General features: G+C 41.9%; 2 protein-coding genes and 1 long non-coding RNA gene across 13 annotated transcripts; 1 reads left to right on the top strand and 2 right to left on the bottom strand.

The window, feature by feature from the left end:
- Window positions 1–59082: 59082 nt before the first annotated feature.
- Window positions 59083–64282, bottom strand: RPP21 (ribonuclease P/MRP subunit p21). 3 transcript variants are annotated; one of them, XR_004439201.1, is made up of 5 exons: window positions 64145–64282; window positions 63974–64074; window positions 63799–63881; window positions 62755–62962; window positions 59083–59355 (listed from the first exon to the last, which is right to left on the bottom strand). XR_004439201.1 is itself a non-coding variant. In XM_033219682.1 (5 exons), the coding sequence occupies exons 1-5, from the start codon at window positions 64199–64201 to the stop codon at window positions 62624–62626; spliced, it is 435 nt and encodes a 144-aa protein (XP_033075573.1). In that variant the 5' UTR covers window positions 64202–64282; the 3' UTR covers window positions 62540–62623. The 3 variants fall into 3 exon arrangements, 2 of the variants coding, with proteins under 2 accessions (XP_033075573.1, XP_033075572.1); XM_033219682.1 differs by lacking the exon at window positions 59083–59355 and adding an exon at window positions 62540–62686 and having other exon boundaries at window positions 62832–62962; XM_033219681.1 differs by lacking the exon at window positions 59083–59355 and adding an exon at window positions 62540–62684 and having other exon boundaries at window positions 62837–62962.
- A 1332-nt stretch (window positions 64283–65614) lies between these two features.
- Window positions 65615–84260, bottom strand: TRIM39 (tripartite motif containing 39). Of its 8 annotated transcripts, XM_033219614.1 has the most exons (10): window positions 82824–82934; window positions 80759–80912; window positions 80037–80496; window positions 78609–78704; window positions 73683–73913; window positions 69722–69744; window positions 69029–69144; window positions 67273–67634; window positions 66234–66302; window positions 65615–65858 (listed from the first exon to the last, which is right to left on the bottom strand). In XM_033219614.1, exons 3-10 carry the CDS (start codon window positions 80487–80489, stop codon window positions 65829–65831), a joined length of 1380 nt encoding a protein of 459 aa, XP_033075505.1. In that variant the 5' UTR covers window positions 80490–80496; window positions 80759–80912; window positions 82824–82934; the 3' UTR covers window positions 65615–65828. The 8 variants fall into 8 exon arrangements, with proteins under 8 accessions (XP_033075505.1, XP_033075504.1, XP_033075501.1 ...); XM_033219613.1 differs by having other exon boundaries at window positions 65615–66302; XM_033219610.1 differs by lacking the exon at window positions 82824–82934 and adding an exon at window positions 83597–84260 and having other exon boundaries at window positions 65615–67634.
- Window positions 82674–119909, top strand: LOC117088426. 2 transcript variants are annotated; one of them, XR_004439204.1, is made up of 3 exons: window positions 82674–83464; window positions 114635–114750; window positions 115922–119909. It is a non-coding gene; the product is annotated as an uncharacterized LOC117088426 (long non-coding RNA). The 2 variants fall into 2 exon arrangements; XR_004439205.1 differs by lacking the exon at window positions 82674–83464 and adding an exon at window positions 95561–95763.
- The last annotated feature ends 24270 nt before the right edge of the window (window positions 119910–144179 follow it).

The following is a 144179-nucleotide window of genomic DNA, read 5'->3' as shown; positions in this document are numbered from 1 at the left end:
TCTGCTTAGTCTGATGGGCTTCCCTTTGTGGGTAACCTGACCTTCCTCTCTGACTGCCCTTAACATTTTTTTCCTTCATTTCTACCTTGGTGAATCTGACAATTATGTGTCTTAGGGTTGCTCTTCTCGAGAAGTACCTTTGGTGTTCTCTGTATTTCCTGAATTCGAATGTTGGCCTGCCTTGCTAGGTTGGGGAAGTTCTGGATAATATCCTGAAGAGTGTTTTCTACCTTGGTTCCATTCTCCCCATCATGCTCAGGTACACCAATCAAACGTAGATTTGGTCTTTTCACATAGTCCCATATTTCTTGGAGGCTTTGTTCGTTCCTTTTTATTCTTTTTATTCTCGAAACTTCTCTTCTCACTTTATTTCATTTATTTGATCTTCAATCACTGATACCCTTTCTTCCACTTTATCAAATTGGCTATTGAAGCTTGTGCATGCGTCATGTAGTTCTTGTGCCATGGTTTTTAGCTCCATCAGGTCATTTAAGGTCTTCTCTACACTGTTTATTCTAGTTAGCCATCCATCTAATCTTTTTTCAAGGTTTTTAGCTTCCTTGCAATGGGTTTGAACATTCTCCTTTAGTTCAGAGAACCTTCTGAAGCCTACTTCTGTGAACTCATCAAAGTCATTCTCTGTCCAGCTTTATTCTGTTGTTGGCGAGGAGCTGTGATCCTTTGGAGGAGAAGAGGCACTCTGGTTTTTAGAATTTTCAGCTTTTCTGCTCTGGTTTCTCTCCATCTTTTTGTTTTATCTACTGTTGGTCTTTGATGATGGTGACCTACAGATGGGGTTTTGGTATGGATGTTCTTTTTGTTGATGTTGATGCTATTCCTTTCCGTTTGCTAGTTTTCATTCTAACAGTCAGGTCCTTCAGCTGCAGGTCTGTTGGAGTTTGCTGGAGGTCCACTCTAGACCCTGTTTTCCTGGGTATCACCAGCAGAGGCTGCAGAACAGCAAATATTGCTGCCTGATCCTTCCTCTGGAAGCTTCGTCCCAGAGGGGTACCCGCCTGTATGAGGTGTCAGTTGGCCCCTACTAGGTGGTGTCTTCTAGTTAGGCTACATGAGTGTCAGGGACCCACTTGAGGAGGCAGTCTGCTGTGTTGCCTAGGCTGGAATGCGGTGGTGCAATCTTAACTTACTGCAACATCTGTTTCCCAGGTTCAAGTGATTCTCCTGCTTCAGCCTCCCAAGTAGTTGGGACTGCAGGTACATGCCATGACCCCTAATTTTTGTATTTTTAGTAGAGATGGGGTTTCTCTATCAAGACCATGTTGGCCAGGCTGGTCTTGAACTCCCAATCTCTGGTGAACCACCTACCTCAGCCTCCCAAAGTGCTGGGATTACAGGTGTGAGCCACCTCACCTGGCTTCAATATCTGTTTTTCTTTTCTTTCTTTTTTATTTTATTTTATTTTTTTTGAGATAGAATATCGCTCTGTTACCCAGGCTAGAGTGCAGTGGCCCAGTCTTGGCTCACTGCAACCTCTGCCTCCTGGGTTCAAGAGATTCTCTTGCCTCAGCCTTGCGAGTTGCTGGGATTACAGGCATGTGCCACCATGCCTGGCTTATTTATTTATTTATTTATTTATTTTTTGTATTTTTAGTAGAGACGGGGTTCTGCCATGTTGGCCACTGTTCTCGAGCTCCTGGCCTCAAGTGACCTGTCTGCCTTGGCCTCAGAAAGTGCTGGGTCTATAGGTGTGAGCCACAGTGCCCAGCCTCAACTTTCTTCTTAATGTCTTCATTGACCCACTAGTTATTCAAGAGCATGTTGTTTAATTTCCATGTGTTTGTATAGTTTCCTAAATTCCTCCTGTTACTGATTTCTAGTTCTATTCTATTGTGGTCAGAGATGTCGCATATTATTTTAGTTTTTTGAACGTTCTAAGACTTGTTTTGTGAGCAAACATTTAGCCTATCATTGAGAATTATCCATGTGCTAAGGAGAAGAATGTGTATGCTGCAGCTCTTGGAGGAGATAGTCTGTAAATATCTCTTAGTTTCATGTATAGTGCAGATTAAGTCCAAGGTTTCTTTGTTGATTTTCTGTCTAAATGATCTGTGCTATGCTGAAAGTGTCGTGCTGAAGTCTCCAGCTATGATTATACTGAGATCTCTCTCTCTTTCTTTAGCTCTAATAATAATTGCTTTTTACAGCTGGGTGCTCCAGTGTTGGGGTATGTATATATGTATATTTAAAGTTGTTATAATGTCTTACCAAACTGACACCTTTATCATTATATAGTGACCTTCTTTGTCTCTTCTCATAGTTTTTGTCTTAAAATCTCTTTTTTTCTGACATAGATATAGCTATTCTTGCTCTTTTTTGGTTTCCTTTGGTACAGAAGATATTTTCTCATCCCTTTATTTTCAGTCTATGTGTGTCTTTATAAATAAGTATGTTTCTTGTAGGCAACAGATCATTGGGTCTCATTTTTTTTTAATCTGTTGAGTCATTCTGCCTTTGATTGGACAGTTTGGTCCATTAACATTCAATATTATTACTAATAAGGGAGGACATTCTGTTATTTTTTTTTTCCTGGCTGTTTTGTGGTCTTCTCTTTCTTCTTTCTTTCCTTGTGTTTTCCTTTAGTGAAGGTGATTTTCTCTGGTGATATGATTTAATTTCTTGCTTTTTATTTTTTGTGTATCTATTGTATGTTTTTGGATTTCAGGTTACCATGAAGCTTGCAAATAATATCTTATAGCCCATTATTTTAAGCGAAAAACAACTTAACACTGTTTGGATAAATAACCAAACAAGCACCAAGAAAATGAATAAAATCTCTACACCTTAACTTCACCCCCTGCTTTTAAACTTTTGTTGTTTCTATTTATATCTTATTGTATAGTCTATGTCTTAAAAATTGTCACAGTTATTTTTTATTTGGTTAATCTTTTAGTCTTTCTACTTAAGATATGAGTAGTTTACACACCACATTTACCATGTTAAAATATTCTGTGTTTGTTCTGTGTACTTACTATTACCAGTGAGTTTTATATTTTGTACCTTCATATGATTTCTCATTGCTCATTAAAATCTTTTTGTTTTTGATTGAATGCTCCCTTTAGCATTTCTTGTAAGACACATCTAGTGTTGATTAAATCCTTCAGCTTTTGTCTGAGAGAATCTTTATTTCTCCTTCATGTTTGAATAATATTTTCTTTCTTTCTTTCTTTTTTTTTTTTTTTCTGAGAGGAAGTCTCACTCTTGTCACCCAGGCTGGAGTGTGATGGCACGATCTTGGCTCACTGCAACCTCTGCCTCCCGGGTTCAAGCGATTCTCCTGCCTCGCCCCCACCGACTAGCTGGGATTATAGGCGTCTGCCGCCACGCCTGGCTAATTTTTGTATTTTGAGTAGAGATGGGGTTTCACCATGTTGGCCAGGCTGGTCTAGAACTCCTGACCTCAGGTGATCCACCCGCCTCGGCCTCCCAAAGTGCTGGGATTACAGGTGTGAGCCACCACGCCTGGCCTGAAGAATATTTTCACTGGATATACTATTCTAGGGTAAATGTTTTTTTCCTTCATTCGATACTTAAATTATGTCATGCCATTCTCTCCTGGCCTGGAAAGTTTGCACTGAAAAGTCTGTTGCCAGATATATTTGAACTCTATTGTATGTTGCTTTTTTCTTTTCCTGCTTTTAGGATCTTTTATTCATCCTTGACCTTTGGGAGTTTGCTTATTAAATGCCTTAAGGTAGTCTTCTTTGGGTTAAATCTGCTTGGTGTTTTATAACCTTCTTGTACTTGGATATTGATATCTTTCTCTAGGTTTGGAAAGTTCTCTGTTATTATTACTTTGAATAAACTTTCTACCGTCTTTCTCCATCTCCTCTTTGAGGCCAATAACTCTTAGATTTTTCCCCTTTGAGGCTATTTTGTAGATCTTGTAGCTTGTAGGCATGTTTAATTTTTTTTTTTTTTTTTGAGACAAGATCTTGCTCTGTCACCCAGGCTGGAGTGCAATGGTGCTATCACGGCTCACAACAGTCTCAACTTCCTGGGCTCAAATGATCCTCCTGCCTCAGCTGCCCCGTGTAGCTGGGACCATAGATGTGCACCACCATGCCCAGCTAATTTTTGTATTTTTTGTAGAGATGGGGTTTTACCATGTTGCCCAGGCTGGTCTTGGACTCCTGGGCTCAAGCAATCCACTGATCTTGGCCTCTGGAAGTGCTGGGATTACAGTCATTTGCCACTTTGCCTGGCCATCTTCATTCTGTTTTATTCTTTTTTGGGCTCCTCTGTATTTTCAAATAGCCTGTCTTCAAGCTCACTATTTTTTTCTTCCGCCTTACCAATTCTGCTATTAAGAGACTCTGATGCATCTTTCAGTGTATCAGTTGCATTTTTCAACTGCAAGATATCTGCTGGATATGTTTTAATTATTTGAATCTCTTTATTAAATTTATATGATAAACTTCTGAACTCCTCTGTGTTATCTTGAATTTCTTTGAGTTTTCTCAAAACAGCTATTTTGAATTCTTTGTCTGAAAGGGTCACACATCTCTGTTTCTCCAGGATTGGTCCCGGGTGCCTTATTTAGATCATTTGGAGAGGGCATGTTTTCCTGGATGGTGCTGATGCTTATAAATGTTCATTGGTGTCTGGGCATCAAAGAGTTAGGTATTTATTGTAGTCTTTGCAATCTGGGTTTATTTGCATCTGTCCTTCTTGGAAAGGCTTTCTAGGTATTCAAAAGGACTTGGGTGTTATGATCTAAGCTGTATCTGCATTAGGCAGCACCCCAAGCCGAGCAGTGCCATGGTTCTTCCAGACTTATGGAGACACTGTCTTGGTGGTCTTGGATAAGATGTGGAAGAATTCTCTGGATTACCAGGTAGAGAGTCTTGCTCTCTCCCTGTACTTTCTCCCAAACAAATGGAGTCTCTCTCTCTGTGCTGAGCCCCCTGGAGCTGGGGGTGTGGTGTTACAAGCCCCACTGTGGCCACCACCATGGGGCTGCACTGGGTCAGACCCGAAGCCAGCACAGCTCTGGTTCTCAACCAAGGCCCACTGTAGTTACTACCTGACTTCCACTTATGTTCACTGGAGGTCCTAGGGCTCTACAGTCAGCAGGTGGTGGAGCCAGCCAGGCTTGTGTCCTTCTCTTCAGGGTGGTGAGTTCCCCCAGGTCCCAGACAGGTCCAGAGGTGCTGTCTGAGCCAAGGACTGGAGCCAAAAACCTTAAAAGTCTAGCCAGTGTAGTATTGTACTGCGACTGAGCTGACACTCAAAAAATGAGATGCAGTGCTTCCCACTCTTCCCTCCTTTTTTCAGAGGCAGAGGAACCTCATCCTGTGGCCACCAACACCACAGACCCATGGAGAGTGCTTCCATGCTACTGCAGTGTTTTCTTAAGGCTCAAGAGCTCTCAGCTTGTGGTGGATTCTGTCTGGTCTGGGGCTTACCATTCAGAGTAGTGGGCTCCCTTCTGGCCTAAGGCAGGCCCAGAAATGCAATCCAAGAGACAAGGCCTGGAACTGGGGATCCCAAGAACCTGCTTGGTGCTCTACTTTCCTGTAGTCAAGCTGGTACCTAAGGTGCAAGTCATTGCCCTCTTTACTTTTTCCTCCACTTTTCTCAAGCAGAAGGAGTCTCACCCCATAGTCACCACAGCTGGGAATGTGGTGAGTCTCATCTGAAGCCAGCAAGTCACAGAGTCTCACCCAAGCCCCATGGCATACTACCTGGTTATCACTGCTGGTTGTTCAGGGCCCATGGGCTCTTTAGTCAACAGATGGTGGGTCCTGCCAGGACTGGGTTCTTCCTTTCAAGGCAGTGGGTTCCCTTTCAGCCCAGGGTGTGTCTAGGAATGTCACCTGGGAGCTAGGGCCTGGAAAGGGGGCCTCATGATTCTGACTGGTGCCTTAACCTACTGTGGCTGAGCTGGCATCCAAGATACAAGACAAAGTTCTCTTTATTCTCTCTTTTCTCATGCAGAAGGAAGGAGTCACTTTTGAAGCTATGAGCTGTGCAGCCTGGTGTCGGGGGAGTGGTGGTGCAAACACTTCCTTCGCCACCCTAGCTGGTGTCTCAGTAGGTTGTGTCCACCTCCAGTTTACTGGCTGTGAGCCCAGTTCAGCACTGTGACTTGTTCAGGAGTTGCAGTCATTGTGGCCTAGACTGCCTTTTAAGTTTATTTAGGGCCCCAGAGCCCTTTAGCCCATGATGGCAAGGCTTCCAGAACTCATGTTCTGACCACTGGGATGGATAATTGTCCTTTGGCTAGGGCTAACTAAAATACTCCCTTCGTTGATGAGCATCAGCTGAATTCAACCCGGTTTTGTTTTTTGCTATATCAGGGCACCGCTGAGTTCAATGCAATGTCTCACAATTGCTGTGCTCTGCCTCTCCGAAATGCATGATTCTCTGCACTGTGGGGCTGCTGCTTCAGGATGGGGGAGGGGTGGCATTGATAATTCGAGACAATATTCTACCCTTTTCAGTGTTTCTTTCAGTTATACGAAGTTAAAAACCATGTATTGGGAGTACTCATGTAACTTGTGTTTCTAGTGAAGGTGATTTTGTCCTTTTTTTGGTAGACAGTTGTTAGATTGGTATCCTTGCAGCAGGGGGACAACTGGTGAAATCTCCCATTTAGCAATCTTCCTCCATCTCTGTCCCTCAAGAAATTTTAAAATTTCTTTCCCAATGCCTTCATTGACACATGAGTCATTCAGGGGCATATTGTTTAATTTCCATTTATTTGTTTAGTTTCCAAAATTCCTCTCATTATTAATTTCCAGTTTTATTCCATTGTTGTCAGAGAAGATGCTTGGTATTATTTCAGTTTTTTAACATTTTAAGACTTGTTTTGTGACCAAACATTTGGCCTATCCTTGAGAATGATCCATGTGCTGAGGAGAAATATGTGTATTCTGTAGCTCTTGGATGAAATATACTGTAAATATCTATAAGGTCCATTTAGTGTATAGCGCAGATTAATTCCAATGTTTCTTTGTTGATTTTCTGTCAAAATGATCTGTGCTATGCTGATAGTGTGATGCTGAAGTCTCCAACTATGATTGTACTGAAATCTAGCTCTCTCTTTAGCTCTAATAATAATTGCTTTATACAGCTGGGTGCTCCAGTGTTGGGGTATGTATATTTACAGTTGTTATAGTGTCTTACCAAATTGACCCTTTTATCATTATATAGTGACCTTCTTTGTCTCTCTTATAGTTTTTGTCTTGAAATCTATTTTGTCTGATATAGGTATAGCTACTCCTGCTCTTTTTTGGTTTCCATTGGCATGGCAGATATTTTTTCATCCCTTTATTTTTAGTCTATGTGTGTGTTTATAGGTGAGTGTGTTTCTTGCAGGCAACAGATCATTGTGTCTTTTTGTTTTTATTCATTCCACGATTCCATATCTTTTGATTGGAGAGTTTAGACCATTTACACTTAGTGTTATTATTGATAAAGAAGAAAAATTATAGGTGGGAACTGAACAATGAGATCACTTGGACTCGGGAAGGGGAACATCACACACTGGGGCCTATCATGGGGAGGGGGGAGGAGGGAGGGATTGCATTGGGGAGTTATACATGATATAAACGTTATGCACATGTACCCTAGAACTTAAAGTATAATTAAAAAATAAAAATAAAAATAAAAAAAAAAAAAATAAAAAAAAAAAAAAGAAAAATTTTCTTATTTGTTTTCTGGTTGTTTTGTTTTATCTTCCTTCTTTCCTTTTTTATGTCTTCCTTTTAGTGAGGGTGATTCTCTGGTGGTATGATTTAATTTCCTGCTGTTTAGTTTTTGTATATATGTCGTACTTTTTTATGATTTGACATTACCAGATGCTTGGAAATATCTTACAATCAGTATTTTAATCTGATAAAAACTTAATGCTGATTGTATAAACAAAAGCTGAAAGATAAGTAATAAAAATTTCACACTGTGACTCCATCCTCTTTTTAACTTTTTGTTTTGCTATTTATACCTTCTTATACTGTCTATGTCTGTTTTTAGATGGGGTCTTACTCTGCCACCCAGCCTGGAGTTCAGTGACACAATCTCAGCTCACTGCAACCTCTGCCTCCCAAGCACAAGCAATCCTTTCACCTCAGTCTCCTGAGTAGCTGGTACCACAAGCATGTGCCACCATACCTGGCTAATTTTTTCTATTTTTTGTAGAGACTGGATTTTGCCATGTTGCCCAGGCTGGTCTGAAACTCCTGAGTTCAAATGATCTGTTCACCTCAGCCTCTCAAAGCACTGGGATTACAGGCATGAGCCACTGCGCCTGGCCCTGTACTATCTATGTGTTGAAAAGTCTTGTAGTTATTATTTTTTTATTGGTTCACCTTTTAGCCTTTCTACTTAAGACACAAGTAATTTACACACCACAAATATAGCATTATAATATTCTGTGTTTTTCTGTGGCACTTGGCTCTTGGCTGAAGAAATTACAAAATGCCAATCTGGATCTAAATGTAATCCATTTTCTGAAGTTAAATGTCCCAAATATTTCTTCTGAGTTTTCACTAGCTGCAATTATTCGTTAAAGACTTCATGATCTTTAGCAGTCAGTTGCTCTAACAGATGTACACCATTTTTTTCATAGGCTATCTGTGAAGCAGAGCAAAGAAGGAGGTTATCTATATATAGTAGTAAGATGGAACCTTAAGGAGAAACTATATCCTCCAAGTGTGCCTTTAATATTTGAAAAACACAGGAAGGGTTTTCAGTAAAAGCAAGAGGCATTACTGTCCATGTGAATTGTTGGCCTTCCCAAGTAAAGGCAAAAAGATTGGCCGGCCTGATCCACTGGATTACTGAAGAGTGCATTTCATAGATCTATGACAGTGAAAAACTTCCTATCAATAGGTAGTGAGTTTAATGAGATATAGGGATTTGGAACCACTGATGCCTTGGAATCACTATATAGTTTCTCGCTCAGAAGTCCTGAACAAACCTTTACCCACAGTTGTTTGGTTTTTTTTTTTTTTTTTTTTTTTTTTTTTTTTTTTTTTGAGACAGAGTCTCGTTCTGATGCCCAGGCTGGAATGCAGTGGCTGGATCTCAGCTCACTGCAAGCTCCGCCTCCTGGGTTCACGCCATTCTCCTGCCTCAGCCTCCCGAGTAGCTGGGACTACAGGCGCCCGCCACCTCGCCCGGCTAGTTTTTTGTATTTTTTAGTAGAGACGGGGTTTCACCATGTTAGCCAGGATGGTCTCGATCTCCTGACCTCGTGATCCGCCCGCCTCGGCCTCCCAAAGTGCTGGGATTACAGGCTTGAGCCACCGCGCCCGGCCAGTTTGGTTTTTAATAGGTAAAATTAGAGCATGAGAAGGACGAGTACACGGAATAATGAGTCCTTATTTTTTATGTCCTTGTATAATAGGTTTAGTGACTTATAATGCCATCTGGTTTAGTGGATATTGTTTGATATTAGGCAGAGGTTTTGATGGATCAAGCTGGGTTTTTGTAGGAGGTATACTATAAAGGTTGCCAGTATCAACCGTTTTGCCTATACAGAGACAGGTATTTGATTCAGCAGTGAAGGGGTGTGATACAGTTTGTATTTTGTCCCCAACCAAATTTCATGTTGAATTGTAATTTCCAGTGTTGGAGGTGGGTCTTGGTGGGAGGTGATTGGCTCATAGGGGCACATTTCTCAGGAATGGTTTAGCACTGTCCCCTTGGTGCTGTCTTTGAAATAGTGAGATCTGGTTGTTTAAAAGTGTGTGTCATCGTTCCCCTCCCACTCTCTCTCTTGTTCCTGCTTTCACTATGTGACATGCCTACTCCCAGACTGCATTCTGCCATGACTGTAAGCTTCCTGCAACCTCATCAAAAGCTGATCAGATGCCTAGCACCACGCTTCCCATAAAGCCTGCAGAACTGTGAGCCAATTAAACTCATTTTTCTTTGTAAATTAGCCAGTCTCATGTATTTCTTTATAGCAATGCAAGAACGGCCTAATACAGAGTAGCATTATTTTTGTTTTCTCAGTGGGAATGACATAACAAGTGAGGAAATTTGGAGAGTCAGGGGACTCCAAGGTCGAATCAGCTCAGTTTGCTTTGTCAGATTCTAAAATTATTTTTTCCTTTTGGGAAAAAGAAATTCCAGCATGATATTTTTCTAGAAAATCATGCCCATGGAGGTGGATGTGGGGGAAGAATTAACAAGGAAAAAGGGTGGATATCTTGCAGAGGGCCAAGGCAGAAAGTAATGGGCTGTGGAACAAACGTAGTTCAAGGCTTGTTGAAACTCCCACCATTTGTGTCTTTTTATTATTCAGGTGAGTGTGGTGGGGTTAAACACTGATAGTGTTGGTCAGGTATCTATGAGCACAGTTAAGACCCCATTCCCAATTTAATGGTCATTTCACTCATATGATTAAGTGGGGGAACTGGGAAGATTCCCTGCATGTCTTCAGAGCCTCTTTATTGGGAGTGGTCCCCAGGTTGGGGAGGAGGAGAGTTGGGAAAGAGATTCTTTTTCAGCAATCTCCTTTCCAGTGGCCTGGCTTCTTATAGTAGTGGCACAGCCGAGGGAGTCTCTGCCTAGTGTTTTGTCTGAGAGTCTCCATCTCCTGTAATTGGAGCGTAGGAATTTTAGCCTGTAATCCCAACAATTTGGGAGGCTGAGGCGGGTGGATCACCTGAGGTCAGGAATTCAGGACCAGCATTGCCAACATGGTGAAAACCCGTCTCTACTAAAAATACAAAAAATTAGCTGGGCGTGGTGGTGGGTGCCTATAATCCCAGCTACTTGGGAGACTGAGGCAGGATAATTGCTTGAACCCAGGAGCTGGAGGTTTCAGTGAGCCGAGACTGTGCCACTACACTCCAGCCTGGCGACAGCGTGATATTCTGTAAAAAAAAAAAAATTAAAAAAAAATTTTTTTAGCAGTTTTCTTAGTAGTGTCCTCAAGGGGTCAGGCAGCTGATGTGCCAAATGGACAAGATCAGCAGTGGGCATTGTTTCCCATTTCATGCTGGCTCTTTTACCAAGCTCAGAACATTTTCAAGAAAAGTCATTCACAAACTTAGAATTAAAGGCTACTCAAGTAGATATAACATCCCTAGGTAATGCAGAATTTTCTTTAAACACAACGTGGATGCAAGTGTAATGATTGTAAACTAGCTCATTAGGTTCTTGGGTGTAGGTTTGGGTGGTATTCCATCTAATGTTTTAGAAAAAGCCTCAAGTATTGCCTCACGGGTTTTCTTTCTATGCTCCTGGCTTTATCATAGTCTTGAAGGTGTTTTTTGCCTAAACAGTGCCCTCCAACCCCCTAGTGTCACACCAATGAGCATTGGCCATCCAGCATTGGGCCTGCCCTTCACCAACAGATGTGTGAACCAACTGATATGTGTTAGAAAAACCTGGCTGAGAACCTGGAATTAATCAGCAAATGGGTAAGGGCCCTCAGTGACCCGTGGGAATTACTTGTTAATGGCTCAAAGTTCAGCCTTGCTCCAAAAAAAGAAACACATTTTGGTTTTAGGAAATTATCAGTAAGTTTAACTTTAGGGGGATAAGTTTTAACAGTCCAGGTTCAGGGCTAGTGGAAGCTGAGGAATTGGAGGGAAAGGTAATTCAGCCAAAGGTGGATAGAGAAGGACAGAGGAAAGAGAACAGGAAATCTCCTCTGGAGAGGAAAGAATCTGGGGCCCTAAAGCCTTGTTGTCCTTTCTTGTTTGCTCATCTCAGTTAATTTTGTGATAGAATCTTAGAGGGAGGCAATTTTTGAATCCCGAATGCACTTCGAAGCTTTGAGGTACCAAGTAAAGTAAGCCTGTCATTCACATTAATTTTAGGACCATGGTCTTCTAGTTTTGTCTTAAGAAAGACAAGTTTGGGGAACTAAAAATATCCGAAGGATGGCCATTGAAGATTCAAATTAACTTCGGTCTACTCTATCCACCGATTTCAAAACGTACACAAGAGAGAATCTTAATTTTTTTCTTTTAAAATTTATTTTAATTTTAATTTTTTTTTTTGAGATGGAGTTTCACTCTTGTTGCCCATTCTGGAGTGCAATGGTGCGATCTCGGCTCACCTCAAACTCCGCCTCCTGGGTTCAAGCAATTCTCCTGTCTCAGTCCCTCGAGTAGCTGGGATTACAGGTATGTGCCACCACACCTAGCTAATTTTGTATTTTTAGTAGACATGGGGTTTCTCTGTGTTGGTCAGGCTGGCCTCGAACTCCAGGTGATCCGCCTGCCTTGGCCTCTTGAAGTGCTGGGGTTACAGGCATGAGCCATTGACCATAATTTTTGAACATATAGCTGACAGGAGTCCCAGAAGAGGGCCTATATTGCATGCTTTGAAATTTTGGCACCCTGTTGTGTCTCTCATTAATTTCTCAACAGCAAAAGAAAAATTCTATAATCCCTGTGAGGAAATGGTAGGAGTTGGAGCGATTTGTTTTTTAACAGTGTGCCTAGCATAGGATTTTTGTTTTTACTTGGTGGACAGGCAGCCTGTGATCTAATTGTCTATCCTGTCACCATTTTCTCCAGATCTTTCTTGAGACTGGCGCACCACCTGATGGCAATCCTGTTTATTCACGTACCAGTTTATCCTGATGACAGAACATTTCTCTTTGGGGAGACTGAAGTCTCTCACAGAAGGGCGACAACAGCCCGAACAGCTTGTAAAGGGTCGGCTCATCCCCACCATTTTAGAAAGTAAATTTTGCTCTCAGAAGATGTTCAGAAACAGAGGAAAAATCAAGCAACAAACACAGTGTGAGTCTCTTCCAAAGGTAATCTTTCTTCAGGAGCACTTCTGACACCAGATTATTCAACCTAAAAAAAAAAAAAAAAAAAAAAAAAAAAATTAAATTAAAAATAAAATAAAAAGAAAAAAAGACATTAGAGAAATGTCCAAATACGTTGAGTTTATTTGGGAATGAGAATGAGGATTGCAACCTGGGGTGCACTGGTGGATTGCCGTTCTGGAAATATGAGCTTAGCCAGATGTAGTGGGTTGAATGGTGGTCCCCACAAAGATATGTTTCTGTCCTAGTCCCCAGAAGCTGTGAATGTCAAGTTGTTTGGAAAAAGGGTCTTTGCAGATGTAATTAAGCTAAGGATATTGATATGAGGAGATCCTCCTGGATGACCCAGGTGGGCTCTAAATCCAATGACAAGTGTCTTCCTAATAGGTACCTAGAAGAGACAGTCAGAAGAGGAGAAGGCGATGTGAAGAAGGAGGCAGAGACTGGAGCAATGGGGCTACAAGCCAAGGAATGCTGATGAATGCCCTGCAGCTGCCAGAGCTAGAAGATGCAAGGAATGGATTTGGTCCTAGATCCTTCAGAGGGAGTGTGGCCCTGCATATTGATTTTGGAGTTTGGGCCTCCAGAACTGTGAAAGAATAATTTTCTGTTGTTTTAAGTTGCCAATCCTGAGGGAATTTTTTGTGGCAGCTACATGAAGTTAATATACCAGGTGACCAAGCTCAACAACAAGAGTGGTACCTCAAATTGATATTCTATAACCTTGATAAGGTGTTTGGAGAATAGGACTTCACCTCATCTAAAAAATCCATAACTGTAGTCTAACCATGATCTAAACCCCAGCTAAATTCAACTTGAGGTACATTTTACAATATGTCTGGTCAGTACTTCCCAAAATTGTGAAGGGCATCAAAAATTAGGAAAATCTCAGGAACTATCACAGACCAGAGGTGGCCAAGGAGGCATGAAGGGTACCAATGGAGACTAAATGTAATGTGATATTCTCGGTGGAATCCTGGAACCCAGAAAGGATACTAGGGGAACGCTAATGAACTCCAAATAAAGTCTGCAGTTTAGTAAATAATAAGGTATGAAAATGGCTTCATTAACTGTGACAAATGGACCATAGTAATGCGAAATGTTCACACCAGGGAAACTGTGGAGTGGATGGCAACTCTGTACTACCATTGCAACTTTTATGTAAAATTAAAACTCTTCTAAAATAAAATTGTTTAAAAGTAGCACTCAGGAAAGGATTCAGGAGTGGAAGAAAAAAATGATCACTTTTCCATTTTCCTGGAGTGTTGCCATGAAAAGGCTGGAGAGAAAGTTTGCAAGGAGGAGGTGGAAACCTTAGAGACAGGCAGCTCCAGAGCTCTCCTCTCCTCCGCAGAGCCGGAACCCCGCCCAGTCCAGGGCTTCTCAGAAGGCCTTTCCATCCCCTGGCCAACCCCAGCCCCACCTCATTGGGGCATCCTTTCTGGATCAAGAATCCCTGTCCTACTCAGACCACCGCCCCGTCCTCTCCAGCGCGGCTCACCAGAACCGGCGCGCAGAGCGGCAGCGCCCTCTTGTGGCCAAAGTACTGAGAACACTCAGCTCCCCTTTCACTTATCCACCTGGGACCTCCCCAGCGTCCCCTGGGGTTCCCAGCTGCAGAACAGGGCTTGTGCACACGGGGGCGCGCGAGTCCCGCGTCGGGTTTCTCCAAATCCTGGAGTACAGATGTTTCCTCCCAGTTAGTGGCGGTGGACTCTGACCTCAAGGCAGAGAGAAGTCTGTGGTCCTAAGATCTGGTTCCCAGGTCCGGGTGGACCCCCAGACATACTGTGTTGCCAGTACCCAATCTCTCACTGTTTTTGGAATGAGGTCTTGGACTCCCGAGTCCCTGAAATTTGTTCTGCCTCTTCCAAAGAGGAAGGTTCCTCCTCTCCGAAATCCACCAGTTGCTTCTCCAACCCTCATTTGGAGGGACCCGGGAAGGACATGGCGTCGGAGCTGTAAGTATATTGGGTTACAAAGATGTCTGGGATCAGACTAGGCGGAGCATTTGCCCCCAATCCCTCGGGAACCGGAGGGCGGCCCCTCCCCGACTCCCGGGACCTGCAGTACACAGGCATCGGAACCCACGCCCTCTTGGAGCCTGGAGGGCGGCCCCTTCCCATACCAAGTCCAGGACCCCGGCGTCCCGCCTCTTATTCCCCTTTGCGACCTAAGCAGACAGCACTTGCTGTCTACATCCCTTAGGCCTGGTCCCCTGCCATCTCCACTCCGTGATTAAAGGTCCTTGATCCTGGACCCAAATCTAATTTCTAGTCCCGTCGATTGTCCGAGACGGTCACCGACCAGGAGAGGCTCCCCAGACCCAAACAGGCTGCGACTGAACGACAGCGGCGGATTTTGGCGCTTTGGTCCAGACTCCCTCGCAGAAGTGCCCCGCGACCGCTGCCAGGAGGCTGCGCAGGCAGCTGGGGGTCGGGCTTCGTCTGGGGCCTCGCAGGAGGAGCGGGGTCTGCAGCAGGAGGGGGCGCGCTGGGATTTCTGCCACTGAGGCTGCACTCGCCGCCCTGGGTAAGAATCCCCCCACCCCTCCCCTGTGAACCTCAAAAATCACATACTGGAAAAATACCGACCTGTCAGTTCCAGACTCAACTTTAAGAGGTCTTGGTCTCTAGATTTATTCTGCCCTTAACTGTTTGTTGAGCATGTACTTTTCGTCAGGCGCTTGGGTCAAATCCAAACAGGCAAAAATCGCCGCCTTGAAGGAATTTACGTTCAGTTGAAAGACATGGCCAATAAAAAGCCACCGAAGTCAAGTACAGGGGTGTCCGAAAGTAAAGGATGATTAAGAGAAAAGCAAGGCATGGAAGATGAAAGGAGGCGGGTGCAATTTTAAGTTATTATCATCTGGGTGAGATTTCCCGAGAGGCACCCTGCCAGCTGAGACCTGAAGTAGATGAAGGAGGGAGCCCTGGGTTACTGGGAGGAAGTGTGTTCTAAAATTATCCTCTGCAGACGTGGAGCTCCGCCGGGGAAAGCACCCAGGCTGCAGCAGGAATGGGGCTGGGTAGGTTTCAGCAGGACTTCCTGAGGCGGGTTGCGGAGATCAGGATTTGTATGTCTCCTGACCGCTTCCTACCAGTGCCTGGCACTTCATGAAACCCTGAACTTGCCGGCAGGGTGAGAGGCCTGTTGCGTGGAGGATGGCTGGGAGAGGAGGAGGCTAGGGTGGGTCCCAGGCTGTGTCTCTGTACTCTTTCTTTCCTGCACCCAGAGTTGGAAATGTAAATGTACTGATGTCTTCTGCAAATCCTAGAATCCCTGGAGCTGGAAGAAAATCTTGACATGGCAGGATGTAAAATTAAGGAATTTCTAAGCCCTGGAGGCTCAAAGGAAATACTTTCAAGAAGGACTAGGTAGGAAAAAAAAGGTTAAATGTGCCAATAATCTTTTATATTGATTCCATGCTAAAATTATATTTTGGATGTATTGGGTTAAAGAAAACATATTGTTAAAATTAATTTCACTGATTACTTTTTAAAATGTGGCTAATAGAAAATTAAAGATTACTGATGTGGCTCACATTTGTGACTCAGATTATAGCCTATTGGGTAGCACTGTTTTAGAAGGCTAGCAACTTTAGCTCTTATGTTTATATATATGATTTTTATCAAGTGAGTTTTTGGTTACCGTGTTCCTTCTTTTTCTTGACATTTTTCCCAACACCACTTGCTGAAAACACGACGTGTTCCCCTTGAAGCATTTTTTAAAGACATATATGTGTGGTTTTATTCAAGCACTCTTTATTCTATTCCTCTGATTCATGGCTATCCTTATGACAATAATACAGCTTTGATTACTGGAGCTTTGTGGTAAATCTTGTAATCAGGTAGTGTGGATTTTCCAAGTTTCTTCTTTTTAAAAAATTATTGCAGCGATTCAAAATCCTTCAGATTTCCGTATAAATTGAAAAATCACCTTGGTAATACCTGTTTTTACAAAGCCTGCCAGGAATTTTATTATTATGATGATACTTTAAGTTTTAGGGTACATGTGCACAATGTGCAGGTTTGTTACGTATGTATACATGTGCCATGTTGATGTGCTGCACCCATTAACTCATCATTTACATTACATTACATATCTCCTAATGCTATCCCTCCTCCCTCCCCCCACCCCATGACAGGCCCAAGTGTGTGATGTCCCCCACCCTGTGTCCAAGTGTTCTCAATGTTCAATTCCCACCTATGAGTGAGAACATGCAGTGTTTGGTTTTCTGTCCTTGTGATAGTTTGCTGAGAATGATGGTTTCTAGCTTCATCCATGTCCCTATAAAGGACATGAACTCATCCTTTTTTATGGCTGCATAGTATTCCATGGTGTATATGTGCCACGTTTTCTTAATCCAGTCTATCATTGATGGACATTTGGGTTGGTTCCAAGCCTTTACTATTGTGAATAGTGCCACAATAAACATACGTGTGCGTGTGTCTTTATAGTAGCATGATTTATAATCCTTTGGGTATATACCCAGTAATGGGATCACTGGGTCAAGTGCTATTTCTAGTATTAGGTCCTTGAGCAATCGCCACACTGTCTTCCCAATGGTTGAACTAGTTTACACTCCCACCAACAGTGTAAAAGCATTCCTATTTCTCCATATCCTCTCCAGCACCTGTTGTTTCCTGACTTTTTAGTGATTGCCATTCTAACTGGTGTGAGATGGTATCTCATTGTGATTTTGATTTGCATTTCTCTGGTGACTGGTAATGATGAGCATTTTTTCACTGTGTCTGTTGGTTGCATAAATGTCTTCTTTAGAAAAGTGTCTGTTCATATCCTTGGCCCACTTTTTGATGGGGTTGTTTGATTTTTTCTTGTAAATTTGTTTAAGTTCTTTGTAGATTCTGGATATTAGCCTTTTGTCAGATGGGTAGATTGCAAAAATTTTCACCCATTTTGTAGGTTGCCTGTTCACTCTGATGTTAGTTTCTGTTGCTGTGCAGAAGCTCTTTAGTTCAATTAGATCCCATTTGTCTATTTTGGCTTTTGTTGCCATTGCTTTTGGTGTTTTAGTCATGAAGTCCTTGCACATGCCTAGGTCCTGAATGGTATTGCCTAGGCTTTCTTCTTGGATTTTTATGGTTTTAGGTCTAACATCTAAGTCTTTAATCCATCTTGAATTAATTTTTGTATAAGGTGTAAGGAAGGGATGCAGTTTCAGCTTTCTACATATGGCTAGCCGGTTTTCCCAGAACCATTTATTAAATAGGGAATCCTTTCCCCATTTCTTGTTTTTCTCAGGTGTGTCAAAGATCAGATGGTTGTAGATGGTGGTGTTATTTCTGAGGCCTCTGTTTTGTTCCATTGGTCTATATCTCTGTTTTGGTACTGGTACCATGCTGTTTTGGTTGTTGTAGCCTTGTAGTATAGTTTGAAGTCAGGTAGCATGATGCCTCCAGCTTTGTTCTTTTGGCTTAGGATTGTCTTAGCAATGCGGGCTCTTTTTTGGTTCCATATGAACTTTAAAGTAGTTTTTGCAATTCTGTGAGGAAAGTCATTGGTAGCTTGATGGGGATGGCATTGAACCTGTAAATTACCTTGGGCAGCATGGCCATTTTCACCATATTGATTCTTCTTATCCATGAGCATGGAATGTTCTTCCATTTGTTTGTGTCTTCTTTCATTTCATTGAGCAGTAGTTTGTAGTTCTCCTTGAAAAGGTCCTTCACATCCCTTGTAAGTTGGATTGCTAGGTATTTTATTCTCTTTGAAGCACTTGTGAATGGGAGTCCACTCAAGATTTGGCTCTGTGTTTGTTATTGGTGTATAGGAATGCTTGTGATTTTTGCACGTTGATTTTTATATCCTGAGACTTTGCTGAAGTTGCTTATCAGCTGAAGTAGATTTGGGGCTGAGACGATGGGGTTTTCTAAATATACAATCATGTCATCTGCATACAGGGACAATCTGACTTCCTCTTTTCCTAATTGAATATCCTTTATTTCTTTCTCTTGCCTGATTGCCCTGGCCAGAACTTCCAACACTATGTTGAATAGGAGTGGTGAGAGAGGGCATCCCTGTCTTGCACCAGTTTTCAAGGGGAATGTTTCCAGTTTTTGCCCATTCAGTATGATATTGGCTGTGGATTTGTCATAAATAGTTCTTATTATTTTGAAATACGTCCCACCAGTACCTAGTTTTTTGAGGTTTTTAGCATGAAGGGCTGTACAAGACCTTTTCTGCATCTGTTGAGATAATGATGTGGTTTTTGTCATTGGTTCTGTTTATGTGATGGATTACGTTTATTGATTTGCGTATGTTGAACCAGCCTTGCACCCCAGGGGTGAAGCCAACTTGATCGTGGTGGATAAGCTTTTTGATGAGCTGCTCGATTCGGTTTGTCAGTATTTTATTGAGGATTTTTGCATCAATGTTCATCAGGGATATTGGTCTGAAATTCCCTTTTTTGTTGTGTCTCTGCCAGGCTTTGGTATCAGAATGATGCTGGCCTCATAAAATGAGTTAGGGAGGATTCCCTCTTTTTCTATTGATTGGAATAGTTTCAGAAGGAATGGTACCAGCTCCTCTTTGTACCTCTGGTAGAATTGGGCTGTGAATCCATCTGGTCTTGGACTTTTTTTGGTTGGTAGGCTATTAATTATTGCCTCAATTTCGAAGCCTGTTATTGGTCTATTCAGAGATTCAACTTCTCCTGGTTTAGCCTTGGGAGGATATATGTGTCGAGGAATTTATCCATTTCTTGTAAATTTTCTCCTTTATTTGCATAGATGTGTTTATAGTATTCTCTGATGGTAGTTTGTATTTCTGTGGGATTGGTGGTGATACCCCCTTTATCATTTTTTTAACTCCATCTATTTGATTCTTCTCTCTTTTCTTCTTTATTAGTCTTGCTAGCAGTCTATTTTGTTTATCTTTTCAAAAAACCAGCTCCTGGATTCATTGATTTTTTCAAGTTTTTTTTGTGTCTCTATCTCCTTCAGTTCTGCTCTGATCTTAGTTATTTCTTGCCTTCTGCTACCTTTTGAATTTGTTTGCTCTTGCTTCTCTAGTTCTTTTAGTTGTGATGTTAGGGTGTCGATTTTAGATCTTTCCCGCGTTCTCTTGTGGGCATTTAGTGCTATAAATTTCCCTCTACACACTGCTTTAAATGTGTCCCAGAGATTCTGGTACATTTTGTGTCTGTTCTCATTGGTTTCAAAGAACATCTTTATTTCTGCCTTCATTTCATTATGTACCCAGTAGTCATTCAGGAGCAGGTTGTTCATTTCCACAGAGTTACGCAGTTTTGAGTGAGTTTCTTAATCCTGAGTTCTAATTTGATTGCACCGTGGTCTGAGAGACAATTTGTTGTGATTTCTGTTCTTTTACATTTGCTGAGGGTGCTTTACTTCCAACTATGTGGTTAATTTTGGAATAAGTGCGATGTGGTGCTGAGAAGAATGTATATTCTGTTGATTTGGGGTAGAGAGTTCTGTAGATATCTATTAGGTGTGCTTGGTGCAGAGCTGAGTTCAAGTTCTGGATATCCTTGTTAACCTTCTGTCTTGTTGATCTGTCTAATATCGACAGTGAGGTGTTAAAGTTGCCCATTATTACTGTGTGGGAGTCTAAGTCTCTTTGTAGGTCTCTAAGGACTTGCCTTATGAATCTGAGTGCTCTTGTATTGGGTGCATATATATTTAGGATAGTTAGCTCCTCTTCTTGAATTGATCACTTTACCATTATGTAATGGCCTTCTTTGTCTTTTTTGATCTTTGTTGGTTTAAAATCTGTTTATCAGAGACTAGGATTGCAACTGCTGCTTTTTTTATTTTCCATTTGTTTGGTAGTCTTCCTCCATCCCTTTATTTTGAGCCTATGTGTGTCTCTGCACATGAGATGGGTCTCCCAAATACACCACACTGATGGGTCTTGACTCTTTATTCAATTTGCCAGTCAATGTCTTTTAATTGGGGCATTTAGCCCATTTACATTTAAGGTTGATATTGTTATGTGTGAATTTCATCCTGTCATTATGAGATTATCTGGTTATTTTGCCCATTAATTGATGCAGTTTCTTCCTAGCATCAATGGTCTTTACAATTTGGCATGTTTTTCGGTGGCTAGTACCTGTTGTTCCTTTCCATGTTTAGTGCTTCCTTCAGGAGCTCTTGTAGGGCAGGCCTAGTGGTGATAAAATCTCTCAGCATTTGCTTGTCTGTGAAGGATTTTATTTCTCCTTCCCTTATGAAGCTTAGTTTGTCTGGATATGAAATTCTTGGTTGAAAATTCTTTTCTTTAAGAATTTTGAGGCTGGGCATGGTGGCTCACACCTGTAATCCCAGCACTTTGGGAGGCCGAGGCGGGTGGATCATGAGGTCAGGAGTTTAAGACTAGCATGGCCAAGATGGTGAAACCCTGTTTCTACTAAAAATACAAAAATTAGCCAGGCCTGGTGACTGGCGCCTGTAATCCCAGATACTTGGGAGGCTGAGGAAGAGAATTGTTTTAACCCTGGAGACAGAGGTTGCAGTGAGCCAAGATTGAGGCGCTGCACTCCAGCCTGGGCGATAGAGCAAGGCTCCATCTCAATAAATGAATAAATAAATAAATAAATAAATAAATAAATCAGAATGTTGAATATTGGTCCCCACTCTCTTCTGGCTTGTAGAGTTTCTGCTGACAGATCCACTGTTAGTCTGATGTCTTCCCTTTGTGGGTATTCCAGCCTTTCTCTCTGGCTGCCCTTAACATTTTTTACTTCATTTCCAGCTTGGTGAATCTGACAATTATGTCTTGGGGTTGCTCTTCTGGAGGAGTATCTTTGTGGTGTTCTCTATATTTCCTGAATTTGCATGTTGGCCTGCCTTGCTAAGTAGGGGAAGTTCTCCTGGATACATCCCGAAGGGTGTTTTCCAACTTGGTTCCATTCTCCTCATCACTTTCAGGTACATCAATCAAACGTAGATTTGGTCTTTTCACATCGTCCCATATTTCTTGGAGTCTTTGTTTATTTCTTTTTATTCTTTTTTCTCTAAACTTCTCTTATCCCTTCATTTCATTCATTTGATCTTCAGTCACTGATACCCCTTCTTCCACTTGATCGAATTGGCTACTAAAGCTTGTGCATACATCACGTAGCTCTTGTGCCATGGCTTTCAGCTCCATCAGGTCGTTTAAGGTGTTCTCTACACTGTTTATTCTAGTTAGCCATTCGTCTAATCTTTTTTCAAGGTTTTTAGCTTCCTTGCAATGGGTTCAAACATCCTACTTTAGCTTGGAGAAGTTTGTTATTACTGACCTTCTGAAGCCTACTTCTGTCAACTCATTGAAGTCATTCTCCATCTAGTTTTGTTCCATTGCTGGCAAGGAGCTAAGATCCTTACAAGAAAAAAAAACCCCATTAAAAAATGGGCAAAGGACATGAGCAGACACCTCTCAAAAAAAAGACATACATGCAGCCAACAAACATATGAGAAAAGTTGAACATCACTGATAATTAGAGAAATGCAAATCAAAACCACAATGAGATACCAGAGTGGCTATTAATAAGTCAAAAAACAACAGATGCTGGTGAAGTTGCAGAGAAAAAGCAATGCTTTCACACTGTGGGTGGAAATGTAAATTTATTCAACCACTGTGGAAGACAGTGTGGTGATTCCTCAAAAACCTAGAGTCAGAAATTGACCCAGCATTCTCATTACTGGATACATACCCAAAGGAATATAAATCATTTGATTATAAAGATACATACACGCATATGTTCATTGCAGCACTGTTCACAATAGCAAAGACATGGAATCAACCTAAATGCCCATCAGTGATAGACTGGATAAAGAAAATGTGGTACATATACACCATGGAATACTATACTTTTTGAAGGGTTTTGTGTGTCTTGCTCTCCTTCAGTTCAGCTCTGATCTTGGTTATTTCTTGTCTTCTGCTAGCTTTGGGGTTTGTTTTTGGTTCTCTAGTTCTTTTAGTTGTGATATTAGATTGTTAACTTGAGATTTTTCTGGTGTTTTGATATAGGCATTTAGTGCTATAAATTTCCCACTTGACACTGCTGTAGCTGTGTCCCGAAGATTCTGATACATTGTCTCTTCATTCTCATTAGCTTCAAATAACTTCTTGATTTCTGCCTTAATTTAATAATTTACCCAAGAGTCATTCAGGAGCAGGTTGTTCAATTTCCATGTAGTTGTATGGCTTTGAGTGAATTTCTTACTCTTGGTTTCTAATTTGATTGTGCTGTGGTCTGAGAGACTGTTTATTATGATTTCAGTTCTTTTGCATTCGCTGAGGAATGTTTTACTTTTGATTATGTGACCAATTTTAGAGTAGGTGCTGTGTAGCAATGAGAAGAATGTATATTCTGTTGTTTTTGGGTGGAAAACTCTGTAGATGTCTATCAGATCCACTTGATCCAGAGCTGAGTTCAGGTCTTGAACTTTTTTATATTTATAAACGTTAATTTTTTAAATTTTTCAACTATTTTGTAATAGCACTTAACTTAAAACACCAACACATTATTCAGCTATACATAAATATTTTTCCTTATATTCTCTTTTTTTTTTTTTTTTTTTTTTTTGAGACGGAGTCTCGCTCTGCCGCCCAGGCTGGAGTGCAGTGGCCGGATCTCAGCTCACTGCAAGCTCCGCCTCCCGGGTTCACGCCATTCTCCTGCCTCAGCCTCCCGAGTAGCTGGGATACAGGCGCCCGCCACGTCGCCCGGCTAGTTTTTTGTATTTTTAGTAGAGACGGGGTTTCACCGTGTTAGCCAGGATGGTCTCGATCTCCTGACCTGGTGATCCGCCCGTCTCGGCCTCCCAAAGTGCTGGGATTACAGGCTTGAGCCACCGCGCCCGGCCCTTTTTCCTTATATTCTCATTCTAGAAATTATTTCTACTTAGTTTTTTTAACCTTGTAATCTTTTTTGGTAAAAACAAAGACATACCTTAGCCTAGACTGACACAGGGTCAGGATCAACAATATCACCGTCTTCAGCCTTCACATCTTGTCCCACTGGAAGATTTTTACAGGTAATAACAAGCATGGAGCTGTCATCTCCTATGATAACAATGCCTTCTTCTGGAATATCTCCTAAAGGACCTGCCTGAGGCTGTTTTAATTGAACTTAAAAAATAATTAGAGCACACTCTAAAATCACCATAAAAAGTTTAGTAAATACATAAACCAGTAACATATTTATTATCATCAAGTATTACATACTGTGTTTAACTGTATGTGGTAGACTTTTATAGGATTGGCAGTGCAGTAGGTTTATTTGCATCAGCATCACCACAAGCACATGATTAATGCACTGTGTTACGACATTACAATGGCTACAATGTCACTAGGTGATAGGAATTTTTCAGCTCCGTTTAATAGGATGACAGTCGTATATGTGATCCATCATTGACAGAAACATCATTATGCGGTGCATGACTGTATAACGCAGTAGGGTGTGTGTGTGTGTGTGTGTGTGTGTGTGTGTGTGTGTGTATTTTGTGTGCATAAGGTTGTTAAAGATGACATTGAGGTTTCAACTGGGCACTAAGGTATAACATATTACCTTTTCCTGTGAATTGTCAAATTACCCCATTCAGATTTTCAAATGCAATGACTATTGAAGGATTAGAGGTCTTCTGGCTTGAACTGTGAGAGAATAGCTCATTTAAAACTCATTCTCCCACTGTAAACAAGTATAAAAGCCACACAAAACATACATTGCAGTTGTGCAGCCACAAAACAGCAGCCAGAGCAGGACTATCACCCTTCAGAGAATGGAATCCCTGAGAGACTCACATCCTCATCAGCTTTCTTTCTAAAAGGATTTTTTTTTCAAAATACAATGAAGGGAAATGGAACCCAAGCAGAGAGAATCAATCTCATTAGCAAATGAATCAGAGATCAGAGTTCAGACCTGGCACCTTGACTGGGATTTAGGGATAGGCTGCTGAAAGAGGGAGCCACAGAGAATAAACTCCCAAAATCTGCACTCCAAAGCTGCATATGCTCCAGGCGATACTCTACGAAGCCCACCAGAGAACAGCTGCTTTGGGATTGCATGCTACATAGAAATGCCAAAGGCTTCATAGTGTGAGGAGATGTTGGAACTTTATCCCAGCCAAACCTGGGTTGAGACATCAGGAAGGTGAAGCACTTATGAGTGAGGGCCGTGGCCCTGGAGTAAGTACCACACTGAAATAGCAAAGTCTAAAATCAAGCCTAAGCAGTATCAAAGTGGGTCCAATTTTTACTAAAGGTAATTCTTCTGTAATTAATGAACTATCAAATTGTTAGCAGTCTGTGGAGGAAGATGGCAAAATCCAGAGCCTCTATAACACATCATCCAGAATATGTGGCCTGCCAAGCAGCAGAGAAAATGCAACAAGTAGAGATAAAATCAGGCTAAGAGTTGATGTAGATATTGAAGTCAGCAAGCAAGAAGATTCTCAAAGTATTTATATTAATATGTTAAGGAAAATAGAGGAAAAGATGGGCAAACTATTTCAAAATCCCCAGAAAGATCAATCATAAAAAGAGTGAAAACAGAAATGAACACTATAAGGGACAACATAAAACCATATATTTTATTAAAACGAAAATGCCTACAAGCTACAAGATCTAATACCTTTTAAAATTTAGGTGCAATTAAATGAGTTCCTAAAAATGACAACGGAACAAGCCAACAGAAAACGGAATAGAAAATATAAGTAGTCCTCCATCCATTAAGAAATGGAATTCTAATTAAATTCCTTCCCACCAAAAAAGCTCTTTGCCCACATTTTTTCCCCTGCCAATTCTTTCAAAAACTTTTTTCTAAAAAGTCCATCTTATTCAGTCATCTCTTGGTATCCTTTTGGGATGGGTTGTAGGGCCCCCTGTGGATACCAAAATCTATGAATGCTCAGGTCCCATGTATAAAATCATCTAGTATTTTCTTATTACCTATGCACATCCTCCTATATACTTTAAATCATCTCTAGATTACTAATACCTAATTCAATGTAAATTATTTGCAAAGAGTTGTTATACTATATTGTTTAGGAAATAATGACAAGAAAAAGTCTATCTTTACTACAGATGTAACCACTGTAGGTAATACTAGTTACATAGTATACATCAGCAGCAACATAACACTTCCAATCCTCAGGCGGTTAAATTCACAGATATGAAACACACAGACGTGGAGGGCAGACTGTCATATATTCTTTTAGATAATAAAAAAAGAGTCAACACCTTCCAACTAATTTTATGAGGCAACATAGCCCAGAGAAGAACTTAAACATGACAATGACATTACAAAAAAAAAAAAAAACCCACCATCTAAATGATCTGATGAACACAGCCACCAGAATTCCATCTAAAATATTAGTAAATAGAAACAAGTAATATATGGAGAGGATAATGCACAATGGGACCGAATGGAATTTATAAGAGAAATGTGACTTTAAAAAATCAAAGTAATTTACCACAGAATAGAATAAGGTAGAAAAACATGCAGTTATGTCGACAGATGCATGAAAATCATTTGATAAAGTTAAACAACCATTCATTATAAAAATTCAGTAAACCAGAAATAAAAGAAAACTTCCTTAAGCTAATAAAATTATTTATAAAAAGGAAATACCTCTATCTAAAGTCAAAATTAATGAGAAAAATATTGAAAACTCCTCTGTGTTGGGGACAAAATAAGGATGTCCAATATCATTACTTTTTTTTTTTTTTTTGAGATAGAGTCTTGCTTTGTCATCCAGGCTGGAGTGCAGTGGTGCGATTTTGGCTCACTGAAAACTCCGCCTCCCAGGTTCAAGCAATTCTGCTGCCTCAGCCTCCTGAGTAGCTGGGATGACAGATATGTACCACCATGCCCAGCTAATTTTTGTATTTTTAGTAGAGACGGGGTTTCACCATCTTGATCAGGCTGGTCTTGAACTCCTGACCTCGTGATCTGCCCGCCTCGGCCTCCCAAAGTGCCAGGATTACAGGTGTGAGCCATCGTGCCTGGCTACTTTTTTTAAAAAATATTTTTTATTTCAAGGTTTTTAGGGGACAGGGGTGTTTGGTTACCTGAATTAATTATTTAGTGGTGATTTCTGAGATTTTGGTGTACCCAGCAGTCAGGAAGGATTGAGCAGCAGGGTGGGGAATAGCCATCTCCCCACTTCCCCACCCCAATCACTCTGAACTGATGGCAGAAACTTCTGATGCTTGCTTTACTCATCCACATTCCTCATTCATTTATTCTTCATCAATTTGGTTCGCATGTTTCCAGCAGTCACTTCACCCCAGAAGCAGACTGACCCCTATTCTTCAATACCAGGGAACCTCAAAGCCCTCTCTCACCACCTCTGATACTACACTTCAGCTCAACATCATCACGTGAAGGATCCAATTCTTCAGGGCAGATGTTCCCCCAGAGTCAGCCCCTGAATGTTGGCCCCAGATGTGCACCCCCACCCCCGCAACCCTTCCCTTTCTGTTTTGCTGTGAATCTGTCAATCACTGGGAACTGGCAGGAAGAGGTAGGAAGAGGGAGAGATTTCTTCATGCTGTGTCAAGGCATTGAGACAGACCTCTCCTTTTCCCCTGAACCTTGTACTCTACTCTTCCCAGGTGCATGAAATAAAGCACAGGCCAGAAATGTCTATTTGAAGAGTAAAAATCCACAGTATAAAATTATGCAGATGTAGTAGACATGGGGTAATTTATAACAGTGTGACAGGTGTAAGGGGACTTCAAGGTGCCAAAAAGGCTGGTCCCAGGCTTGCCAGAAGGAGCCATCACCAAGATATACACTCATAAAGTTTTTATGCACATAAAGTTTTATACAACGTGTTTAAAGGCACATATGTGCTTTTGTGCACATAATTACTGTACATACAATACATTAAAAGATAAGATAATAGAACAACAAAAATAATAATACCAAATAATATGGCACAGCTGCAAACACCTCATAGCAACTAAAACTTGTCAATCCCTGACCACAAGAAATAGGTGCTCTTAGTTTCCCCCATTTAATATATGAGGAAACTGAGGCATCAAGAAGGAAAGTGCTGGTGAGACACGGGTAGGGAGTTGAATCCAGTGGAGCCAGTGGACCCAAGAGCTGACACCAGAGACTGAAATCCCAGCTGCACGGTGCCCTGGTGGTCTTCTGTCCCAACCGGGTGTTGATCTAGGCTTTGTAGGCTCATGTGCTCTGGAGAAAAGAGAGAAACCAGTAAATGCTCCACTGGGTGCAGGGTGCTGCTTTTCATTCCCTGAGGACTTCTCCTTCCTCAGCCACTCCCAAATCAGATTCACCCTTTCTCTGAGGGAAGATGACACCCCTACTTTTTCCTCCCTCCCATTCTGTAACTCCCACAATTCCCACCTGTCATGGGAGGAACCTAGTGGGAAGTGATTGAATTATTGGATGGGTCTTTCCTGCACTGTTCTCGTGATAGCGAATGAGTCTCATGAGAGCTGATGGTTGTAAAAACAATGGGAGTTTTCCTAAACGAGCTCTCTCTCCTTGCCTGCTGCCATCCACACAAGATGTGACTTGCTTTCCACCATGATTCTGAGGCCTCCCCAGCCACGTGGAACCATTAAGTCCATTAAACCTCTTTCTTTTGTAAATTGCCCAGTCTCAGGTATGTCTTTACCAGCAGTGTGAAAACAGACTAATATACAAGTGAAACACATTATACACTTTAATCCATTAAAGATTAGTAAGCAGCACTCACCACGAGCTGACAGAAGAGCCCATGGGCCTTAAGGGAACATTCACTGGTAATGGTCTGCAAACAGGGGTAGTTTGTCTTCCCCTCTTTTTATTTAGATGCCCTTTATTTCTTTCTCTTGCCTTATTGCTCTGGCCAGGACTTTCTATACTCTGTTGAATAGGAGTGGTGAGAAGCCATCTTGTCTTGCGCTTGGTTTCAAGGGGAATGCTTCCCCCATTTGGTATGATGTTGGCTGTTGGTTTGTCATAGATATCTCTTGTTATTTTGAGGTATGTTCCTTCAATATCTAGTTTATTGAGCATTTTTAACATAAAGGAATGTTGAAATTTATCAAAAGGCTTTTCTGGATCTATTAAGAAAATCATGTGGTTTTGTCTGTAGTTCTATGTATGTGATGAATCACATTTATTGATTTGCATGTGTTGAGCCAATCTTGCATCCTGGTTATGAAGCCTACTTGATCATGGTGGATTAGCTTTTTGATGGGCTGCTGGATTTTGTTTGCAAGTACTTTGTTGAGGATTATTACATCAATGTTCATCAAACATATTGACCTGAAGTTTTCTTTTTTTGTTTTGTCTCTGCCAGGTTTTGGTATCAGGATGATGCTGGCCTCATAGAATGAGTTGGGGAGGAGTTCCTCCTCTTAAATTTTTTGGAATAGTTTCAGTAGGAATGGTACCAGCTCTTCTTCATCCATCTGGTAGAATTCAGCTGTGGATCTATCAGGTTGAGGGCTTTTTTTGGTTGGTAGGCTATTTATTACAGATTTAAATTTGGAGCTCATTATTGGTCCTTTCAAGGAATCAATTTCTTCCCAGTTCAGTCTTGGGAGAGTGCATGTTTCCAGGAACTTATCTGTCTCTTCTAGGTTTTCTAGTTTGTGTGCGTACAGGTGTTCATAGTAGCTTCTGATGGTTATTTTTTACTTCTGCAGTCAGTGGTGACATCTCTTTTGTCATTTCTAATTGTGCTTTTTGGGATCGCCTCTCTTTTCTTCCTTATTAGTCTAACCAGCAGCATATCTATCCTATTAATTTTTTCAAAAAACCATCTCTTGAATTTGTTGATCTATTGATTATTTTTTGTGTCTTGATTTCCTTCGGAACTTAACTCGTTCTTAACATTTCACAGTCCACTTTCAGTTAAAAGTGTACTAGTTCACATAAATATAGAAATCTTGCAACCATTTATCCTCTATACAATGTCCTTTTTTTTTTTTTTTTTTTTTTTTGAGACGGAGTCTCGCTCTGTCGCCCGGGCTGGAGTGCAGTGGCCGGATCTCAGCTCACTGCACGCTCCGCCTCCTGGGTTTATGCCATTCTCCTGCCTCAGCCTCCCGAGTAGCTGGGACTACAGACGCCCGCCACCTCGCCCGGCTAGCTTTTTGTATTTTTTTTAGTAGAGACGGGGTTTCACCGTGTTAGCCAGGATGGTCTCGATCTCCTGACCTCGTGATCCGCCCGTCTTAGCTTCCCAAAGTGCTGGGATTACAGGCTTGAGCCACCGCGCCCGGCCACAATGTCCATCTTTTGTGTTGTAGATATTATATGTAATATATCTATGTAGGTTATAAGCCTCATAAGAAAGCCTTCTTATTTTACCTTTAAACAGTTCTATGTATATAAAGTAAGATTAAAGGGGTGGTAGGGGGAGGGAGAGCAAGATAGCCTTTTGCACTTAATATTTACCACTTCTGACAATCTTCATCTTTTCTGATAATCTCTATTTTCCAGCTGGCATCATTTGCTTTTAGCCTGAAACATTTTCTTTATCAATTTTTATTGTACAGCTCTGCTGGTGACAAATTATCTTAATTTTCTTTTACCTGAAATAGCTCCTTATTTTGCCTTTATCTTGAAGGACATCTGTACTGGATGTAGAATTCTTAGTTGACCTTTTTTTTCTTCTAGAACTTTAAAGATGTTATTCTAGTTTATTTTGTTTCTCTGGTTTCTGATGAGAAATCTTTGGTCAGGAAATGAGGTAGAGAGGAAGAAAAACTGAGAAAATAACATGGTAGACCTAAAACCTATCCTATCAATAATGACAAAAACCTATATAAATCAACACTCCAATTAAGGGCAGAGATTCTGTAACTGGATTTAAAAAAATAACCCAACCATATGCTCTTTTCAAGACATGAACTTTATTTTTTTTAATTTAACTTTTATTTTTAGTCCAGGGTACATGTGCAGGTTTTTGTATAGGTAAATTTGTATCATGAGAGCTTGTCATATGTAGGGTCCAGCCCTACAGGGCCTGTGGGTTTTTCTCTTTGTGTGCGGAGATGAGAGATCATAGAAATAAAGACACAAGACAGATAGAAGAAAAGACAGTTGGGCCCGTGGGACCACTACCACTAAGGCACGGAGACTGGTAGTGGCCCCGAATGCAGGCTGTGCTGATATTTATTGGATACAAGACAAGGGGGCAGGGTAAGGAGTGTGAGCCATCTCCAATGATAGGTAACATCACGTGAGTCACGTGTCCACCAGACAGGGGCCCCTTCCCTTTTTGGTAGCCGAGGTGGAGAGAGAGAGGGGACAGTTTATGTCATTATTTCTTATATGCATTTCTTTTTTCTTTTTCTTTTTTTTTTTTTTGAGACGGAGTTTTGCTCTGCCACCCAGGCTGGAGTGCAGTGGCCCGATCTCAGCTCACTGCAAGCTCCGCCTCCCGGGTTTATGCCATTCTCCTGCCTCAGCCTCCCGAGTAGCTGGGACTACAGGCGCCCGCCTCGTCGCCCGGCTAATTTTTTGTATTTTTAAGTAGAGACAGGGTTTCACCGTATTAGCCAGGATGGTCTCGATCTCCTGACCTCGTGATCCGCCCGTCTCGGCCTCCCAAAGTGCTGGGATTACAGGCTTGAGCCACCGCGCCCGGCCTCTTATATGTATTTCAAAGACTTTAGTACTTTAACTAATTTTGCTATTGCTATTTAGAAGGCGGAGCCAGGTGTACAGGGTGGAACATGAAAGTGAAAGAGGAGCGTGACCGCTGAAGCACAGCATCACAGGGAGACGTTTAGGCCTCCGGATGGCTGTGGACGGGCTTGACTGATGTCAGGCCTTCCACAAGAGGTGGTGGGGCAGAGTCTTCTCTAACTCCCCCGGGCAAAGGGAGACTCCCTTTCCCGATCTGCTAAGTAATGGGTGCCTTCTCAGGCACTGGCACTACCACTAGACCAAGGTCTGCTAAAGAATGGCACTGGCGTTACCGCTAGACCAGGGAGCCCTCTAGTGGCCGTGTCTGGGCATGACAGAGGGCTCACACTTGTCTTCTGGTCACTTCTCACCGTGTCCCTTCAGTTCCTATCTCTGTATGGCCTGTTTTTTTCCAGGTTCTAATTGTAGAACAAAGATTATTATAATATTGGAATAAAGAGTAATGTTATAAACTATTGATTAGTAATATTTATACATAATCATATCTATATTTTATGTCTAATATAACTATTTTTATTTTAAGTATTTTCTTTATTATGCTACAACAGCTTGTGCCTTCAGTCTCTTGCCTCGGCACCTGGGTAGTTTGCCACCCACAGTCATATAGTTTCTGTACCCATTAGTACCCACCCAGGTATCAAACCTAGCACCCATTCATTATTTTTCTTGATCCTCCCCCTCGTTCCACCCTTCACCTTCAAGTAGGCCCCGGCGTGTGTTGTTCCCCTCTATGTGTCCTTATATTCTCATCATTTAGCTCCCACTCATGAGTGAGAACATGTGGCAATTGGTTTTCTGTTCCTGCATTAGTTAGCAAAGGATAATGGCCTCTAGCTCCATCCATGTTCCTGTAAAGTACATGATCTCGTTCTTTTTTATGGCTGCATAATGTTCTATGGTGCATATGTGCCACATTTTCTTTATCCAGTTCACCATTCATGGACATTTAGGTTGATTCCATGTCTTTGTTATTGTGGCAAGTGCTGCAACGAACATACATCTGCATGTAAAACATGCAATTTCAATATGAAGGTACAGATAAAGATGAAAAAAGCAATACCATATAAACAGTAAGCATAGGGGATTGAAATGCTTATTTTACTACCAGTAAAAGATTTTCAAATAATATATATTATCAGAGAGAAAAAGAGGCACTTCATAAAAATAAAAGGGTAAATTCAACAGAAAGACATGCAACCAGAAATGGGTCCAGTAGCAAGTCTTCAGAGTTTATGAAGAAAAATTGACAAAATTATGGAGAGAAGTGGAGAAGTCTACAAACATGGTTAAATATTTTAAAGCTTTCTTTCAGCTATAAATACAAAAACTAAGAAAAATTTAGCAAAGCCATAGAAAATTGAAAAACATTTATCAAGCACCCAGACTTAATTTACTCATATGCATATGCACATCAATGAAAAATACAAATTATCTCAAGTATGAATGATACATTTACCAGGAGAAACTGTATTTCAGGCCATAAAACAATAAATTTGAAAACATTGAAATCATACAGAATATATTTTCTGGCCATAAAGGAAATACATTAGAAATCTGTAACAATAAGATGATCCTATGGGACTGAATGCTTTTGTCATCCTTAAACTCATAATTGAAACCTAATCTCTAATGTGATGGTGTTTGGAGGTGGCACCATTAGAAAGTGATCATGCAATGAAGGCAAAACCCTCATTAATGATATGAATGCCCTTATAAAAGGGACCCTAGATTGCTCCTTGCCCCTTCCACCATGTGAGGACACCAAGAAAATGCAACATCCATGAATCAAGAAGCAGCCGTCTCCATACACTGACTCTTCCCAGGCCTTGATCTTTGACTTCCCAGCCTCCAGAACAGTGAGAAATAGATTTCTGTTGTTTGCAAGCCACATAGACTATGGAATTCTTTTACAACTGCTCAGATTGACTAAGACGGCCGATCATGAAAATACCAAGTATTGGAAACTAAACATCAAAATTCTGAGTGACAACTTATTCAAAGAGGAAATCACAAGAGAAATTAGAAAGTCTTCTGTTTTCTGAAGGATAATGAAACACAACATATCAAACGTATGGGATGCAGTTGAAGTAGTGTTAGATATAAAAAGAGTTCTTCTTCAAAGGGTTAACTTGCTTAGCGTCCTGGCTCTTTGTTCCCTGCTTTCAAGGCCAGACTTCCTTACTCTCTGTGTCCCCTGCCCTGGTAAACAAACTTCCCACCAGTCCTTATCTATGGAGACCACATTCCACATCTGCTACCCACTCTATAGATTAACCCTCCCATCGCAATGGCTCCTCCCGCCAAGACTGCACTCTCCGCTGGTATAACCACATTCCTGCACTTTTCAAGTTAGCCAACTGGGTTCAGCTTGGATTGTGCAGTCCAACTCCGGCCAATGGAGATAAGACGCAGTTACAGGTACAAGCTGCGTGAAGAGATTATAAAAACCCCTGCTCTCCTTTGTTCAGATGTGCACTCGCCATTGCTCCATCGTGAGTAGTATCCTTTTTGCAGAAAGTCAATTGCCTTGCTGAGAGATCCTTTGTCTCAGTGCTAATCTTTATTTACAGTACTGAGCATTTGTTCCCAACAAGTAGTACTAAAGGAAAAACTGATATCCTTAAATGCCTATATTAAGAAAGAAGGTAGGTCTCAAATTAGTAAATTAGTTTCTCCTGTAAGAAACAAAGAAGAACAAATTAAACCAAAGCATGCAGAAGGAAGGAAATAATAATAAAATCAAAAATTGAAGCAGAAAGAGAAAATTAATGAACCCAAATATTGGTTCTATATGGAAAAATCAGTACACTTTATAAATTTCTAGTCAGACTGATCAAGACAAAAAGATACACATTAACAATGTCAGGAATAAAAGAGAGAACATCAGTACACACTCTAGATCTCAAAAATAAATATTGATAATCTCATGTCAATAAGTTTGACAAGCAAATGAAATGAACAATTTCCTTTAGAGGGAAAACTTATGAAAACTGACCTGAGAAGAGATAGATAATGTGGTCAGCCATATATTGATTGTAGAAATTGAATTTGTAATCAAAATCCTTCTCATATAGGAAACTCCAGAAGGCTTCACTGATGAATTGTATCAAACATATAATTCAGAAATAACATCAATTTTACACATACCTTTTAGAAATTAAAGGAGGCAGCTTTTTTCAATTCAATCTATGAAGCCAGCTGTATTAGTCCAGTTTCATGCTGCTGATAAAGACATATTCAAGACTAGGAAGAAAAAGAAGTTTAATTGGACTTACAATTCCACATGGCTGGGGAGGCCTCAGAATCATGGCAGGAGGTGAAAGGCACTTTTTACATGGCAGTGGCAAGAGAAAATGAGTACCATACAAAAGCAGAAACCCCGGATAAAATCATCAGATCTTGTGAGCCTGATTCAATACCACAAGAACCGTGTGGGGGAAACTGCCCCCATGATTCAAATTATCTCCCACTAGGTCCCTCCTACAACATATAAGAATTATGGGAGTACAATTCAAGATGAGATTTGGGTGGGGACACAGAGCCAAACCATATCTCCAAATCTCAGGTCCTCACATTTCAAAACCAATCATGCCTTCCCAACAATCCCCCAAAGTCTTTCCTCATTTCAGTATTAACCCAAAAGTCCACAGTCCAAAATCTCATCTGAGACAAGGCAAGTCCCTTCCACCTATTAGCGTGTAAAATCAAACCCAGGCTAGTTACTTCCTACATACAATGCAGGTACAGGTATTGGGTAAATACATCCATTCCAAATGGGAGAAACTGGCCAAAACGAAGGAGTTATAGGGCCCATGCAAGTCCTAAATCCAGTGGGGCAGTCAAATTCTAAAGCTCCAAGATGATCTCTTTTGACTCCGTGTCTCACATCCAGGTCATGCTGATGTGAAAGGTAGGTCCCCATATCTTGGGCAGCTCTGCCTCTGTGGCTTTGCAGGGTATATACTCCCTCCTGGCTGCTTTCACAGTGTGGCCTGAGTGTCTGTGTCTTTTCCAGGTGCACAGTGCAAGCTGTTGGTGGATCTACCATTTTGGGGTCTGGAACACGGTAGCCATCTTCTCACAGCTCCACTAGGCAGTGCCCTAGTAGGGACTCTGTGTGGGGGCTCCAGCCCCACATTTCCCTTCCACACTGCTCTAGCAGAGGTTCTCCATGAGGGCCCTACCCCTGCAGCAAACTTTGCCTGGGCATCCTAGCATTTCCATACATTTTCTGAAATCTAGGTGGAGGTTCCCAAACTTCCATTCTTGACTTCTGTGCACTTGCAGGCTCAAAACCATGTGGAAACTGCCAAGGTTTAAAGCTTGCATCCTCTGGAGCCATGGGCCAAGCTGTACCTTGGCCCCTTTTAGCGACAGTGGGAGCATCTGGGACACAGGGCACCAAGTCCCTAAGCTGCACACAGCATGAGGACCCTGGGCTGGACCCACAAAACCATTTTTTCCTCCTATGCTTCTGGGTCTGTGATGGGAGGGGCTACCATGAAGACCTATGGCATGCCCTGGAGACATTTTCCCCATTGTCTTGGGGATCAACACTTGGCTCGTTGTTACTTATGCAAATTTCTGCAGCCAGCTTGAGTTTCTCCTCAAAAAATAGGTTTTTCTTTTCTACTGCATTGCCGGGCTGTAAATTTTCTGAACTTTTATGCTCTGTTTCCCTTTTAAAATGGAATGCTTTTAAGAGCACCCAAGTCACTGGATGCTTTGCTGCTTAGAAATTTTATCTGCCAGATACCTTAAGTCATTTTAAGGAAAAGCTAGCATGGGGAAGAAGAGAGAAGAGAAGAAAAGAGCTCCCTGCTTCTGAGCGAAGACTGCTGTCTGAGCTTCTCAGCCCTTCATATTTATTTGGTAACAAGAGCAATGAGGAGGATGCAATGATTGGTCAGCTGCTTAATTGATCACAGGTTCAAATTGTTACTGGCAGGCTTCAATTGTGCCTAATCATAAGAAACATTCGTGTGGCCTCCAATATCTCCTCCTTTTTGTTTTTAAATTAATTGAGCAAGGCAATTGCAGGCTGTGCAGCTTTTAATTGCCGGTTGGTGATCCAGCTTCATTTTTCTTAGCCCTTATTCAAAATGGAGTCGCTGGGGTTTGAATGCTTCTTACATATTTCCCCCTTCCCTTTTACAAGAGGCCCCTTAATCCTGAGGGTTGCAGACGGATGAAGGTCTGTCTTCTGCAACTTCTTCGTGCTGAATAAGGGTGATAATATTCCTGCCTAACTATTAGGGTCTCTTGTATTCAGGGTAGAGAGGAGCTCAGTCAGAAAGCATCAGTCCATTAAGCATCGATAGTACTTCTGAGTTCCAGCAAAAGGTGAAACCCTGGCGCCCCAGCAGTTTCTCAGCTTCCTGTGTGGTTTTCTTGATCTGTCTCCATGTTATGGGGGTTGATGTCAGTGTGACTCCTGTCAGTCCTCATTCCATCTTCGCATTCAGATTCAACTGGCTCATGGCTCGTATTGGGGGAACCAGGTCCAGGGTTGGGATCCATGGGACCCTCCAGTCTCCCGTTTCAAGACACACCTTGGAAAAAGAGACACAAACCGCTAGCATCTGTGGCCCATGCTTTTTCCTGAGAGGGTTTTGAGGACTTCAATACTTACAGGGGAAAGAGCAGGCAGAAGGGGAAAAATCAGTCAACTATGCATTCATCTTGTGCTCAGTAAATCTGCATTTTACATAAGCTAAAGTAAATACACAGTAGCCAAATATGCACTTGTCTCCGGGTGGGTGGAGGGATAGTTTCTAGTCTTGTGTTTGTCCTGTACCTGTGAAGATAAGCTGTCAATTTACATTGTTGGGGGAAATTCAACAAAACTCTATTTTAGGGTGAAGATGTTGGGGCCCACAAGGAATTACCTTGTGAGCAGTTTGTGAGGGAGGCCACCTGGGGAGATATGTGGTCTTCTATCTTTGCAGGTATTTGTTTAGGAACAAAAGAAAGGCAATTTTTCCATGACTCAGCTCCCAAACTTAACTTTTCCCTTTGGCATTGTGAGTTTGGGGTCCCAAGATTTTATTTTTCTTTCACACTCAGTATTGCAGTTTATTATTGTCATAGCTTAAATCAGCAGTAATCATAGCTTACCTCAACCTATTTTGGCACCAAGGACTGGTTTCATGGAATAAAATTTTTCCACTGACCAGGGCAGGTGGCGCAAGTGGGCGGGGATTGGTTTTGGGATGAAACTGTTTCACCTCAGAATTCCACCTCAGGCATTAGAATCTTATAAAGGAGCGTGCAGCCTAGATCCCTCACAGCACAGTTTACAATAGGGTTCGTGCTCCCATGAGAACCTAATGCCACCACTGATCTGACTGGAGGCGGAGCTCAGGCTGTCATGCTTATGCTCTCTCCCCCACCCCTCACCTCCTGCTGTGTAGTCTGGATCCTAACAGGCCACAAACTTGTACCGGTCCACTGCAGGGGAGTTAGGGACCCCTGTTTTAAGTTAGGGACCCCTGGTTTAAATTATGCCACTATAACAGAACACCTGAGACTGGATAACTTACAACGAACAAAAATTTAATTGGCTCATGGTTGTCGAGGATGGGAATTCCAACATCAAGGGACTGTATCTGGCAGAAGGGAGAAGCGCAAGAGATGGTGAGCGCTAAAGGGAGTAAGAGGTCGAACTCACAGGCTCAGGTGCTTTATGATCAGCCTTAATGAGGGCAGCCTTAATCAGTTCATTAATGAAGGCAGAGCTCTGATGATCCAATCACCTCTCAAAGGTCCCATCTCTTAACATTGTTGCATTGGGGATTAAGTTTCCAACAGATGCTTTTCTGGGGAAACATTCAAACAATAGCAGTTGTTTTTTTTTTTTTTGAGAGGGAGTCTCGCTCTGTCTCCCAGGCTGGAGTTCAGTGGCCCGATCTCAGCTCACTGCAAGCTCCGCCTCCCGGGTTCACGCCATTCTCCTGCCTCAGACTCCCGAGTAGCTGGGACTACAGGCGCCCACCACCTCGCCCGGCTAGTTTTTTGTATTTTTTAGTAGAGACAGGGTTTCACCGTATTAGCCAGGATGGTCTCGATCTCCTGACCTCGTGATCCGCCCGTCTCGGCCTCCCAAAGTGCTGGGATTACAGGCTTGAGCCACCGCGCCCAGCCTTCTTCTTTCTTTCTCTTTCTTTCTTTCTCCCTTTCTTTCCCTTTCTTTCTTTCCCTCCCTCCCTCCTCCCTCCCTCCCTCCCTCCCTCCCTCCTTCCTTCCTTCCTCCTTCCTTCCTTCCTTCCTTTCTTTCCTTCTTCCTTCTTTCCTTCTCTCTCTCCTTCCTTCCTTCCTTCCTCCTTCCTTCCTTCCTTCCTTCCTTCCTTCCTCCTTCCTTCTTCCTTCCTTCCTTCCTTCCTTCCTTCCTTCCTTCCTTCCTTCCTTCCTTCTTCCTTCCTTCCTTCCTTCCTTCCTTCCTTCCTTCTTTCTTCTTTCTTCTTTCTTCTTTCTTTCTTTTCTTTCTTTCTTTCTTTCTTCTTTCTTTCTTTCTTTCTTTCTTTCTTTCTTGTTTCTTTCAGAGTTTTGCTCTTTTTGCCTAGCCTGGAGTGCAATGGTGCAATCTCAGCTCACTGCAACCTCCGCCTCCCGGGTTCCGGTAATTCTCCCGCCTCAGCCTCCTGAGAGTAGCTGGAATTACAGGTGCGTGCTACCACGCCTGGCTAATTTTGTATTTTTAGTAGAGACAGGGTTTCATCCTGTTGGCCAGGCTTGTCTCGAACTCCTGACCTCGGGTGATCTGCCCTTCTCAACCTCCCAAAGTGCTGGAATTACATGTGTGAGCCACCACACCCAGCCTAAACTTCATTTCTTTATTGCGGATATGAACATTCTTTTCATATGGTTGTGATAAATACTGAACGAAATAACCTATGTAGGTACTTAAGCCAATGCCTAGAATACAGCCAGTGCCCTTTAAATGCAGCCACTATTATTATTATAGTTGTTGCTATTGTTATTTTCCATGTAATACATTGAGGAGTTTCTTTTTCACAGGTTCCCATGAAGGCTCTCCAAGGGCTTGTTGAATGAGCCAGATTTGTTAAGATTGTGAAAATTCTCAATTTAGCTCTACTAACATTTTTCAGAAGTTCCCAATATCTTATCCACAGATTTCCTTTGATGTCAGAATATTGTCTTGGTTAGGGGCATCTTCTGGAGTTTTAGTGTAGTCCTGGTACTTTGGGAAAAGAATTATTTCAATAATGACATGGCTCAATAATGTTAAAACTGAGAGTTTCAAAATGTTTAATCTCTGAAGCAAGGGTAGAGCAGATACTTCCTCAATGGAAAGAGGAGAATGTACCAATTGCAAGGCAGCTAAAGAAGTATGTGTTTGCTTATTGTCAGTGTTAATAACAGTGTTTTTTTTAGTCAAATGCCCCATGTAGTACATTCTTCCCAATAAATATCTTTAAAGGCCTCTGCAAGAAAGGGCCTCTGGCCAGCACCATCCTCCAAGTCAAACGGGAAGAAAATCAATTAAGCAGAGGATACACCAATCAGTTCATGAAAAGTTCAGCCTCAAGTTTTACAGAATTAAGTCCAATAATGAGAAGAGAATTGGACATAGAATTCAACATATATCTTGAACATAGAAGGTGACATTTTAGCTTTATAGGTCCCTGAGAATGTTTTACACTTTGCTTTGATGAGATGTGGTGAGCACACATTTGATGTGTTAGGTAGTTTTGCAAAAGTATCTCATAGATGTCTTTTCGTAGGTACTCTGAGATTGCCTTCAAGAAAGATAAGTTATAGACTCATTTCTAGAAGTCTAAGTTCAAAATTTAGTGCCATAAGCAAGTAAACATTTCAAAGAAATACATGGTTACCTTTTGTCATCCAGTGGAAAGACTGGACAACTGCACTGGGGTAACCTCAATTTTTTGCCCTGAAAGGAATCCTTAGAACTTATCATACTCAGATATGCTCATTTTAAAATGAAATGAAAAACAAATAACTCAAACTTTGTGGCATCCTGCACTAATATTTTTCAATATATATTTCTACCATTTGTTATTTCAAAATGTGTTTTCCAATTTTACATATTGTCTATTGTAATTACATTTGATATATAATATTCATGGTGCTTTATACACATGAACACATTTGATCCTTACAATCTTGTACAGTTGTCAGAGAATAACTAATTATTCTGTTTTTGCTAATAAATAAAGCCTAAAAATATTAAATAAAATCCCAAAGGTGAGAGCTGTAAGCTCCTGCACATACCAATCCCTTGACTTTCCAAACTGTTCTCTCTCCTCGCCTTTAAAAATATGGGGGGAAAATCAGATTGATGGTATCTTCTTATCCTAATAATTAACTGACTGAACAGAAAGATAGACTGAGACAATGTGGTGGATAACTTAATATCAGAATTTTAAAAGTTTGTTCTGGCTCCCTGATGTAGCGGTATTTTTAAATACATATAGGAACCTGAAAGACAATGTTTGGGGAAATTGAATAGTAGCACCTAATGCAATTCCTGCAATTAGTAAGCTGTAAATACTTTTTAAATAAATGTATATGTGAAGGTTAAACTTTGGAAGGGATGGAAGGAATCATAGGCAAGAACATAAATACAAAGCTTCTTTATCCTTAGATGAAATGATAAATGTCCGTAAGTGGGGGAAGATCAGTGGGGCTAAGAATGTAGAGGAACGTTTGGGAAAACTGCCAGAACGTGGTGCCTGACCTCTCGCGGAAGAGAGGGTGAGAAGCAAGGTAGCTCGCAGATTAACTGATTAAGGAAAGCAGAAACTAGGCAGACTGGAGTGTGGTATTGTGGACACCAACCCGAGATCCATTGACTAGTTGATCACAATCCCCCAAGAATTTTTAAAAGAGTGAGGTGTTCTGCTTCTGGAGATTGATTCTGTAGGCCTAGGAGGGGGCCAAAAATAGTTACTTATAAATAAGTTTCTCCATGGGATTTGGCATGACTCTGCATTCTAGACTTTAGAGTGTAATATCCAGGCCAACTTAGGGACCACAAAAAAGAAGAGTCTACCTATAGAATGCCCTAGAGAAGGCGAGGGCAATATTAAGGAAATTCCACTCTGTCACAACTAGAGGTGGCTGCTGATGCTTGAGAATTGACGGGGTCAGAATGAGCAAATGTGCAGAAGCAAAGACAGTGATGGATAATTGTAGGCAGTAAGGAGATTGGCCTGGCAGGAGCATGTTCTCAAAATGGAAGGGACTTTGGAGCTGTAGGATCAGAGGTGGCTAAGTGAGAGACTTAGCATTTATAAGTAAGCTTGTTAAATTAAATATACGAATAGGACTGAGGTACGAAAAGAGCTATGATGTGCTCAGTGGCTAAATGACTAAAGTCAAGATATTTTCAACTCAACGTCACTGAGCTACATGGAAAATGTGATAACTAGATATGAAGGGAATGGAGATAAATCCCTTACTTACCTTCTCTAGATATTTACTTTTTTTTTTTTTTCTGATGGAGTTTCACTCCTATTGCCCAGGCTGGAGTGCAATGACACCGTCTCGGCTCACTGCAATCTCTGCTTCTTGGGTTCAAGCGATTCTCCTGCCTCAGCCTCCTGACTAGCTGGGATTACAGGCACCCGCCACCTCGTCTGGCTAATTTATTTATTTATTTTTTTTCAGTAGAGACAGGGTTTCATCATGTTGATCCAGCTGATCTCGAACTGCTGACTTGTGATCCGCCTGCCTCGGCCTCCCAAAGTGCTGGGATTACAGGCGTGAGCCACTGCGCCCAGCCTCAGATGATACTTTCTACCAGTTTGCAAGTGGTAGAGCCAGGACTATTAGGCTAGAATAGCTCTTGGACTGCAGTACAAGGGTGGTTTCAGGGACAGATAAAGTTAGAGGCAGAGAGAGAACCTCTCAGATTAGGAAAGACTAAGTATGGCTGGGCCTGGAGAAGCTGAGTTCCAAATGTAGTTACTGACTTTATACACAGCAGCAATGGGGTTGTCAGTCAGTCAGTCAGTCAGTCAGCTTGGTTAGTCAGTCAGATAATCAGATTAACCACTATCATCTAGTGCTATAGGAAATCAGAAAACTTTGGGATGGCTGTAAGGATATGTGTGTAAAGATGTCTGTGCAGTGGACATTCAGTGTAGTGACAAATAAAGGAAATCACCTAAATACTTACACTAGAGAAGCAGTTGCACACAAAATACTATGGAATAGGATTTACAATGATGAGTTCAAGATTTTTCCATGAAATTGATGAGATGTTCACAATATAAATAAAAACATCAAGTAACAGGGTATTATAAATAGATTAATCAAATTTTTTGCTACAATGAACAAGAAAATAAAGTAAAACTCATCTGAATTGAAAAGAAAGAAATAAAACTACCTTCATTGCAGATGATATGATCTTATACACAGAAATCCCAAAGAATTTACTTTAAAAAAAGCATTACAACTAAAGAATTTTATCACATTGGCACGATACAAGATCAAAATATGAAAATTAATTGTGTTTCTATAGAATATCAAAGAAAGAAAAATGTTACTTAAAAAGTCAAATTTATAATATCATCAAAAAGAATAAAACTGAGAGTCTAGTAATACCCTTCACATTTATGGTCAATTAGTTTCTGAAAAGGTTGCTAACCAAATTCAAAGGGTGGAAAATAATAACTTTTTCATCAAATGGTGCTGGGACAACTGGATATCCATATGCAAAAAAAAAAAAAAAAAAAAAAATGAAGTTGGACCCCTACTTCATACTATATATAAAAAGTAGCTCAAAATGTATCAAAGACATAAGTGTAAGAGTTAACATTAGAAAACTCTTAAAGAAAACAGGCCAGGCACAATGGCTCATGCCTGTAATCCCAGCATGTGGGGAGGCTTAGGTGGGTGGATCGCTTGGGCCTAGGAGTTCATAGACCAACCTGGGCAGCATGGCAAAACCCTGTCTCTACAAAAAATACAAAAATTAGCCGGGCATGGTGGCATGCGCCTGTAGTTTCACCTACTCAGGAGGCTGAGGTCGGAGGATCACTTGAGCCTGAGAAAGTTGAGGCTGCAATGAGCCGTGATTGCACCATTACACACCAGCCTGGGTGACAAAGTGAGACCCTGTCTCAAGAAAAAAAGGAAAGGAAAGGAAAGGAAAGAAAAGGAAAGGAAAGGAAAGGAAAGAAAAGAAGGAAAGGAAAGGAAGGGAAGGGAAAGGAAAGAAGGAAGGAAGGAAGGAAAGAAAGAAAGAGAGGGAGGGAGAAAAAAGAAAGAGAGGGAGGGAGAAAGAAAGAAAAAGAAAGAAAGAGAGAAAGAAAAAAGAAAGAAGGAAAGAAGGAAGGAAAGAAAGAAAGAAAGAAAATAAAACATAGGCATAAATCTTCATGGCTTTGGATTAAGTAAAGACACCTAATCTTAAATGTGACACCAAAAGCATAAGCAAAAAAAAAGAAGAAAAAGATAAACTGGATATCATCACATTTAAAAACTTTTGTGTGTTTACAGATACCATCAAGAAAGTGAAAAAAAACCCCACAAAATGGGAGAGCATTTTTGGAAATCATACATATGGTAAAAGAGAAACTTTTGTCTATAATATATAAAACTGGTTATAACTCAATAATAAAAAGGCAAATAATCAAATTTTGAAATAAAGGATTTTGATTTACAGTTCTCCAATGAAGATACACAAAAGGCCAATAAGCACATGGAAACATGTTCAACATCATTAACCATCAGGGAAATGTGAATCAACCCTACAATGAGATAGTATTTCACACTGTGAGACAAAGTGGTAAATGTCAGAAGCTGATTTTTACTTGCCGGCATAATTTCACAAAGTCCCTGACTCTGAGGATGTGCACCTCTCTGGAAAGATGCTTTGAGGACAAAACAGGATAGAGCACACAGCTCCCAACGCCTCTTGCCTAAGCCACTACATTCCTTAAAAGATGAATGCCTTGCCTTTCCCTGCACATAACATAATGTCTGACGGGCATAGTGATCATGCTTCTGTTATCTACACTGGATGAATTCCTGCTTCCAAACTTTGGTGTGATTCTGCTTCAATGTAACTTCTCACCAAGTGTGATGTGATGTTGCAATACAGAACACCTATAATATAAGCAGTGGGCTGAAATACTGAGCTGGTACAGTCTGATAGAGCCTCTCTAAAGGGCTGCTGTTGGGTTGTAGGCTTCAGTCTATAGTCCTCAGTAAGATTTCCAAATAAAATTAAGTTAATTCTTTAAAGTTTGATTTTTTTTCCTTAGTTGTAACCACCCACTAGAATGGCTACCATAAAAAGATAATAGTGAACACTGGTGAGGATGCAGAGAAACCTTCACACACTGCTGGTGGGAATATAAAGAGGTGTAGCTTCTTTAGAAACAGGCCAGCAGTTTCTCAAAATGTCAAATGCTAAGTTAGCATATGACCCAGCAGTCCCCTCCTAGGTATACAGCATACCCAAGAGAAACAAAAACATCTGTCCACACAAACACCTATCCACAAATGCTTATAGCTGCATTATTAATAATAGTACAAAACAGAAAGAACCCAAATGTCCATCAACTAGTAAATGAATAGGCAAATTGTGATATATCCATACAATGAAATATTATTCAGTAATAAAAAAGACGTGAAGTCTTGCCACATGCTACAACCCAGATGAATCTTGAAAATGTTGTGGTAAGTGAAAGAAGCCAGACACAAAAGGCCACATATTGTATAATTTCACTTAGGTGAAATTTCCAGAATAGGCAAATCTGTAGATGTGGAACACAGGTTAGTGGCTGCCTAGGGCTGGGGGAGTTGGGAGGAAATGAGGAGTGACTGCCAAGGGGTACGGGGTTTTTTGTGGGGTGATGAAAATGTTCTGGGATTGATTATGGTAATGTTGGCACAACTCTGTGAATATACTAAAAACCACTGACTTGTATGTAACGAATGTGTGAATTTTATGGTATGTAAACTATATTTCAAGTTGTAAAATGATTAAACTACAAATAAAATTTGAGGACTTTTGCTAAAAACAAGCTACAAGGTAAAAACACTCAACATTCAATATAGGTGCCTATGTTTGTATGAAAATGGAGAAAGTAGACACATAGAGGGTAGATTGATAACATAAATTACCTTAGTAAAGTGGGCATAGATTTAGAGATAGAAGATATTTTAAAATGTATTTATACATATTGTGATGATTTCATTTCTAACTCTAAGCATGTATTATTTTTACACTAAAATTTTAAAAATAGAAAGTTAAGAATCTTGAAAGCTCTGCAGTCAAATAAAAAATAGTAACAAACAAACAAGCAATAAAGAGCCATCTGGAAATTCTTCTTGGAGAACTGGCTTAAGCATACACAGGGTGAAAAGAGGACAATGGCTGAAGAATCAAGGCAGGACTACAGCAGCAGGTGAGAAGACAAGGTAAGTGGGGAGCTATAAGACAAGGTGGAGAGAAGATGATAGATCCAAGAAGTGGATATGAATCTTACAAAAAACTCTTGGAGACTCAGAAATGACTGGGTTTACGTAGGAGAGAAACTGCAGTCTAGAGTCCAAGACGGCCAGACACCAGCTCTTTAGATTAACTAGATCCCATTTGTCAATTTTTGCTTTTGTGGTAATTGCTTTTGGTGTCTTCATCATAAAATCTCTTCTCATTCTTTGCTCTGAATGGTATTTCCTATGTTGTCTTTTAGGGGTTTTATAGTTTGGGGTTTTATATTTAAGTCTTTAATCCATCTTGAGTTAATTTTTGTAAATGGTGTAATATTTATTTAATTTCCTCTAGAGACGGTGATAGACTGTGACAATGTAATGTTCAAAGAGACTTGGATTTAATTATAATCCAATTCTAATTGGGATTGTGACCACAGAGAGCCTGGAAGCAGTCTGTACTGGACCACATATACTGATTTATAATTCAGCTTTATACTGGTTTCCACAGTTCACACTGGAGCTGCCATCATGTCCCTCAATACTGAAGGGCATGTCCTGGCCCAGGTTTTTCTGGCATTGAACAGGTACTGGCTACCTCTGGGTTCCCCTCACTTGCCTACCGCCTCATGGTCTCCCTGAGTCACCGACAACTATGCTCTGTAGATGCCACTCTGTGGAGCCCAAGATCAAAAGACACTGTGAAGACTACAAAAGAGAAAAGGCCAGCACTTTGGGAGGGCGAGGAAGGCAGATCACGAGGTCAGGAGATTGAGACCATCCTGGCCAGCACGCTGAAACCCCATCTCTACTAAAAATACAAAATTATCTGGGCTACTCAGAAGGCTGAAGCAGGAGAATTGCTTGAACCTGGGAGGCGGAGGTTGCAGTGAGCCAAGATTGCGCCACTGCACTCCAGCCTGGCGACAGAGCAAGACTCTGTCTTAAAAAAAAAAAAAAAAAAAAAAAAAAAAAAGGAGAGAGAGAGAGAGAAAAGGAAGTTCATGTTGCCTGGTCTAGCTCCAACCAGCAGTGCAAGGGAAAGATACCATGTTGACCAAATTGTGCTGCTGATTTTCTGAATCTTGAGTGAGCATGGATCCACAATGGAGTCACAGTAGATTTTTCCTATCACCCAAACCCAAAGAGAAGATGATTTCATGATCAGTGACTTCAGCAAATGCAGACCCTGGGAAGTCATGGTTTCTCATACACCATCATTTCTTTGTAGCAACTTCACATCTGGTTCTATCAAGAGGAATCCTTGTGGGTTAGGTGCCTTTGGAAAGATCTTTGTGTACTTCAGAGGATGGGAAATCTATTTTAAAGCACACTTCAAAGTCCTGACTTTATAAAGTTCTTAAGTATTGCCGGTTCCCAAACACTGCCAGTTGATACATAGAAATCTAGATACTAGATTCAGCTTTATACTCTGGATATAATATGACAATTGTTAAAACTTTTCTCGCATCTAACAATGATGTGTAAAACGATGACATACCAAAGTAAAGCCTTGAGCAATTTTGAGAGAATCTCTGGGGCATATTTTACTCTGTTGAACATGTACTGTAACATTGAGGGACCAATGTTGAGTGCCGTTCAAGAAAAGTTTGGTGGGGATCCATCCGTTTCCTTAATGAACAATGTTTCCTCAGTTGAAGGTGGTCAGTTTTCCTATGTAGAAACTAGAGAACATTACCTAATCCCTGGTTTCCATAACAACCGTTGAGCACCACCAGCACTGGGGGTGACACTGACAGGTCCTCACAGGACAAGTACTGTTGCCCCCAAGGGCCTGCAGTGGAAGGGATGCAGAGCTTTAGCAGCAGGAACCTGAAACCTCACCACCAGGCATAGCATATAATCTACCACTTAATGAGAAGTTTAACTTAATCATTGATCCACAATTGTGATACACTTTTAACCATGTCAAAGCCTAAACGGAAATGGAGGTCTCATTACAGGGTCAACACAGTTTACTAACATCAGCCACAAAGACCCAGACTTATCTTAGGGATTGCTTTTGGCCTGGAGGGATTGGAGTTGGGGACGCATTGGAGCTCTGCAGAGAACAATGTGACCATCTGTCACCCTGGAGGAAACAGAAGTTCCAGACCAGGCATCACAGAATCTGATTTTGTCAACACATAATACAGGTTCCTGAAGCAGAAAGTTCTCACCTGTACAAACTCTAAAAGTTAGTTTTCAGGAACAAATAGATCTGTTTACTACAGTGAAATTTTTGAATCAAAAAGCAAATTTATAATGTCTAATAACAACGTAAGTGGGTCAGTAGGATCTTTGGAAGTTTCGGAATACTGTACCATAGCAATGTTTCTGTTTTTTAAAAACAAAGTTATTTAATTTGTATAATGTTTCACAAATACTTAAAATAATACAGTGTTACATTTTGAGCTTTGCATTGTCTTGTTAACATATGGTGATGCAGATAGAATGCAATTTATACTTTTAGATACAAATAATTGATTTTGCATTCAAGGAACTTGTTTGAATCAAGTACTTCTTTGGCATTTAATGAGATTCTTGCAAACAGGTATCAACTTTTAAATTTGAGATACATAATTTTGCCTTGCAACCATCCAATTAATTGCTTTTTAAACATTAGATTGTGATAGTTGTATTAGTTTCCTGTGGTTGCTGCAACAAATTGCCACAAATTTGATGGTTTAAAACAACAAAAATCTATCTTCTCACAACCTTGGAGGCCAGGAGCCCCAAATCAAGGTCTCACTAGGGCTGTGCTCCTTCCAGAGGATCTAGGGGAGAATCAATTCCTTGTGTGTTTCAGATTCTGGTGGCTGCAGGCATTCCTTGGCTTGTGGCTGCATCACTCCAATCTCCGCCTCTGTCTTCACATCACCTTCTCCTCTGTGTGTCTGTGAACCTCAAACTCTGTATGGGTACTGGGTTTAATACCTGGGTGATGAAATAATCTGTACAACAAACCCCCGTGACACAGGTTCACCTATGTAACAAACCTTCAATGTGTACCCTCAAACCTAAAATAATTTTTTTTTAAAATTCCCTCTCCTTTTCTTTTATAAAAATACATGTGATTGCATTTAGGGCTCACCCAGATACTCCAGGCTAGCTCATCCTCTCAACATCCTTAAATTCATCATATCTTTTGCCATACAAAGTAATATTCACTCTTTTGTCATATAAAGTAATAGTTACATGTTCCAGGGATTTGACATGGATATCCTCGGAAGGCTCATCTTCCAGACTACCAAAGTAGTATATTAGTTTCCTTTGGCTGTTATAACAAATTACCACAAATTTGGTGACTTAATATAAAACATATTTATTCACTTACCGCTCTTGAAATCAGCAAAGTAAAGTAATTTTGAGTGGACTCTAGTGCTCTCAAAATTACTTTCAGTGAACTAAAATCAAGATGTCAGATGGGCTGGTTCCTTCTGTAGGCTCTAGGGGAGAACCCATTCCCTAACCCTGTCCAGCTTCTAAGACTGTTTATGTTCCTTGGCTGATAAGCCCTTCCTCCACCTTCAAAATGAATCACTCAGTCTCTCCTGGCATCATCACATCCCCTTTTTCTCTGACTCTGACACTTCCTGCCTCCTCTGATAAGGACCACTGTGATTATATTGGGCCCACCCAGCAAATCCAAGATAATCTCTGTCTCAAAATTCTTTTTTTTTTTTTTGAGACGGAGTCTCACTGTGTTGCCCAGGCTGGAGTGCAGTGGCCGTATCTCAGCTCACTGCAAGCTCCGCCTCCCGGGTTTACGCCATTCTCCTGCCTCAGCCTCCCGAGTAGCTGGGACTACAGGCGCCCACCACCTCGCTCGGCTAGTTTTTTGTATTTTTTAGTAGAGACGGGGTTTCACCGTGTTAGCCAGGATGGTCTCCATCCCCTGACCTCGTGATCTGCCTGCCTCAGCCTCCCAAAGTGCTGGGATTACAGGCTTGAGCCACCGCGCCTGGCCTCAAAATTCTTAATCACATTTACAAAGTCCTTTTTCCCAAATAAGGCAACACTCACAGTTTCTGGGAATTAGGATAAGATTAGGGGCCATTAACGAGATTACTCAGATAGTAATTTGTGAGTAAAATTATTATAGAGAGGCAAATTATTTATATCTTATAGTTTGCAGAGCAATGTTGTTTACTGTGACCTTGGCATGTATTTTTAGCAATTAAAATGCTTTGAGGATTTATACTACATATTGATGGCTTTTGATTCTTTTGTATTCAAGACTATGCACATTTGGGGCTGTGTTTTCTAGAAACATACACAGTAACAGAGTATCTGAGCAGAACTTAGAAATACTGTATTACTATGAGAAAGTACACTTCGTTAATCTAACATACATTATGATTTATATTTGTCTCACAAGTTGATATGCCTTCTCAGATTTTTTCAGCTGTTTCCTTCTTTCTCTTTCTAAGTCGGTGCTCTACCTGGACTGGGTCAACTTGCCTCTTTAGGACTAGAAGAAACACCATGTTGCAAGGCATGGTATACAAATACAACTGACTGCTACATGTTGATTTTATATCCTGCAACTTTGCTGAATTGGTTTATTAGCGTGCTCTCTCTCTCTCTCTGAGTGTGTGTGTGTATGTGTGTGTGTGTGTGTGTGTGTGTGTGTAATCCTTAGGGTTTTCTGCATATATGATCATGCTGTCTGCTAACAAAGATAATTTTACTTCTTCCTTTCCATTTTGGATGTTTTACTTTATTTTCCTTGCCTAGTTCTCTAGCTAGAACTTCCAATACTGAGTTGAACACATGTGGTGAGTAGGTATCTTTGTCTTGTTTCTGATGGTAGAAAAAAAGCCTTCCTTATTCTTTTACCTGAGTGTGATGTTAGCGATGGGCTTCTCATATATGGCCTTGATTGTTTTGAGGTAGTTTCCTTCTATTCCTAGGTTGTTGAATGTTTTTAGCAGAAAGCGTGTTGAATTCTGTTAAATGCTTCTCTGTGTCAATCGAGATGATTATGTGGACCATGAAAGTTTTGAAGTAGGGGAGAGACAGATGACATTTTCTTACAAAGATCTCTCTGGTTGCAGGCAGTCTTTGGAGGAGAGCAAGACTGAAGGCAAAGAAATGTGTTGGGAAATGTTGGCAGAAATCCCAGGGACAGGCAATGATGATCTAAGCTAGGGAAGTGGCCGCACTTTGCGATTCGCACCCTAGACAAGAGCAGAAGCCTGAGATGGAGTAGCTCCATAGGCCTAGGTGGGAGAGAAGGCTGGACCAGAGACCAGGAGGGCGCTGAGCTGAGTACCAAGCCCACTGCTGCAGGTCAGTTAAAGGTCCAGAGGGAAAGGAGAGGCGGGTCTCCTGGCTTGGGGCACTGTCAATGCAAACTAGGTTTGCGGGGATTAAGCTCTAAGTATTCGTGCACTTGGAAGTAGCGACAGCAGATGGGGAGCACTGAGCGAGGACAGGGATGTGCAGTCTGCAGAGAGAACAGGAGCCGCCCTCCGTCGGCTAGCGGGCTGCAGTGCAGTGCCAAAGGAGGGACTCTGGGAGAGCAAAGCTGAGATCTGTGGTGAAAGTGACAGCAGAAGAACTTGAGGGAAAATACATTCTTCTGCTTTTTTGACTGTATTTGGTCTCTCTTTTCTAGCACTGGAGCCCATCTTCCTCTTTTCTTCCTTCTGGCCCTTTCTTCAACTGGATCGTGTTTTCCTCCTATTGAGAAACTCTCCTATTGTGATACTGCAAACCTCCAATAAATCACCAACACTGTCCCTTGAGTCCGTCCCACTCTTTCCAGACACGCTGGTGATTATTCATCGCTTCATCTGCCTCCTTCCTGAGCTATGGCTCCAGGTGGAAGTGGTCAGCCTTCCTACATAGAACCTAGACACACATTACCCAATCCATGGCCCACAGCAAACTTCCAGAGCGCAGCAGTAGCAGCAGCAGCAGCTGGGTAGGAGGCGCCCCCAACACCAGCAGCCCCCACTAGAGTCTTACTGCATCATATAAAGGACATGGAGTGAGAAGAGTAAACAACGTCTTGCAATAGGTAACTGAAACCCCACAGATTACCCACAATATGTAGCCCCTGCTCCACAAGAGCCACGATGCACTGAGAATAGAGAATCCTGAATTCGGGGCACAGTTGCAGAATTCTGATATTCTCTCAGCCCTGACACACTTTAGTGGATTTCACTGCCCTTAGCCACAGGAGCCTCTAAGCTCATCTTGGGGTTTACTCCTGGTCAGGGATTAGGTGGGAGTGAGGGGTGGATTGGGAAGCAGTGAAGTCTCTATAGGGTGATGTATCTAGGTACACAATTGTCAAAAGCATAAGTCTCTCATCAGGCACCACAGAAAGTCTTTTCAGCCAGTGCTGCAGACTGCTGCTGGACAGGGTGAATCCACCTCACCTACAAAATTCACGAGTCAGTTTTGCACACTGGGCTGTTGAACTCTGAAGCAATCTGGGAAGTTCTAGAAGCAATAGAAATTGGGGTTACTTAGTAATAAAGATATAGCAACTTATTCCTGGAAAAAAATATTTTCTATAATACTTCTTAAATCATTAAAATGTCTGCTAAATTTTGAGTTTTGATGCATTTCCTGCTTAAAGCGAACACAATAAATTCTAAACTGAAGTGCAGCAAGTGGGGTTTTTTGTTGTATGGTGAGAAGAAATGCTGTTTTACTCGGGGTGGTTGTTCCAATCACGTACTTCTCTCCTGCATTTATTTAAAAAAAAAAATTACAAACAAATCTTAAACTTCACATGAGGATAAATAGGGTTTCTTCTACAGCTCTCTAGTTTGTTTTTAAATATAATATTTTAAGTATGTAATTTATCAGAGTAAAATTTATTAGAATAATTAATTAGAAGCCAGTTGTTTAGCTCCATATTTGTTCAGCAATGTTGCATATTGAGATATTGGAATATTTTTTGTGTAAGCAAAATCCTTTATATTTGTACCTGTATCAACAGCTTCCACTTTGTGTACTACATAGCTTGTGTTTTTGTGACTCTGCTTTGTAGGAAAACACATTTCAACAGATTATCTCCCGCTGATTTTATAGTTTCTTACAGCATTTTTGAAAACTATCACTCTGCAAATGTCCTGCCTCGGTACTGTCCTTGAAAACATAGTAGAAAATCTTAATTTGGTTTTTTTTTCAATTATACTGAAAACTCGCATTGTACTATGTCTCAGCACTCCCAGATTTACTCGGTGTTCGCTGAAGTAGGTTTGCATCCTGCTGGGAAGACGCATTTGGCAAGGCGTTTCCTCTTCTTCAGGAGATCGGCTAAGATACAGTTTGACTTGCAATTCCGTGCTATTGCTTTCACCGAAAGTGTCACGCAAGCTTCATTTCCTGTTATGGCCTATGTATACGCAGAACTGCGCCGAGTGTATCAGTTATTTTCCCTACATGGATAATAAATAAATTTTAAATTGTAAAAGATAAAGTTTCAGACTGGAATGGCGCTTTATAAGCTTTGGCACACCCTGTGGGGGCGGTCAACTTTGGGGATCCCAGGACACGTAGCACTGAGGACCGCTCCAAGCGACAGAGGGGCGTCCAGCCGTCGGGGGCGGGCGGAAAGGGAGGCACAGCGGAGTGGAACCGCACAGCGCACGCCACAAGCACCAGGATTTCATTTCACTGGGGCAGCGCGTGGGGTCCCGAGGGAGGGATGCGAGGTCAGCGCTTCTGCCTAGATACGCGACGCGGGGACCTTGGGGAGACAGGTCTGTGATAACTCAACCCTGGACCACACCCTATAGCGGATTTGGTAGGTAGCCTCGGTGAAGGGCGGAGGCTTCCAAAGAAGGAAGGGAAGAGCGGCAGGAACAGAGAGGAAGGCGGAGGGGTGAGGAGGTTTCTTTCTGGGGCTGTATTTAGCAGGCTGATTGCTTTTCTCTGGGCTACAGCCCCCTCTAGCGTTTGTGTCTTTCTTTATCTTTCTTTCCTGTCTTTCTTTCTGTCTCTTTTCTTTTCTTTCTTTCTCTTTCTTTTCTTTCTTTCTTCTTTCCTTTTTTTCTTTCTTTCTTTTCTTTCCTTTCTTCTTTCTCTTTTTTCTTTCCTTCTTGCTCTCTTTCCTCTTTCTTTCCCTCCCTCCCTCCCTTTTTCCCTTTCTTTCCCCTCTCTTTTTCCCTTCCCTCCCTCCCCTCCCCCCCTTCCCTTTCTTCTTTCTTTTTTTTTTTTTGGGGGGGGGAGACGGAGTCTCGCTCTGTCGTCCAGGCTGGAGTGCAGTGGCGCGATCACGGCTCACTGCAAGCTCCGCTTCCCGTGTTCACGCCATTCTCCTGCCTCAAGCCTCCCAAGTAGCTGGGACTACAGGCTCCCGCCCCCATGCCCGGCTAGTTTTTTTTTTTTTTTTTTATACTTTAAGTTCTAGGGTACATGTGCATAACGTGCAGGTTTGTTACATATGTATACTTGTGCCATGTTGGTGTGCTGCACCCATCAACTCGTCAGCACCCATCAATTCATCATTTATATCATGTATAACTCCCAATGCAATCCCTCCCCCCTCCCCCGTCCCCATGATAGGCCCCAGTGTGTGATGTTCCCCTTCCCGAGTCCAAGTGATCTCATTGTTCAGTTCCCACCTATGAGTGAGAACATGCGGTGTTTGGTTTTCTGTTCTTGTGATAGTTTGCTAAGGATGATGGCTTCCAGCTGCATCCGTGTCCCTACAAAAGACGCAAACTCATCCTTTTTTATGGCTGCATAGTATTCCATGGTGTATATGTGCCACATTTTCTTAATCCAGTCTGTCACAGATGGACATTTGGGTTGATTCCAAGTCTTTGCTATTGTGAATAGTGCCGCAATAAACATACGTGTGTACATGTGTCTTTGTAGTAGAGTAATTTATAATCCTTTGGGTATATACCCAGTAGTGGGATGGCTGGGTCACAGAGACGGGGTTTCACCGTGTTAGCCAGGATGCTCTTGATCTCCTGACTTCGCGATCCGCCCGCCTCGGCCTCCCAAAGTGCTGGGATTACAAGCGTGAGCCACCGCGCCCAGCCTAGCCCCCTCTAGCGTTTCTTATGCGCTGGGACTTCTGCTTTCTTTCATAGATCAGTAAGGGTTTTTTTTCTAATATTTGTGGAAATTTTTCACCACTGGACTCATCCTTCTTTACAATTTGGATTTCAGTTCCCCTAATAACGTTTTAACAATATCTTAAGAGGCAAGGAGGAAAGCTTTTGTGTCCAGTTGGCCACCTGGAAGCCAGAGGCGTCTGTCATGTTCTTTTTTTTTTTTTTTTTGGTGCCGTCTGGGCTCACTGCAACCTCCGCCTCCCGGGTTCAAGCGATTCTCTCACCTCAGCCTTCCAGGTAACTGGGACTACAGGTACACGCCACCATGCCCGGCTAATTTTTGTTTTTAGTAGAGACGGGGTTTCATCATGTTGGCCAGGCTAGTCTTGAACTCCTGACCTCAAGTGATCCGCCCTCCTCGGCCTCCCAAACTGCTGGGATTACAGGCACAAACCACCGCACGTGGCCATAGTCTTTTAGTAGCAGTATATTTAAGGGGCAATCTTTGCAATAGTAATAGGAGAATTGAACTTTTAAAGTCAGATAAGTTGTGTGAGAGTCTCAACTAGTCCACTGTCCAGTCATGAGATCTTGGACATGTCATGTAAATTATCTAAGCATTAATTAACTTATGTATAAAATGGATGTAATCATGTTACCATCCACACTGGGGTTTTAGGAAGGACCGATGTAATAAAAGGAGGGCTTTATTAATAACCTCTTTATCTCACTAATCATTGTTAATTTCTGCTGTTTCCTAGGTATCTCAAAACTAAACTCATGCCTCTGGCAGTCATTTATGGAGCAAATATCATGTGCCAGGCAATGTTCAAGTGCTGAGAAAAATATAAGGCATAAAACACATAGTTATAAAACATAGCTATCAGACACAGCCTCCGCTTTCCAGGAACCCACAGTTGTAAAGAGGAGACAATAAATGCAATGATATTGCAGTGTGACAGGACCTAACACAGCAATTTATGCAGGTGTTGTGGGGATTACAAGGAAGGAAACCTGCCTGGAGCATCAGGCTCAGAGGATGTGGGTAGAGCAGGGATTCTCAACCTCAGCATTATAGTGAGTACTTGATGTTTCAGGCCAGATAACTCTTTATTGTGGAGGTTGTCCTGTAAATTGTAGGATGTTTAGTAACATTCCTAGCTTCTACCCACTAGATGCCTGTAACAACACCTTCCTGATTGTGACAACCCCAAAATATATCCAGACATTGCTACATGTCCTGAAGGAAGGGGGTTCACTTGAGAACTGATGTGTAGAAGACAGCTGAGACATCACTCACAGTTGGATTTCCCAGAGGCATCTTTATTTGGCAGAATGACAGATTAGTTTTTCTTATTTTTAAAGACAGGATTTCACTCTGTTGCCCAGGCTGGAGTGCAGTGGCAAGATCATAGCTCACTGTAACCTGGAACTTCTGGGCTCAAGTGATCCTCCTGCCTCAGCCTCCCAAGTAGCCGGGACTATGCACCCATCAGGCCTGGCTGATTTTTTAAAAAAATTTTTGTAGAGATAGACCCTCAATATGTTGCCCAGATTGGTTCTAAACTCCTGGCCTCAAGTGATTCTTTTGCCTCAACCCCCCAAAGTGCTAGGATTATAGACACACATGGCCCAAGTTAGTTTTTAATTTAGTTTTTTGTTTATATTCATATATAATTGGTTCCTTAGTTATTTTAATGTGTTAGAAAAATACTAGTTTTAAATTGAAAGTAGAGATACAATTCTTTAAATATATTTGGGCAAAAGTGATAACTGCAGAAAACAGTGAATGAAAGAAAATAAAAACAATAGCATCCCACCACATACAAGTCCTGACAATTTTGTAACTATCATGCTATTTCACTCTCAGCCTCCCATTGTACTTGTTTGGATTAAGACCTGGAGAGTGCAGAGTTTGGGGCAGGGCGCAGGCAGAGCAGTTCAAGGCAAACCTACCCTTCAGGGGAGGGCCCCTACTCCTGCTTAGAAATACCCAGCATTCCAAAGAGAATGTTCCCCTTCTTCTCCCTAGGCCTTGACTTCTCCTTGGGTCTCAGGCAAAGGACTTCAAGACTGAGGAATTCTTACAAGTTTTCCTTAGGCTGCACTGCCCTTGAGCTATGAAGCAAAACTACGTTTGATGCCCAAGAACATAGGAGGTGAGAGTGAAGGGAAGAGATGGGTGCAGCTGCTTTTACCAGAGTCGGCGGTGCTAAGAGCCTGAGCTGGGGAGCTCGCTGCCATCTCTGCCTAGGAGTCCTCTGTCTCAGGAACTTTAATCTTCCTAAAACATGATTTGCTCACTCACTGCACACATTTTCAGTCCATCTATCCCTGACCCACATCCTCGCCTAGGGTCCCCTTAAAGCACAGCAAGAACAATTTGGGTCAGAGAAGTTAAGCCTCGTTTATTTTAGGAAATAAAAAAATAGACAAATCAGGATGAGTCAATCCATTTGTTAAGTAGAGATGGGACAGTTTGGGATACAATACCCATAAATCACATTTGTGTAGTTCTTGATTTTTTTTTTTTTTTTAACATTAGGCTGGAATAAGACTACCAAATTTCTTGATTTTTTTATAAAGGTGTTTCCCACCCATTTGAGCCTGACCACTTGAAAGAGTTACTTCTGTACACATTTACACAAACCATGATTAGGGCCCTGTAACAGAAACACACACACACACACACACAGAAACTGTTATTTATCAGGTGGTCAAAACCCAGAGATTTGATGATGCCTTATTGTGTTGGTGAAGGTAACGTAATCAGACAATATTTTGTGTCTTGTTTTCTATGGGGAGTAAATTGATGTAATTTCTGTGGAAGGCAACTGGTATTTTCAATCAAAATGTAACTGCAAAAGTATTTGATCTGGCAATTTAACCTTTAGGAATTTATCACGTGGATACAGACCCAGGTGTAAAATAAAATGTGAGCAAAAATATTAAGCATAGTACTCTTTTCACTTCACTTTAAAGTTGTTTGTATCGTGAACAATAACATAAATGCAAAAAAGTACAGCTAAATGAAGCATACATGCAATGTACCTACTATCTTACTTGAGAAATTAAATGTTGCTAGCAACCCAGGTGCCTCTACTCCAGCAATCACATACCCTCCCAATTGGCTACTACCCTGAATTTTCAGGCGATGTTTTCTTGCTTTATTTTCAAAGTTTTCCCACCTAAGTAGAGATTCCTAAATAGTAAATTATATGTCTGTATATATATTAATATTTTATTGTTTTTGAACAGTACATAAAGGGAATCATACAATATGTGTTCTTTTGTATGTGGAGTTTTGCTGAATAGTATTTTTTTTTGGTTTGTTTGTTTTTTCTTTCTTTCTTTTTTTTTTTTTTGAAACAGAGTTTCACTCTTGTTGCCCAGGCTGGAGAGCAATGGCATGATCACGGCTCACCGCAACCTCTGCCTCCCAGGTTCAAGCAATTCTCCTGCCTCAGCCTCCTGAGTAGCTGGGATTATGGGCATGTGCCACCACACCCAGCTAATTTTGTATTTTTAGTAGAGACGGAGTTTCTCCATGTTGGTCAGGTGGGTCTCGAACTCCTGACCTCAGGTGATCCACCAGCCTCAGCTTCCCAAAGTGTTGGGATTACAGGCGTGAGCCACCGCACCCAGTCACTGAATAGTATGTTTTGAAGACTCATTCATGCTGGATGTATAGCCATACCTAAGCTTTACATATTGTTTGTGGGCAGAACACTTGAAAGAATGTAAATACTCAACAGGGAGCAGACTAAATAAATTATGGTATATCCACATAATAGAATATTATGCAGTGATGAAAAATAATGAAGCTGATGTTAGATACTAAAATGGTAAGAGCACTAAGCTTTTTTGCTAAATAAAAAGCAGTATATGCCCCATATAATAGTATTCTACCATTTGTATGAAAGAAAAATTTAAATCAAGACCAACTTGTTTATATATATTTACAAAAATATCCAGAATGTTTTTACAGTATTCTCCTCTGGGAGATAAAATGTGTAGCTGGAAAATTAATTCCCCTATCTATTTGCATACTTTCTGAATTTTCTACTACTTGCATGTATTACCTATTGAAAATGAGGCTAGAGAGTGAAACAAAATATTGCCCAGTCGCACAGCTAGCCAATGTCAGAGCCTGGACTCAGCCCGTCCCAGTTATAGGGATTTTACGCCAGATCTCTTTCTACAACTGTAAAGCCAAGAAGGAATGAATCAACAATTAGCTTTATACTCCATAATCTGGGAAAGCCTAAAAGCATACTCCAACTGAGACTGAATGTTGGTTTGTTCATTTTCCCCACAGTTTCTCTTCAAGAGACAGTTTCAATCCCACAGTTTTGGTGAAATTCCACTGGGCTGAAACGGGTAATTTCAGAATGACCCACCACAAAGCAGGACAGGATCCCTAAATGACAGGCTTTCGTCAGGATGGCACAATAAGTTCACGCTTGGGCAAAGACTCTCTGCTCCAAGTTACATGGCAATACAAAAAACATAAAAAGAGAAAAGTTATAGTTTAGTTAAGGACAAGAGAAACACCACTCTCTATGAAGAATGGGTCATCAACAGAAAGCAAAGGCAGTGGGAAGGGCTGACACTTCCAGCATGCTATTTGTCAGGACGGACTGAAGGCAGGCTCTTTCCTGAAAGAAATTGCCACTGACCACTGCTTGCAGATGAGGCTTTATAAGAAGCTCCAGGCCCAGGCAGCTGGGAGGACTCAGGTATAGCTTGGAGAGAAGGCATTCACTCAAGCCTTAGTGAACGAGCAAATTACTTCACACAATGTGTAGAAATCAACTCAAAATGTATTAAAGGCACAAATGTTCCAGGTAAAACTCTAAAAGAATTCTTTTCCATTAGAAAATAATTTTTAGAAAAAACAAAAAAACAAAAACCTCAGGTCTTACTCAGCTCTGGCTGCTATAACAAATACCACAGAGTGGGTGGCTTATACAAGACATTTCTCTCTCACAGTTTTGGAGGTGACAGCAGATATAGTTCCAGTGAGGACCCTCCTCCTGGCGTACAGATGACTGCCTTCTTTCGGTGTCCTCACAAGGTAGGGAAAAAGAGCTCCAATCTCACTCTTCTTAAAAGAGCACTAATCCCATCACGGAGGCCCCACCCTCCTGACCTCATCTAAACTTAATTACCTCCCCAGGGGACCCCCTCCAAATACCACCACACTGGGGGTTAGGGCTTCAACATATGAATTTTGGGGAAACACAAACATTTAGCCCATAACACCCTTCGAATCAAAAAGAAAAGAACACCATGAAATCCAGTAGAAAAATAGGGGAAAACATTTGAATAGGCAGTTCAAAAAAAGAGGAAAATGATGATGACTTATTTGAAGCTATGTAGTATCACTGGCAATAAGAGAAACTCAGGTTACAACAAGAAAGGAAAACACTGGATACTGATTAGATTGTGACAAAGATGAGGAAGTCAGTTAAAATCAACTGAGCACGTAAAGAAAGATGAACTTGGTATATTGCTGGGGAGTGTAGACTGTGGAAGCTGAAGGAAAGTTTGTCTTTCCTCAGGTAATTTCCATATACAAAAACCCAGAATCCAATTTGTAATTGTGTATAAGTACTCCAGAGGCCCACTCTCATAGGTCCACGGTCTAGAATTCTACTACAGAGATATATATGGTAACATATATTGGAAGCAAACTAGTTGACTATCCGTAAGAGATAAACAAAATGTTTTAAAAGCATAATCTATGACAGTCCGAAACACTGAATTAGATTTATATATAGTACACAGAGCTTAAAAACCGTTGTCAAAAAGATAAAATGGTCTCTGCAAGCTAGTCCTTCCTATCCTGCTGCCAGATCAGTGTGATCTCTGCAGGGTGGAAGCCCAGGGCCCAGCACCTCAGGGTGATATTACAGTCAGAGATGGGGTCATAGTGGGTGCTGATGGGGAGTACCTTTGGGGATCTGAAGAAAAGGGTCAGAGGAAATTTAGAACATTCATTTCCCTTCCATAGGCCATTCAACAGGGCTCATTGATCGCCCTAAGAAGGAAAGGATTTTAGGAAAAGAAACCCAGACACCAACATCTACTCTAAGAGTCCAGGGGGAACATTTTCCTTTTTCAAAGCAGAGTGAGGCAGGATATAGTTGTGGGCACCAGGTCTGAAAGGAGGTGAGGGGGTCCTCATTAAGTAGTGTGAAGGTCACACTGAGCAGGGCCAGGGTTAGAACAAGCTACAAAAAGAATCAGGATGGAGGCAAAAGATAAGGTCTGAGGAGAGACAGGTTGGTTCTTCAGGAAGTAGCTGCAAGATCATGAAAATTAAAAACTTTTATGCATCAAAATATACTATCAAGAGAGTAAAAAGACAATCCATGGAATGAAAGAAAATGTTTGCAAATCATATATCTGGTAAGGGTCAGCAGCGCGATCTTGGCGTACAGCAACTCTGCCTCCTGGGTTCAAGTGATTTTCCTGCCTCAGCCTCCCGAATAGCTGGAATTACATGCACCTGCTAATTTTTTGGTATTTTTTTTTTTTTAGTAGAGACAGGGTTCCACCATGTTGGCCAGGCTGGTCTCAAACTCCTGAACTCAAGTGATCCACCTGCCTTGGCCTCACAAAGTGCTGGGATCACAGGCGTGAGCCACGGCACCCAAACACTTACATATTGGGATGCTTTTGTAGAAGCCAGAGGGGAGTAAGAAATACAACTACTCTGAGACAGCCATGCTGTGAGAACATCAAAGCTAGCTAGGGAGCAAGGATACCTGGAGAAGCAATGAGGTGCTAAACATGCGAGTGAAATTCTTGGGTCTTCCAGACCACCTACCAGACACCAGCTAAATGCAGGTATGTAAGCTGATTTTATATGGAACAGAAGAACCACCCAGTCAAAGTCTTTCAGAATTCCTAGTTCACAGAACCAGAGGAAATAAATCATTATGTTTTAAGCTCCAACATGAAGTGATTTTTTAATACAGCAATTGATAAGCCAACACAGGGTTTATAAGAAAAATAAAGAAAACTGCATTCTGGGAATAGTAAATTTTGTTTGTATGCTTTTGGCATAACCTGATTAGCTGGCAATTAGCAAAAAGGTCAGTCTAGGAATTCTGTACTTCAGTAGGCTTTCTAGGGATATGGAAGAAAACATTTTAGTTGCTTATTCTTAAGAAAACTCTGAGAGTTTACCTATGGGACACAATTGCGAAGTGTCTGTTGGTGTCCTTTGTTAGCATCTTTGACTTTGTTAGTTCAGGTTTGCGCCCTTTCCTTTATTAGAATTTTATTAAAGATAACTTTGAGACTGGGAAAAGACCTGAGTCTTTTCTGACTCTGAGTGGGCCTAGAGGATATGAACATTTTCTGCTGCTCCATATTTTTCCCCTTGTTTAAAAACAGCAGCAGTGGCATCATTCTCTCCAGCTCTTCAGTCAGCAGTTATGGCTGCCCAAACATGGAATGCCCTAAGGTGGCTCAGGACATTGATAGGGAACTGGGGGCATGGCCTTGGAAATGCGAGCTGCTGAGTGAGGCCAAGTGGTCTATGGAAATCATGATCTCCCCACATGGTGGGATTACAAAGGTGACCAAGAAACACAGACAGAAACAGAAGAAAATGGAATTAAGAGTTGAAGTACCCAGAGAACAGAATCATGGAATGTAAAACAAGTAAACTTTATTTGGGAGACTAGGTGAATCCATCACTGGTTACTGGAACCCTGAATCTGCATTTTCTCCTCAGGAAGGTGGTCTGAAATGGAGTGTGCTGTATTTGGCAAGGGCTGTAGTGGTTTGGAATCTGGGTAAATGAGCAGAATCAGAGGAGCAGAATTAGCTTTCTGACTGTGGTACCTCTCACACCAACCCACCTGTCCATGTGTCCTCTTCACTCTATGTTCTCCGTTATCCCGATCCTCTGAGGTGTCCTCCATTTTCTCTCTCATCTCTCACCTGCTTGGTTCCCGAGCTGGGCCTCAGGCCGGTCTCCCCAGAGTAAATGTCCGGGATCATTGAGGAAGCGTTGGCTGCGCTGGCATGTTAGGCAGGTCTGTACTGTCCAGCGCTGTCCCCTGCAGCCTAGGGTGAACATGGGAAAAAGCGTGTCCAGGTTCAGAAGTAACAGTCTCTTGCTGCCAGTTTTGCCTCCAGTGTTTTTCAGTAGGTATCCCCACTCCCCCACCACATCCCCAATTTGAATGCACATTTGATGGTGTCAGGCCCTGGCATAAGCTCCATCGATTTCCTGGAACTCTTTAAGATAAAGTTCAAACTCCTTAACAAGACTTCGAGAGCCGGCTTGTTCCCCTCTCCAGTCTCATGTCTTGCCCTCTTATCTCAAACTCCAGCCTCCTGAACTCTCATTTCCTTGACAGCACCACAAGCTCTCTTGTCTCAGAGACTTCACACATGCCTAGAATTTTCATCTCTCACTCTCTTTGCTTATCATGAACTTCACCACTGGCACGAGTAAGTGAGCATTCTACTCTCCCAATTAATTTTTTTCTACACCATTTTGTTTCTTAGTCTGTCCCATCAATCCATAATTTCAATGAGAATAACGAATCTAGCACAGTACCTGACACATTTTAGAAAGTAAGTATTTGCTTAATAAATGAATGGTGATGGGAATCATGTCCTCCACAAAGCCAAATAACATCTATTATTGTGGGGTTGCCTCTTAAAGTAACAGCTATTTTCTACTGCCCACATTGGAAGAAAAAAGCCAAGCCCAAATCCTACTTTGTGCAAGTGCAGTTAGCAACTTAATTCAAACCCGAAGAAGGAAGACTCCTGCGAATCCCACACCCAGCATCCATCAAGAGCGAGAAAGGCGCTGTTGGCCTCCAGTGGGCCATCTCCCCCTGCCCCGTCCCCAATACTCCGCAATCGTCCACCTCGGCGGGAGCACTCACGTCTCTGGCGCTGGGTGCAGGTGAGGCCCGGGACGAGGAGGGAAGAGCAGCCTCGACAGAGAGTCCTCTTCACCGAGGGGTCCCTGGGGGCGGAGGAGGACAGTGGTCCGGCGTCCGCGCTCCCTCTCGCGTTCCTCCCGCGTTCCGCCCGCCGCCGACCCCATGAATGTCTCACCGCCGCAAGACGAGCCGCTTCGCGATGGTCCTCTCAGTGTGGCAGTAAAACCTCGCTAGCGCCTGGTTCTCGGGGTCCTGGGCAAGGACACAATGGGCGGCCTGCGGGAGGGGAGCGGTCACTCCGGGGCGCCAAGCACCGTCCCCTTTGGGGCGCTTGTCGCAGACTCACCTGGTACAGGAAGTTGAGCCTCTGGAAGGCCTCCCGGTCCTTCACCGGCCCCGCCATCAGCGCCGCGCTCCAGGGCCGCCCGCAGGCCCGCCCCTCGCACAGCCCCGCCCGGGCGTCCGCGCGAGGCCTCCTGGGAAGCGTAGTCCCTGCGCCGTCGGGCGCCTCCCCCAGGCCTCACAGACTCATCTGTTCCGAAACCCATCCCCAGCAATCCATGCCCAGGGTCCCTTTATGAGTTTTCAGTGCTTTTGTCTTCCTCAAGCTCATGACCAATTATATCACGTAGAGACCTAGTGCAGCAGGTGAGGATCTTACATCGGCTAGACATTTTCAGGACAGAAGGCTGGTCTCTTTATGTAGCTAGGTAAGGGAGATGGTTATGTGCAATTTATACCCAGCTAGAGCTTGTGCCCTACTCTCCTGAAGTCAGAGGCAGATGCCTGTAACATCTACAGAGGGGCAGCACAGAGGTAATACATTTAAAAAAAGCACTGGTGTCAGTGGGGGTGAAAGTGGGAAGGATCATAAGGGTGCTGGAGGGAGGGAAAAGGACTGCTGGTCTTCAGAAAGCAGTTTACTCCTACTATTCCACCTACCAAAGAAACACACTTCCTGTTATGCAGTGCTGGACACACAGTAGGTGATCTTCACTTTCTGAGTGATTGGTTTCTAACTCCTAGGGTTAGGTACAGCACAGAAATCTGTCAACAGCATCCACTGTCCCTGAAACTTCACCTCATACCCCTCCCTCTGACCTCTTCTATCTTCCATTTCTTCTGTCTGGTATCCTGTGACTCACAGTGACTATGTTACTGAAGTCAGAAGCAGAGGGTCATGAATTGGAGAATAAGATGAATGAACTCTGAGATGGGGAGGGCAGCATAAGTCAGGAGAGGATAAGACTTCTCTTCACTCTCAGACCTGGTGCCAGGCGGGGGCAGACAAGCAGGGCTCCAGCTGGGAGGAAGGACAGGCTGAAACCTCCTCTGGAACTAGTTTCACAAGGGTCCTCAGACTCAAATGAGAGAGGTGTGTTTAAAATGTAGATGTAGGCTGGGTGCGGTGGCTTACACCTATAATCCCAGCACTTTGGGTGGTGGAGGCAGGCAGATTACTTGAGTTCAGGGGTTTGAGACCAGCCTGGCCAACATGGTAAAACCCTGTCTCTACTAAAATTAGCCGGGTATGGTACTGCATGCCTATAGTCCCAGCTACTCTGGAGGCTGAGACAGGAGAATTGCTTGAACCTGGGAGGCGGAGGTTGCAGTAAGCTGAGATCACACCACTGCACTCCAGCCTGGGCGACAGAGTGAGACTCTGTCTCATAAATAAATAAAATGTAGATGCCCAGACCCACCCCAGACCTTGACTAATCACTAAGGGTGAGACCCAGGAACATGCAATGTGAACACCCAGTGATTCTTACACATCAGTACAAGGCAGTCACCAAATTACCACACAACACAGAGATCACTTCAGTGGATCCTTTGTTCCATATTATTTTAACCAACCAAAGTATCTTGCCACAAAGAACCACAGTCAAGGCACAAAGGTAAGAGGAGGAGAGTCTGGACAAAGTCCTGTTGAGGTGGTAGGAGGAACTGAAATGCCCTCAGTAAACTGCAGATTCTTCTCTCAGTCATTTCTGTGAAGATTACCCGAACAGCAGATAATCCAAATTGGTTTAGTTTGGTTTGGCATGCATCACTTTTACCTTTTATGACAACATATGTACCCTATAAGTTGTTTATTTTGGCCTAACATGAAAATCATTTACATTCTCTGAAAAGGGAAATGGCAAAGGGTGAGGGATGGCAACAAACAAGCAAAAACCTGGCTTTTGTTAACACCAGTTCCAGGCCAGATGCACACAGGCCAAAGGAAGTTGCCTATCTGGCCCTTCCCTATATACCACCCTCTCCCACTGTCCTTAGGGTGAGAGAGACTCCACTACCTTTCTTCCTTTCTGGCTTGGACACCTTGGCCAGGTAACAAGGCTGACAATTTGGGGGTAGCTACTTAGTAACATTCTTTAAGGCCAGGGCTTTGGATACAAATACCCTTCTCTTTCCTCTAATACCTGACTCGCCTTTCCAAGTTCCCTTGGGAACACCGTGAGAGGATAGATGTGTCTTGCAGGATCTCTTCCACCTTGCCCCTGGAGAGGAGCAAAGTGACTGACTTATTGGTATAAAGAGGCAGGCAATAAGCCAACTCTGCTGAAGGCTGAGGCAGGGACCTGGGTTCTCTGCTTTCCTTTCAACCTCTCCTTCTCCCCACATTCCTACCTCTGGTCAATCCTACCCATAATGGCAATCTTACCTTTAAAATAGAAGACCAAAGAAACCTCCCCCCCTTCATTAATCTCTAGGAATCTGTTCCTTTAGCCCACTTCCCTGACCTTCCTTCTAGCCTTGTTGATGTCCAATCTCTGCCCTCAGAAAAACTCCTCAACATCTAGACCCATGAGAGCATCTGTCATTCATCTTTCTTGAATTTAGAGGTACACAGACCCCTGTGATCTACCTCAAGAAGCAAGACTATCCTGGGTCAAAGAACCCCCTAAAAAGATGTGCAGGGGTTTCTGTTTCCTCCTCTGGTTTGAGCAAGTCAGACCCTCACAGATTTTGTTTCTGGAAAAGCCTCTCCTTCCTTTCCAACCCGTCCTTGTGCAACAGAAAACCTGATGGACTCCAGGGTAGACAATCCTCTGGGAACCAGCTCCCTACCCTGACAGTTAGGAGGGAGTCACAGCTGTGCTGTCTCATCCAGCCCAGTCCTACCTCCCCCTCCACACAAAACCATCCTAGAAACCGAGGTGTTTCTCCATGATGATTCAGGATTGGAACCAGGTGGACACGAAGACGTTCCAGCAGGACACAGGAAGGAGGCCCGTAGCACTTGACCCTGCCTCACCCCAATTATTCCCACATCCCAACCTGTCACTCCCAATCAGTTGGGGGCCTGATGGTAAGTGGTGCAGCATTCTTCCGTCCAGCCCGGATGCCTGGGTAGAAGAGGGGCCAAAGTTTCTCAGTAAAAGTATCAGTGAAGGTATAGATATGAGAGCGGTCTGTGACATTGTAGAAAGACAGTGTGCCGGCCTCATAGTCTAGGAATATGCCTACCCGCTTGGGTTTCACTTTGATGTGCAAAGGGGTAAAAGGTGTGGTGGTGGCCGCATATTTGTCCCCATTCCATAGCCGCACCCGCCAGTAGCCAGTCTCAGGGAGTGGAGTCAACTCGCCCTTTCGGCTCACGGAGTCCCGGCATACACCCACTGCCCAGTGGGTCTTGTCGCCCACCTCCACCTCCCAGTAGTGTCGACCTGAGGTGAAACCCTCAGTAGCCAGGACGCAAGGATAGAAGGTGAAACGCCTTGGTGTGTCAGGGAGATCCCGGAGTCTTGTCTCCACGAACTTGACGCTCTTACGATCCTCTGACAGGACTAGGTTAGGATGAGCTGTCTCAGGGTCCAGGGTCACATCCGCTGGCGGGAGAAGCCAGAGTGGGGAGCTAGATGAGGATGGGAATAGCTAAATGCCCCTGCCTCACTCTTCCAGCCTGCCTTTACAGAGCCTGGTCCCTTAAAGGTCCCCAGAACAACACGGTTTGGTTAACTTTCTCAATCCATGGTGTCACCTAAGGGAGGGGAGAAAGCAATGGCTCACTTCTCACACTGACCCTAAAGTAAACAGATAATAATCTCTTGAGTCTGCAGTGGCTGGTAATGTAGGTTCCCGCCTGGTCCTCTCTTCATCTCCCTCTGACATTATCATTTATCTAACTACGTAGAGAAGTACAAGGTGTAGTCTGAGAGGCAGAAAAAATGGAAAGTGTTAAGAAGGATGCAGAGCAAGACAGCATATGGTCTAGGGATAGGGTGACCGACCATGTGTCATTGGCCTGGTTTATGATTATTTTTCCCCGCATATTCACATTAATATAATGACACTCCCTTTCAGTTTCTTTCTTTCCTTTTTTTTTTTTGAGATGGAGTCTCACTCTGTCCCCTAGTCTGGAGTGCAGTGGTGCGATCTCAGCTCACTGCAACCTCTGCTTCCGAGGTTCAAGCAGTTCTCCTGCCTTAGCCTCCAGAGGAGCTGGGATTACAGGCGCCCACTACCACATCTGGCTAATTTTTATATTTTTAGTAGAGTTTCACCATGTTGGCCAGGCTGATCTCAAACTCCTGACCTCAAGTGATCCACCAGTCTTGGCTTCCCAAAGTGCTGGGATTACAGATGTGAGCCACTGTGCCCGGCCATTCAAGGTTATGCAAGTTTACATGGTAAATTATATAATCACTCCACCCGATTTTTGGCAAATTATTTAACCTTTCTGGGCCTTGAAAAAGTATGCACCTAAGAGTAGGTAACACTTAAGGCTTCCTCTCACTCCAAGTTCTGTGACTTAGGGTGAGACTAAAAGCCAGATAAAGGGGTAAGTGGGTGGGAGTAAGAAAAGTGAGAGATGGGCCGGGCGCGGTGGCTCAAGCCTGTAATCCCAGCACTTTGGGAGGCCGAGATGGGCGGATCACGAGGTCAGGAGATCAAGACCATCCTGGCTAACACGGTGAAACCCCGTCTCTACTAAAAATACAAAAACTAGCCGGGCGAGGTGGCGGGCGCCTGTAGTCCCAGCTACTCGGGAGGCTGAGGCAGGAGAATGGCGTAAACCCGGGAGGCGGAGCTTGCAGTGAGCTGAGATCTGGCCACTGCACTCCAGTCCGGGCGACAGAGCGAGACTCCGCCTCAAAAAAAAAAAAAAAAAAAAAAAAAAAGAAAAGTGAGAGATGGGATAACTGAAACCCATATAAGGCAGGACCTAAAAGCTTTCTTCTCTCTAGTGGTTCCTTCTAGTTTCCTTTTGGGAACAACTCACCAATTAGCTGTTTAAGGATTTTCCTTAGGGCAAAGTACTGTCGGGGGAAATTGCTGAAGTTCTTTTCCAGCTCTATGGATACTGAAGTCACCTCCATGGTTTTCACCTTCTCACATCTAGGAGGGATAGGGAGATAGGGGAAGAAAGGGCAGGGTTAGGGAGAAGCTCCAGCCAAGTGACTATTCAGATGTTAACATCTTTAGAGAGAAATGAAAATTCTCCATCTTTCCACTTTCTTCCTCCTCCCTGAAGAGCTCACCTGTTGCTTTCTTTTACTAATCCAAGGAGAGCCTTATGATCCCGTGGACAGATCCTCATTTTGAGAGTGAGTCTCTGAACTTTCTAGGAATATTCCTATATTTCATGCAAATGGATGATTGCCCTCCCTGTTCTCCCAACCCCTTCCTCCTTCCATCTTGTTTGGACATAATTCCACCCACTGGCACAAGTAGAATCTGGTTCTGCCTTATCATTCTCCTTCTCAAGAAGTCCTGATGTTCAAAGGGGAAAAGGGATTATTATTCCCAATAATTTGTTCTCTACCTGGCATCATGGGTACAATGAACATTCTCCCATACCCTGCTCAGACACTACATGACTTTCCCAACCTTACCCCCAACCCAAACTCCTGACTGTACCCCTCCTCTCTAAGCCAAGACCTAACTCACTCAAAGAGATACAACAATCACTTACTTTTCCAGGGTACTTTTGACATCCTAGAAGGAAGGAGAAAAGAAAGCAGTATTGGTACTGGTATTCAGTGGTCCTGAAGGCAAAAGGTTTCCCCTCCTCCCAAAAGTTCCACAGCTATAAAATAGGCATAGGATAAACTGAGGGTCACGCAGTGCAAGAAGAGTTCCAGGGGGACCTGAGTGCACTTCTCCCAACCTAATCCCTACTTTCAACTTTCGGTCATCATGAAGCTTGGTCATTTATATCACTTCCAAATGATTTCTTTTATGCTTGTCTTTGCTCCTCAAGGATGCTGGGAGCTCCCTACAGGGGACAGGGATTGTGTCAGTTCTTTACTCTGGTCCCCCAGGTACCAACCACGTATCTCAGTCTCCTTGAGGATCAGTATAGAGTTCTAGACCGGTGGCATAGGAACAAATCACACATTCCTGTTACGGTTTGGTATCCCCTGGTCTTGCATTAGTTAATAAACATTAATAACTGGCCAGGCACAGTAGCTCACGCCTGCAATCTGAGCACTTTGGGAGGCCAAGGCGGGTGGATCACTTGAGATCAGGAGTTCAAGACCAGCCTGGCCAACATGGTGAAACCCTGTCTCTACTAAAAATACAAAATTAGCCAGGTGTGGGGGTGTACGCCTGTAATCCCAGTTACTCGGGAGGCTGAGGCAGGAGAATTGCTTGAACGCAGGAGGCAAAGGTTGCAGTGAGCCAAGATCACACCACTGCACTCCAGCCTGAGCAACAGAGCAAGACTCCATCTCAAAAAAAAAAAAAAGGAAGAATAAACACATTAATTAACTGTGTGCTAATACTGATTTGTGAATATTTGGGATCCAGAAGACAAAGAAGACAAATCTCTGTCCCACAAGGATTTCCCAGTTTAATGTAGAAGGCAGAACACACATACACGAAAGGACACAGGAACAAACACCAAGCAATACGTAACATAAAAATAAATGTACAATGAAGCCTCACTGATTCAAATGCTGGTAATCTAATCTGTAAGATAAAAAATATGTTCCCTACAGTTTTGCTAACACCATTCATTTACTGAAGAGAATAAAGTATTTCAAACATTTTAGAGGTATTATTGACATATACATAACAAAAGCAATACATTATTTAAACATAATTTCAGGCATACCTCATTTTATTGTGTTTTGTTGACACTGAGTGTTTTTCAGCTAGATGGTTTGTGGCAACTTGTGTTGAGCAAGTCTACTGGCACCATGTTTTCCAACAGCATGTGCTCACTGCGTGTCTCTGTGTCACATTTTGGTAATTCCCACAATATTTCACACTTTTTCATTATTATATCTAGTATGATCTGTGATCAGTGATCTTTGATGTTACTATTGTAATCGTTTTGGGGCACTGTGAACTGCATCCATATAAGACAAACAACTTAATCCATAAATATGATATTTTATGTGTTCTAACTGATTCCACTACCAGCCATTCCATCTTTCTCCATCTCCTCTGGCCTCCCTATTCCCTGAGACACACACAACAATATTAAAATTGTATCAATTAATAATCCTGCAATGGCCTCCAAGTGTTCAAGTGAAAGAAGAGTCTCATGTCTCTCACTTTAAATCAAAACCTAGAAATGTTTAAGCTTAGTGAGAAAGGCACATTGGAAGCCAAGATGGGCTAAAAGCTAGGCCTATTGTGCCAAACAGCAAGCCAGGCTGTGAATGCTAAGGAAAAGTTACTGAAGAAAATTAAAAGTGCTACTCCAGTGAACACATGAATGGTAAGAAAGTGAAACAGCTTTATTGCTGAGATGGAGAACATTTTAGTGATCTGGATATAAGATCACATGATTCTCTTAAGCCAAAGCCCAATCCACAGCAAGGCTCTAACTCTCTTCAGTTCTATGAAAGCTGAGAGAGGTAAGGAAGCTGCAGAAGAAAAGTTTAAAGTTAGGTAGGCTGGTTTAAGAAAAGAAGCCATCTCTGTAACAAAAATGTGCAAGGAGAAGCAGCAAGTGCTGATGCAGAAGCTGCAGCAAGTTATCCAGAAGATCTGGCCAAGATTATTGATGAAGGTGGCTACACTAAACAACACATTTTCAATGTAAACAAAACAGCCTACTATTCGAGAAGGTGCTATCCAGGGCTTTCACAGTTAGAGAGAAGTCAATGCCTGGCTTCAAAGCTTCAAAGGACAGGATGACTCTCTTATTAGAAGCAAGGGCAGCTGGTGAGTTTAAGTTGAAACCAATGCTCACTTATCATTTCAAAAATCCTAAGACTCTTAAGAATTATGCTAAATCTACTTCCCCTGTGCTCTAGAAATGGAACAACAAAGCCTACATGACAGCACACCTGTTTACAGCATGGTATATTGAATGTTTTAAATTTAAAAAAATTACTTTCTGTAGAGATGGGGTCCTGCTATATTGCCCAGACTGGTCTCAAATTCCTGGCCTTAAGCAATCCTCCTGGCTCAACCTCCCAGAGTGCTGGGATTACAGATGTGAGCCACCGTGCCTAGCCTTTACTGAAATTTTTTTTGGGGGGATGGAGTTTCACTCTTGTCACCCAGGCGGGAGTGCAATGGCGTGATCTCAGCTCCCTGCAACCTCCGCCTCTCGGGTTCAACTGATTCTCCTGCCTCAGTCTTCCAAGTAGCTGGGTTTACAGGCGCCCGCCACCATGCCCAACTAATTTTTGTATTTTTAGTAGAGATGGGGTTTCACCATGTTGGCCAGGCTGGTCTCAAACTCCTGACCTTGGGCGATCCACCTGCCTTGGTCTCCCAAAGTGCTAGGATTACAGGGTTAAGCCACCGTGCTCAACCCTTTACTGAAAATTTTAAGTTGAGACCTACTGCTCAGAAAAAAGATTCCTTTCAAAATATTACTGCTCATTGACAAAGCACTTGATCACCCAAAAGTTCTGACAGAGATGAAAAATGAGACTCATATTGTTTTCATGTCTGCTCATAGAACATCCAATCGGCAGCCCATGGATCAAGAAGTAATTTTGACTTTCAAGTCTTGCTTAATAAATATATTTCATAAAGCTACTATAAATAGTGATTTTTCTGATAGAACTGGGCAAAGTAAATTGAAGGCTTTCTGGTAAGGATTCACCATTCTAGATGCCATTAAGAACATTCGTGATTTGTGAAAGGAGGCCAAAATATCAATATTAACAGGCATTTAGAAGAAGTCTATTCCAACCCTCATGGATGACTTTTAGGGGTTCAAGACTTCAGTGGTGTAAGTAACTGCAAATGTGGGTTTTTCAAAGATTTTCAAAGAAGTTCTACTGTGAGTAAAATGCTATTAAACAGCATCACATGCTCAGAGATATCTTTCATAAAAGGAAGAGTCGAAAGTAAACTTCGTTGTTGTCTTATTTTAAGAAATTATCACAGTCACCCCAATCTTCAGCAACCACCACCTTGATCAGTCAATATTGATACAAGACCCTCCACCAGCAAAAAGATTATTATTCCACTAGGAAACCCAACAAATTAATGTGACTTGCTTTATCAAGATACTCACTTTATTGAAGTGGTCTGGAACTGAACCCACAATATCTCTGAGGCATGCCTGTATCCTTTAAACTATATTTCTGTTCTTTTTCAGCAGTACATAAATCAAATTTCAGGACTTGAAAGTAATGATAACTGCATTTACAAATTTTTTATTGCATAGTTTTTCACTAACTCAGGCTAGACTTCCCTCGTTTCAAAAGAATGAATCTTTTCTTTGGAACAGATTAAGCACATAATTGCTGACGAGATAAGAACACGAAAATGATTAGAAGGGGATGGAAGAAATCAGATCAGCTTTTCTGTAGCAAAGACCCTTTGAGTACACCTGGCAGAAAGAACTGGATTTAGGGAAGCAGAGCAGAAGAATGAGTATCTCAGGCTGACAAAACAGCCTATGCAAAGCTACACTGCGCTCGGCCTGAGGGGCTATGCAGGGGCAAAGATCGAACCTTAAGCATCTCGAAGCCCGACTGTAAGCACTTGCCCTCCACCTCCGCAGCCAAGTGGGCCAGGTCACGGCGTTTGTCCCCAAGGTGGGCAGCATTTTCTCGGAGTCGCTGCAGAATGTCCTGTTCCTCTTCTTCTAGTCGTGAAAGCAACACCTGCTGCTCTTCATCCAGCCGCCTATGAAGCTCTTCAAACTCCCTTAAGATCTGCTGTCGGCGACTTTCCACTAGTCTCTGAGAAGAGGGAAGATGTTATATCAGCAGGGTCAGTGTGGTATAAGGAAGCCTTTCTCTCACCCACCATATGTATGAATTAACACAGACTTCCAGTTTCATTGAAAATGGTTTAACAAAGGCTGGGTGTGGTGATGCATGCCTGTAATTCTAGGCTAAGGGAGGTGGATTGCTTGGGATCAGGAGTTCGAGACCAGCCTAGGCAACATGGTGAAACCCCAACTCTACAAAAAATATAAAAATTAGCTGAGTGTGGTGGTGCATGCCTGTAGTCCCAGCTACTAGAGAGGCTGAGGCGTGATGATGGCTTGGGCAAAGAAGGTAGAGGTTGGAGTAAGCTGAAATTGTTGCACCATTGTACTCCAGCCTGGGCAACAGATAGAGATGAAAGACAGACAGAAAGACAGGAAAGACAAGAAAGACAAAGACAAGAAACACAAGAGAGACAAGACAGAAAGACAGAAAGAAAGAACAGAAAGACAGACAGAAAGAAAGAAAGAAAGAAAGAAAGAAAGAAAGAAAGAAAGAAAGAAAGTGAGAGAAAATGGTTTAATAAGACACGGAAGACATGAAAGAAAGACAAGAAAGACAAGAACGACAAGACAGAAAGAAAGACAGACAGACAGAAAGAAAGGAAGAAAGAAAATGAGAGAAAATGGTTTAACAGAACACTCATGTTTTAATCCACTGGAATTTCCTTCTGTAAAGAATGGCTCCATCACTATCACTCCCCTATTGATGATTTGGTAGTGAAGACCACTGGGGACATACATATATTTTAATTTAAGATAAAGAACTCAATAATATGATGACATGCACTATTACAGATATCAGAGATATCTGTGTTATTATCAACTGTAAAGTTCTAGTTAACTCAATTGGTCGAGAAAAGGAAAGTACAGGCTGAGCATGGTGGTTCATGCCTGTAAACTTAGTGCTTAGGAGGCCCAGGTGAGGGGATCACTTGAGGCCAAGAGTCCAAGACTAACCTAGAAAACATAGTGAGACCTTGTTTCAACTAAAATGAAAAAAAAAATGAGTCGGGCGTGGCAATGCACATCTGCAGTCCTAGCTACTCAAAAAGCTGAGACAAGAGGATGGATGGCTTGCCCCTGGAGTTGGAGTTAGTGTGCTGTGATTACTGCACTCCAGCCTGGGTGAGTGTGATTCTGTCTCAAAACAAACATGAAAAACAACGAAACGAAAAGGAAAGTACAAATACTAAAAAGTTAAAAATAAGATTGTCATCTTTTGCATATTGCAACACATCCACCAGATAAAAACCAGAGAACTGGGAAAATACAAGAATCAGTAAGAATTCTATGGGTTATTATAAAATATACATATGTAGATTTCAGGGCTGAACTTGTTAAATTGTTTCAAGTCACTTCAGAGAATTGGCAATTCCTACCCCAGGAACAGGTTACAGAAGTTTATTAGTAATTTAGTTTCTTGAAATTTGAAACATGCTTTCTTTAAGCCAGCACATAGACTTGAGCCTTTAACATTCCTGAAATTTGGTAATATAGGATTCAAACACCAGCCATAACACTTTCTGAGAATTATCAGTACATTCTCTCTTCTGCATCTACACTACAACAAATAGTGATCTCCCTAAAGAAAGAATTCCCCAAGCATCATGTGACTAATGGTGAAGCAAAGTGAGAAGCAGAGACTGGGACTCTAGAAGGAAGTGGATAGGGAACGAAAGGCAGGCCTGCGGGTGAAGAGAGAGTGGGGATGCAAAGCCAGGATGGGCCTGACAAGCGTGGCATTTGTGGATTCAAGCTAGTTCCTGGCAGAAGCTGACTAGCTCTTCTAGTTTAGGGCCACTTGCTGCTTCACTTTCCACCACTGCCTTCTCAGTGCACATCTGAATAAAACATATTCTCACATTTGCCCTCAATAAAACACAGCCTTTGTGTGTGTATGTGTGTGCATTCATGTGTGTTTGTTTAGGTAGGAGTGCAAATTTAACATTCATGACTGTGATAAATAAATAGGAAGCAAAAAGGCTCTTCCTCTTATAAACCAGTAATCTCTTCTCTTTTTTTCACTCTATATTTTAGGGCCGTGGTTCTTAATGAAGGTGTTATCACCCTCTGAGGATATTCTGGAAATGGGCACATCTTCTTGTTTTCCATAGTTGGGGGAGTCCCTGACAACGACGCTAGCACTCCTCCAATGACAATCCGGCATAGTGAACTGACCTGCAACATTTTCTAATGTTCTGCTGGATATTCAAAAACATAGGCCTGGGCTTGAATGCCATTTTACATAGTATAAACACAGAGTAATTCTTACATGGTTTTACCATACATAAATTTTTCAGCAATAGCTGAATAAAACACAAGATTATACTCTGTTATACTTAGAACTTTACCAAAAGTTATTATTATGAAAAATCATATCACCAAGAGCTAAGCTATTTAGTGTTTCAATCACATTGGCACACATCCATCTCAGTCTGAATTTGTATTTATTGTGTTGCTGATAATGACACATATAGATGCAAGCATATAATCAGCTACACTGTAGTGTAGTCATGCCCAAATATTACATACCACATTTTATCATCAATTATGTTTCATTATATTTGGACATGATAGACTCTTTAAAATTTAAAATTATGCACATAGGTTATTTTACCTGCAATTTTCAGTTCAGCATAATTACAAATTATTTTTAAAAGGGGCATTGAGTCTGATGAGGGAGAAGGAGGGAGAATTCAAATGGTCACAAGAGGAATGTTGGTGGTAGTTTTGGAGACCACTGACATGACAATTTACAATTTAAAAAAAACATGACATTTCTGTTTAAGCATTTAGAAGGTTTTAAAAAAGTATATTTCCATCTCTATTCTTTACCTTCAAGAAGGTGACCAACATGAAGAAGAAAGCTAACGACTAGCAATAAGCACCATTTTCATATTTTTAGATTTCTCAGAAGGCCTCTAAAAGAACAAAAAACTAAAAGTTCACATTTGTAACCAAAATTGGCTCAAATTTTAAAAATTTCAAATGCTTACTTTGCTGAAATGTATAAGGCACTAAGGTAATAATATTTGCTTTCTGATGAAATGTCATTCATTTAAAAATTCATGTTTCTATGAATCAAAACTTGTATTTAGCTTCTGGTGATCCCTACGTCAACTCTTAAAACTCATCACTTCTTTGGGAAACCTCTAAGGAGGCCAAACTTCTATGTTGTCTTCTTATGAACTTGCACCTGTGCATTTTGTGCCATTACTAATTTTCTCCACTTAACTTTAAGCTCAAGGAGGACAGGAACTGTGTTTTGGCTCATCATTGTTCCCCAGTGTCAAATACAGGGTTGGCCTAAACCAGGAGCTTAACAAATATTTACTGACTCACCAAGAACTAGCATTCCTGGTTTTGCCACTTACTGGCTTCATGATCTTGGACTAGTCACTTACTCAAGGTCCATTTCCTTCTGTGTAAGCTGAAGGTAACAATACCTACCTTAAAGAATATCTAAGTTTACCCCTACATCTTACTAAAGATGGCCTCAGGATTTCCTTCTGTCTCTTTCTCGTAGCTTTTCTATGTCTCACCTATCCCAATTTGGCCTGAACTCCAAGACCCTAACAACCCTATAAATCTGGAATGTCATGGATACCTAATGAATTAATGCATAGGACTCAATTCTAGTTATTTTTGTTACAAATGATAATTGTTCACTGTTCAACAGAAGAAAGATAAGACACCAAAATACCATGCTAAAAATAAGGCAATGCTATAAAAGAGGTGCAAAATTGTATGAAAATTAAGAACGCTAATTTCTGAAGGGTCAGGAAAGGCTGCATAGGAAGTGGCTTTCATCCCATCTGAGAGATGAATAAGATCCTTTGGTGGAGAATGGGGAGGGGAAGAACATTCTAGGACCAACATCATCTAGCATACTTAAGCTTACTTCAGTTTTAAGAATGTGGTTCTAATGTCATTGGATAGTTCTTCTGAGACTCTTGGTCAGCTCCTTTTCCCTTTCTCCCCAGTGAATCTTCCACATTCTCCTCTCTTCAAGTCCTCTAAGAAACTCCCATCCCTGCCTTCTCAGCAGAACGCCTCCTTTGCTGCTTTAACAAAAAAAGGAGACCAAGAGGCACGAACTCTCTCAGCTCACCAGATGTAAGATATTCTGTCTGTTCATCTCGTAAATCCCTCTTAATGCTTAATTCATGACAAGTAATTTAAGTACGATGTTTAATGACAATCAAGCCAAATAAAATACCATCATTTTTGAGAGAACTACATTGTTCTTTCTTTCTTTCTTTTTTGAGACAGAGTCTTCCTCTGTTGCCCAGGCTGGAGTGCAATGGTACGATCTTGGCTCACTGCAATCTCCACCTCCCAGGTTCAAGCAATTCTCCTGCCTCAGCTGCCCAAGTAGCTGGGAACTGTATACAGGTACGTGCCACCACGCCCGGCTAATTTTTTGTTTTTAGTAAAGACAGGGTTTCACTATGTTGCCCAGGGTGGTTTCAAACTCCTGAGCTCAAGCAATCTGCCCACCTTGGCTTCCAGAATTGCTGGGATTACAGGTGTGAGCCAGCATGCCCGGCCGAGAACTGCATTTTTCTAATGAAGTGGAACTGGTGGATTAAATAGTGTATAGTTAATACCCTCATAGACAAATACCCTTCGGAGCAGCCTACATGTGATTGCCTGCCTTTACCTTGAGCTCACCAGGCTTCTTTTCCTCAGAGGACTTGCAGCGAGTGATCTCCTGCAGCTTCTGTTCCAGGGGCTCCAGACACTTCTGCAGTTTTTCCTGAGGGGTAGGGAAGAAGTGGGAGAGGTGACATTTGGGGTTGACTGGTACATTTCTCATTCAGAGACAAAACCATTTGTTTTAAACCATTTTTTTTCCTAGCCATCTTTCCTAGCCTCTTGATCTGACTTCCTTGCCTGTCATTTGGGATGTCAATTTCCTACAGTCCCTCCTCCTGCTACCAGCCTGTCCACACCACCTTCTCTGCTCACCCAACTGCCCTCTTACTGAATCTGAGACAGCTGTCACCAACTCTGTGTCCTTTCTCAACTCTTTCCACTTTCTTACTGAGACAACTGCCTGTTACCATCAAAGCAACCTTCTGTAACCTAATATTTTTCTTTAAACCTGTCCTCCCATCCACCTCTATCCACCTAAAATAAAAACATGGTTATTATACTGTAAGTTACCTGAAATCTTGTTTTCAAGAGTAACATAATTAAGCAAAGTATATGATAAAATGTTAACACATTAATCTCTGTTCCCTTTATTCAAACATTTTCCTTTGTCTCAGCAGTAAGTTAAATGATATGCCATGTTTTTTTTTCTTTTTTTTTTGAGACGGAGTCTCGCTTTGTGACTCAGGCTGGAGTGCAGTGGCCGGATCTCAGCTCATTGCAAGCTCCGCCTCCCGGGTTTACACCATTCTCCTGCCTCAGCCTCCCGAGTAGCTGGGACTACAGGCACCCGCCACCTCGACCGGCTAGTTTTTTGTATTTTTTTTTTTTTTTTAGTAGAGACGGGGTTTCACCGTGTTAGCCAGGATGGTCTCGATCTCCTGACCTCGTGATCCGCCCATCTTAGCTTCCCAAAGTGCTGGGATTACAGGCTTGAGCCACCGCGCCCGGCAATATGCCATGTTAACCATTACCTGAAGAAGCTGCAAACAACAGAATGGTTCACCTTAGTCTGGCAGGTATCAGTCTCAAGCGATAATACCTATGCCCAATAACCAATGTGAAAACAAGGAGCATTCTGAGCAGGCAGGCAGAATGAAGAAATGAGACTTTTCAGTCCCTCCTAAGTTTAATCTTTTCCATGTGGTTTCATTCATTTATGAAAAATGATACCTTCCAAGACCACACATACCAATATTCACCCATAAGACTCATATGTATTGCAAAAGTCAGACAGAAATTTTAGGACACTTCTCACCATTGTTCTTTTTCAGGCTAGAGGACAACTGATCACACATACTGTGTGCCCCTGCATATGCAGCTCTGAGAACACAAAGTGAGCAGTAGGAGCTTAAGATCTCTACCTAGGGAGTATCTCATCCTCTGCCACTCCTCCTTTTTTACCCACACTGACATCATGTGTCTGCTTCCCCACCTTGTACTCCTGTGTAGCATCGTCCAGTGGCACAACGGTGTGGGCCCGGTGGGTGTGGGAAATTGCACAGATTAAGCATACAGCCTCCTGGTCCTCATAACAGAAAAGGCTGAGGGCCTCATGGTGTTGGGGGCAGAGGCTCTCATCCCGGATCTTCCGCTTGACGGCCTGGAGCTGCTTGGCAATTTCCACCATACTGCCTAGTTGCCGATTAGGTCGGAGACTGCGGTAGCGGGATGTCTTTCGACAGACAGGACAAGGGAAGTCCCTCTCTAGGTCTTCCCACCAGCGGGTGATGCAAGCTTTGCAGAAGTTGTGCCCACACTCAATGATGACAGGTTCCTTCAGATACTCCAGGCACACAGAGCAGCTTGCCTCCACCTGTAAGTTCTCCAAAGCCGCAGCTGTAGAGGCTGCAGAGGCCCCAGCCTCTAACAGACTTGTCTCTGCCATAATTTAACTTGGGAGTGGGGAAGAGGACAGAGAAAATAAAAATATTAATTGGAGGTGTTTTTTTTTTTTTTGCATCCCTGGCCCAACATTTATCCCTATGTTGAGTCCTAACTCCAGATTTGCCCCATCTTGTTATTCTCCATCTTCTCTTCCAATCAATTCAACCTCTTTGTTTCTCCATTTCCAAAACTTGTGACTCCCAGCCATCAACCCTTTTTCTTGTTAGTAAACTGACACACAACCCCCAATTTATCTATCTTGTCTCTTACCTCTGCTTTCTCTTGTTAGAAAGAGAAGCTTCCTTCAACTCTAGCTCAGCATACTTCTCCTGATCCAGGTTCATTCCACTTGTATCTTAGAACCAATAGTTCCAGACCACTGTATTCTCGTTTGACATACGTTTCTAATAGATAAGAAAGGAATCTGAGAAGTAAAAAATGTCATAAAATTATTAACATTTCTTAAATTAAGCATATTTTAAAGTTTAATGTTATAAGGGCTTTATGATGAATCCACTGGAGTCTAAGCTTGATTCTCTGACACTGTTCTCTCATTCTTCGAAATCACAATATCCAATCTTTTGGCTTCCCTGGGCCCACTGGAAAAAAAAGTATCTTGGGCCAGACATAAAATACATTGACACTAATGACAGCTGATAAGCTAAAAAAAAAAAAAAAAGTCCATGCATAACTTTTGTTCTATCAGCCACCACAGAAGGTCCATGCATAATTTTTATCAGCCACCACAGATAAGTAAAAAGAGTCCTCCCATTCAAAATGTTAGATACCAGTGTTCTAAAGGCTAACAAATGGAATGAATGAGGCAAAGGCAACCTTCTCTCTTCAGGAAAATCTGAAATTATTCTTCCTTTTATCCATCAGACTAGCCTAAAGGAAGTCTGCTCTCTTCTTGGAATGACATATTTCATGCAACATTCCATTTCTATTGTGTTCATTTGGACACTCAGAACTGCTGAAAACTGATAAATTATGGCAACTATATTAAATAGTACATTACTGAGCTCAGGCCAACAACTTCTTGAAAAGAGAGCAACAAGTCTATTTATAGTGACTGGAATCTTTCAATATAGCTATTGATAACTAACAACCTGGGCATACTGTGTCTCCAACTAATAGGTTCTGGAGTGGTTGGGAATTAAGAGACAGAAAAGAGGCAATGAGATCTCCCTCAAGTGCAGCCTCAGAAGAATTGGAAATGCATAGGAGAGATTTATAAAACACAATGCTGGTCCCCCACTCCATCCTTAAAACGTCGATACTTTTAGCCATGGGTAAGTTGATGTATCTATCCCCATAACCCTTTCTCCTCCCGACCCCCATCCTTCTCCAGGGACCTACTGGAAGGAAGGAAATTTGGTAGATCTATGTGCTGCGAGATAAGTGGCCATGTAATGAGATAGGTTAACAACAATTGTTCCTGTATATATTGTTGGCACACACAAATGTGTTTGATATGGAGTAGGAGCTGATAACTTCTTTGGACTTGAATTTCTTCTGTCAGCAATAGGAGAGAAGTTCAGTCAGATGATTTCTCTCTACCTGTGGGAATCCAACTTTGACTTGTGGTGACCCTACCCCTTCCTCAGTCTTTTACAAATTAGGTGGCCTCCTCACCTGAGATGAGTAGAACTGTATGCACAGTAAGGCACCAGGACAGATCTAGACTGGCAAATAAGTGGTGAAAGAAATGGGGAAAGGGTTAGGGAAGAATGGAGAGGACTCTAAACTACAGTCATAGTGAGACCTTGAGTGCCTCTGGGTTAGTCCTTCGTCTCCCTCTACTCCTTGTGTCTCAGCTGAAGGGCAAACTTCAGGGACGATCTCACTTTGTTTCAACCACTGTACAGGGTCCCACCTTGCGACCCTCTCCTGAGAGGTTGTCCACAACTCTGTCCCACCCCCGTCTCCATCTTCTTCCGCCAGATCTGGGGCAGGGGGATTGCAGAGGGGAAAGAGGAAACATAGTGGCTGGCAGAATAGGGAGGGATGCGTGTCCAGGTGAGGAAGAGGTGTGACGTGAAGGTGGGATGCCCGCCGCTATGACGCAGCCGAGACCCGCGGTGACTGCGTCAGAGCTTCACCCGGGGAGGTGAGCAGCAGCGGGACGGGGGAACGGCGGGGTAGCCAAGCAACGCCGGACGCGCTGACGTCGCCGGGGCGGCAAAACGTCCGCCCGGGCCCGAGGCGGGCGGAGGCAGCTGTGGTTACGTGCGGGGGGCCGGTGACGCAGTCGCGGGGCGCTGGGACGCGGCTTGCGGAGCCGGCCGGCGGGGGCAGGCCCCAGGCTCGGGCGCGGCGGCGGGACAGCACCTACCTTCCCGGCTTCGGGTCCGGGAGTGCGGGGCGCGGAGCCGCCGGAGCGCTGCCTCCCTCCTTCCTCCTCCCCTCGCCCCCGCCCCGCGGCGCGACACACAATACTCGCCGGAAGCGGAAGCCGCGCCGAGGCTCGTGTCAGTTGAAGCTGGGGTGTTGGCGGGCGGCAGCGGCCGGGTCTAGCGGTGACTGCGGGAGGAGGAGGAGGAGGGCTGGCGATGAAAACCAGCAGGAGGAATCAAGGACAAGAAGGGACCCAGAGGGGCAGGTGGCTGATATGCTGGCGTCCAGGTGACCCGAGGAATCCTCTGGAGATAGAGGCCTGCGCATGCGCGTGCTCGAGCGCTGAAGCCCATGGCCCGCAGGGCGCTGGACGGGCGCCCCGGCCGGCGAGGCTGTACCGTCCAGACTCCAGGCCCCGGCTCTGGCCAGGCGCCGCCGCTCCCCGGTGCAGCTGAAAGTCGACGAAGAGGGCGGGGCGAGGGCGGCTTGTGGACTTCCACACTTTTCCTCTCTTCGGGCCAGTCCGGGGAGAGGGTGGCTAGCTGTGGCGGCGGCCAATTACGTGGCGGACCTGCGGGGCTCAGCTGGCACGTCACTTCCGACTAGTGGAGTTTTAGACTTTTAACATTCAGGGATTAGGTAAGTTCTCCCCCCGGTAGACTTCAAATACTCTTTGTCCTGCCCCTGCTTGGCGAAGTTTACCGAAATTATCTACCTACCCCGCTGGAGTGGGAGTCGGGAGAGAGCTGGAACCGCGACTCTGCTGCTCACCTTTGTGTCCTTAGCTCCTTCGCATGGGGTCCGACCGCAATACGTGCGCTGGATAAACGCTTGTTAACTGGGTGAGAGCCCAGGCCTGTTCTTTCCACTCTGGGGCTGTGGCATGAGTTTCTCCGCAGGAGCAGATAGTGTTTGTGTAGGGACTGCGGACTTTTGCATTACAGCCTCCCTGCTTTGCTCGCTTGCTGCTGGAAGCTTAGCAGGTCTTGTGATTTTGGAGGAAGTGGGTGAGGTGATGAGGCAGGGAAGAGTATGCTGGGAGAGGTGTCAGGGGCCCGGGAAGAGGTGATGGGGCTGGGGAGGGGTTAGTAGTGGGTAGAGGTGTGAAGAGGCTGAGGAGGAGGGGTTAGTGCTAGGAGGGATGTGATACGGCTGGTAGAAAAGATAGCTTGCTCCGCGTCCCCGCCCCCAGCACTAGTCCTGGAGAACATTGATTAAAAGAGATAAGCAAATTTTCATGTACTCTCTTTGGTGAGAAAGTGCCCTAATTTCCGGTGTAAGTTGTGCTGCTGTTTACAAACACCCTGCATTATTTAACCTCTCATCTTGGGAGCCAGAAACTATTTACTTGTAGAAAATATCCAGTATCTAAGGTATAAAGATTTGGGATCACACATGCTAATTACAGTTGTCTACCTTTACTATTCCTTTTTTGTGCCAACAATTGAAGAAGATTAAATTTGAGAAAGTTACATTTGGTACCTTTTTTCACATTGCTATGTAGCCGTTAGGGATTTTAGCAGCAGCACTTGTTCTAATTCACAAGATGCCTCACTTGTAAGGGTAGTTTGAAAGCCACTAACTGGGCAGTGAGCCTCCTTAGCCTTGGCTTCGGAGGGAGAGTGAGATTTGGTTTTGATTTGTTAATTTGTGGCGCATAAGATGTTGATAACCCTCCTTTCTGGCGTTCGGTTTGTAAATAACCAGGAGGATTGTGATTAAGGAAATTAACAAGAGGAGGTCCAATTCTAAGGATTATGAAGAATGAGCTTGCCTAGAGACTGGTATTAAGGGGATTTTACGCTGAATATGGAAGGAAAAAATGGAGACTGCCTAGGTAAAACTATAAAATTATGAAGCGCAAGTAGTATGACATATAACAGGGCCAGGCAAATCTTTGCTGTAGAGAGCCAGAGAGGACATCTTTTTGGCTTTGTGGTCCATACTGAACTTTCTTCTTGCAGTATGAAAACATCATTAGACAATACTAAATGAAGGCTGGGCGCGGTGGCTCACGCCTGTAATCCTAGCACTTTGGGAGGCCGAGGCGGGTGGATCACCTGAGGTCAGGAGTTTGAGACCAGCCTGGCCAACATGGCGAAACGCTGTCTCTGCTAAAAATACAAAAATCAGCCGGGCGTGTAGCGCGCACCTGTAATCCCAGCTGCTTGGGAGGCTGAGGCGCGAGAATCGCTTGAACGCAGGAGGCAGAGGTTGCAGTGAGCCGAGATCGCGCCACCGCCCTCCAGCCTGGGCAGCAGCCATACTCTGTCTCCAAAAACAAAAGCCAAGTGAGCATAGCTGTGTTCCAGTAAAACTTTATTATGGATGCTAAAATTTGAATTTAATAACGTTTTCAAATGTCATGAAATACTCCCCTTGGATTCTGGCCCTCCCTCCACCAATCATTTAAAAATGTAAAAACCGTTCTTAGGTTTTGACTCATACCAACACAGGTAGTAGACCGTAGTTTGCCGACTCCTGACAGGATAATAATGAAATATCCAGTATTTTTCAAGCGATAGTAATTGGGAAAGTGAAAACAAGCTATAATCTCTTAATTTCACCTGTCTATTTACTACAGTAATAAAGGGGATCTGAGATCTTACCACAAATTTGTTATGGCCTTTCAAAGTTGCCAAGATTTATGAATGTGCTTACATTCTCTAAACAAGAGAGTCTATATTCCTTGTTTAAAAAGGATTACAGTTCAAGAAAAGTGGAATAACACCGAATTTTGATGTTGATTTATGCCAAAGGATTTTCAACACAGGAATATGCAAAAATGAATGATAATAATGGGATGTAATTAAACAAATTTTAAATATACATTTTTAATATTGTTTTTATATCAAGAAGAGAAAACAGCAATCTTGAAATGACTGAGTCATATAGAGCAAATGGGCATATAAGCAGTGTAGATAGGAAACTGGTTGAGGTCAGATATGATGAGATGGGAGGGATGAAGGTGGGGTTTAATTGTCCAAGACTTGTGAGATTCTTACTCATGAAAAGGCAATATATCTAATCATCCTCCATTTTTTTCCATTTTTTTATTATGAAAAATTTCAAACATAGAGACAGTCTTCAGCTTGCTTTTTATACTTTATAGTGGCTATCTTTTATTGTTCCAGTTTGGTGACATAGAGCTACCTCACTCTTTTTCAAGTCTGCATTATTCATTTTGTAGACATGATTTACTCAACAATTTTGAGTAGACATTTAAGGTTCTTTCCACATCTTATTAAATAAAGGCTATGGAGAACATCCTTGCAAATATATCTTTAGATTGTCGTGCCATTATATTAGTAGGATAAATTCCTGGAAGTTTGACTGCTGGGTTGGAAGGCATGGAAATTTAAAATTCTATTAGATTCTTCCAATTATCTTTCCGTAAGAGCCTGGCAAGGTGTCAGAGCCCTGGCACCGGGAAGTGGTCAACTCACAGGTTGGTAAAATGAATTTACCATACATACAAACAGTATAGGTTTGAAAAAAGGAAAGTTTATTAGAGAGGAAGAACTGAAACCGCCTTTGCAAAATGATGACTGAGACAGTGAAAGAGCTCTAACTTAACCAGCTCCATCTTGCTTCTAACCTCCAAGCTGTTCTTGTTCATTCCTGGGCGTAGGCTGAACTAACTTTGGGAGAAACTTAGTTTATAGTTTAAACAGAGAGGATAACAGCTCTTTCCCAAAGCAGACTTCCTTCTTACCTGAGGACTAGACTAACATTAGCCACAAGATTAGAATTTTTGGTTTAGGAATCATGCAGCTGGAGGCTACAAGATTCTGACCCTCCCCAAACTGCTCCTGTGATCAGTGCTTGAGGTATTTTGCAGACCCTGTACTTGATGGGTCAGCTGGCACTACCCAGATCAATAAACTGGCTCATCTTTTTTTTTTTTTTTTTTTGAGACAGAGTCTTGCTCTTGTCACCCAGGCTGGACTGTAAATGGCACGATCTCAGCTCACTGCAACCTCTGCCTCCCAGGTTCAAGTGATTCTCCTGTCTCAGCCAAAATTTTGAGTAGCTGGGATTACAGGCACCTGCCACCACGCCTGGCTACTTTTATTTTTTATTTTTTTGTTTTTATTTTTGTATTTTTAGTAGAGATAGGGTTTCACAATGTTGGCCAGGCTGGTCTCCAATTCCCGACTTCCGGTGATCCACCCACCTTGGCTGCCCAAAGTGGCTCATCTGATCTTGTGGCCCCCACCCAGGAACTGACTCAGTGCAGGAAGACGGTTTTGACTCTCTGTGATTTCATCCCTGACCAATCAGCACTCCTGGCTCACTGACTTCCCCCCACCCACCAAGTTATCTTTTAAAACTCTGCTCCCTCGTGCTCAGGGAGTCTGATCTCCCACACTGCTGGTTCTGCGTGAATTACTCTTTCTCTATCACAATTCCCCTGTCTCCAAGAATTGACTCTGTTCTAGGTAGGGGCAAGGTGAACCCCTTAGGCAGTAACAGAACACTGCAGAAGAGTGTAGTGGCGCGTCTCAGCAAGAGGACTGAGTATGCTGCCATGGATTTTTCTTTAGAGGTATTTATGAATCTTAAGGCAGGAGCTTAGGATAGTAAAATGAGTTTTGGCATGGCATTTCAGAGATATATGGAAATTTTAGTTACTTGTAAAAGTTGAAAGAGGCCTGGAACCAGACTTTAGATACTAGGAAAGTTTAATTACTTCTGAATTCCCAGAAAAGGAGTTTCGCCTCCGTCTGGCCCATGTGATGGTCACCAGGTAGTCTTTGTTCCCTTCGAAATTCCTCAGATAAGGAGCTTTTGTCTGTGGGGCCTATTCAGTGGTCAACAGGTGATTTTCCTTGCCTCAGTAAGGTTGCACCTATTTTGATCCACACCAGCCTATCATGAAATACAGTAGTCCTTCCCTTATCCTCACTTTCATTTCTCAAGGTTTCATTACTCTTGGCAACCACAATCTAAACATTTTAAGTGGAAAATATCAGAAATAATTCCTGAGTTTTAAATGGGCACCTAAACAATTCCTGTTTTAAATTGCACGCTGCACCATTCTGATGAACATGATTAAATCTTATGCCGTTTGCATCATCCCTTTGCCCAGTATCCACACTGTATATACAACCTGCCTATTAGTCACTTAATAGCCTTCTTGGTTATCAGTTTTACTGCCTAAGTATCACAGTGCTTATATTCATGGAACCCTTATTTTACATGATAGTGGCCCCAAAGTGCAAGAGTACTAATGGTGGCAACTTGGATATACAAAAGAGAAGCCATAAAGTGCTTCTTTTAAGTGAAAAGGTAAAAGTTCTTGACTTAATAAGGAAATTTTTAAAATGCGGAGTTTGCTAAGATCCATGGTCAGAACAAATCTTCTATCCCTGAAATTATAAAGGAAAAAGAAATTTTTGCTAGTTTTGCTGTCACACTTCAAAATGGAAAAGTTGCAGCCACAGTGCATGTTAAGCACTTAGTTAAGATAGAAAAGTCATTAAAATTGTGGCTGGGAAACATCACCAAAAAAAAGTTCCTATTGACAGCAGTTGGGTTCAGTACTATCAGTGGTTTCAGACATCCAGGGATCTTGGAACATATCTCCCAAGAATAAAAGGGAACTACTGTAGTCTGTTTTCCTACAGTAGTGCTATTGCTGATATTTTCATATTTTTAAAAATTTGCTAATATTTATATTTATAATCCTTAATAATTCCATAGCAGATCTTGTTTTGCAGGTAATTTTTTTAACCTTTTGTCAGTAGATAGGCATTTACTTCATTTCCTATTGATACTTAGTTGCCTCTTTTTTCTGCTACACAGTATTACAATAATAACTTTCTGAAGACATGTCATGTGCTGGTAGATTTTTGTGAAAAAGGTTTCTGGGTTGAAGGATATGGCATATTTCTAATTTGATGGATGTTGCCATATTGCTTTCTCAGTAGGCTGTTAACCTTTACATTTCCTTACAACAATGTATGATCATGCCCCCTTCCCACTTGCCCAGCAAAGATACATATTATTTATGTTATTTTTTCCAGCCAGTAAAGAGAAGTCGTAGTTACTTTTAATTATGTTTTCTCTTCCTTTAGTAATTTTGATTATGTTACTGTTTGCCATTCAGATTTGTTTTTCTGTGCATTTTCACTTCTATCCTTTGACCATTTTTCCTGTTGGATTGTTGATTTTATCAGTCTGCATACATTTGCACACATGCATGTGTGCTTGCCCTATCCGTGTGTCCATGCATGCAAACACACACACACACACCCCTACCTGTCCTCATTAAGAAATCCATCCTGACCTCGAGATTCTAATTTGCTTTCTTGGGTTTTCTTACAATATTTTTTATTCCTTACATTTAAATATTTGTTTTTAAAAATATCATATAAAAGGAGAATCTTAATTTTTCTCCAGAGCAGTGCTGTCCAATAGAAATACAATGGAAGTGAGCCAGGTGCAGTGGCTCACATCTGTAATGTCAGCACTTTGGGAGGCCGAGGTAGGTTGATCACTTGAGGTCAGGGGTTTGAGACCAGCCTGGCCAACATGGCAAAACCCCCATCTCTACTAAAAATACAAAAAAATTAGCCAGGCCTGGTGGCTTAAGCCTGTAATTCATTCCAGCTACTTGGGAGACTGAGGCAGGAGAATCACTTGAACCCAGGAGGCAGAGGTTGCAATAAGCCCAGATCGCACGACTGTACTGCAACCTGGGTGACAGTGAGACTGTCTCAGAAAAGGAAATATAATGCAAGCTGCTTATATGATTTTAGGTTTTCTAATTATAGCTGCATTAAAAAAGGTAAAGAAAAACACGTAAAATTAACTTTAATAATATATTTTATTTTACCAACCAACCCATTATATTTAAAGTATTATCATTTTAACATGTAATCAATTTTAAACAATTACAAATAAGATATTTTATGTTCTTTTGTATACTAAGTCTTTGAAACCTAGTGTATATTTTATACTTACATCACTATGTCTATGGTTAAGTGCTATTTGTGGGGCTCAGAACTCATACCTGAAAATATGGTGCTGTGGCATAGTGAACTGAAGAAACCCACAGTTCTCTGGGACCTCCCCATCCCCTACCTCCTCTCTCAAATAAGTTGAAGTTTCTTTATCTGCCTGAGATCCCACCAAGGGGAACTGTTGTTTTTTCTTGCCCTCCTTTGTAAGACCCAGAATGTACTCACACCTGAACAGACCCTTTCACCGTCAAAGAGAACTATTTACATGTTAATCTCTGTTCCCAGATCCATTCATTCTCCCTAGTGTCGGCTCACAGCAGCTCCTCCAAGCAGCGCAGAGTCCCCATTGCTTCACATTCTCTTAGTTCTTGGTGTTTTCAGACTTGAATTGTGGCCATTTTTACTGAGTATTTTCCATGATTACAAATGAGGTAGTATATACTATCCTATGTTTATAGGCCATTTGGTATTCTCTATTCTGAAACATCTGTTCTGCTCACATTTTTCCATTGAGTCATCAACCTTTTTCTTATAAGGAATTTTTTGTTTGTTTTTTAGAAAAAAAATAACATTCATTTCTGACAGTTCTGGAGGCTGGGAAGTCCAAGGTCAGGGGATGCATCTGGTCAGAGCCTCCTTACCCATGGGAACTCTGCAGAATCCTGAGGTGGTATGGGGCATCACATGGCAAAGGAGCAGAGCATGCTGGCTAAAGTCTCTTCCTCTTATAAAGCCACTGGTCTAACTCCCATGATAACCCATTAATCCATGAACATCTCTTAAAGGCCCCACCTGTCAATACTCCCACATTGAAGGTTAAATTTTATCATGAGTTTTGGAGGGGACAGACATTCAAACCATTGCATTCTGCCTATGGTCCCCCAAACCCATGTTCTTCTCACATACAACTACATTTATTTAATCCCCATGTCCACAAGGTCCTAACTTGTTTCAGCATCACCTTAGAAGTCCGAAGTTCCATCTGTGAAATCAAAACAAGTTATCTACTTCTAAGGTACAATGGCAGGATGGGCATAGGATACACATTCCCATTTGAAAAGGGAAAAGGAAGCCAAAAGAAAGGGTTAACAAGCCCCAAGCAAGTCCAAAGCCTAAGAGAGCAGACATTAAATCTTTTTTTTTTTTTTTTTTTTTTTTTGAGACGGAGTCTCGCTCTGCCGCCCAGGCTGGAGTGCAGTGGCCGGATCTCAGCTCACTGCAAGCTCCGCCTCCCGGGTTTATGCCATTCTCCTGCCTCAGCCTCCCGAGTAGCTGGGACTACAGGCGCCCGCCACATCGCCCAGCTAGTTTTTTGTATTTTTAGTAGAGACGGGGTTTCACCATGTTAGCCAGGATGGTCTCGATCTCCTGACCTCGTGATCCGCCCGTCTCGGCCTCCCAAAGTGCTGGGATTACAGGCTTGAGCCACCGCGCCCGGCCTAAATCTTAAAACTGGGGAATAATCACCCTTGACTCTATCCAGCATCCCCTGTACTTGGAGGAGTTCCTTTTTTTTTTTTTTGTACAGACAGAGTCTTACTATGTTGCCCAGGCTGGTGTCAAACTCCTGGCCTCAAGCACTCTTCCTACCTTGGCCTCCCAGAGCCCTGGGATTACAGGCATGAGCCACTACGCCTGGACTGGAGGGATTCTTTATACAGTCTGTAATATGGATTTGTGTCCCTTCCCAAATCTCCTGTCGAATTAAAATCCCCAGTGTTGGAAGTGGGGCCTGGTGGGAGGTGATTGAATCTTGGGGGTGGATTTTCCCCTTGGTGCTGTTCTTGTGATAGTGAGTTCTTGTGAGATCTGGTTGCTTAAACGTATAGCACCTCCCCGCTCTCTCTCTTTCTCCTACTCCTGTCATTTAAGATGTGCCTGCTTTCTGTTCACCTTCGGCCATGATTGTAAATTTCCTGAGGCCTCCTCAGAAGCAGAAGCCACTGTGCTTCCTGTACAGGTCGCAGAACCGTAAACCTCTTTTCTTTATAAACTGAACTACCCAGTCTCAGGTATTTCTTTATAGCAGTGTGAAAACAGACACATACAGTCTGGATATAAGCTCTTTGTCCTTTGTATGTGAATCTGGATGTAGTAGTACAGTGCATTTAGTTTTGCTTCATAAGCATTTATTATGATTCCTGCATCTTCCTGTATATGCTTTACTTAAGTAAACAGATATATAAAAATGTTCCTTAGAAGATTTTTTAAATCTTCCTTTCCCCAACACATAACTACTATAATAAACAGCTACTTGCCTTAGAGACAGCTGCAGGTTTTACTATTTTACAACCTGGCCTTTAGTACTGACATTAGGCAAACGCAATGTTGTTTAATAGTGTCAAAGAAAATACTGAATGGTTTCCTCATAATCACACCAGAGATTTTCCAATTTGTATTGATAGTAGGGAGCTTCTGGTGATCTGGGCTAAGGAGGAAGAGTATGAAAATAGAATTCAGAATGTTTTGCTTAGGAATAGAAGTCCAAATGGATAAGACAAAAAAAGGGACCAGAGACAAGACTATCAGACAGGAAATGGATACTTAATGTGAATTGAAGGAATCTCTGAACTAGACTAAAAACCAAAACTACAAATGAGAAGTACAGGGAAACAAGGTGTAAGTGTGTGCTGAGCAGTAGCTAGAAGCTTGGTGTGGCTGTGACTGGGGTGCCTGAAAGGGCCTGGGCTTTGCAGAGGTGTGTTGGAAGGTGGTGGGCTAGGAGGTCCTCTCTTCCCTGCCCTCCTTCCCTCCTTCCATGAGGTAATGCATGCATGGAGTTGGGGATTGGCAGACAGGTAAGGACTTCGTCTGCTAGGAGAAAAGAGAGTGAATGGGAGGGTGGAAGTGGAACAGGAGGAGAAAATTACTTACACATGAAAACCCTGCAAAGTAATATAGCTATATCATGATATACACGGTGCTCCATGCTATAATTTTAAAAATAAGAGATTTTTGAAGTCAGACTATCAGAAGTTCAAGTCTAGAAGTTTAGTCCTTTACTAGTTATAACTTAATTCAATTTACTCTTAAGTTATAACTAGTAATTTACTAGTTATGTGACTTCAAACAAATTACCTTTTTAAACTTTTAAACAGTATATAATACTAGTGTCATAAAAGTGATTTTCTGTAAAGCAGTGGTTTAGTTAATGCCATATTTGTAATATGAAAGTTATTTATAAAGAGCTTGATAATACTTTTTATGATTAAAAAAATCACTGTCACTCATATGATTAGTATATTTTATTTAGGCTAACTGCAGCATCCAAGATGCATGGTGATGAAATTACAATTGGATTATGTCTGTATTTCTTCTGGAAAACAGGACTTGAATGCAAAGGCAGCACCAAGCAAATCTAGAGTAAAGAGTTTCAACAAGTAGTTTAACAAAATAGTTTCAGGCCAGAGATGATATATTTAGTGGAATTTCGAGAATACACCTTTATTTGAAGTTTTCCTATATTGTTGTACTGGAAATGCTTCACTGTATTCAGTCAACTAGAGTGGGTACATGGAATTTTGATATTGCACCTGATTTTGTGCCATAGAACAATTTATTCTTCCAACACCTCACTCAAATTCAGGAATTTGCATGGGTAGTCATTCTGATGCATATCTCCAAGCTTGTATCTTCTTCCCACTGGCAATGATTCATTACAGTCTCTGACTATATCTACATGTGATGTGTAAGATGTCTGACAAAAGTCAGAGAAGCCCATTGTTGAGTTTTGTCTCCAAATCTAAGGATCAGTACTTTTGCCACATTGGGCTGCTTCTGTTTGAAAAAGACAAGTGTGGGGGTGGGAGAGATTGCTGGTTATCTTCCAATACCTGTCTTCCTCTTCTTCCTGAATAAAAATTTTTAGCTGGGCACATGGCTGGATGAATACAAGTTACATTTTTCAGAATCTCATGCAACCAGGTATGGCCATGTGACTGGCCAGTGAGGGTGAGCAGAGATGGTGTGTGCAGCTTCTGGTTCATGCCCCTTGCTTTGTCCCACTGTTTGGAGTGCAGTGCAGGTATGGCAGTAAGCCCTCTCAGACCATGTGGTGGGCCCAGTTCCTTAGGGTAGTCATCTCCAGACTTTGCTGCATGTTAGAATTACCTGGGGAACTTTAAAAATCCCAGGTCACACCATGTGTACCAATCAAATGAGAATGTCTCAGGGTGGAAGCCAGATATCACTGTTTAAAAAAATCAAGTGATTTCAGTGTGCAGCAGAGTTTGGGAACCACTGCCTTGGGCGTACCAGAGCAGGAACACTGAGGAAGTCTATGTTGCTGACAGCATTTTAGTCGAGGACTACTTACAACAAGACCATCACATGTCAGAGAAACAGACTTCTACCTTGCCAAGCTAGACACCATTTCAGTGTCTCATGGAGTGATCATCTCTAAATTCCTAAGAAGTCATAAGATTTAGTTTTCAGTAGGCCCATTGTGATACCATCTTTAGGATACAAGTTCTTTCGATTTTGCTAAGTACTCCTTGGTGAAAATCAGTGGTGGATAGGACAGCATTGTCAGTGCTTCGTGTTCCTAATTTGGTCTTAGTATCAAAAAGAGCCATCAGTTCCCAGTGCTCATCATCGGTTGCTTGGCCTTCTTTATTTCCCACTCCTTGCTAGTTAAATTCAGGGGCTCAATGGGTAGGTGATCCCAGTACTTGTGGCCACTTATGCAGCACAGATTGATTTATTCTTGACAACTTAGTGTGCTTTCTCCATTTTGGTCAATGATGTTGGTGGTCATCCAGGTAGATATCCTGTCCTATTTACCAGTTGTGAGTTTCTCATTTCCTAATTGGTTTTCCTACCTTCAGTCTTGCCACCCTTTGATCCACTTGTACATTATGGAAAGAAGTAGCTCTAAAACAAATAAGACACTGTAACTGCTGGTTAACAGCCTTCATTAACAGCTTTTTGTCTCAAAGTCCAAACACAGGTCTTTCATCATTCAGATTTAAAGAGCCACCACTTTCCTTGCCATAGTTAGGACCAACATTACTATATTACATTCATTCCTGTTGAATGAGATGCAGCTTTAGATTTTTTTCACTGTACTGTATTCCAAGTTAGAGTTGGCTCAAAAGATGAAAGATATCATGGTTTGGGTTTACCAAGAAGCAGACTATGAGATACGAATGTGAGTATAAGTAGTTTATTTTAGAGGTGATTTTAAGAAATCTCCCAGTTACACTGTGGACACTTGCATCTCAATCCCACTGAAAAACTCAACACTGGAATAGTTCTCAGTTATACCATCCAAGGGGGGAAGAAGCTGGAGCATTTATCTACCAACTGCCGTTTTGCCGTTGGTTGAGTGCTGCTTTCAGGGATATTAAGCTTTCCTTTGGTGCAAATTAAGCATCCCAGTCAGCCAGAAAAAAGTTTACTGAAAGAACAGTTAGTAGCCTTCACACAGAGGTGAATGCCTGAGGCAGGGCTAGCTTCATGGGCATATACCTATGGAGCTGGTTTACTGGTCTACTGCTATCCTCTTGAAATTCTTGAACAAGGGACCCCACGTTTTTGTTTTGCACAGGGATTCACAAATTCTGCAGCCAGATCTTGGTCTAAGGGAATATAAATTGTACAGCAGTAGCTTCTGTTACAAAACTTATTTGTCATTCCTGTGAATTTCTAAGCAGGGACCATTTTTATGCCTGCTGTCTGGTACTGTGCTTGCCACTGAATATACTCAATGAATGTTTGTTTTAAATGATTAAATTTTCTTTCCTATTTTAATTTTTTTCACAGGCACAGTGAAAAACCCGAGGACCCTTACACCTCAAGTGTCCTTTGCTCCCAGCTACTGATACTGGATTCCACTCATGATTCTCCCTTTCTTAGTGCATTCATGATATGGACGTCAGTCTCTGAGCTGCAGGAGGACAAAGACAGGGGTCCTGTGAATTCTATGCTCTAGCTTGGATTAAGGGATTTGGAATTGCACCTGTTCCAGAGGTATGTTAGGGGCAGGAAGAAATCACATAGTGGGTATCTTGTAGGCAGGAAGAGTACTTACAAGGACTTGAAGACTATGTTAAAGGTTCTTATGTTAGTTATCTATTGCCCTGTCTTTCTCCAAAGATTAATGGTTGAAAACAATAAACTTGTCTCACAGTTTGCGTGGTTAGGAATCTGGAAATGGCATAGCTGAGTGGCTCTGGCTCAGAGTCTAATGTGGTTCCAGTTGATATCAGCTGGGGCTGCAGTTCTGAAAGTGTGAGCAGGGCTGGAGGATCCTCTTCCAAGGTGGCTCACTCATGTGCCTGGCAGGGTGTGCTGGGTGTGCCTGAGGCAGAAGGTGTGTTTCCTGTCACATAAATCTCCTTTTAGAGTGTCTTCATGGCATGGCTGCTAGCATCCCCCAGAGCAAGTGATTTAAGAGCGAGAGCAGGGAGAAAGCTACAGTGTTTTTAATGACCTAATTCACATCTATCACTTCTGTTTGTTAGAAGCAAGTCATCAAGCAGTGACCACACTCAAAGGGAGGGGAATTAGGCTCTGCCTTTTCAAAGGAAGCATATCAAAGAACGTGTAGATATATATACCAAAACCACAAGGTTTTTAAAGAGTGTCATATTATAGAGCCTTCAGAAGTAAATTCCCATGCCCTTTACCTTAGCTGTGAAGTTGCTAATCTGATAGTAATTGTTCATTCTCCTGCTGTTCTGCTCAGCGTCCTTTCCCGTGTGTTGATACAATAACTAGGGTTTATAACCATCCTCTGAGAAGATAATAAAAGTTGGGCACATAGAAGGAAAATAGATGTACTGTGGAGTGGTGGTGGTATACATTCATTTCCTAGAGCTGCTTTAATGAGCTACCAAAAACTGGGTGGTTTAAAACAACAGAAATGTATTCCCTCAAAATTCTGGAGGCCAGAAGTCTGAAATCCAAGTGTCAGCCAGGTTGGTTCCTCCTGGAGGGTCTGAGGGAGCATCTGTTTCATGCCTTTCTCCCAGCTTTTGGCATTTGCCGGCAATCTTTGGCATTCTTTGGCTTGTAGACTTATCACTCCAATCTCTCCCTCCATCTCTGTGGGTGTGTCTCTCTGCATCCAAGTTTCCCTCTTACAGGGAAACTAGTTGTTGAATTAAGGGTCCACCTTTAATTCAGTATGACCTCATCTTAACTTGATTGTATCTTCAAAGACCCTATTTCCGAATAAGATTACATTCTGAGGTTCTGGGTGGACATGAGTTTGGGGGACACTGTTCAAACCAGTATAGGGTATAGATATTAAAATTCATGGGTGTCTCTAGATACTCTTCACCAGAGAGGAGACTTTCTGTGACACTACAATAGCCAGATGTCCCTGATGCAGGCATGGAGTTGGGCATGAACTAGTCAGATTGTAGGACTGTGGCTGCTACTAGCTCATGTGTACATATCTAATTATAGGAAACTAAGAAAATTAGTAGTAAGTACAAGAGGCTGAAAGTGGTAATAGCATGAAGATTATTCCTTAGACCACTTTTCTGTGCCCTTATTGTCAAGTGGTCCTGGGAAATGGACTTTTATCAAGTCTGACTCTTATGTTACCATCTTGCTTGAGTTCTCAGTGCCATGAGATCGTCCCAGAGGTGATCCCTTGCATACCCTGGTCTATAGGCAAAGCCTTGTTTTCAAATCACACAAGTAAAAGATGTGCTCCACTAAGTGACATTTCAGTGGAAGAATCAGGATATGGATAGAGGAAGCACTTTTACCTCTTGACTGGTGTTTCATAGACTAGGAAGGTATGGAACTTGATTTTCCTGTTTCTCAAACTGGCTCTTATTTCTTTAGGAAGGGACCAAAAGGAGCTGCCCCTAGTATAGTGAGCAAACAGGTTTTCTATAAATATTAAATTAAGGAATTTTTTTCTCATAGGGATAGCTGTTGGCATAATAGTAGCTAATGATTATCTATAGTGACTTGTCTCATTTGACTTCTACAACATCAGTATATGATAGGTTTCATTACCCTGTATCTCTCCCCACCACCATTGCCATCCATCAAAACTAAATTATTGATGGTTTCCTAAATCTAATGCCCTGTTGCACCGCTTGATGCTTTTACTTCTTCCTGGATTTCCCTTTGCTTATATTGTGAAGCCCTCCTAATCTTGCTCTAAACGTCAGGTTATTAATGTTTTTCTCTGTACTACTTTTATATGTTTAACTAGTATTGTTGGATTATTGATATTTTCATGTCTGAACTGTGCCACACTGGAGAGCTACTTTAGCATGGAGATTGATTTTGTTTTTCATTCCCTAACAGTGCCTAACACATGGGGTGGGGGTGGGGGCTCAGTTCAAAGAAGGAACCCAAGGCTCAGCATGATTGAGTAATTTGCCAAAGGTCACACATCTGGTGTGTGGCAGAGCTAGAAGAAGAATCCAGATCTTTAGCCACTCACCAACTATAAATTAAAAAACACTGTCCAAGGACTAATCCTGGGTCAGCAGCTCTTGTGTTACTCTACCTTGGTGAGATATTTTACCTTTGTGAAATTTGCTTTATCATTTGTAAGGCTATTTCTAGATCCATGAACTGCAAGTTCTATTTTTATGCATTTTTCCCTAAGGAATTGGAACAAGTCTTAATATTCTATTCTATATATTCTTTTAAAAATCAATGTCTGAAGAGGGAAGTTGGCTGTAATGTAGGTGTAGAGAATGTCCTTCTTTGGCTTAGAGTATTAGGAAGTCGGACTAGGCATTCTGTAGGGCCCAGGGCTCCTCTTGACTGTTGTAGCCTGGGTCTTCATACCTCCCCTGAACACTCTCCATTGATGACTGTATGGCCCTTTATTCGTTCTTTCTCTCATCAGCATGTTGAGATGTCACATTTCCTCAGCAGTCTTGCTGGTGTGAGTGTCCTGCGTTGGCGGGGTTGGTTGGGGGGAAAGGCTTTTTTTCTGCTGTCCAAGGTCCTGAAGACATGTTTCTGTGTTTCCTGAAAGTTTCTCAGTTTGCCAAAGGCAAGTTTGAGATTTTGTTTTTGAAGAAATTAAAGAGATGATAGGTGACCGGCTAATGACTTATTGGAAGTCATAGGAGAATGGAAGGAACTACCCAGGTGATGGTGATAGAGATTTTATTTTATTTTATTTTGAGACAGAGCCTTGTTCTGTTGCCCAGACTGGAATGCAGTGGTGCAGTGGCAAATTCTCGGCTCACTGCAACCTCCGCCGCCTCCCACGTTCAAGTGATTCTCATGCCTCAGCCTCCCAAGTAGCTAGGACTATAGGTATGCACCACCATGCCCAACTAATGTTTTGTATTTGTATTTGTATGGGGTTTTGCCATGTTGCCTGGATTGGTCTCGAACTCCTGAGCTCAGGCAATCTGTCTGCCTCGGCTTCCCAAAGTGCTAGGATTACAGACATGAGCCACCACACCTGGCCCAGATTTTCTATTCTTTTGTATTTCTCTCTCTTCTAGTCCCTTTCCTTTGGCTTTTTTTTTTTTTTTTTTTTTTCCGGACAGAGTCTTACTATCACCAGGCTGTAGTGCAGTGGCATGATCTCGGCTTACTGCATCCTCCACGTCCTAGGTTCAAGTGATTCTCCTGCCTCTGCCTCCCAGTAACTGGGACTACAGGCACATGCCACCATGCCCAGCTAATTTTTGTATTTTTAGTAGAGCTAGGGTTTCACCATGTTGGCCAGGATGGTTTCAATCTCTTGACCACGTGATCTGCCTGCCTCGGCCTCCCAAAGTGCTGGGATTACAAGCGTGAGCCACTTTGCCCTGCCTCCTGTGGCTGTCTTAATGAGTCATTTATCTCTGCTTTTCTTGTTGCTCTGGTCTCAGTCTTGTGATTTACTCCTAGAGGTGCTGGCAAGCCTGAGCTCAGATTTAGGAATAATGGTGTTGGGATAGGAGAAGAATGAGATAGGGAGCAGCAGTTGATGAAAAGGAAGGGTGGACATATTCATCACAGGGGTTTCAGGAACTCCATTATCTCACACCCAGCCCCTTTGTCTTCTCTGCAATCAACATGGTGTTGTCATCAATCAGCCCCCAGATTCACTTCAGTAAATCTGTAAAGAATAACCATGTCCTCCTCATCCCATGAATTCTCCTGCTTGGAAAGCCACTTGAAAGTGATAGCCCTTAGAGTCTTCAGTCTGCCCCTTTAGAGCACCACAGAAAGATCCGTGAATGGAGATCCTGACCCTTCAGTTATGGAACTACTGGGAAGAGATATTTGGAGATTACATGGAGGGCTAATAACATCACTTTCTTTTCCCTTTATCCTCATTTTTTTCCCTTAAGAAAAACACACACACACACAGCAATTTCTTTGCTATTTGCTGTTGGTATCCAGTATGCCAGTGCTTTCTTAATTAATGAGATATGTTTTCCCTTCCTGTATGCCTATTTTAATTGTCAATTTCTGATATCTCTAAACATGTCTTTGTTGTCCCCTCCCTCCATTTCCACTTCCACTGTCCTGTTTCAGTTCTGGACTATAACAATTGCCTCCCTACCTTTATCTGAGCATTTGGTCTCACTCCCTTGTCACACTGCCAGTCTTTGGCCTCCTCAGTGATATTCTAACAAAAAACTCTGACTGTAGTATTCCCCTACTCATCTTTAATGATTCCCCTTCACTTCTTGAGTAAAATCTGAATCTCTCTGGAAGGGCGTTTGAGGTTCCTCATGGTCTTGTCCATTGGACTGGACTAAGGTTATAGATTAGAGACTTGTGAGGAAGAAAAACCAGTTCTAGAGAAATAAAGGCATGGCATCTTTGCGCACTTACAAATGCAGGAAGAGAAGGTTTAAAACCATCTTTCTAGAATCTGCCCTTTGGCTGGTGAAAAGAGCAAAGTTGATCCTTCTGTTTTGTTGACCTGAGACAGCACCTTCTTCAGAAACCCAGATCTTTACAAACTCCTCATGGAAATTACCCTATGTCTCTGCAATAGAGGAAGGGCATGGAGCATTGAAGATACCCATTAAGAGTTCACTTTCCAAATATTGAAAGAGTTCCTAAGAAACAAGTTTTATTAAGGTTCTGCGTTAGACATTGTGCTAGTTCCCATGGATATAGGGTAATCAAGACCAACATGATCTCTTGTTATAGGAAGCTGAGCCCATATCTGGGAAGACAGACAAATGATTCCAAAATATTTCTCTAGGAAAACAGCCTATTCCACACCAAAACTACCAAACGATAGTTTTGATCATAACTGTTTTAAAGTTGGATATTTTCATATTCCTCTTTTTTCTTAAAATCATAAATCTCTCCTCTACTTCCTTCTCTTTTGCTTTCAAATCAGCATTTTTAAAAGTCATTTCTTGGCCAGGCACGATGGCTGATGACTGTAATCCCAGCACTTTGGGAAGCCAAGGTGGGTGGATCACCTGAGGTCAGGACTTCGATACCAGCCTGGCCAACTGGCAAAACCCCCATCTCTATTAAAAATACAAAAATTTGCTGGTGCGGTGGTGTATGCCTGTAGTCCCAACTACTCAGGAGGCTGAGGCAGGAGAATTGCTTGAACCTGGGAGGCAGAGATTGCAGTGAGCTGAGATTGCACTGCTGCACTCCAGCCTTAGCAATAGAGCTAAACTCCGTTAAAAAAAAAAAAAAAAAAACCAGGCCGGGTGCAGTAGCTTACGCCTGTAATCCCAGCACTTTGGGAGGCTGAGGCGGGCAGATCATAAGGTCAGGAGATCAAGACCATCCTAACCAACATGGCAAAACCCCATCACTACTAAAAATACAAAAATTAGCCAGGCATGGTGGCGCATGCCTGTAATCCCAGCTACTCTGGAGGCTGAGGCAGGAGACTTGAACCAGGGAGTCAGGGGTTGCAATGAACTGAGATCATGCCACTGCACTCTAGCCTGGTGACAGAGTGAGACTCTGAATTAAAAAAAAAAAAAAAGCCATTTCTTGATCTTGTTTACCTGTGTAACACCATCTTCTCCTTTCCTGCAGTGAAGTTGTCTGTGTTTGTCTTCATTTCCTCAATTCTCATCATTCTTGAACTTCTTCAGTCCTCCTTTCTCTTGCTACTCAATTTACACTATCCCCATGGTCAGCAGAAGTTTTTCCCTTGGTCTCCTTTATGGCACCAACACCACTCAAGCTACTACTTCCTCACGTCTATATTTGCTCTCTTTCGTCCCAGAAAATTATTGGATACAGTCTAGGATATAATTGCTCCTCTTGTCCCCACATATACCACACACACCTTGCTTCTTCTATAAACCTATCCAGAATCTTCTTAATTCCCCTCACATTCCCAAAATGAGCTGAGCAGTCTTTGAAGTAAAAATTAAGCTGTAGTTAAGTTTCACCTCCATTTCACTTGTGCGTTTTGCTCCTTTTTTTTTTTTTTAACCTCTTTCAAATGATCCTTGGGCTTCGAGTCCCATGGTCTACCCAGATTTGCATTCCCTGGGCTGTGTTCTAGTTCTGGTCATGTCAGCTTTTCCCTTCTGATGAACCCTTGTAATTACTTGAGTCTTATTCTGTCAGGCAGTATCCACAGTGAAGAAGCCAGTGTGCATTGTGGCAAAGCCTAGGAAGACCTAGGTGTGGATTTTTGCTTTACCATTTCCTGCCTGTGTGACTTATGCCAAGGGGCTTCACTGGTGTGGGCCCCAGTTTCTCATCTCTTAGCTGACATCATTTTGTTGGGAGGATTACATGGAGTAGTATGTATAATATATCTGATAACTAAGCAGTTTCAGTTAGTGGTAGTTGTTTTTATTTGACATAGTCTTGATAAGTATTAATTTCTTCCTAAGCCCAGGGTATTTGTATTTTGGCAACAAATAAGTTTTAAAGAAATCAATCTATAGATATTATGGAAATTTGGACCCCTATTTCCTAGTTGAGGAAAGGTATCTGGCACCCATTGCCACATAGGAGCCCCTGGGCTCCAGGACACCAGGGAAAAGAGGTTAAGTAGGTCCCACTCCTCTGACATGATACCCAGTGGTTCAGTCAGGGTACAATTGGGAAAACAGAACCCATACCACAGGGACTGGTTACAAAAGTCTTGAATAGCTAAACGCAAAACAGGATGGTTAGGTTGCATTATGTTGACAACAGTGACTCAGGTGAGCAGGCCCTACCTCCTTGAGGTGTTATCTGTGGACAGATTTTTGTGTGATTGTGGCTCAACCCTGGATTTCTTTCTTCATGTGCCTGTTCTTAATGGGCCCAGGAGAGGTAATTCAAGGGAGCAAGGGACCTGTAGAATGATCATGTCCTCTTATTTCTAGCCATAAGGTTATGAATCGTGTATCTCGGGGGTCTGATTCTAAAGGAAATAAGTGTCTGCCATAGCAGGAGAATGGAAGGCAGACAGCTGTTCCTATTACTAGAGTTTTAGCAGCCCCCGTAACTCAACTAGCCCAGACTAGGATCTCAATATCTCACTTATTTCCTTACATCTGTCTGATGAACAGTATAAGAAAACAAATGATCACTTAGAGGATTCTGTTTGGTAGTTAAAACCATATTAAAATAGAGAGGGTAGAAATTAAGCCTCCTTGATGGTGAAGAGATTGGAAACCACCACTCCAGTGTTAGAAAATATCGAATGACAGAAGGTGGGCTATATTAAGTGGGAATTCCCAAACCCCACCCCCTGGAAGGAATGCTTGGTGACAAGCCTTAGAGGAGAGAGATGCTTGTCTAGCCCATTGCCTGTGTGCCCAGGAAGAGATGTGCACACCTTGAGACACTGAGAGAAGACCCTAGCGAGGAGAAGCCCCAGGCCAGCTTGTCAGCACAGGGCATTGGAGGCCCCTAACCAGCTCCAAGTTCTGAACAGCACACAGCCTTCAAAGGCGTGTACTGCTGCTCATACCCAGCAGAGGCCTTGCACCAGGCCTCCCCATGCAAATCAGTGTCTCTGCAGGGTAGGTAAAGGACCTCTAGCTGTGCTCCCTATGGGGGAACAAATATCCCGTGGGTCACTGAGAGTCTGGAAGATTGCCCAACATTTATTTACTGATCTGTGTTCACCACAGAGCCTAAGGTATTTATTAATATGTTTCAACCAGTACAAGTGTTTCTTTCATTTAGTGGTCATCTCTGCACTCCACCACAGACTTTTGGGAATTACAAGATGAAAAGGGCCAGATCCTCACCCTGGCATAGCTCAGAGAATTTGATTGGGGAAGTAGGGACATAGACGTGGTCACTACACCATAATTTACTAAGCTGGAGAACTGGAGGTGCATCAGTGACCAGAGTGCATGTGAGCCAGAGGTAGAAGGTACTGTAGACAAAAGGAGCAGCATGCGCCGTAGGCTGTATCATTAGGTACAATTTTCTGTCCTTGGGGGAGTCTTTTTAACCCTAAGACAAAAATTATGAATATAGAAAGAGGTCACGGTTCATCTTTGCAGTTCTTTCAGGAGAAAACTTGCTGCAATTCACTTTCTAAGTTAAAAGAAGACAAACAAACAAAAAAGAGTAAATGATATGAATATCACCTGAAAGAATTTGAGGTCTCAAACTTGGGAGGATCTTTGAACAACAATCTTGGGGAATGCCTAACAGTTCATACTCATTTCTTGTTGTCTACAGATGGAAACTCTACAGCCTCACATATGTTTCTTTTTTCTCTTAACTACTTTATACTCACAGAAAATCAGTGTTCAGCACTTCTTTTTTTTTTGACTATTCTTTTTTTTTTTTTTTTTTTTTTTTTTTTTGAGACGGAGTCTCGCTCTGTCGCCCAGGCTGGAGTGCAGTGGCCGGATCTCAGCTCACTGCACGCTCCGCCTCCCGGGTTCACGCCATTCTCCTGCCTCAGCCTCCCAAGTGGCTGGGATTGCAGGCGCCCGCCACCTCGCCCGGCTAGTTTTTTTTTTTTGTATTTTTTAGTAGAGACGGGGTTTCACCGTGTTCGCCACGATGGTCTCGATCTTCTGACCTCGTGATCCGCCCGTCTCGGCCTCCCAAAGTGCTGGGATTACAGGCTTGAGCCACCGCGCCCGGCCTCAGCACTTCTAATAGCAGGTCTAGTGGGAGCTTGAGCTCAGAACAGAGTTCCATAGAGGGAAACTGAGGACACACAAGGCAGAGCAGTACCCCCTCATCCATGGGGACCTGTCTGACTGGAGGTAAGGGAGGAGATTCTACTCCACAGATAATCAGGGAAGGTTAAAACTATGTATGTTTGTGACATTTTTGCTCTTGTAGACCCAGATACAGGCTGGAAATCCTTTGGGTTTTGGTGACTCAAAGTGTGGCCAAAAGAACCAGCAGCTTCAGCTTCTCTGGGAGAACATATGAGTGCAGAATTTCAAGCCCGCACAAAGTTTTTAAAGGTCTGCATTTTAACACGCTGCTCTTAATTTACTTACATATTAAAATTTCCAGAAGCACTGTTCTGGACCATCTTTAAGTATTATCCAAAAACATGTAAGATCTTTTTTCATAGCAAATTCTCAAGCTGTACCCTAGAGGGATTGCTTCTGGTTCTCTGGGGTTGGTGCAGGAATCTACATTTTCAGCAAGTGCCTTAGATCCCTGTGCACACTAGCATTTGAGGATTGCTGCTTTAGATGGTGGGACATCTGAGCAGGGGAGGGATGTGGGCTGAAAATGAAATGATGGTGTTTAGGAACTTGCGCAAGCATGCTTCTGCTCCTGCTGGGAAGCAGTGGAACAGATCCAGTTGATTGTAGAGAATGCAGACCTCATGTCATGCTCAAGTGTCACCTTAATGTGATGGCCGGAGACAGCCACATATGACCCTCTTATTGTCCAATCAGTAAGCTCAATCAATGATAGGAACCACTGACTCTGGTAATTAAAAACTTATTGCAGCCAGGCACAGTGGCTCACGCCTGAAATCCCAGCACTTTGGGAGGCCAAGGTGGACAGATCACCTAAGGTCAGGAGTTCAAGACCAGCCTGGCCAACATGGTGAAACCCCGTCTCTACTAAAAATACAAAATTAGCTGGGCGTGGTGGTGGGCGCCTATAATTCCAGCTACTCAGGAGGCTAAGACAGAGTCACTTGAACCCAGGAGGTGGAGGTTGCAGTGAGCCGAGATTGCATCATTGCACTCCAGCCTGGGCAGCAAGAGTGAAACTCTGTCTAAAAAACAAACAAATAAACAAACAACAACAACAACAAAACACTTATTTCTGGGCAGGTTCTCGTAAGAGGCCATGGGAAAGCCATGTCCAATCTCAGGGACACAGGGTCATCTGGGCCTCTGGCTAATAGAGGCCAAAGAATGGAACTATTTTCCCTGTGAAATTCTGAAAACCAAAAATGGTGGCCTCTTTATCTATATTAGCAGAGGTAATTTGTTCCTTCTTGAAATCCAAGGTCACTTCTACTGTCTAGGGATTTTGATCCAGGGTCAGTGTGGTTTCTCCTTTACAGGAGAGCTAAGTCTCAGAAAGGCGAGGTGGTTCGTGTTGGTCATTGGCTACCTCAGATTTTAGAGCAGCTCTACCTTGATTGTGGGGTTGACCTTATTTTTTTGCTATTTTCTTCCTTCTCTGGGTGAGGAAAGAGGACTTCCTGTACATCTCTATCCTTTAATTTCCATTACTCACCTTCTGTGGCTGCTACTGCAGAAGCCACTGCTGACTGATGTGGATACCCCAACCTTTGGTTTATAAAAAGCCTAGGTGTCTTTTGGCCTCTCTCCAGGTCTGCAGCCATGGCTCTTGAAAGAAATAAAAGATGATCATCTTTCTAAAAAGTCTTAAGTCTGAATTATTAGTAACAACGGGAGAATCTCACTTTTCCTACTCTCCTATTTTAACCACAGTTGCTCTAACACAGACCTTTGAGGATCTTTTCATGACTTCATTCACTATATATGCTGTACAGATGCTACTAGGAAGGAAATAGGTCTGTCTGTTTTGACTGTGGAACTTAACTTGGTCTCTTATCTTTGTGCATGCAACACTGTCCTTGGGATAGCCTTCTTGAGCATATCTACTTATGTTCAAGAGGTTAATTGTCCTGAAACCCCCATTGCTATAAGTATTTATTTTACTACTCATAATGCTCTTAAAAGTTGGGGTATTTTTATTTTTTTGATACCTGAACTTCATTGAGATACTTTGAACTATTTTTAGAGAAAACGGAACCTTCTAATACCTGGCTCCTATTTCTTAAAATGTTATGATTATACATGGCTTAGGGCTTTATGGCCAAATAACTTCACCGAACCCAGGGAAAAGAATACATCCATCTGAAGCAGACCCGTAGCTTCCAGTGACCTAAATTTTTGGCTCCATTTGTATCCTACATTTTCAGTGAGGAAAAGAAGTGGAAGGAGACAAATCTCAGCCCTTCCCCTGGCACCTTTACTCTTTACCCTTCCTCCTGGCATGGTGGAAAGTGCACTGGAGGAGGAGTGAAGGGCTCTAGGTTTGCATCCATGTTCTGCCACTTGACAACCTTAATGGCCCTTACAATTGATTTACCCCTATTATGAAATTTGGAATGATTTCTAAAGTCTTTCCTCGCCCTGATATCTTAACATTTTCTGACAGTCAGGACTTTCTGTAGCTTCACCTTCCTTATTTAGTGTTATTTTTTTCTCAACACTGAACAGAGAATGAAGCTGTCACAGTGTGCTGAGCACACAGCCTGCAGCAGGGCAGTGGCCAATTCTAATCTCAAGTCATTAGGCTGCAGTAGCATGACCACTGCCTCTTGTCTACGCCCAGAGGGTAGACACAGCGGAGCTTCTGTAGTTGGGGTCAGGCCCAGCCACTCTGTGGGGACAGTGATTAGTGTTGTGTCACCAATTTGGGGAAGGAGCCACCTTGTCTTATTTTCCCTCTTGAATTATCTTGATATGACCCCATTATAAATTTGCTTCTGTAAACCTCTGTCTCCCACTTTCTCCTTTTAGCTTACTTTCTATTGAAGTAGAGAAACAGTACAACTTCCATCCTCTTTCATCAGCCTTGAGAGCAGAACACAAGCCCCATTACTGGGAACTATATCCTTGGCTCCCTGGATGCGGCAATTAACTTCTGGCCTGCCACTCTATCACATACTCACATGGAGATGATCTCATCCATGTCCCTTACCTCCTATTCACAACTTCTATCACCCACAATGCCCAGTGGCCCTGATGGTCCCTCTGTGAGGCAGAGAAGAGTAAGCTGGAGTCACCCCTTCCCTGTACTTCCCACCTTGCCAGGCCTATTGGTGCTAGTGCCTGTTCTGATCTTGGCCTGACCCCTGTTCCCTGGGCACTGTGCTGCAGGTTGGAGAGGCAGCATGATGGGTTGGGGATAACACATACTCCAAAACCAAACAGAAGCCAGACCTGGGTTGGGTCCTGGCTAAACAGTCTAGAGGCTTGGTGACCTTAACCTCCTAATTAATCTTCCTAAGCATAAGTTTCCTTATCATAAGTTGTGTATGATAAAATTTTCCTTGGATGCATTCATTTTAGCATGACTTGAAATTATGTGTGAAGGAACCTGGCCCACATAAGTTGCCCTGTAAATTTAGGTTCACTTTCCCTTGGACATATGGATGACATTAGCTCAATACAGTTATGACTTCCCCAAAACTCCCAAATATTCTCCTTTAAGTTCTTCTCTTATTTTCCCTTTAGTTTGTTTGTAGTCATACTTCTTAATTCTTACATCAGGTGGGATTCCCACATCTTCTAGTTGGACAATATTGGAGAAGACACCACATTTTGACTGAGTTCCAGTGATATGACAGCCTTTCAATTCTCGAATCTCATAGAAGTTAGAAAAAAAAAGTAGATAATCAAAATCCACGGAAAATACAGAAGATTCCATTAACTCTGAGAATGATTATCAGGTATCCTTAGGACCTCAAGAAAGCTGTTTTCTCCTGGGCCTGTGGAGAGCTCAAGTGCCAGCAACCTACCACAAAGTTGGTGGCGGTAGTGGGGGGATGGGGGGAGGGGGCGGTAAAGTGCTGAAGGGTTTCTCAGTCTTCTTTAATTAGAGTGGGAAGAAAAGAGCACCTCCTCATTTTAGAGTACAAGGTGTGAACTCACTCTCAGCTGCCAAATGAGCTTCACCTTGGGCTGTTCTGCATGCTTTCTCCTAGTGCTTTAAGCCACCCTGAGATGTACAGACCAATACTGGCTGTCACAAAAATACACTTGAGTACATAGACCATTGACACTATAAAGCAAATGAACAATGAAGTCTACATAACAGCCAACTAACAACATGATGACAGGATCACATCTGCACATATCAGTATTAACCTTGAATGTAAATGAGCTAAATGCCTCAATTAATAGGCAGAGAGTGGCAAGTCGGACAAAGCAGCAAGACCCAACTGTATGTCTTTAAGAGACCCATCTCATGTGCAGGGACACCAATAGCCTCAAAGTAAGGGGATGGAGAAAGATCTATCAAGCAAATGGAAAACAAAAAACAGCACTCTGTATACAACAAAAACAGAATATACATTCTTCTCAGCTGCACATGGTGGTACATACTCTTAAAACTGACCACAATTGCTTTCTTGGCCAGAAGGCAATTCTCAACAAATTCAAGGAACCTGAAATACCAGCCGGGTGTGGTGGCTCACACCTGTAATCCCAACACTTTAGAATGCTGAGGTGGGCAAATCACTTGAGGTCAAGAGTTCGAGACCAGCCTGGCCAACATGGTGAAAACCCATTTCTACTTAAAAATATAAAACTTAGCCAAGCATGGTGGCATGTGCCTGTAATCCTAGCTACTCAGGAGGCTGAGTCACGAGAATTACTTGAACCTGGGAGGAGGAGGTTGCAATGAGCTGAGATCATGCCATTGGACTCCAGCCTGGTTGACAGAGTGAGACTCATCTCAAAAAACAAAAACAAAACCTGAAATACCAACCACATTCCTGGGTCACAGTGCCATAAAAATAAATACCAAGAAGATCTCTCAAAACCATATAATTAAGTGGAAATTAATCTACTCCTGAATGACTTTTGGGTAAACAAAGAGAAATTAAGGCAGAAATCAAGTAATTGTTTACAACTAATGAAAACAAAGATAAAAACATACCAGAATCTTTGGGACACAGCTAAAGCAGTGTTAAGGGAAAACAATAGTGCTAATGCCCACATCAAAAAGATAGATCTCAACCTAACATCACATGTAGAGGAACTAAGTAAACAAGAGCAAACCAACCCCAAAGCCAGCAGAAGAGAATACCCAAAATCAGAGCTGAACTGAACAAAATGGAGATGAGAAGAACCATACAAAAGATCAAAGAAAGCATAAGTTGGTTCTTTGAAAGAATAAATAAAGTTGATAGGCCACTAACTAGACTAATAAACAGAGAGGGGAGAAAATCCAAATAAACACAATCAGGAATGACAAAGGGGACGTTGTCACTGACCACACAAAAATACAAAAAACGCTTGGAGACTATTATGAATACCTCTCTGCACACAAACTAGAAAACCCAGAAGAATGGATAAATTCCTGGGAACGTACAACCTCCCAAGATTGAACCAGAAATTGAAACCCTGAACAGACCAATAACAAGTTCCAAAAATTGAATCAGTAATAAAAAGCCTACGAACCAGAAAAAGTCCTGGACCAGATGGATTCAGAGCCAAATTCTACCAGACATGTAAAGAGAAGCTCGTATCATTCCTACTGAAACTATTCCAAAAAAATTGAGAAAGAGGGACGCCTCTCTAACTCAGTCTGTGAGGCCAGCATCATTCCGATACTAGAACCTGGCAGAGACACAACAGAAGAAAAGAACTTCAGACCAATAACCCTGATGAACATATGTGCAAAAATCCTCAACAAAATACTACCAAATGAAATCCAGCAGCACACCAAAAAGCTAATCCATCATGATCAAGTAGGCTTTATCCCTGGAATGCAGAGTTGGCTCAACCTACCCAAATCAATAAATGTGATTCATCACATAAAGAGAACTAAAAACAAAAACCACATGATTACCTTAATAGATGCAGAAAAGGCTTTTGGTAAAATTCAACATTCATTCATGTTAAAAACCCTCAACAAACTAGGTTTGAAGTTACAGTCCTCAAAATAATAAGAGCCATCTCTGACAAACCCAAAGCCAGTATAATAATGAATTGGCAAAAGCTAGAAGCATTCTATTTAGGAACTGGAACAAGACAAGGATGCCCAGTCTCACTACTCCTATTCAACATAGTACTGGAAGTTCTATTCGGAGCAGTCAGATGAGAGAAAGAAAGAAAAGGCATCCAGATAGGAGGGGAGGAAGTCAAATTATCTCTCTTCACAGATAATGATTCTATACCTAGAAAACTCCATGGTCTCTTCCTGAGGGCTTCTAGATCTGAAAAAGAACTTCAGCAGAGTTTCAGGATACAAAATCAGTTTACAAAAATCTGTAGCATTTCTATACACCAGTAACATCTAAACAGAGAACCATGTGAAGAATGCAGTTTCATTCACAGTAGCCTCAAGAAGAATAAAATACCTAGGAATACAGCTAACCGAAGAGGTGAACGATCTCTACAATGAGAATTTTACAAGACACTGCACAAAGAAATCAGATTACACAAACAAATGGAAAAATATTCCATGCTCCTGGATGGGAAGAATTAATATCGTTAAAACTGCCATACTGGTCAAAGCAATTTACAGATTCAGTGTTACTCTTTTCAAATTGCTAATGACATTTTTCACAGAGTTAGGAAGAAAAATTCAAAAATTCATATGGAACCAAGAAGGAGCTCAAATAGCCAAAGCAATCCTAAGCAAAAAGAACAAAGCTGGAGGCATCACACTACCTGTCTTCAAATTATAAGGTTACAGTAAGCAAGACAGCATGGCACTGGTACAGAAACAGACACATAGACTAATGGAACAGGTTAGAGAACTCAGAGTAAAGCCACGTACCTAAAACCATCTGATGTTCAACAAAATTGACAATAACAAGCAATGGGGAAAGAACTCCCTATTCCATAAATGGTGCTGGGATAACTGGATAGCCATATGCAGAAGAATGAAACTGAACCCCTATCTTTCACCATATATAAAAATCAACTCAAAGTGGATTAAAGGCTTAAATGTAAAACCTAAAACTATGAAGATACTAGAAGAAAACCTAGGAAGTACCATTTTGAACATCAGCCCTGGCAAAGACTTCATGATTAAGACTCCAAAAGCAACTGCAACAAAACCAAAAATTGCCAAGTAAGCCTTAATTAAACTAAAGAGCTTCTGCACAGAAAATGAAACTGTCAACAGAGTAAACAGCCTACAGAATGAGAGAAAATATCTGCAAACTGTGCATCCGACAAAGGTTTAATAACCAGAATCTATAAGGAACTTAGTAAGCAAAAAGGAACTCCATTAAAAAATGGGCAAAGGACATGAACACTTTTCAAAAGAAACATAAGAAAAAAAATGCTTAATATCACTAATTAGGGGAATGTAAACCAAAACCACAGTGAGATACCATCTCACACCAGTCAGAAAGGCTATTATTAAAAAAGTCAAAAACTAACTGATGCTGGTGAGGTTGTAGAGAAAAGAGAATGCTTATACACTGCAAATGGGAATGTAAATTAGTTCAGCCATTGTGGAAAGCAGTCTGGAAATTTCTCAGATAACTTAAAACTACCGTTTAACCCAGCAATCCCTTTACTATACCCAAAGGAATATAAATAGTTTTACATAAAGACACATGCACATATACGTTCACTGCGGCACTATTCACAATGGCAAAGATATGGAATCAACCTAGAAGCCCAGGCGCGGTGGCTCACGCCTGTAATCCTAGCACTTTGGGAGACTGAGGCGGGTGGAGTTTGGCGAGGTGAGGAGTTTGAGACCACCCTGGCCAACACGGTGAAACCTTGTCTCTACTAAAAATACAAAAATTAGTTGGGCATGGTGGCGGGTGCCTATAATCCCAGCTACTCAAGGCAGGATAATCGTTTGAACCTAGGAAGCAGAGGTTGCAGTGAGCCAAAATCATGCCATTGCACTCCAGCCTGGGTGACAGGGTGAGACTCCATCTCAAAAAAAGAAGAAAATGTGGTGTGTATACACCATGGAATAGAATACTACACAACTATAAAGAATGAGATAATGTCCTTTGCAGCAACATGGATGGAGCTGGAGGCCATTATCTTAAGACAATTAATGCAGGGAACAGAAAACCAAATACTATATGTTGTCACTTTTAAATGGGAGCTAAACATTGAATACACATGGACATAAGGGAGCAACAGACACCAGGACCTACTTGAGGGTGGAGGGCGAAAGGAGGGTGAAGACTGAAAAACTACCTTTTGGGTATTATGCTGATGACCTGGGCGACAAAATTATCTGTATACAGAACCCCCATGGCATTGTAGTTTACCCATATAACAAACCTACACATGTACCCATTGAACCTAAAACAGAAGTTGAATAGTGAAAAAAATTTTTTAAATATATTTTTAATGAGAGAGAAGGGGACTGAGCATGGTGGCTCATACCTATAATCCCAGCACTTCAGAAGATTGAGGCAGGAGGATTGCTTGAGGCCAGGAGTTTGAGACCACCTTAGGGAACATAGACCCCATCCTTACAAAAAATTTTAAACATTAGCAGGTGTGTTGGCATGTGCCCATAGTCCCAGGTACTCGGGAAGATGAGGAGGGAGGATCACTTGAGCCAGGAGTTTGAGGCTGCAGTGAGCTGTGACCATGCCACTGCAGTCCAGCCTGGATGATAGAGCAGAATCGTGTTGAATGAAAAAGAAGGAGAGGAGGCAAAAAATTTTGCCTTGAGCTGGCCCTGCCATTAGAGGAACCCATTAAGAGCAATTTCCTGTTTGGTAAACTCAGAGTTCACTGATGGATGCTGTCGTTATTAGATCACTTTAAAAACTGTACAGTGTGGTCCAGCACAGAGCACAGTCTTTCAAATGAAAGAAAGCTGGATTTAAATTCTGACTCTGCCTCCTAGGGTGTAGCCTTGAACCAAGGACATTCCTTCAACTCTTGCTTTGATCATAACTAAAATGAAGGATAATCAGTAATGTGAGTATACTGAAAAAAGGAAAGTACTGAGCATGGTGCTGGCATCCAAGAGAGGCTCAATAACTTTCTTTATTTTTATTTCATAGAATTCATGACCTCAACATATCAGGCCGGGCGCGGTGGCTCAAGCCTGTAATCCCAGCACTTTGGGAGGCCGAGACGGGCGGATCACGAGGTCAGGAGATCGAGACCATCCTGGCTAACACAGTGAAACCCCCGTCTCTACTAAAAAATACAAAAAAAAAATAGCCGGGCGAGGTGGCGGGTGCCTGTAGTCCCAGCTACTCGGGAGGCTGAGGCAGGAGAATGGCGTAAACCCGGGAGGCGGAGCTTGCAGTGAGCTGAGATCTGGCCACTGCACTCCAGCCTGGGTGACAGAGTGAGACTCCGTCTCAAAAAAAAAAAAAAAAAAAAAAAACATATCTATGAGTGATTTCTGTTAGGGAAACATGTTGACCCTGCCCCAAATACCTAGTGCTTTAAAAAAACAGTCACATGTCTAATAGTCTATACAAATTCTCTCTTGTCAGGTAGAAGTGAGAGCAAGAGTCTTAACAGCAAACAAATACCCTGTGAACTCCGAAATACTTCAGACTTTTCATTACAAAGATTTTGTCACGGACAGGGGACATAGCTAGGGGTGTTGGAAACCACACCCACTTCCACCTGAGGGAAAGACAGGATAGTAACTGAGTGACCACTAGATACCCTCTCTCAGAGTTGAAGGGTCCTTAAGCCTGAGAGGTCATTATTGTCATCATCTGTGCCCTGTAATGAGGTATTAGCAGGGATGATGTGTATTTCTTCTGGACTGGGAATTTAACTGCTGGTTTATGTTCTTCCAGAGCTCCCTCTTTGCCCACTAGCAGGGCAATAGCTGGTGCTGAAAACAGTGGCTGCTTGGCGAGCCTGGATCTCCAAGTGACTCCAAGTGACCCCTTCAGCAACTCCTGATGAACAGGTAGCATGAAAAAGAAAACTTTCTGGTTTATACTAGTGAGATATGGGAGTTGTATATCATTGCAGCATAATCTATGCTATAGATGATGCAATACTGCTACATTAGGGTTTTTGATTTCTAGGTCAGGCCCTATGCCTAGGATAGCTTACTGCTGACACACTCTTCAGCCAGTCTCTCGGCTCTGCGCAACACCAGATATGCCAGGATTTTGGCCTTTGACTCAGAGCTCTTTTCTGGAATTCTCTTCTTCATGACCAGAGAATAACTCTGTCTTGCTTTGCTGACAAGAGATATTAATCTAGAAATGGCTATAGTTATAGTTCATACAGGAAATGTATAAAAAATTGAGCTAATCTAGAGAAGAGAAAATAAAAGGTGGGGAGTTTTAGTTGCATTCAAATCCCTGGTTCCAGTTGTACCTGAGAAGCAGTTACATTCTTACTGTTCCTTTAGTTTGCTGAATAACATAATGAATCCCCATGTTGACAAGGTTAAGTTAGATTTCTATCATTTTTCTAGGAATAACATAGTGTGTTTTTATTTGCCCAGATGTTATAGCTCACCTAACAAAAAAAACCCTATCTATCCAGGGCTTTTGTTGCCCTTTTTTTTTTGAGACGGAGTCTCACTCTGTTGCCCAGGCTGGAATGCAGTGATGCAGTGGTGCAATCTTGGCCTATTGCAACCTCTGCCTCCGGGGTTCAAGCAGTTCTCCTGCCTCATCATCCCTGGTAGCTGGGACTACAGGCATGCACCACCACACCTAATTTTTGTGTTTTTTGTAGAAACGGGGTTTCACCACGTTGGCCAGGCTAGTCTCAAACTCCTGACCTCAGGTGATCCTCCCGCCTCAGCCTCCCGAAGTTCTGGGATTACAGACATGAGCCACCATGCCTGGCCTATTGCCATTTTCAGTGTTGTGTCCAGTGATGTTTCCTTCACACCTAGAAGTCTTCAGGGGATTTGTATATGGATTGTGAAATCCTTTAGTGACATGGAAGTTTCTATGTCATGCAGAGAGAGAAATTGTGATGCCTGGATGCCTGAGGTTTTTTGGAGTGAGGTACTATGCATTAGCAAGTAATTGTAAACTGTATAATCCAGGATTAAAAGATAAACTATTGTTGTGTTTAGAATACAATAATTTGTTGTTGTTGTTGTTTTGTAATAGGACTGAAACCAATAATAAGGCAAGTCAACCAAAGGTTCTGTGGTATAGACAAGACAACAAAAGGACAGACTACTTGTGGAACCTAGCATTGTTCTTCTGCAGCACTAAGTAACATTTGTGCTCTGTAAGATCTTTGCAAACCACACACAAGAATTGCTGGTCATCCTGCCAATAGATGCTGCTCACAGAACCAAATTTCCTGTGCTGGATTGTCACTCATGGGCTTGAGAGTAGGAGACTGGAGACCAAGGTGGCTAGAATCCAGTTGGGCCTGACGTCTCCCTGTTGAAAGAGCTCCTTGTGGAATGGACAGCACATGGCTCCCGTGGTGGATCTGATAGTGGTACAGCACCAAGTGATGCAGGCCTGCCCCGGGCCACGGCCACAGAAGATGCTCCCAGGGTCCCCCGTGTACTCTAGACACACTGCAGGCCACCTCTCCCAGCAGGTTCCTAGTCATGGGCCCTATCATCATGACTTCTGTCCAAGGTGTGCTCAGAAATCTCTTCCTTAACACCTGTGACTTTCTGACAGGTGGAGGATGTGGTCAGGAATGGGAAAAGGATTCAAGACGGGAAGAGGAAGGGGTTCAGGATGAAGAGAGATAATCTGTGCCACAGATGCTGGCCCTGCAATTACCTCCCACCTAGTCCATGCACACACATTCTAATCCCCTCCCATTGCTCTACATGCTGCGGCCAGAGAGGCCTTTCTCAAAGTGGAAGTCTCATCCTCACTTCTCTGGTTACAGTGCTGGGCCGTGGATGACTTACAAGTCTTAGCAGGAATTGTCTGCGCACTCCCCGCTCCTGCCTGCTACCTTGTTTCCCTCCAGTCGCGAGAGCAAACATTGATTGAGCCTTAACAATGTACCAGGCTTGTCCTAAGTCCTTCATATGTATTCACTCAAACAATCCTCACAACATTCCTGTCACATCTCCTGTTTCACAGTGAGGGTTCTAAAGCACGCAGTGGGTAAGGAACTTGTCCAGGGTCACACAACTAAGTGGGGGTGGAGAAACATCAAATCTAGGTGGTACAGGTGGTGGCCAGAACCCATCAGCACCTCACTACAGCTGCCTCCAGCTTCTCCCTCTAGAAAATACTCTTCCCTATCAACTCCTGTTGTCCTCTGGGCTCAGTTGACATGTCATCTCCTCAAGGAGGACATCCTGAGATGCTCCCCGACTAGGGTGGGCACCCACTTCCACACTCCAAATGCATGTCTATTTGACCTGTGTATTGCTGCATCCCCACTGCATGGCAGATAGCAGGCCCCTAATAAGTATGATTTGAGCAAATAAATAGAGTTATTCAAAAAATAGGGAGGACTTCTTGTTTCTAGTAATGGTGGGCTAGGACATGTGGACCAACCCTCCTGCAGAAAATAGCCATTTATTTTGATGCAATATACCTGGCTACGACTACAGAGATTTCAGATATTTGGAGGGCTATTATGTGAAGATTTATACTCTTGGTGACATAGAGGTTAGAAATTGGTCGTTTCCATAGAGTATGAGAGACACAGAATTGTGCTCATCATAAGGATCTTTTTTAAAAATTAGACTTAATAAAATGGGCTGCTTTGGTAGGTGGTGAGTTCTCTGTCACGAAAGAGATTCAGCCACTTGCTCTGAGAAAGCATGGAGAATATTGACATCGTAAGGGTCGACCACCTCATCTCTGAGGCCCCCTCCTTGCTTAGGTTGCCGTTGTACGTGGAACACTGGGCTGAGTGTCAAAGAACTTGGGTTCCACAAGCTGTGTGATCACGGCTGGTTATTTTTGGATCTATTCCTAATATCTGTTAGTTAAGCTGACCCATCAGTACTGACCCACTTCACAGAGTTATGAAGGGATTAAATTTGGTATTACATATAAATTTTTGTTTTGTTTGCTTTTTGTTGTTCTTTTTTTGTTTTGCTTTTTTCTTTGCATTATGAAATCCCAAGTCAACTTTTTCCATTCTTTTATTTCTTAAAAAATTGACATCATCATTATAACAACAAAATAATTTTTAAAATAAAATAAAAACTCTGCGACCCCACAATCTAGTACAATAATCATACTTTTTTCTCTCTATTCTCTTTTATTGTGACCAAGGATGACTTTGGGCATTGATGGGAGGAACTATTTCATTTAACTCCCTGCTATCTGAACATGATTCACACTTGGCCTTTCACCACCCCCCAAGTAGCTACACATGATATGATAATAGTATTGGTGGTGGTTTTAGAGACTTGGAGAGAAAACTGAAGTTGGATTTGGGTAAACGAAAAAAGAATGGGAATTATGTTTTCTCCATTCTAAAGCCCATAGAGCAATGTTAATTGTTCCCACCCCTCTGCTATTCTGTCTCCTCAGGTACTGTGTGCAGAAATGTGATTGAGTTTCAAGTCAGGGCCTCTGCCCTTTTCCCTCCAGAAACAAAACCAAGATAATTTATCCTGAACACACACAGTGAAAAAAGGAAGGAAGGGAGTGGGGAGAAAAAGTCCAGGTCTTACCTGGGATTCTCTGTCTCCTGCAACATGAAGGGTTTAGCCTGGGAGGAGGTGGTGAGAACTCTGGAAGAGATAAAAGAAGGAAAGAATAGTTTTACCCATGCTGAAGTTAAACCTTCACCTAGAGAAGCAAAAAACAAACAAACAAACAAACAAAACACTGTTCCATTTTGTGCCTCCCTTCCTAGAGTTTTAGCCAAAGGTTTAACTAAGTAATTGGTTTTACCAGGGCACTCACTCCTCTTATCCCGAGTCTGTTTGCCTCCCTCCCCATCCTCCTCCTCACCTCTTTCAGGCAGGGTGGGGATAGCAGCCGGAGGAGATTCTGGGAGCCTGGCAACTCCTGTAAGGACCGCAGGACAGCCCCTCTGTGGGGATGCGTGGTGCCCCATCTGCTGTCCTTCTGAGAAGAAGAATGCACTGCCTTCACTTTACTGTGTTAGAGTCCATCCAGACAGTTCTATCCAAAGAATAGTTTCTTTTTTCCCCAACAGGCAATCAGGAAATGATTCCTTTCCGGACTACTTCTGTCTAGTGCCTGGGAATCTTGAGTCAATCCCTCACTAAGTCAGTGACTAAGGAAATCTCCCCTCTCTGAGCCTCTTAGTTCATGTTGCTTAGGGAACCTGATATTTTCATGAAATCTGCCTACACATGGGCAGCCCAACAACAGAGCTAATGGTGGTGACCAAAGTGAACAAAGAAGTATAGTTGTGTCAGTTTCCTAGTTGCCCATGTGGACAAGTCAGCAGGATCAGGACACGAGGAAGAGTAAATGTGAGACAATCATGTGACTTCTGCGATAATATTCTAGATTTTTAAACCCCAAAATTTTGCTAAAATTTTGGTGAAACCCAGAACTTTCTTCGTTGCATATACTGGCCCTATCTGTACCATCATACAACTATCTCACATTAAAGCTATTTTTCTTGAGCACTGATGAGTAAGGTTGGTATGTTTGAGTTCCTCAGATCAACAAAAACCCATTTTCCTGTAAGTCTTATGTTTAGTATTTAAGGAACTAAAACTTAAATACATTGTGTGAAATGGTTGACACTTCACTGATAATGATTTATTGCTTGGATTAATAAATTTTCCAAAAGTTGTCTTATTATGTAGAATATGGTTTGCAACCAGCAGAACCATTAATCTATACTGTGATAATATGCACTATGTATAATTGTTTAAAAGCTTCTACTTAATGATGTAACATGCTGTATTTAATTACACATTTGGCTAAACTGTATACTAACATCTGATGGCATTTTTCCAGTGTGTTGCTTTTTTCAAATACTTTATTGTACAAAGCTGTTCTTAATATTTTTCAAGTTTTTCTCTTTGAATTTTGCTAATGTTTTCCTTGAATTATGAGCACTGACAGAATGTGCTTAGCACTTTTGGCTATTCACACAGCTTTTGAGCATGATTTGCATCCAGTATTGACATTGCTAGCAATAATAAGCCATCTGTGAGTTTTGTCAAAAGTTATTGGGGATTTTTTAAATTTTAGAAATGCAAATTGTTTCCTTGAACTAACTTATGCAGTTGCAAAGGCATTTCCAGTTGCTATGCTTTTTGTACTATATCAGGTGTTCCAGATTATGATTCATTATTAATGTCATTGCTTCCTTGTTCCCTCTGAGATCCAGAAGATTCATGTTTACAATATTCAGAAACAAAAAGGTGTCCAAAGCTTGTCACTTTATTATTACTGTTCTTAATATTCTGTTTACGTTTTTGAATTCATAGATATCAAAACACTGCACAATTATGATTTTCACAGGAATAACAACACACCAACAATAAGAACAAAAGAAAAGCAAATAGGCTATCTAAAAGTTTTGACAATATTAGGATAATGATAAATTGACAGTTTTTCTAAATCTCACAGTAAAGAATGTGTAGCAACCCAGCAACACTGTTACCTGTGACCTCAACCTCCAACCCTGGGGATCACACGTCAACATGAGATTTGGAAGGGACAAATATATAAACTATCACCAATGGAGTTATCTGGGCACATAGCCGCCCTGATTAAAAGCTGTATTCTACAGCCTTTCTTGAGGCTAGCTCTAAGTTTTGGCCAATAAGATGAAGCAGATGTGAAACTGTAGGTTTTGTCCTTAAAGGTCCGGGCCTTTTCCTCCTTCCCAGCTTTCCCTGCCCTCCTCAAGGACCACAGACATGGTCTTGGGTACTCCAAGTCATGCTAATAAGGGCAATACCCTTATAATTATTATAATAGCAGAAAGGAAGGCCAAAGGAGCCCAGTTGCCTAGACAACTTCATAATGCAGATGCCTTAGTGGCCCTGGACTGTCTGCCTCACTGTCATGGGAGACATACACACTACTTTCCTATTTGACCGTCTGGGTTGCTGCTGCACACAACTGAATTAATATCCTATCTAATAAGAATTGAGAGATTAGGACTTCCGGGGAGTGAGGAGCTGTGATAATCTGTTCTGGAGATGAGCAGAGACATATTGACAGTGTTCGCCACTCGGGGCTCCCTGGGATATTTATTCTGAGTTGAAGTAAGGGAAAGCTGGGGCACAGGGGGCAGCACAGTGAGATTGGAGACTGTTTTTTTCCCCCATTTTTCTAACCATGGAGGATTCCCTGGGGGAGTATTTGTACTCACCAGGTGTTAGATTTGTGTCTCTGTTTCTTCACTTCCTTTCCTCTTTACCACCAGATCCCTCATTCATCCCAGCCGAATCAGACTCACTGCCTCTCCTCATCTTCCTCCTGCTGCTGCTGTCTGATGACAGATGCAGGGCACTTCTTTAGGAGGTCATGGACTGACACAGTTCTCCTTCATTCTTGCTTGTAGTTCTCAAGACTAACTTTAGAATGTGCTGGAAATGCAATAAATATCCTGAGATGCACAGGAACTACCTGAAACAGCCCAGACTTTGTTGCTGTCCCTCCTAGGGAATGCAACATTTTGAGTTAGGGAGGAACTGCCTGGGACAGCCTGGGCTCTTGCTCCTCTCTCCTGTGGAAGCAGGAAGTCCTTCAAAGCTTTTTTCAGTGATTCACAATGCCCCTGAGGCATACAACCCTGGTCAGGCTGCCTTTTGGGGACCTTCAGCTGTTGTGCAATTAGGGCACATGCAGTTGAGACTCCATCCATCATTGGCAACTTTCTTGAACCTGACGGGACTAGCTCATAGACTGACTTTTAGGCTTCTGTTGTCCCTTGCTGCCTATCTGTATGTAATAAACCTGCTTCATATAGCTGGTTGGGTGTTTGTTCTCTCACTGCTTGGCAATTGGTAAAACTGCAACCCAGGGTGCAGTGGGTGGAAGCATTCTGACTCCTAAGTTTGGTGGTTAATATAATGATAGTTTTCCCTATCCTCTATACAGTGTGAGTCCTCCCTTGGGATTGGTTACTTCTGAATCTGCATTACAGCAAGGACTGTGGAGGCTGAGGCTGAGAGGAACAACCCCTCAGGTCAAAAAAGGAATACAGGGCCATTTGCCATCAGTTTTGTGGGGTGTCTGTGCTTTCCCAGCCTGGCTTGGACAGTAACCTGACACATTTGACCCCTGATGTCTCCAAAATATATATTCCATCATAATTAGAATACTTACCATATTCTATTTATTATAACCATTGCATTAGGTCCAGCTTATACTCCAAGGCTAAAGATTACATAAGGCCACAAATACCAGGAGATGAGGCCCTTTGGGGGCCATCTTTGTGTCTGCCTGCCACGAAAGTGACCTTGAGAACAACCTACTGCATAGATTCCCACAGTGCTGTAGGAAAGGATGCAGAGATTATAAGGAGATACAGACCTGAAGTCGAGGATTTGGTGCTTAACCCTAATAATACAAATCAAAATTATGATCCTAGAAAGGTAGTCCACAATTTCTGGTAATATTGGTAATAAAGGTGAGGAAATGAAAAGAAGGCAAGATGTGCTAATAGTTAACGTTCTCTGTGATTTTTCTCATGGACCAGAGAATCTGCCAATCTCTTTTTGTTTAATGGTTATGTGCTTTAATTATAATCACACACAGGCTGAACAAAGTTGTCCTTCTCCCACAGCATAGATCATCCAGCTGCCCTGCTCTCAGGGGAGGAGCACTTAAGTTTGCACAGCACCACAGACCTCTGCAGCCCAAGCCACTGAGGCACTCAGAGACATCTCCCATGTTGAATGCAGCTAAATAAACTGCACAGAGTTTACATTACTACATCCACCCAGAACAAGGCCAACAATCCTACCCAACTGACACCTCAAACCCATCTCCAGGTGAAACTTTTTCTGCATGAAAGCTACTCTACAAAACTGGAAGGAGAGACTGTTCCAGAAGATGCACAGATAATGCAAAAACATGAAAAACAAGGAAACATGATAACACTAAAACAATAATTCTTTAGTAGCCAATCCAAACTAAGTGAAAATGTATGAATTCTCTGAAAATAAATTCAAAATAATATTTTTAAGGAAACTTAACTAGATACAGGAGAATACAAATAGACAACTTCAACAAAACCAGAAAAACAGTTCATGATCTGAATAAGAAATCCAACAAAGGGTGGATATCATAAAAGAACCAAAGAAGCCTGGGTAATCATGCCTGTACTCCCAACACTTTGGGAGACCAAGACGGGAGGAAAACTAGAGCTCAGGAGGTTGAGACCAGCCTGGGCAACATAGAAAAAAGATAAAATATTAAAGAAAAAAAATCAGATCTTACAGTTACAGAAGTTCAGTGAATGAGATAAAAAATACAGTCAAGAGCTTTAACAACAGACTAACGTAAGAAAAAAGACTCTCAGGCAGCATTAATAAGAAAATTTGTAGCACTAAACGTCCACACCACAAACTTAGAAAGATCTCAAATTAACAACCTAACATCACAACTAAAAGAACTAGAGAAGCAAGAGTACACCAACCCCAAAGCTAGCAGAAGATAAGAAATAATCAAAATCAGAGCTAAACTGGAGACTGAGACATGAAAAAACGTTAAAAAGATTCACAAATCCAGGAGTTGTATTTTAAAAAATTAATAAGGTAGGCCACTAGCTAGACTAATAAGAAAATATCCAAATAACACAATTAGAAATGACTAAGAAGATATTACCACTGACCCTACAGAAATACAAATAACCATTAGAGACTACTATGAACACCTATCTGTACATAAACTAGAAAATTTAGAAGAGATGGATAAATTCCTGGACATATACACCTTCCCAAGACTGAACTAGGAAGAAATTGATTTCCTGAACAGACCAATAATGAGCTCCAAAATAGAATCAGTAACAAATAGCCTACCAACCAAAAAAAAAAAAAAAAAAAAAAATCCCAGCACCAGATAGATTCACAGCCCAATTCTACCAGATGTACAAAGAAGAGCTGGTACCATTCCTACTGGAACTATTCCCAAAAATTGAGGAGGAGGGACTCCTCCCTAATTAATTCTGTGAGCCAGCATTATCCTGATACCAAAATCTAGCAGAGACATAACAACAACAACAACAAAAAGACACCTTCAGACCAATATCCTTGATGAACATTGATGCAAAACCTCCAACAAAATACTTGGAAACTGAATCCAGCAACATATCAAAAAGCTAATCCACCACAATTAAGTAGGCATTATCACAATGCAAGATTGGTTCAGTAGACCCAAATCAATAAATGTGATTCATCACATAAACAGAACTAAAAGCAAAAACTATATGATTACATCAATAGATGCAAAAAAGCCTTTCAATAAAATTCAACATCACTTCATGTTAAAAATTCCCCATAAACTAGGTGTTGAAGGAACATAACTCAGAATAATAAGCACCAACTATAACAAACTCACAGTCAACATCATACTGAATGGGCAAAAGCTACAAGCATTCCCCTTGAAAAGTGGTACAAGATAAGGAAGCCCTTTCTCACCACTCCTATTCAATATAGTGTTGAAAGTCCTGATCACAGCAGTCAGGCAACAAAAATAATAAAAGGCATCCAAATGGGAAGAGAGGAAGTCAAACTATCCTTGTTTGCAGACAACATGATTCTATATCTAGAAAACCCCATAGCCTCAGCCCAAAAGGTCCTTCAGCTGATAAACAATTTCAGCAAAGTTTCAGGAGACAAAATCAATGTACAAAAATCACTAATATTCCTATATACAATAGCCAAGCCAAGAGCCAAATTAGCACAATCCCATTCATAATTGCCACAAAAAGAATAAAATACCTAGGACTGCAGCTAACCAAGGAAGTAAAGGATCTCTACAATGAGAATCACAAACACTGCTCAAAGAAATCAGAGATGACGCAAACAAATGGAAAAACTTTCCATGCTTATGGCTAGGAAGAATCAATATCATTAAAGTGGTCATACTACCGAAAGCAATTTATAGATTCAATGCTATTCCTATCAAACTATCAATTACATTTTTCACAGAACTAGAAAAAACTTTTAAAATTCATATGGAACCAAAGAGCCTGAATAGTCAAGGCAATCCTAAGCAAAAAGGACAAAGGTGGAGGCATCACATTACCTAACTTCAAACTACAAGGCTACTGTGACCAAAACAGCATGGTACTGATACAAAAGCAGACACACAGACCAATGGGACAGAATAGAGAGCCCAGAAATAAGGCAGCAAACCTACAGCCATCTGATCTTCAACGAAGTTGACAAAAACAAGCAATGGGGAAAGGGCTCCTTATTCAATAAGTGGTGCTGGGATAACTGGTTGGCCATATGCAGAAGATCGTACCTGGACCCCACCCCTTTCTTTTACCATGTACAAAAATTAACTTAAGATGGTTTAAAGAGTTGAAACCCAAAATTATAAAAATTCTGTAGATAACTTAGGCAATGCCATTCTGGACATAGGATCTGGCAAAGATTTCATGATGAAGACAAAAGCAATCGTAACAAAAGCAAATATTGACAAATCAGATTTAAGAGCTTCTCCACAGCTGGCTGGGCGCAGTGGCTCAAGCCTGTAATCGCAGCACTTTGGGAGGCTGAGATGGGTGGATCACGAGGTCAGGAGATCAAGACCATCCTGGCTAACACAGTGAAACCCCGTCTCTACTAAAAAATACAAAAAACTAGCCGGGCGAGGTGGCGGGCGCCTGTAGTCCCAGCTACTCGGGAGGCTGAGGCAGGAGAATGACGTAAACGCGGGAGGCGGAGCTTGCAGTGAGCTGAGATCCGGCCACTGCACTCCAGCCTGGGCGACAGAGCGAGACTCCGTCTAAAAAAAAAAAAAAAAAAAAAGAGCTTCTCCACAGCAAAAGAAACATCAACAGGGCAGACAATCTACAGAATGAGAGAAAATTTTTGCAAACTATGCATCTGACAAGGGGCTAATATCTAGCATCTATAAGGAATTTAAACACAGTTACAGGGAAAAAAAACCCCACTCCATTAAAAAATGGGCAAAGGACGTCAACAGATGCTTTTCAAAGAAGACATACATGCAGCCAATTAGCATATAAAAAAACTCAATTATCACTGATCATTAGAGAAATGCAAAATCAAAACCATAATGAGACATCATCTCATGCCAGTAAGGATGGCTACGAAAAAGTAAAAAAATAATAGATGCTGGTGAGGTTATGGAGAAAAGGAACATATACACTGTTGTTAGAAGTGTGAATTAGTTCAACCACTGTGGAAAGCAGTGTGGCGACTCCTCAAAGAACTAAAAATAGAACTACCATTTGACCCACCAATTCCATTACTGGGTATTTACCTAAAGGAATATAAGTCACTCTACCATAAAGACACATGCAAGTGTATGTTCATTGCAGCACTATTAACAATAACAAAGCCAGGCACAGTGGCTCACCTCACACCTGTAACTCCAGCATTTTCAGAGGCTGAGGCAGGCGGATCACCTGAGGTCAGCAGTTTGAGACCAGCCTGAGCAACATGAAGAAATGCCTTCTCTACTAAAAATACAAAATTAGCCAGGCATGGTGGTGCATGCCTGTAATCCCAGCTACCTGGGAGACCGAGGCAGGAGAAGTGCCTGAACCTGGGAGGTGGAGGTTGTGGTGAGCCAAGATCATGCCTTTGCACTCCAGCCTGGCAAAGGAGTGAGACTCCATCTCAAAAAAAAAAAAAAAAAAGAAAAGAAAAGAAAAGAAAATACACAGTCAAATAAAGAAAAGGGAAAAATACACATTCAGCAGAGACAAAACTTAAAAACCAATGATGCATACCTACAGGATCTAGAAAACAGCTTCTTAAGGGCAAATCTAGGAGTTACTGGCCTTAAAGAAGAGATAAAGAGATAGGAATAGAAAGTTTATTGAAAGGGATAACAGGCCGGGCGCGGTGGCTCAAGCCTGTAATCCCAGCACTTTGGGAGGCCGAGGCGGGTGGATCACGAGGTCAGGAGATCGAGACCCTCCTGGCTAACACGGTGAAACCCCGTCTCTACTAAAAATACAAAAAGCTAGCCGGGCGCGGTGGCGGGCGCCTGTAGTCCCAGCTACTCGGAGGCTGAGGCGAGAGAATGGCGGCAACCCGGGAGGCGGAGCTTGCAGTGAGCCGAGATCGCGCCACTGCACTCCAGCCTGGGCGACAGAGCGAGACTCCGTCTCAAAAAAAAAAAAAAAAAAAAAAAAAAAAAGAAAGGGATAACACAGAACTTCCTAAATCTAGAGAAAGATATCTATATCCAAGTACAAGAAAGTTATGGAACACCAGGTCAATTTAACCCAAAGATTACCTCAAGACATTTAATAATCAAACTCCCAAAGGTCAAGGGTAAAGAAAGGATCCTGCCGGGCGCGGTGGCTCAAGCCTGTAATCCCAGCACTTTGGGAGGCCGAGACGGGCGGATCACGAGGTCAGGAGATCCAGACCATCCTGGCTAACATGGTGAAACCCCGTCTCTACTAAAAAAATACAAAAAAAACTAGCCGGGCGACATGGCAGGCGCCTGTAGTCCCAGCTGCTTGGGAGGCTGAGGCAGGAGAATGGCGTAAACCCAGGAGGCGGAGCTTGCAGTGAGCTGAGACCCGGCCACTGCACTCCAGCCTGGGCGGCAGAGCAAGACTCCGTCTCAAAAAAAAAAAAAAAAAAAAGAAAGGATCCTAAAAGCAGCAAGAGAAAAGAAACAGATAACATACAATGGAGCTCCAGTACATCTGGCAGCATATTTTTCAGTGGAAACCTTACAAACTAGGAGAGAGTGACATGATATATGTTAAAGTGCTGAAGGGAAAAAACCTTTTACCCTAGAATAGTATATCCAGCAAAAATATCCTTCAAACATGAAGCATAAATAAAGACTTTCCCAGACAAACTAAAGCTGAGGGATTTCATCAACACTGGATTGGTCCCATAAGAAATGCTTAAGATAGTACTTCGGTCAGAAAGAAAAGGACATTAATGAGCAACAAGAAACCATCTAAAGGAACAAAACTCACTGTTAAGAGTAAGTACACAGAAAACCCTAAAGTATGATAACATTGTAACTGTGGTGTGTAAGTAGAAAGAATAAATAATAAACCAATCAAAAATAATAACTACAACAACTTTTCAAGACATAGTCAGTACAATAAGATAAAACTAGAAACAACAAAAAGTTAAAAAGTGGGGGGATGAAGTTAAGATGTAGAGTTTTTATTAGTTGTCTTTTTGTTTGTTAATGCAAACAGTGTTATCATGTTAAAATAATGGGTTATAGAATTGTATTTGTAATCTTCATGGTAACCTCAAACCAAAAAAACATATACTGGATACTTAAAAAATAAAAAGTAAAAACCCAAATCATATCACCAGAGAAAATTACCTTCCCTAAAGAAAGACAGGAAGGAAAGAAGAAGAGCACACAATAACCAGAAAATAAATAAATAACAAGGCAGGAGTAAGTCTTTACTTATCAATAATACATTGAACGGAAATGGACTAAACTCTCCAATCAAAAGACGTAGACTGGCTGAATGAATCAAAAAAACAAGACCTATCGATCTGTTGCCTACAAGAAACACACTTCACCTATAAAGGCACACATAGACTGAAAGTAAAGGGTTGGAAAAAGATATTCCATGCCAATGGAAACCAGAAAAAAAGAGGAGTAATGATTTTGATACAAAAACATAAGAAGAGACAAAGTCACTATACAATGATAAAGGGGTAATATGGTTTCCATTTCTGTGTCCCCACCCAAAGTTCATGTTCTGCTGTAATCCTCAGTGTTGGAGGTGGGGCCTGCTGGGAGATGATTGGATCATGGGGATGGATCCTTCATGAATAATTCAGCACCATCCTCTTAGTTCTGTTCTCATAGTAGTGAGTTCTTCTGAAATCTGGTTGCTTAAAAATGTGTAGCACCTCCCCACACCACCCACTTGCCTTGATCCTACCTATTCCTGCTATGTAGATGCTTGCTTCCACTTTGCATTCTTCCGTGAGTAAAAGCTCCCTCAGGCCTTCCCAGAATCAGATGCTGCTATGCTTCCTGTACAGCCTGTAGGACTATGAGCCAATTCAACCTCTTTTCTTCACAAGTTAACCAGTCTTGGGTATTTCTTTATAGCAGTGCAAGAACAGAATAATACAGAAAATTGGTACAGAGGAGTGAGGCATTGCTAGAAAGATACCTGAAAATATGAAAGCAGCAGTGGAACTGGGTAACAGACAGAGGTTGGAAGAGTGCGGAGGGGTCAGAAGACAGGAAGATGAGGGAAAGTTTGGAATTTCTTAGAGATTTATTAAATTGTTGTGACCAAAATACTGATAGTGATATGGACAATGAAGTCCATAGGAAGTCTCAGATGGAGATGAGAGACTTATTGGGACCTGGAGTGAAGGTCACTTTTGTTATGTGTTAGCAAAGAGGTTGGAGACATTGTGCCCCTGCCCTAGGAATCTGTGGAACTCTGAACTTGAGAGTGATGATTTAGGGTATCTGGCAGAATAAATTTCTAAGCAGCAAAGCGTTCAAGAAGTAGCCTGGCTGCTTCTGGTAGCTTATACTAATATTTGTGAGTAAAGATATGACCAGAAACTGGAAGTTATATTTAAAAGGGAAGCAGAGTGTAAAAGTTTGGAGAATTTGCAGCCTGGCCATGTTGTAGAAAAGAAAAACCCATTTTCTAGAGAGGAATTCAAGCTAGCTGCAGGAAACTGCAAGTAACAAGGAACAAAATGTTGATAGCCAAGATAATGGGAAAAACAACTTGAAGGAATTTCAAATACCTCAGGGGCAGCCTCTCCCATCACAAACCCAAAGGCCTAGGAGGGAAGAATGGTTTCCTGGGCCAGGCTCAGGGTCCTGCTGCCATGCACAGCCTTAGGAAACTGCTCTCCAAATCCCAGCTGCTCAGCTCCAGCTTCAGCTCAAAGGGTCCCACGTACAGCTCAGGCTGCTGCTCCAAAGGGTGCAAGTTATAAGCCTTGGTGGCTCCATGTGGTGTTAAATTAAGCCTGTAGGTGCACAGGGTGCAAGAACTGAGGCTTGGGAGCCTCCACCTATATTTCAAAGTATGTGTGGGAAAGCCTGGATGTCCAGGCAGAAGCCAGCTGCAGGGGCAGAGCCCTCTTGGAGAACCTCTACTAGGGCAGTGTGGAGGGGAAATTTGGGGTTGAAGTTCTCACATAGAAATCCCCTCTAGTGTACTGCCTAGTGGAGCTGTGAGAAGAGGGCCATTGTCCTCTGGATCTCAGGATGGTAGATCTGCCAATGACAGCTTGCACTGTACACCTGGAAAAGCCACAGGCACTCAATGCCAGCCCATGAAAGCAGCAACAGTGGCTCTACCCTGCAAAGTCCCAGGGGCTGAGCTGCCCAAGGCCTTGGGAGTCCACCCCTTGCACCAATGTGCCCTGGATGTGACATATGGAGTCAAAGGAGACTATTTTGAAGCTTTAAGATCTAATGACTACCCTTCTGGGTTTCAGACTTGTGTGGGTCCTGTAGCCCCTTTCTTTTGGCCAATTTCTCACTTTTGGAAGGGGAGTATTTACCCAATTCCTGTACCCCCACTGTATATTGGAAGTAACTAACTACTCTTTTATTTTATAAGCTCACAGGTGGGAGAGACTTGCCTTGTCTCAGGAGAGACTTTGGACTTTTGAATTAATGCTGAAATGAGTTAAGACTTTGAGGGACTGTTGGGAAGGCATGACTGTATTTTGCAGTATGAGAAGGACATGAGATTTGGGAGACGCCAGAGGTGGAATAATATGGTTTGGATCTGCATCCCCACCAAAATCCCATGTTCAATTGTAATCCTAAATGTTGGAGGTGGGGCCTGGTGGAAGATGATTGGATCATGGGGGTAGTTTCTCTTGGTTTAACACCATCCCCCTGGGTGCTGTTCTCATGACAGTGGTGAGTTATTGTGAGATCTGATTGTTTAAAAGTGTGTGCCATCTCCTCCACCTTCCTCCTGCTCCAGTCATGTAAGACATGCCTGCCTCCCCTTCACCTTTTGCCATGATTGTAAGTGTTCTGAGACCTCCCCAGCAATGCTTTCTGTACAGCCTGCAGAAGTGCAAGCCAATTAAACCTCTTTTCTCTATATATTATCTAGTCTCAGGTATTTATTTATAGCAGTGCAAGAACAGACTAATACAGGGTTCAATTCAGCAAGGGGATATAACAAATATAAATATATATGCACTCAACACTGCAGCACCCAGATATATAAAGCAAATATGAATAGAGCTAGAGAGAGAGAGTGACCCCAACACAATAATAGCTGGAGACTTCAACACCACATTTTCAGCATTGGACAGATCTTCCAGACAGAAAATCAAAAAAGAAACAACAGACTTAATCTGCACTATAGATCAAATGGATCTAATACATACTTACAGAACATTTTATCCAATGGCTGCAGAATACACATTCTTTTTTTTTTAGCACATGTATCATTCTCAAGGATAGACCATATGTTAGGTCACAAGTCTTAAAACATTTAAAAAATTGAATAATATCAAGCATCTTCTCTGACCACAGTGGAATACAACTAGAAACTAATAACAAGAGGAATTTTTCAAACTATACAAATACATGAAAATTAAACAATATGCTCCTGAATGACCATTGAGTCAATGAAGAAATTACAAAGGAAATTGAACAATTTCTTGAAACAAATGATAAAGGAAACACAACATACCAAAACCTATGGGATATGGCAAAAGCAGTACTAAGAGGCAAATTTATAGCTGTTAAGTGCTTACATCAAAAAAGAGGAAAAACTTCAAATAAGCAATTTAACAATGGCCTTAAAGAACTAGAAAAGCAAGAGCAAACCAAACCCAAAACTAGAAGAAAAGAAATAATAAAAATCAGAGCATAAATAAATAAAATTGAAATAAAAACAGTGCAAAAGAACAATGAAACAAAAAGTTGCTTTTTTTCAAAAGTTAAATAAAACTGACAAGCCTTTAGCAAGACGGAGAAAAAAGAGATGAGATACAAATAAATAAAATCAGAAATGAAAAAGAAGACATTACAACTGACTGCAGAAATTCAAAGGATCATTAGGGGCTACCATGAGCAACCATATGCCAACAAATTGGAAAATCTAGAACAAATTGACAATTCCTAGACACATACAACCTACTGAGACTGAACCAGGAAGAAGTCGAAAACCTGAACAGACTAATAACAAATAATTAGGTTGAAGCCATAATAAAAAGTCTCACACTAAAGAAAAGCCAAGGACCTGATGGCTGCACTGCTGAATTCTACCAAACATTTAAAGAGCTAATACCAATTCGACTCAAGCTGTTGAAAAAGAGAGGAGGAGGCCGGGCACGGTGGCTCAAGCCTGTAATCCCAGCACTCTGGGAGGCCGAGACGGGCGGATCACGAGGTCAGGAGATCGAGACCATCCTGGCTAACACGGTGAAACCCCGTCTCTACTAAAAATACAAAAAACTAGCCGGGCGAGGTGGCGGGCGCCTGTAGTTCTGGCTACTCGGGAGGCTGAGGCAGGAGAATGGCGTAAACCCGGAAGGCGGAGCTTGCAGTGAGCTGAGATCTGGCCACTGCACTCCAGTCTGGGCGACAGAGCGAGACTCCGCCTCAAAAAAAAAAAAAGAAAAAGAAAAAGAAAAAGAGAGGAGGAGAGAATATTTCCAAAGTCATTCTAGGAGACCAGTATCACCCTGATACCAAAACCAGACAAAGACATATCAAAAAAAGAAAACTGCAGGCCAATTTCTCTGATGACTATCAATGCCAGAATCCTCAACAAAATATCAGGAAACTAAATTCAACAATACAATAAAGAGATAATTCATCAGGGTCGGGTGCAGTGGCTTATGCCTCCAATCCCAGCACTTTGGGAGGCCGAGGTGGGCAGATCACCTGAGGTCAGGAGTTCGAGACCAGCCTGACCAACATGGTGAAACCTCATCCCTACTAGAAATACAAAATTAGCTGGGTGTGGTGGCACATGCCTATAATCCCAGCTACTCAGGAGGCTGAAGCAGGAGAATTGCTTGAACCTGGGAGGTGGAGGATGCAGTGAGCCGAGATTGTGGCACTGCACTCCAGCCTGGGTGACAGAGTGGGACTCCATCTGAAAAAAAAAAAAAAAATCATTCATCATAACCAAGTGGAATTCATCCCTGGGATGCAAGGATGGTTCAAGACATGCAAATCAATCAGTGTAATACATCATGTCAAAAAGAATGATTAAAACCATATGATTATTTCTATTGATGCTGAAAAAGTAAAACCATATGATTATTTCTATTGATGCTGAAAAAGTACTTTATAAAATCCAACATCCCTTCATGATAAAAACCCTCAAAAAGCTGTGTATAAAAGAAATATACCTCAATATAATAGCCAGATATGACAGACCCACGGCTAGTATCATACTTAATGGGGAAAAAGTGAAAGCCTTTCCTATAAGATCTGAGACACAACAAGGATGTCCACTGTCACCACTGTTATTCAACAAAGTACTGGATGTTCTAGCTAGAGCAATCAGACAAGAAAAGACAGAAAGGCCATCCAAATTGGAAAGGAAGAAGTTAAATTAGCCTAGTTTGCAGATGACATGAACTTATATTTGGAAAAAACCTAAAGGCTCCACAAGAAAACTATTAGAATCAATAAATTCAGTAAAGTTGCAGGACACAAAATCTACAAAAACCAGTAGCATATCTATCTGACAACAGTGAACAATTTGAAAAATTTTAAATTTATAAAAGTAATTTCATTTACAAGAGCCACACATAAAATTAAATACCTAGGAATTAACCAAAAATGTGGAAGATATCTATGAGGAGAACTATAAAACACTGCAACCTCCACCTCCTGGTTCAAGCGATTCTCCTGCCTCAGCCTCCTGAGTAGCTGGGACTACAGGCATGTGTCATTACGCCCAGCTAATTTTTGTATTTTTAGTAGAGACGGGGGGTGGGGGGGGTTTCACCATGTTGGCCAGGATGGTCTCGATCTCTTGACCTTGTGATCCACCCAACTCCGTCTCAAAAAATAAAAAATCAAAATGTAATAAAGATTTAAATCTAAGACCTCAAATTATGAAACTACTATAAGAAAACATTGGGGAAAATCTCCAGGACAGTAGTCTGGCCAAAAATTTCTTGAGCAATACTCCACAAGCACAGGCAACCAAAATAAAAGTGGACAAATAGTATCACATCAAGTTAAAAAGTTTCTACAAAGCAAAGGATACAATCAATAAAGTAAACAGAAAACCCACAGAATGTGAGAAAATATTTGCAAACTACCCATCTGACAAAGAAATGATAACCAGAATATATAAGAAGCTCAGGCTGGGCGCGGTGGCTCAAGCCTGTAATCCCAGCACTTTGGGAGGCCGAGACGGGCGGATCACGAGGTCAGGAGATCGACACCATCCTGGCTAACACGGTGAAACCCCGTCTCTACTAAAAAAAAATACAAAAAACTAGCCGGGCGAGGTGGCGAGCGCCTGTAGTCCCAGCTACTCCGGAGGCTGAGGCAGGAGAATGGCGTAAACCCGGGAGGCGGAGCTTGCAGTGAGCTGAGATCCGGCCACTGCACTCCAGCCTGGGTGGCAGAGCAAGACTCCGTCTCAAAAAAAAAAAAAAAAAAGAAGCTCAAACGACTCTATGGTAAAAAACAAAACAAAACAAAAACAAAAACAAAACAAAGATCTCAAAGTCTGAGTAAGAAATGGGCAAAAGATTTGAATAGACATTTCTCAAAAGAATACATATAGGCTGGGCGTGGGGGCTCACGCCTGCAATCCCAGCACTTTGGGAGACTGAGGTGGGTGGATCATGAGGTCAGGAGTTCAAGACCAGCCTGACCAACATTGTGAAACCCCATCTCGACTAAAAATACAAAAATTAGCTGAGCGTGGTGGCACGCACCTGTAATCCCAGCTACTCAGGAGGCTGAGGCAGGAGAATCGCTTGAACCTGGGAGGCAGAGGTCGCAGTGAGCCGAGATTGCGCCACTGCACTCCAGCCTGGGCAAGAGAGCAAGACTCTGTCTCAAAACAAACAAACAAAACAAAAAAAAGAAAAGAAAAAGGAAAAAGACATACAAAGCCAGGTACAGTGGCTTACGCCTGTAATCCTAGCACTTTGGGAGACCAAGGCAGGTGGGATTGAGCCCAGAAGTTTGAGACCAGACTGAGCAATATGGTCAAACCCCATTTCTGCAAAATACAAAAATAAAAAACAGGTGGGAGTGGTGGTGCACACCACTAGCTACTTAGGAGGCTGAGATGGGAAGATCACTGGAACCTGGGGAACTTGAGGCTGCAGTGAATCATAATTTCACCAATGTACTCCACCCTGGGCGACAGAGTGACAGACCCTGTCTCAAAAAAAAAAAAAAAAGAAGCATATAAATGGCAAACAGGCATATGAAAAGGTGCTGATGATTACTGATCAGCAGAGAAATGCAAATCAAAACTACAATGAGATATAATCTCACCCCAGTTAAAATGGCTTATATCCAAAAGACAGGCAATAACAAATACTGGTGAGGATGTTGAGGAAAGGGAACCCTCATATACTGTTGATGGGAATGTAAAGTAGTACAAGCACTATGGATAACAGTTTAGAGGTTCCTCAAAAAACTAAAAATTGAGTTGCAATATGATGCAACAATCCCACTGCTGGGTATATATACCCCACAAAAAAGAAAATCAGGGTTGGGCATGGTGGCTCACACCTGTAATCCCAGCACTATGGGAGGCCAAGGAGGGCAGATCACTTGAGCCTAGAAGTTCAAGACCAGTCTGAGCAACATGGCAAAACCTGATTTCTACAAAATACAAAAAAAAAAAAAAAAATAGCCAGGTGTAGTGGTGCACACTTATAGTCCTAGCTACTGTGGAGGCTGAGGTAGGATCACTTGAACCTAGGAGGTGGAGGTTGCAGTGAGCCAAGATCATGCCACTGTACTCCAACCTGGGTGACAAAGCATGATCCTGTCCTAAAAAAAGAAAAGAAAAGAAAATCAGTATACGGAGGAGATATCTGCACTCTTGTTTGTTACAGCACTGTTTACAATAGCTAAGATTTGGAAGCAACCTAAATGTCCAACAGCAGATGAATGGTTAAGGAAAATTTGGTATGTATACACAATGAAGTACTATTCAGCCACAAAAAGGAATAAATTCCAGTCATTTGCAACAACATGGATGGAAGTGTACATCATTATGTTAAGTGAAATGAGCCAGGAACAGAAAGGCAAATGTGGCATGCTCTCACTTATTTGTGGGACCTAAATTCAAAACAATTGAACTAGGCTGGCTGCAGTGGCTCACGCCTGTAATCCCAGCATTTTGGGAGGCCGAGGTGGGAGGATCACCTGAGGTCAGGCGTTCAAGACCAGCCTGGCCAACATGGCGAAACTCCATCTCTACTAAAAACACAAAAATTAGCCGGGCGTCGTGGCATTCGCCTGTAATCCCAGCTACTAGGGAGGCCGACACAGGAGAATTTCTTGAACCCGGGAGGTGGAGGTTGCAGTGAGCTGAGATTGCGCCACTGCACTCCAGCCTTGGCAACAAGAGCGAAACTCCATCTCAAAAAAAAAAAAAAAGAAAAAAAAATTGAACTAATGGACATAAAGAGTAGAAGAATAGTTACCAGAGGGGCTGGGAATGGTAGTGGGGGGCTGAAGGGAAGGAGGGGATGGTTAACGGATGAAAAAAAATTAGAAGAATAAGACCTACTATTTGATAGCACAACAGGGGGACTATAGTCAATATAATTGCACGTTTCAAAATAGTGTAATTGAATTGTCTGTAACTCAAAGGATAAATGCTTGATACCCCATTCTTCCTGATGTGCTGATTTCACATTGCATGCCTGTACCAAAACATCTCATGTACTCCATAAATATGTGCAGCTATTATGTACCCACAAAAATTGAAAATAAAAAATAAAAAATATTTTTAAATGTATTATTATTTGCCCTCTGTGAATATAACTCGCTTCTGGCCCTCCTTTTTATAGGTATTTAAAAGAATGCATTTAGGCAGATCAATAGCCTTATATAATATACCAAAACTACAAATCTGCTTTTTTTTTTTTTTTAAACATACCACATTCAGCACAGCTACTGAAGTTGGGGCTAATTATAGGTTACATTTTCATTAATCCACTGTCATCTGTTATCATCCATCCAAGTTTTGCTAGAACTGGAGTGGTGAATTCAATAGTTGATGATGAAACCACAACCCCTGCATCTTTTATGTCTTTGAGTGATGTTAGTTTATTTCATTGCCCCTCTAATACTACATTATTTTAAAATTTCTATTTTGGTTGATATTAGAAGTTCTCTCAGGTGCATCTACTTGGCCTTTCTTACAACAAATCCTTTACCCCACAGGTGAAATGACGAATGTGTGAGTGAAATAACTAATGTACAAAATAAATCCATCAATTACATATTTGGAAACCAGAAAAATAACCACCAAGCGGATGTGTGGACACAGAGAATCTACTGAGATAGGGGTGGACCTGAGACAGGAAATTATTTTCCATTCCCCATGTGCCTCTCCTCTAATGGAAGTCCATGAAGGTGCTTTGGTTCCCCAAGTATCAGTGTCAAATTGGACCCTGTATCCAATAGACCTAAAAATATCTGGGCATTTCCCTTTATCAGTGTATTGATACCTGAGTAAGTGGCCATTGATCCTTTTAGGGAAGGGTGTAGGGAATGTCTACTGTACACACTTGTCATGGTGTTGCAGATACTTCATCAGGGAGGTGACTCTCCTTCAGCAAATGGATTCTGGATCTAAGAACTGGTGCATGTCTGGAAACTGGGCAAGGGATTTTAAACTTCTATTGAAGCAATTAATCTCAGACTTCAGCTTATCTATTTTTCATCTATTGATTCTAATATTAAACAACAGTCTTATAAGCTGCCCAACTAGAAACACCATGGTCTTAGTAATTTCCCTAAATCCCTTGCAGTCAGCATTTCCTGGCTTTCATTCTAACATTACTCACTATTTCAGAAATTTTGTCCATTTTGATTCTGCCTTGCTGCCAGCTGGCCTCTGGCTTTCTGGGATCCTACTGCCCATTATTGCTAGGGCACCGAGTTCTCCAATATCATCTCATGGAGTCAGCTCCAGCCCATAGAGGACAAAATTAGGTTAATACCCTGTTCACCTGCTCATTAGTTGTTGCCTGATAAACAGCGTTTCCTTTGGGCCCTTCCAAATAAACAGTCACACAGTGCATGATCCAGTTTTATAGAGTGTGTCTATCTATGCCAGCATGCTCACTGCTCTAAGCCTTTTGGTCTCTTTCTCCACAATCTGCCATGGCAGCTCTGGCATGTTGACTTTATTTCAAGTGAGCCATCACTTTTCATTAGAACAGTTTCATTAAGATAGAATTCATATATTATTCAACCATTTAAACTCAATGGCTTTTAGCATATTCATAGTGCAGCTATCACCACAATCAATCTTAGAACATGTTCATCACTCCAAAATTATTTTTAGAACATTTTCATCACCCATGTACATTTATTCCCAGTCATCCCCATTTCCCTCCAACATTTCCTCAGTCCTAGGCAACCACTAATCTACTTTCTGTCCCTACAAATTTATTTATTTATCTATTTTTATTTATTTTTAATTTTTTTTGAGACAGAGTCTCACTCTGTCACCCAGGCTGGAGTGCAGTGGTGCGATCTCGGCTCACTGCAAGCTGTGCCTCCCGGGTTCACACCATTCTCCTGCCTCAGTCTCCCGAGTAGCTGGGACTACAGGTGCCCACCACCATGTCCGGCTAATTTTTTTGTATGTTTTTAGTAGAGACAGGGTTTCACCATGTTAGCCAGGATGGTCTCGATCTCCTGACCTCGTGATCCGCCCACCTCGGCCTCCCAAAGTGCTGGGATTACAGACGTGAGCCACCGTGCCCAGCTACAAATTTATTTCTTATAGACATTTCATATAAATGGAATAATATAACAGATAGTCTTTTGTGATTGGCATCTTTCACATAGCATAATGTTGCCGCTTGGATTAGTACTGCATTTCTTTTTATGGTCAAATATTCCATTCCATAGATTGACCACATTCTATTCATTCATTCATGGGCATTTGTATTGTTTCCACTTTTCAGCCACTGAGAATAATGCTGCTTGAACATTATGTACAAATTTTTGCATGGACATCTGTTTTCATTTCTCTTGGGTATACATCTAGGAATGGAATTGCTAGGTCAAATAGTAACTCTATATTCAAACTTTGAGGAACTTCCAGAACTTTAAGAGGCTGCAGCATTTTAAATTCTTACCAGCAGTGTCCAAGAATTCCAATTTCTCCACATCCTCACCACTGCTTATTGATATCTGTCTTATTTATTCTAGCTATTCCAGTGACTGTGCAGTGGTATATATCATTGTGGTTTAATTTGCATTTCCCTGTATTAATAGTGCCAATCACCTTTTCATATTCTTGTTAGCCATCTTTATATCTCTTGTGGAGAAGTATCTATTCCACCCTTTGTTCATGTTTTAGTTGTCTTTTAATTTTTGACTTGAAAGAGTTTTGATGTGTTCTATATACTAATTCTTTCTCACATATAAGATTTATATATACTTGCTCCTAGCCTGAGGGTGGTATTTTTACTTTTTTGATTGTGTTCTTTGGAACACGGAGTTTTAAACTTTGTTGATATCCAGTTTATCTGTTTGATTTATTGTTACTTGTGTTTTGGTGTCATATTTAAAAACACATTGCTTAATCTGAGGTCATGAAGGTTTTTGCATACATTTTTGTTTGTAAGTTGTATAGTTTTAGCATTTACATTTAGGTCTTTGGTCTATGTTAAATAATTTATGTATAGGATATGAGGTGGGGTCAAACTTCATTCTTTTGCCTGTGGATATACAGTTACATCAACACAATTTCTTTTTTAAAAAAGCATTGGCCATTTCATTTTTAAAAACATTTAATTAACAAGTTGTTCATGGCATACATTGTGATGATTTAATACACATATACATTGTGTGATTATGATTGCAATCAAATTAACAAATCCATTACTGCCCATAGTGAACATTAGATTTCTAGAACTTGCTCATCATATAACTGAGAGTTTGCACCCTTTGACCAACATCTTCCCATTTTTCCTACTCAAACCCCTGCTAACTGCCATTCTACCTCTGCTTCTATGAGTTTCACTTGTTTTAGATTGCAAATACAAGATTATATAATATTTGTCTTTCTCTGTCTGGCTTATTTCACTTAGTATAATATCCTCCAGCTTCACCCATGTTGTTGCAAATGTCAGTATTTCCTTTTTATGTGGCTATTATTCCATTTTGTGTGTGCATGTGTGTGTGTGTGTGTATACATATACACCACATTGCTATGGTTTGAATTTTTGTCCCCTCCAAAACCCATGTTGTTTCAAACCATTTATATTTCAACATGGGTTGAAGTATATATATATATACTTCAGAGATGGGGTCTCACTATGTCGCCCAGGCTGGTCTTGAACTCCTGGACTCAAGCAATCCTCCCACCTCAGCCTCCCAAAATGCTGGGATTACAGGAGTAAGGCACCGCACCCACATGCATGTTGAAATTTAATTCCCATTGTAACATTATTAGGAGGTGAGACCTTTAAGATGTGATTAGATCATAAGGGTTCCACCCTTGGGGGTGGGTTTAATGCCTTTATAAAAGGGCTTCCAGGAGTGTGTTCTCTGTATTTGCCCTTCTACGTTCAGTAATGTGATGATGCAGCAAGAAGGTTCTCACCAGTAGCCAATGCCTTGATCTTGGATCCATAGCCTCCTGAACTCAGAAAATACATTTCTGTTCATTATAAATTACCCAGTCTCTGATACTGTGTTACAGCAGCATAAAACAGAGTAAAACACATTTTTTAAGTCCATTCATCAATTGACAGACCCTTAGGTTATTTCCAGGAAATAATACTGTGATAAATAGAGGGGTGCAAATATTTCTTTGAGATATTGATTTCATTTTCTTTGGATACATGCCCAGAAGTAAAACTGCTGGATCATATACTGGCAGTTCTGTTTTTAATTTTTTAAGGAAAGGCCATTTTAATTTTTTTCCTCCACACCCTCATTAACACTTATTACCTCTTACCTTTTTGATAATAACCATTCTGACAGGTGTGAGGCAACATGTCATTGCAATTTTGATTTGCATTTTTCTGATTACATTCAGCACCATATACATGTTGGTCATTTGTATGTCTTCTTTGGAAAGATGTCTATTCAGGTCCTTTGTCCAGTTTTGAATTAGGTTGTTTGTTTTATTGCTGTTGAGTTGTGTACAATTTCTTGAAAAGGTTTTTCTTTCCCCCATTGAATTGCCTTGGCAGTATTTTTGAAATTTAATTGACCATAATTATAAACTTTTATTTCTAGCCTATTCTATTGATCTTTATGTCTATCTTTATGTCGGTATCACTCTGTATTGATTATTGCAGCTTTGTAGTACGTTTTGCCATGAGGAAATGTAGTTCCTCAAACTCTGTTCTTTGTCAAAAGTGTTGTAACTTTTGTAGTTCCCTGAATTTCCATATAATTTTAATATCATCTTGTCAGTTCCTGCAAAGCAGTCAGCTGGGATTTTGGTAGAACTGCACTGAATCTGTAGACCAATTTTCATATATTGCCATCTTAATAATATTGTCTTCTGATCCATAAAAATAGAACATCTTTTCATTTATTTAGTTCTTTGATTTCTGTAAATATATTGACGGTTTTCTTGTAGTATAAATTTTGTACTTCTTTTATTACATTTATTTTTAAGTATTTTATTTTTCCCTAGCTTTACTGAAGTATAATTGACAAACAGGAATTATATATATTCAAGTTGTACAACATGATTTTTAAAATATATATAGTGAAATGATTACCACAATCAAGCTAATTAACGTATCTATGGCACATAGTTAATGTTTTTGTATGTGGTGAAAATACTTAAGATCTATTCTCTTAGTAAATTTCAAGTATACCAATAGTCACCATCCTGTTGTAAGCCCAAATCACTGTGGCTTAGTGATTTTGGGGACCTGAGATTTATTTTTCTTTCACACTGTACATTAGGTTTCCAGAACTTATTCACCTTATAACTGCAAGTTAGTAACCTTTTACCAACATCTCCCCATTTCCCCTACCTATGACTCCTAGTAATCACTAAAAAACAAGCAAAAAACAACTTTAAACAAACTAAATTTAGAAGACTTTATTTGAGCAAAAAATGATTTACAAATTTGGCAGCACTCAGAACCAGGAAAGCGTCAGAAAGCTCCACCCAGGAGTGTGTGCAGTAAGCTTTTACATGCCAGACACAGAAGAAGAAAAATCACCTGATTGGCTACAGCTAGGCATTTGCCTTTTTTTTTTTTTTTTTTTTTTGAGATGGAGTCTCGCTCTGTCGCCCAGGCTGGAGTGCAGTGGCCGGATCTCAGCTCACTGCAAGCTCCGCCTCCCGGGTTTACGCCATTCTCCTGCCTCAGCCTCCCGAGTAGCTGGGACTACAGACGCCCGCCACCTCGCCCGGCTAGCTTTTTGTATTTTTTAGTAGAGACGGGGTTTCACCGTGTTAGCCAGGATGGTCTCGATCTCCTGACCTCGTGATCCGCCCGTCTCGGCCTCCCAAAGTGCTGGGATTACAGGCTTGAGCCACCACGCCCGGCCGCATTTGCCTTTTTTGGGCATGGTGTGATGAGTTGGCTGCTTGTGATTGGGTGAACCCCAGCTAACAGTTATACTCCTAACTTAGGTTTTGATTTGTTTATCTACTAATTTAGGTACACAGGCAGCCTCAGGTCAAAGTTAATTCAATTGACTGTTTCTACCTCTGTTTCTCTGAATTCCACTTTATAGATTACACATATAAATGAGATCGTACAGTATGTTTCTTTCTGTGTTTGACTTATTTCACTTAGCATAATGTCCTTCAGGTTTATCTATGTTATTACAAATGGCAGTATTTCCTTCCTTTTTATGTCTGAATAATACTCGTGTGTGTGTGTGTGTGTGTGTGTATCACAATGTCTTTATCCATCCATCAATCAATAAACACTTACTTTGTTTCTGTATCTTGGCCATTGTGAATAGTGCTGCAATTATTATGGGGGTACAGAAATTTCTTAACTGATTTCATTTTTTATATATGCCCAAAGTAGGATTACTGGATCATATGGTAGTTACGTTTTTAATTTTTTTGAAGAACATCTATATTGTATTCCATTATGTCTTTACCAAATCACATTCCCACCAACCATGTATAAGGGTTCCCTTTCTCCACAGTTTACCAACACTGATTATCTCGTCTTTTTGATAATGGTTATTCTTACTGACGTGAGGTGATATGTCAATGCAGTTTTGATGTGCAGTTCTCTGATGATTAATGATGTTGAGCACCTTTTCATATACTTCTTCGCCATTTGTATGTCTTTTTTGAAAAAATGTCTATTCAGGTCTTTTGCCCATTTTTGAACTGGGTTATCTGTTTTTTGCTATTAAGTTCTATGAGTTCTATAGACTTCATGTATTAACCCAATATTGAATATAAGGTTTGCAAATATTTTCTCTCATTCTGTGGTCTGCCTTTTCATTTTGTTGATTGTTGTGTTGCTGTGCAAAAACTTTATAGTTTAATGTAGTCTCACTTGTTTAATTTTGCTTTTTTGGTATATGTCTTTGGGGTTATACCCCCCCAAAAATCATTGCGAAGGCCAATGTCTTGGAGTTTTTCACCTGCTTTCTTCCGCAAGTTTTGTTGTTTTAGGTCTTACATTTAAATCTTTAATCTTGGAGTTGATTTTGCTGATTAAGATCAGTTGATTTGTCTGATTAAGATCAGAATGCAGTTTTATTTTTTTCCATGTGGATATCCAGTTTTTCCATCACTATATATGTAAGAGAGTATCTTTTCCCTATTATATATTCTTGACAACTTTTCAAAGATTAGTTAATTGTATATACATGGATTTCCTTCTGAGATTTCTGTTCTATTCCATTATTCTATGCGCTGTTTTTATGCCAGTACCATACTCTTTTCATTACTATAGCTGTGTAATATCATGTTAAATCAGGAAGTGTGATGCTTCCAGCTTTGTTCTTGTTGAAGATTGCTTTAGCTACTGCAGTTCTTTTGTGGTTCCACACAAATTTTGAGATTGTCTAATTCAGTTAAAAATCCCATTGGAATTTTGATAGGGGTTACATTAAGTCTGTTGATTGCTTTGGGTAGTATGGACATTTTGGAAATATTGATTCTTCTGATCCAAGAACAAGGATA

The sequence above is a fragment of the Trachypithecus francoisi genome, unplaced genomic scaffold (assembly GCF_009764315.1).
Source record: "Trachypithecus francoisi isolate TF-2019V2 unplaced genomic scaffold, Tfra_2.0 Lachesis_group10, whole genome shotgun sequence".
In the NCBI taxonomy this organism is placed as follows: Eukaryota; Metazoa; Chordata; class Mammalia; order Primates; family Cercopithecidae; genus Trachypithecus; species Trachypithecus francoisi.
The sequence above is the reverse complement of the archived record's forward strand: the minus strand, read 5'-3'. Positions and strand labels throughout refer to the sequence as shown.

Coding starts and splice junctions, on each gene's coding strand:
- RPP21 (XM_033219681.1), bottom strand. CDS start 64,201: ATGGCGGGGCCGGTGAAGGACCGGGAGGCCTTCCAGAGGCTCAACTTC. Junction 64,075..64,144: donor GGCTCAACTTCCTGTACCAG/GTGAGTCTGCGA, acceptor CCCCTCCCGCAG/GCCGCCCATTGTGTCCTTGC. Junction 62,685..62,836: donor CCAGCTCGGGAACCAAGCAG/GTGAGAGATGAG, acceptor TCATTTACCCAG/ATTCCAAACCACTACAGCCC.
- TRIM39 (XM_033219610.1), bottom strand. CDS start 80,489: ATGGCAGAGACAAGTCTGTTAGAGGCTGGGGCCTCTGCAGCCTCTACA. Junction 78,705..80,036: donor ATGCTACACAGGAGTACAAG/GTGGGGAAGCAG, acceptor CCTACCCCTCAG/GAAAAACTGCAGAAGTGTCT. Junction 67,635..69,028: donor AATCCTTAAACAGCTAATTG/GTGAGTTGTTCC, acceptor TTCTCCCGCCAG/CGGATGTGACCCTGGACCCT.